At 51.9% G+C, this 121,380-nt stretch overlaps 2 protein-coding genes across 14 annotated transcripts; both read right to left on the reverse strand.

Annotated features, from left to right (window-relative positions):
- Positions 1-42,038: 42,038 nt before the first annotated feature.
- Positions 42,039-88,883, reverse strand: CELF5 (CUGBP Elav-like family member 5). 12 transcript variants are annotated; one of them, XM_065933949.1, is made up of 14 exons: positions 88,625-88,649; positions 70,657-70,739; positions 60,173-60,227; positions 58,521-58,525; positions 58,251-58,398; positions 56,707-56,786; positions 54,883-55,029; positions 53,859-54,000; positions 53,610-53,756; positions 51,740-51,802; positions 51,060-51,062; positions 50,887-50,970; positions 48,098-48,181; positions 42,039-42,166 (listed from the first exon to the last, which is right to left on the reverse strand). In XM_065933949.1, the coding sequence occupies exons 1-14, from the start codon at positions 88,632-88,634 to the stop codon at positions 42,039-42,041; spliced, it is 1,179 nt and encodes a 392-aa protein (XP_065790021.1). In that variant the 5' UTR covers positions 88,635-88,649. The 12 variants fall into 12 exon arrangements, with proteins under 12 accessions (XP_065790021.1, XP_065790031.1, XP_065789982.1 ...); XM_065933959.1 differs by lacking the exon at positions 58,521-58,525 and having other exon boundaries at positions 58,251-58,379; positions 60,179-60,227; XM_065933910.1 differs by lacking the exon at positions 58,521-58,525 and having other exon boundaries at positions 48,038-48,181; positions 58,251-58,379; positions 60,179-60,227.
- Positions 88,884-103,000: 14,117 nt separating this feature from the next.
- NCLN (nicalin) lies at positions 103,001-115,642 on the reverse strand. Of its 2 annotated transcripts, none has more exons than XM_065918077.1 (15): positions 115,331-115,642; positions 109,900-110,090; positions 109,650-109,794; positions 108,717-108,811; positions 107,816-107,896; positions 107,420-107,523; positions 106,494-106,582; positions 106,269-106,408; positions 105,862-106,040; positions 104,757-104,844; positions 104,618-104,656; positions 104,369-104,529; positions 103,414-103,467; positions 103,242-103,320; positions 103,001-103,147 (listed from the first exon to the last, which is right to left on the reverse strand). In XM_065918077.1, exons 1-15 carry the CDS (start codon positions 115,512-115,514, stop codon positions 103,091-103,093), a joined length of 1,686 nt encoding a protein of 561 aa, XP_065774149.1. In that variant the 5' UTR covers positions 115,515-115,642; the 3' UTR covers positions 103,001-103,090. The 2 variants fall into 2 exon arrangements, with proteins under 2 accessions (XP_065774149.1, XP_065774148.1); XM_065918076.1 differs by having other exon boundaries at positions 104,369-104,532.
- Positions 115,643-121,380: the final 5,738 nt, after the last annotated feature.

Here is a 121,380-nt window from a genome sequence, read left to right on the forward strand (position 1 = left end):
AACTGTTTCCCTGAGGGCTTTGATTATTGTCCAGATGCCTTGGCTGTAGAGTCAGGCTGAACTGAGTTGGAATCCTGGTTTGGTCACTAGTTTGCCTGGTGACTTTGTGGGGGAGCTTGCTATTGCTGGGGACACTGAGAATGCCATGGAGGGTGGTGGCCGGAGTCAAGCCCAGACTTCCATGGAGGCCATTGGGGAAGGCCTCCACCCAGTGCCTTTGCCAGAGGGCCTGGCGCAGGCACCTGGGTGTGGGCTCGGGCACCGCCTGGAACTCTGGAGCCTGCCCACACATGCCGACCTGGGCACAGCTTCCAGAATCCCGCACTTGTGTCTCTGGCATCTCTCCTTCGGATGAGAAACTGAGGCTGGGACCTCGTGAGGTGGGAGCTACTGAGCAATTCAGGGTGGCCGTGGGGACACAGCTCACCTGGCCCCCATGACCGTGCAGCTCAGGGCTCCCCAGGCTGCGTGTCTCCCGCTGTTTCATGGGAACTGAGACAAGTTGTTTCTGTTTTCTGGTCCTCAGTTTCCCCATTGGTCTGAGGCAAACTCACTGATGTGCCTGGCAGGGCTGCTGCAAGGAACAGATCATCATGCAATTCTGTGCAGCCACAGGGGCAGGAGTGACACTGTGATTTCCAGTCCCACAGGGCCCAGGCGGCCTCTTCCCCTGAATCCCACCTGCCAGGCCCCAGCAGTCAGGCCACTGAAGGCTCAGACCCCAGCTCTGCTGCTCACAGATGGTGTGGCCTTGAGCCGGAGGCATCCTTGCTGTAAAATGGGCACATCCACACGATGATCACAGTTGCCACTCTTTGCAGGCTGCCTTGCTAGCTGGAGGAGGGCACCAGAGACAGCCCTCCCACATCCCCTGAGTAGGGCTGGGGTCTCCTCTTCCCACCATGGGGGCTCTCTCCCACCTCCTGCCAGCTGCTCGTAAAAGTCCTGCCAAATGGGAGGTTTCTTTGCCTTCTAAAAATTAGGGGGAAACTCCTGCTCCTCTAGGTCTTAAAAGGGAGCTCCTTGGCCTTTGCCCTTTGCCCTCCGACCTCCAGCAGCCAGGTAGGGGGAAGCCAACAAGCGGAGAGGGCCAGTCACGAGGGCAGTAGGAGCCTGGGAATTAGGCCCCAGGTCACACCCAGGTAGATGTGCCACTTAGGGGGGCGTTTCTTGGGAGTGGGAGCCTCAGGTGAGGATTGAAGTCCTAGCACTGCAGCCCAGGCTGGGGGGCGGGGAGCGGGTGGCTGGCACCCAAGGTGGGTCATAACGGCAGGAAGTCGGTTACAGAGGGAGAGAGTCGTTGGCACTGTGATTTCCGGCTGTGCTGGGTTATGTAAAGGGCAGAGCTGTGGGGTGGGGAGGGCGGGCACCTCGACATTGTTGCCCACCTTGCCCGGCTGACAATGGAGGGACAGAGTTTCAGAGCAGGGGTTGGCATTAATTTGAATCAGACCAAGGGGACTGATGCCCTCAGCTCATTTCTCCACCTCCTCAGCCTCCCATCCACTGGGCACCATCAGATGGAGGGGTGCGAGGCAGCCCTCTGGGTTTCTCAACTCCCCCGGCCCTGCCCCAGAGGCAGAGGACCCCAGTCTTGGTTTGCTGGTCTGTGCAATAGGCCTGGCTTGCATACTTATTTACTTTTGTTGTTGTTGCTGTTCTTTCTTTTTTTTTCTCAAGGATAAGAGACTTTTTAAGTTAATTTTTTTTTTTTTTTTGATTACTACTATAAGTTTGGGCTTCCCAGGTGGCTCAGTTGTAAAGAATCTGCCTGCAATGCAGGAGACATGGGTTCAATCCCTGGGTTAGGAAGATCCCCTAGAGAAAGAAATGGCAACCCACTCCAGTATTCTTGCCTGGAGAATCCCATGGACAGAGGGGCATGGCAGGCTACAGTCCATGGGGTAGCAAAGAGTCAGACAAGACTTAGTGACTAAACCACCACCACCATAACCACCATCACCACCACCATACATTTATTCATCATATCATGTAGATACAAAATTAAAGAAATAGAAAAAAAATTTTTTTCCGTTGTGATGAGAACTCTCTGAACAGACTTGGCTGAGGGGAGGTGGCCTCTCCACTTTACAAAGAAACACATTGAGTCTTGGTGAGGACCACCACAGTCATGAGGTCACGCGTCCAGTCCCAAGCTGTCCTGTCCCCAGTGGGGGCGGGCATCTCACCTCTTGGTTCATCAGGATGGTGACCAGCCCACATTAACTGAGCACCTGCTATGCATTCACTCCTTCCCACAACCTGGAGGTCGGGACCGCCACTTTCTGGAAGAGGAAACTGAGGGGACAAATCTGGGGTCAGAGAGGGGCCAGAGCCTGACTTGGAGGTCCTCACTTTGGGCCCTATGCTTCCATCCTTGGTAGCTCAGTCGGTAAAGAATCTGCCTGTAGTGCAGGAGACCCGGGTTTTCCATCTCTGGGTTGGGAAGATCCCCTGGAGGAGGAAATGGCAACCCACTCCAATACTCTTGCCTGGAAAATCCCAGGGACAGAGCAGCCTGGTGGGCTTTATAGTCCATGGGATCACAAAGAGTCGGACACGACTTAGCAACCACCATCACCACTCCCATTCCTCAGACACGCGCTGCACCCACTACGCCCAGCCGCCCACCCCTGTGCCCCTTCCACCACTGAGACCTGGACGTGGCGGTGGGCAGAGGCCCCCACGGGATCTTCACGGAGTGGGGGTGGGGTGGTGGAAAAGGTCAGGCTGCAGACCCCGCCCCCTCCTGGGAGGGGCCTGGTCAGGAGCTCCGTTAACAGGGCGATTAAAGAATGACAGATGCGGGGGAAGGCCTGAAAGAATTAAGCCAGCGCAAGGAGAGGTTGGTTTATATAATCTCGGGTACTACGTGTCCTCTGGAGCCAGGATTAGGTGCTGCCGTTTTCCAAGCAGCCTTGGGGGAGGTGGCATTCCGCTCCTGCTCTGCCCTGCTCCACTGGGGCTACCCCCTCCCCAACCCAGCCCTCCTGGACACCTGCTGGGGGAAGCTTGGGGTCTGCAGGGGCCGCTGCCCCTGGGAGGGCGCCAGCTCTGCCCGAGGAGGGGGAGATGGGTCTAGGAAGTGTGCCACCTGGCTGATCCACTCCCAGGTTCTGCCTTGCACAACTGGTTCCTGACCCTGGACAAACCCGAGGCCTCACGTCCTCTTCTGGAGAATGGCTTTTGCAGGTTTAAGCATTTGGAGCATGGTACACAGTTGGTGCTGAATAATCCCAGACCTTGGGAGGCCTTGGAGGCTGAAATGTGGGCTAACCACACCGTCCATTGGCTATCAACATTGCTGATGGACTTCCCTGGTGGTCCAGTGGTTAAGAATTTACCTGCCAATGCAGGGGACACGGGTTTGATCCCTGGTCTAGGAAGATTCCACCTGATGCTAGGTAACTAAGCCTGAGGGCCACAACTACTGAGCCTGTGCTCTAGAGCCTGCCAGTCACTGCAATGAGAAGCCCACATACCACAATTAGAGAGTAGCCCCACACTCATGGCAGCTAGAGAAAGCCCGCACACAGCAGTGAAGATCCAGTGCAGCCAAAAATAAAAAATATTTTAAAAACTAATGCTGACTGCAGTAATAACGAAGTCTAACAATCATTTCAGCTTTCCTTATGGCATTCAGTGTCCCTTGACAGCATGTGTTGTTTCTCCTCTGTAGTCTGTCTCTCTCCCTGGAACGCCAGCTCCACAGGCACCCAGGAAGCACTCTGCATACAACTGCGGAGCTGTTCATGTGTCCTGCACAGCCACTCAGGACCATGCTCTGTGCTGGGACGCTCACGTGGGCATCCCTTGGCAACCTCACAAAACCAGGAAGTGCTGTTTTATGGCTTCCATTTCCCAGAGGCAGAAACTGATGCTCAGAAAGGGCGGCTCACCTGCAAAGAAGTGACAGAGCTGAGGTTTGCATCCAGCTCCCTTTGCTGTCGGAGGCTCCCGGCCACGTTGCTGCCTGGCTCCTCCTGGACTCAGGTGCTTGCAGGACTAAAGCGCAAGGAAACATGGGGCAACCAGAGATGCCTGGACCTTTGCATCCACCCATCAGGCCTTGTGGGGAGCTACAAGGGGGATCGGCAGTCACTTTCTTTGGGGGGGCCTGTGTTGGGGGACTGTGGGCACAATAGGGGCTAGACTGTGCAGGGGGAGGGGAAGAGGAAACTTGTTCCCATCACACATCACAGCCATGGTACCCTGGCCTCCAACAACCATGCCGGGGATCCAGAGTGACCCCCACCCCCAGGGAGGATGCACTGCAACCACTCAGCGGGCTGACTTCTTTTTCCGGTAACTATTACTCAGCTCCGGGATCTGGGAGAAAGGTCAGGGACGTGGCCAGCCAGTAACTGCACTGGATGAGGGAGAGGGTGGAATTCTCACTCCTCTCAACTCCGGGCTGGCTTCCCACTGCCTCCTTTCACGTGTTGGATGTCCCCAGAGGCAGGGAGGGGGCAGGAGAGACTCCCTGGTCTCTATATGGCCCAGACAGTCATACAGGGCAGACTCCATGCTGGTCCAGCCCATGATCCACTTCCTCCCAATCTGACCACCTGTCACCAGCCTTCGGGACACACACTCACCACTGTAACTGAATCTACCAGGCAGCTCTGTGGCTCCCCCCCCACCCCTGTGACTGGCGCAGACCCAGGGAGAGTGAAGTGGGAGGGGGCAGGAGGGGCTCTGCCCCCGAGGAGTCTGCGAGCAGGGCAAGACTTCAGTCCTTCATCCTCTGCTCTTTCCCTCCTCCTGCTCTCCCATCTTCCAGGTGGGCAGTTACCTAGTTCCCTCCACTGCTCATAGCCTGTAACATCCCTGTGGGTCTACTGTGCATGGGGCACTGACTGGGCACACGTAGTTTCTAACAGCTCAGGATAGACCCCCGATTTGCCTCTGACTTTACGACCTGCGGGTATGAATATTCCATGTGATCTTGCTTTGCTGTGGGGTTAAGTGGACTTCATGGGTCCCACTTTACAGATGGGGAAACTGAGAATCTGAGAGGTGAAGAAATTTGCCCAGTGGGGGCTGATTCAGATCCTCTCTGGTTTTCTGGATTTCACTCCTGCCTCCACCCATCCCCATCTGAAAAATGTCCTGCAATTTCTCCATGGCTCCTCATTGCCCTAAGAATAAAATCCACTGTCATCTTCATGGCCCACAAGGCCCTGCATGACCTGCCCCATCCCCTTCCCACCCTCCCTCTCTCCCCTTCACTCACTCTGCTCCTGTCTCATGGGGCTTCTTCCTGTTCCTCCAATACACCAGGACCGGTCCTTTCCCCAGACCTTTGCACAGACTGCACTTTCTGCCAGGGACACATTCCCCCAAGGTCTTAAGTCTGCCTTCTCATCTTTCAAAACACTTTCTCTATAAGGCCTTCCCTCCCACTTGCCACCCACCTATCATTCTGTTTTTGTTTGCTTGTTTGTTTCATAGCCTCAGCATTGTTAGATGCTATGTCTGTATACACCTGTCTTGGTCACTGCTGTCTCTCCAGCGCGTGGAACAGGGCTCGACACCCAATAGGAGTCTGATAAACATTTAGGCCAGTGGTCAGCAGACTATGACCCAGGGACCACATCCGGCCCACTGCTTGTTTTTATAAATAAAGTTTTATTGGCACACAGCCATCCCATTTAGGTACATATCATATATGGCTGCTTTTATGCTATAACTGCAGGATTGAGTAGCCGTGACAGAGGTTGAATGGCCAACAAAGCTAAAAATATTGACTATCTACCCTTTAATAGAAAAAACTTGTGGCCCCATTCCCCACCACCACCCGCTTTACAACTAACAGATGTAAACAGAACCAAAGAAAACACTCAACCTGCCCCAGCTTCCGGTCCTGACTCTCCCCTCAACCTCTGACAATATGACTTTAGGAACTGTCTTCCCTTCCCCTGAGTCTCAGTTTCCCCCACTGTCAAACATAGAGTAAGCTTCCACATCTCACTAGTTGCATCCAGTGGGTGAAGATGTTTAAAATAATCAAATGATGGGACTTCCCTGGTAGTCCAGGGCTTCAGAATCTGCCTTCCAGTGCAGGGGATGTGGGATCCATCCCTGTTCTGAGAAGATTCCATTGCCCTGCAGGGCAACTAAGCCTCTGTGCCACAACTACTGAAACCCGTGTGTCCTAGAGCCCACGCTCTGCAACAAGAGAAAGGCCATCGCAATGAGAAGCCTGTGCCCCACAACTAGAGAGTAGCCCCCACTCGCCACAACTAGAGAAAGCCTGCCCACAGCATCGAAAACCCAGGACAGCCAAAAAATTAACAGTAATTATAATAAAATAATCAAACAGACTCATTAGAGACATTTGAGAGCCCAGAGGTATGTCCTCAGATATCTGCAGACGTGAGTGACATCACAGGCCAACAAGGAAAAGACTAGGGTGGCTGGACAAATGGTCTTGGGGAAAACTGACTTGCTGCATGAGAAAACTCAAACTGTCTCCCTGGCTGATGTCACCCACAGATGGATGCCTCCCTGGATTAAAGACCTAAATGTGAAAGAAAGAATGGGACCATTGGCAGAAGAAGATGTAGGAGAAGAACTTTAGGACCTGGGGGTAAGAAATGACTTTGTCAACAAAACCTCTGAAGCACAAGCTAGAAGACAAAGAAAGAAAGATAGCACTAAGTTGTGTACAGCTCTTGTGACCCCATGAACTGTAGCCTGCCAGACTCCTCTGTCCATGGTTTTCTCCAGGCAAGAATATTGGAGTGGGTTGCCATTTCCTTCTCCAGGCGATCTTCCTGACCCAGGAATTGAACCCAGGTCTCCCACATTGCAGGCAGATGCTTTACTGACTGAGCTACATGAGACGGCAAAGGATGTGTAAATTCTAGGACATTAAAATGAAAGATTTCTGTCCCTAGGACACTAGGAACAGAGTGAATAGAGAGATGATGGGACAGGAAGAGAAATGGCAGGGCCAATAGCTGGAGTGCACAGGAACTCCTAATCAGGGCTGCTGCATTGCATATGGCAGGGGGAGTCATTCTCACTCTAGTCTAATTGAGTTCCAAGACATCCCAGTGGGAATATTTGCCCTGGAAGTGTACAATACGGTGGCCCTGCTCCTCAAAACCATTTTAGAAAGATGGTACCCCTAGAGCAGAGTGGACAATGTGTAGGAACCAGCAGTTTTCAGAGGACAGGAGAAATGGTCCTCCATAAGCAGTGCAGAGTAGCATAGTTGTATCACTTTACACCTGTCAGGGTGGCAAAAATGAGAAAGACAGGGGATGCTGAGGGTTGCTGAGGGCCCGTGTGTGTGTGTGTGAGGGTGTGTGTGTGTGTGGACTGCAGCAACCCCTCTGGAAAGCAGCCACTCACTACGAGTTGACATAGGTAGATATATACACCTAACAGCAATGCAGCATCAGTCCGCAAGAAGACATGCATAAGAATGGCCATAGCAGCTTCACTCATAAAAACCCCAAACTGGAAACACCCAAACGTCTAATCAGTCGAAGGATCCAATTGCAAATGCTGGGGTTTCCTGGTGAAAGGAGAAATTCTGCCACAAAACTGTTACACAGAAGTCCTGCCTGAGTCTTCAGCCTGCCCAGCTTGCAGATTTCAGACTCAAGGATGCAACATCACTTCTTAACTGAATTTCCAGCATGCTGGCCTGCCCTACAGATTCCAGACTGGCCAGCTCCCACAGTACATGAGGCAATTTCTTAAAATAAATGTATTTATCTACTTATACCTATGTCTGTTTATGTCTGCACACACACACACACACACACACACACACACACACACACCCTGTTGGTTTTGCTTCTCTGAAGAACCTTGACGAATATGTAGCCTATACCTGCCTTTTATGAATAAAGTTTTATTGGCACACAGTCACACCGTTCACTTTTGCATCATTTTTTCAGGTATATTAGCTTCCCTGGTGGCTCAGACAGTAAAGAATCCACCTGTAATGCAGGAAACGCAGGTTCTATCCCTGGGTTGGGAAGATTCCCTGGAGAAGGGAATGGCAACCCACTCCAGTATTCTTTCCTGGAAAATCCCATCGACCTAGGAGCCTGGGGGTTACAGTCTATGGGGTTGCAAAGAGTCAGACATGAGTGAGCCACTACACTTTCACTTTTCACTTTCACTTCCAGGTCTATTACCTGTATGTACAGCCTAACAACATACATTTTCAAGGACACATGGATGAAAGGGAGATACACATTGACACTTAAGACATTTGCCTATGGAGGGACAGGGTTAGGAAAAAAAGACAGAAATACAGAGTTAAATAAAACAAAGAAAACAGAAAGGAAATCTTCAATAATGTGGGAATATGGATCAAAGGGTTAGGGCAGGTCTCCCGGTCACATGCTGCCCTCTTGTGGGATCCATAAGCATTGCGGCCTCTATCACTTGGTTTGTCCTAACAGACGGATTCTACCAGGGCTCAAGCAGTAAAAATCTGTCTGCAATGCAGGAGATGCAAGAAACGCGGGTTCGATCCCTGGGTCGGGAAGATGCCCTGGAGGGGGAGATGGCAACCCACTCCAGTATTCTTGCCTGGAAAATCCCATGGGCAGAAAAGCCTGGTGGGTTACAGTCCATGGGGTCGCAAAGAATTGGACACAACTGACACACAAGCGAGAGATGGTTACTGATCAATAGGCAAAGCAACTTGTTAAGGGCTGAAGTCACTGCACGGATGCACCTTAAAAAAATTGTGGTAAAATACATAGAACATAAAATTTACCATATTAATCATTTTTAAGTGCACAGCTCAGTGGCATTAAGCACATTCATATTGTCATGCAAACCATCCCCGCCATCATCTCCAGAAATTTCTCATCTTCCCAAACTGAAACTTTATCCTCATTAAACACTGACTCCCGTCTCCTCCCCCAGCCTCTTGCCCCATCACCTACTTTCACACCTGGAGAGGGTGGGAAGAAAAGGGAACTCTCCTACACTGTCGGTGAGAATGTAAATTCATACAACCACTATGAAGAGGAGCGTGGAGGTTCCTTAAAAAACTAACTAAGAGTTACCCTATGATCCAGCAATCCCACTCCTGGGTATATATCCAGAGAAAACCCTAATTCAAAAGATACATGACAAACATCTCTGGGGGTCCAGTGATTAAGAATCTACCTTGCAATGCAGGATACGGGCATTTGATTCCTGGTCGGGGAACTAAGCTCCCACGTGTTGCAGAGCAACTAAAACCACTTACCACAACTACTGAAGCCTACGTGCTCTGGAGTCTGTACACAACAACTAAAGACTCTGTGCCACAAAGAAAGATCCCTCAGGACAAAAGGAAGATCCTGCGTGCCACAGCTAAGACCTTTGTTGTCGTTCAGTCGCCTAGTCGTGTCTCTTTGCAACCCCATGGACTGCTGCACGCCAGGCTCCCCTGTCTTTCATTATTTCCCATAGTTTGCTTAAACTCATGTCCATTGAGTTGGTGATATCATCCGACCATCTCATCCTCTGTCGTCCCCTTCTCCTCCTGCCTTTGATCTTTCCCAGCATCAGGGTCTTTTTCAAAGAGTCAACTCTTCGCATCAGGTGGCCAAAGGATTGGAGCTTCTGCTGCAGCATCACTCCTTCCAATGAATATTCAGGGTTGATTTCCTTTAGGATTGACTGGTTTGATCTCTTTGCAGTCCAAGTTATTCTCAAGAGTCTTCTCCAGCACTGCAGTTTGAAAGCTTCAATTCTTTGGTGCTCAGCCTTTCTTGTGGTCCAAATCTCACATCTGTACATGACTACTGGAAAAAACACAGCTTTGACTATGCGGTCCTTTATCAGCAAAGTGATGTCAGCCAGCGGAAGGGAAATAAAGATGCTTGAGCTTGGAGAGATGGGAGTTTGTGACCACTTTGTCAGCCACATTATTTACATGATATTTATTAATATTCCTTTATTCATTTTTTCAATACGTAATTTCAGCGCCTCCTGTGTGTCATGCCTTATTTGGAGCATTGGAAACCCAGAGAAGGCCAGGGCAGAAATCCCCACTCCCACTGGTGCCCCAGTAGGGGATACGGAATTACACAGAATAATAAGCAACGTGTGCTTGCTGCATTGAGGAGAACGGGGGAGGAGTAAGGACAGGACAAAAGAAAGACCTGCTTTAGTTGGGAAGTGGGGCTGTCCAAAGGCCATTTAAGCTGAAAACAGAGGAATGAAACTAAGCCAGCTCGGCCAAGGGGATATGAAACAGCATCTAGGGCAGAGAGCACAGCCCATGCAAAGGCCCTGGGGCAGGGCTGTGACAGGTTCATTGGCAGAAGAGGGAGGAAGCCTGGAGCAGAGTGAGTGAGGGGGAGAGGGAGGAAGGGAGGGCAGGCAGGCCGTGGGGCAGGTTATGCAGGACCTTGTGGTCCACAAGGAGGAGTTGGGTTTTCCCCAAAGGGAGTTGGAAGCCCTGGAAGTCTGTGGGGAACAGGGCAGGCGACGGTGAGGGTGTAACCTGACTCGGATGCTCACTCTCTCCCTCTGGTGGCCATTATGGGGATGACAGACTCTGGAGACCAGGATGGGAGCTGGGGAATCAGGACTGAAGGACACAGTCAATGATGGTATCAGGTCAGTTTATCCAACTGTGGACCTCAGTGACCCCCTCCCTAAATGGAACTGCCCAGCGTTTAGTAAGTGTTCAGTAATTACCAGTTTGCCCTGAATAGCTCACTGAATCCTCCCAACAGCTCTATGAGGAAGGGGTTATTATCATCCCTGTTTTACAGATGACGAAAAGGAGGCACCGAGAGGGAAAGTGACTTACTCAAGGACACACAGCTGACGAGTGGCAAAGTGAAGTTCTTGCTCTTAACTCCCTTGTATAATAACCAGGGGGCTAAGATTATACATATGGGTGGGCAGGGCAGTTGTTTCTGAGAGTGAATGACGGGAGCAGTTGATCTGGTCTGGGAGGACTGTCTGGAGGTGGTGGACCTGAGACTTAAAAGATGAGCTGAAGCTACCAGGCACCTTTGCAGGAGGCATTGCAGGGCAGAGGTTCCGAGGGAAGACCCACCAGGATGCACGGCCCAGGTGGGTCCAGACCCAGCATCCAGTGCCATCTTTTCCATGATATGGCCCTTCCCCTCTCCCCGGCAGCACTGTTTCCAGGGACCACCCCCTCCCTCTCCCTTTCAGATTGGGTGGCTTGGTGCTGACGCCCTCCCCCAGCCACCTCCAGCTGGTAACAATCCCCAGAAAGGGGTCATTAAGTGGCCCAGCTGAGGCCGCCGATAACCAGCACACAGGCACTAGTTTAATTTTCCACTGATTTGTGTGCGGTGGGCCCCCCAGAGCTGAGCCATGTGTGTGTGTGTGGAGAGGGGCATCCAGCCCCACAGCCATCTACAGAGAGTGAGGGCAGAGGGGAGGGCTTGGGGGGCCTCATTGAGAGACAGGAGGCAACTAACATGGTTTCTGCCCCTCCCCCAAACCTCACTAGCCTGGCCCTACAGTGGGGATTTCCCAGGTTGTACTGGGTCCTTTGTCCTTCACACTCTGACAGCCACTTCTGTCTTCAGCCTCCACCTGCCCATCTGTCCATTCAGCCATCCAGTTGTCCATATGTTCATCCATCCATCCATCCATCATCCACAATCTATCCATCCACTTATTTCCATCATCCATCCATCCACCTATCCACTCAATTTTTCACCCACCCATAGTCTATCCATCTACCCAACCACTCACTCATCCATCCATCCACCCACTCGTCCATCCCTCCATCCCTCTATCGCTCCCTCCCTGACCCCTTGTCCTTCCCTGCCACGGATAAGCAGTTATTGATCACATAACACGAACCAGGCACTACTTTGGGCCCCAGTGGTTTTCTCCACACCTTACCTAGTATCCCTCCCAGACCATCCCTTAGGATCGCTAGATTCAACATCTTCCTTCACAGTCCTGCCTGCCCCCTGTGTTCCCATCTCAGGAACAATTCCACTCTTGCTCTTCATCCCTGAAGCTGGGATCCCAGCATTAGCTTCACCTCCTCCTCCCTCTCCCACTCCACAACTTGTGGCCAACTCACACTCTTCCCATTCACCCTCTTGGGACTCTCTCCTACCCATGCCCAGGTCTCATATTCTGCCATGTGTATCACCATCTCCATCTCCTCCTGGCCTCCATTCCAAATCTCACAGCTGCCTGAAATCTGGCCACACCCCTCCATGCTCAAACGCCCTCTCTGGCTCCCTGCTACCCCGGAAGGAAGGCCTTGCTCTGCAGCCCAGCAGGCTAGGCCCACCAGGGTCTGGCTTCACACTTCTCTCTTGCCTCCCTCTGCCACCTCATTTCCTCCCCACTTTAGCTCTGTCACATCCAGCATGTCCCCACCACCACACAAGCTTCTGCATGTTTCCTTCTGCCAAGAATGTCCTCCTTCCCATCACTCTGAGCTGGAAGCATTGGCATCCCCCCAGGCTTGGCTCACATGCCACTTCCTCCAGGGAGCCCTCCCGAACAGAGCCTGTTTCCTGTGTTTCCATCTAAGGACCAGGCTCTTCCACCCTGCCTTCGGTTCTGCCCCTCAGGTTCTCAGAGCCTCGCAAAGCCACCAGGTGCAGAGGTGGACCAGAGCACCGTGTCAGCAGCTGGTGTGGGGCCAGGGTGTGACACTCACCACCTGGGTGACTTGACCTCCTGTAATAGCAGACACTCGTGGATGACAGAGACAGAGCCTGCTTCAGAAGGCAAGCCCTGCTCCATTATGTTATCCTGGCACATCTCTGCATCCTCATACAGCTACTGCTCCTCTCTGAGCCTGTATCCCCATCTGCAATGTGGGGAAAAGCCTCCTTCGTGGGCTTGTTGGGAAGACTCCACTTGGTTATTATCTTGAGCTCTCGGCTCAGCACTGTGAAGTTACTGCAGTTTGCTGTGTGACCTTGGGAAAAGTGCCGTCCCTCTCTGAGCCACTCTGTCCCTTCTCTTGACTTCTAGAATGAGCAGCAGCCAGCTCTACCCTGCTCCGGGAGGGGCAGCCTCAGGAGCCCCCAGGGGACGGTCTTCACACCCCACATTTGCCAGCCCAGGAGAAGAAAGGATGGGAGAGAGGAAGGACTTCTAGAAAGTAGGAAAGTGCTGGGACTTGGAGCCAGTGTGGAGGTGGGGGGGTTCATGCGTGTGGTCAGGTACTAGCTGTCTCGGGCTGAAGTGAGAGGTGGGGCTGGCAGTGTCGGCTGCCTTCATTCACTCACTTACGGAGACCATTCATTCATTCTTTCTTTCTTTCATTCAGTCACAAAATATCGCACTGACTTCTTTAGTGGTTAAGCCCCCAGGCTCTGCAGCTGGGTGGCCTGAGTTCGAATCCTTATGCTGCTTCAACCCTAGCTCTGTGGACAAATCCATTTACCATCCCGTGCCTCAGTTTCCCCTCAGTAAAGTGGAGGGTGGCATACTGTGACCCTTTCTGCTCTCTGTGCTGTCCGGGTCTGCACTGCCCAACCCCCAGCCCCGGCCCAGCTCTCTATGTCTCCCCAACTCTCTTCTCCGGGGCTCCCCGCCCTTCCCCTCCTCACCGCCGACATTCCCGGCCCGGGCGCTCCGGGAAACATTCCGTGGTTTGCAGCAGACTGTCCGGCTCCTCAGTCCCTCAGATGTGGGCAGAGTGGGCGGCGGCCGGGCGGGCACGGGCCGGGGGCTGGGGAGACTGCGTGCCCCCCAAATCCCACCCCAGCGCCGGGCACACGGTGGGGGAGGCAGCGGGCGGTACTCCCAGATGGGCAGAGAGACCCCCTCGGCAGATGGGAAGGCCCTCTTCTACTCACAGCCCTCCCAGGGCTCGCTAGTGCCCCTTGAATAAAACCCCAAGTCCTCCCCACAAGCCCACAAGGCCCTGCACGACCTGCCCCGTCCCCTCCTCTCCGTCTCCCCCTAGCTGGCTCTGCTCCAGCCTAACGGGCCTCCTCGCCATTCCTCCAACACACCAGGCACAGTCCTGCCCCAGGGTCTTTGCGTGCCTTGTGCTCACTACCTCCAGAACTTTAATCCCTGAGATCACTCAGGTTGCAACTCAAAAGAGACCTTCCTTGCACACCCGGCTTCCTGGTCAGGTCCATCGCTCTCTCTGCTTATATCTTTACAGTTTCCCTATCAATTTGAAATTGTCTCCTGCCTTTATTTATTTTCTCTCTTACTCCCCACCCCCATCCCAAGGGGGACCTTGAGCCTAGAAAAGGCAGTGCTGGGTCAGCCTGGTTCACTGGTGACACATAGGAGGCACCCGCTGAACAGATGGAGCGAGCAGCCTTGGAAGTCCTCCTAGAGTCTAACCACACTCTCCTGCTTTAGCTGAGTAGCACACGGTTCCTGACCTGGGCACAGCCCTTAACAGCTTGCCAGACACCTCCACCATCATAAGCTCGTTGGATTTCCCACAAAGACTCTGTAGGAGAGAGGCCTTATCATTCATGCTCCCCTCCCCCGTTTTACAGGTGAGGAAACTGAGACTCAGAAATGTGAGCTAATTTGCTCTTTGAATGAATGAACAGAGACTGAACAAACAGAGCTGCATTATGACTTTTGAGGGCCTGGTGCATTTGCCTTTCTCCCTAAAATAAAATTATTAACAATTATGCTTTCTGGCTGCGTTGGTAAACACATAAGCATAATCTGGGCTAGATTCATTGCTATATGTTCATTATTATCATATTCAGTGTTCTCCTGATTATAAAAAAAAAAAAAAGTTAAACTATTTCTGAGGGCACTGACAGTCCCATGGACCCCGCTCACTGTAGGAGATGTTGACTGCCTGGGGTACTGGGGGCTGAGACTGAAATCTCGGCCACCTCCCCACACTCCTCTGTCCAGACCCTCATTCTGAATGCTACCTGGTCCCTTCACCCACCTTGCGATCTTTGAAGCTCTGAGTGTAAAGGGACCTTTTTAGACTCACTTGATCCTCTCCATTTAAGAGGATGCCGTTCCCACCAGGTGGGGCTTGGATGCCTCCTGTGATGGACGCCTTATTACTTTCCAGCCTCCTTCCTAAGGATGAGCTGACCCTTGCAGAGGCTGAACCCTGCCCTCTTGGTTACACAGACCTCAACCCCCTCCCCCACAACCTCACTGGCTTCCTGTGCCCAAGAGCAGCCTTACCTGGGGAGATTTAAGAACTATCCTGGGTCTAGCTGTTTCAGCTCTTGTGTTGAGAGCTCCATGTGGGTGGGTCTGGGGCGGATCATCTTTGTGGGGCCCAGGTAACCAAGCTTGAGACGAGTCCAGAGCAAAACGGTGAATTTGACTAAATTTGCCCACGCTTTTTAGGGCTGAGGCCCCAAGTCTCAGTCTTTCCCTGCAGGCTGTTGAACCCCATTCTCTTTCCTCTTCCGGATATACCTCGGTTTGATACCTGTCCTTAGCTGATCCATGAAGGTGAAAGTGAAAGTCGCTCAGTTGTGTCCCACTCTTTGCAACCCCATAGAATTCAAGGCCAGAATGAGTGGATAGCCTTTCCCATTTCCAGGGGATCTTCCCAATCCAGGGATCAAACCCAGGTCTCCCGCCTTGCAGGCAGATAGATTCTCTACAAGCTGAGCCACAAGGGAAGCCCAATAGCTAATCCATTGCCTCCCCTGTACTGGGGCTTCTACCTCTATTGATAAGACCTCAAGTTTGCACAGAACCATTTTCCTTGTCACAAACTGCCAGTTCTCCTTGACTTTCCCAAGACCCTGACGGTAGGTGTTGCGGAATTGCCCCCTCACTTTTGACCCCCAGCCCCAGCTCTCTTCTCCAGTTCCCAGCTCTGCCTATCACTTCCTGGGTGACTTTAAGCAAATTGCGCCATTATCTGAGCTTCCAGTCTAATCACCAGGTTCTCACTTTTCTTCATCTGCAACCCACCCACTTCCCTCCACCCCCCAGGCGCGCATCAGAGCTGGCGTGGATGCTTCCCGGCCTCCCCTTGGTACCAGCTGCCACGTCAGTCTCAGACAATCCCTTCTCCCCACAGAAGTCCAAGGGAACTTTAAAGAATGTAAAACAGGCCCCATCCCTCCTCTGCCCACAGCCCTTCAGGGCTCCGACCTCCCTCAGGGTAAAAGCCTGAGTCCTCCCCATGGCTCCAAAGACCCTGCACAACCGGCCCCATCCCCTCCCTCCGGCCCCATCCCCTCCCTGCCCTCCCTTCCTCCCTCTCTCCCCTTTGCTCAGTCTGCTCCACATGGCCTCCTTACTGTTCCTCCAGTATACCAGGCACAGTCCTGCCCCAGGGCCTTTGCATGGGCTGTGCCTGCAGCTGGGGCCACTCTTCCCCTTTCTCTTCTAATGAATTCTGTCATCTGCCTGGTCTCAGATGATATGTCACCTCCTCAGTGAAGTCCTCCTAGATTGCCCAGCCTAACTCAAAGCCTCCAGCTCCTTAGAATCCCTTCCACAATCATAACTAAGTCTGATTTTGCACACTGATTTTTTTTTCCCTTATTGCAACATCGGCCCCAAGAGGAAAGGGATCTTTGTCTGGGTCACTGGTATGTCCTCAGCAGCAGAACAGGGCTAGAGGCACAGTAAGTGTTTAATCAGTGTTGGCTAAATGAGGAATGAAAAATGAAAGCAGAGCACAACACTTCTCAGGAATATGGGGACACCTCTGAACTGGTGGACCCCAAAACCTTCATACTCCAAGATCAAACATCTCCTCCTGCCCCCAACCAACTTGAGTCATCTCAACTCCAGGGGGCCAGTAATGAGGGATCAAAGGAGATCTCCCATCTAAGGCTCAGTTCTCCTTGGAGAACACTGACTGCCAAGCCTGAGATGTCCAGGCCCCAAACCGTTTCCCTGATGGGGAAACCTGAGGCCCAGAGAGGGCAAGTCACTGGCCCAAGGTCACACAGCATGCCCAGGTTCAGACCTAGAACCGTATAGGTAGGTAGAGGGTTTCACAATTCCACTTTGGGTGGTGGGCCAGCTGCTGGAGGGACAGACGGATAGATGGACAGTGGGGCAGACAATGGTGCACTGGCTCATGGCCTCATGATGGTCAGAGAGCTGCAGCAAATGTCCAGCCCCCAGCCCCCAGGTGCCACAGCCTACCCTAGAATGTCTCCTCTCCCATCAGCTGGAACCCAAATGTGACCATCTGCCTCAAAGCTTCTAGAAGGGTGCCCAGTCCTAGGAGCAGATACTATGGGGTGCCCATACCCCCTCTGAGGTCTGGGGGCACAGAAATGGGCAGAGGTGCGGCCAGGGTCCCACAGTGACTCAGATCACAAGCCTCCCATCTTCTGTCTGTTAATCTGGCCCCCCAGAGCCCCCAGACCCCATACCTTCCTGCACTCAGAACTTCCCATCGTAGGCCAAGAGGGCAACTGAGTCTCGGCCACTGCAAGGTTTCAGGTCCAGTCAACTCGCTGAAGACATTCTCAGAGGATGGCCTCTCTCGGCGCCCTTGGCCGCTCTGGACACAGTCAAATCTGGACTCTCAGCTGCCTCTGGGCAACCCGGCCCTGCTTCCAAGTGGAATGAGTTTCTCTCCATCGTCTGGCCTTGGTTTCCCCGCTTCCAATCACCTTTCCCCATTTTCCAAACACTCAGGAACAGGTCACCGCCAACCGCTAACCATGCCTGACTCCCCTTCACCAACGTCCAAGTGTCCCCAAATCTGAGAGGCTGGAAAATGGGGCGAGAAGCCCCCGTCTGCCCGCTGTCCCCTCCTGCCCCCCGAGACGGCGGTCTGAGCCCCTGCCCGAGCCCCTGCCCAGCAATGGCGGGCACCTCCTCACTCACCATCCACCACATCTTGGCCGTCATGTCGTAGCAGAGCTGCCATTTGACCGAGGTCTCGCCCGGCTTGCTGGACACGAGGGGCCCGGGCACCTCCATGCTCGGACGGAGGGGAGGGCGGCCCGAGCCGCCTCACTCGGTCAGAAGTGCGGGCTGGGCCAGCCGCCAGGGGTGCAGGTCCGGGGTCCGGGCTTCCATAGCCCCCGGGGCGAGGGGCTTTCTCTGAGGGACACTCAGAGCTGGCGATCACAGTCTTGAGGGGGAGAGGGAGGGGTGCGGATGCCCTGATCTGAAACACACCAGGCCGGTCTCTTGCAAGTGGCCACCCACACCCCGAGGAGGCTGTCGCAGGCCCTGTGTGTGAGTGTGTGAGTGTGTGTGTGTTCATGTGTGTGTGTGAGCAGTCAGCACTGTCATACCAACCGAGGATTTGTGAATGAGCCTCTGATTGGGAATCCCCCTCCCACCCCCGGAAGGAGCGTGGCTTGTCTGCCCCCTCCCCTGCCTGCCAGCCACCCATCAGCTCTATCAGGAAAGAAAGCCTGGGCCGGGAGGGAGTTGGGGTGCGTGCAGTGGGGGGCGTCAACCCCCCCTGCCCTCCCACACGCCCACCACCTTGTGCTGGATGCTGGCTGGGGTGGCGCTGGGGCCCCAGGCCTCAGTAAGTCCAGGTGGGGCCCTGAAGCCAGGGACAGCAGACGGTACCTTTAGAGAGTTGGGGAGAGAGAGGCGCTCCCACTGCACAAACAAGGTGGCACCGGGGCTGGCTGTGTGATCCCAGACCGGTCCCTGGGCCTCTCTGGGCTTCACTCTCCTTGTCTTCAAGATGTCAGATGACATCACTGCAGACAATGGTGGGGTGGGAGGGGGTGATGGGACAAAACACAGGAGCCCTGAGAAGGGGACGCGACTGTCACTGGTTGACTTTTTCCCTTTCTTCTCCCAGCTTCTGAGCAGAAGCGAGCCAGGGGGACCCCTTTGATCTCATCATCTAATCATCGCTGTGCATTTATGGAGCACTGAGTGTGTGCCTAACTCCATGAGAAGTGGCCGGTCGATTATCTGTGTGTCGATGTCCTAGCCTCACACTGGCAGCAGGAGAGACCTGAAGATGGACAACAGGCAAGACTTCCCAACTCGGCTAGGGGCTGCCAGGACCTCTGAAGTGGCAGAGGCGAGGTCTGGGGGGAGAGCATGTGGCCCCTGGGTTTCTCCTGGCCTTTAAGGCTTCCAATTAGGAGTGGATGAGGGAGGGGGAGATGGTGGCAGTGGGACTGGGTACAACCGGGACCGAAACTGACCCCCGTGGCATTGGGAGCAGGCAGAGGGGCACGCAGGAAGTGTGGTTGTCCCAGGCCTGTCTCTTCTGCCCTGTCTCCCATCAACCTGGGGGATTCTGACTAAAACATGGTTCTCATGGGTTTTCTTTCCTGCCTGCCGCCCTCCGTGCTCCCCAGTGTCCCCAGGTTAAGACTCCCCTGCCGGGAATGGGCCTGAATTCCCCCGCCCTCTCTGCTTGGCACATTCTTCCTCCTTGCATTACCTGTGGACTCCTATGCATCCTTCAAAACCCAACCCAATATTTCCCACCTCCCCCTGTGGGTGAAAGTTATACAGAGACAAAAAAGAAACAGAGATACTAAGAGAGAGACAGAGTGAGTGAGAGAGACAGAGAGACACCCAGCCATGCCCAGTACACTGTCTGGACTACACACTCTTAACACCCACCCTAAGAGGCTAGGGTTATCAGCCACTTTTTTCCTGATGGAAAGACACTGTATGATACATATCTGCTGGCCCCAGGTTCCAACCCCCAAGTACACAGGACTGAGAGTTTCTGGGTCTGGCTTGGGGGCTCCAAGAAGACAGCACCGGGGCCTGAACCCTCACTGGGACTCCAGTGAGGCATGCAACAGGCTCCAAAGATCACTGACCAAGTGCAAGGGTGTAGATTAGACCTGATGATTCCAATCACTGCTATTGACAGCAACTGCACGCCAGGAGCTATGCAAGGTCAGTACAGACAGGAAAATGGAGGCTCAGAAAAGTTAAGTCGGGAGCCTAGGGACACACAGCAAGTAGGGCTCACTTCTGTGATTTCAGGGGGATGCTGGACACCTACCTAGCTTCCACCTTTGCCTCCTCAAGTCTCAGCTTAGATGACACCTCTGAGGAGCCCGCCCAGCACCCCCCTCACCCGCCGTTTAAAAGTGCTCCCCACACGACATCCCTGGTGGTACAGAGGCTAAGACTTTGAGGTCCCAATGCAGGGATCCAGGGTTCAATCCCCAGCCAGGGAACTAGATACCACATGCCACAACTAAGAGTTTGCATGATGCCACTAAAACCCAGAGTAGCCAAAATAGATAAATAATAAAACAAATATTTTTTTAAATTATTTAAAAAGTGCCCCTACCCTTCACGAGCAGCTCCCTTCCCAATTTTAGTTTTCCTTTATCATTTTACCTATTGCTCATCTGTGGCCATGCCCTGGGCATGGGGGAGGAGGGGAAGTCAGCTTTTGTCTGTCTTTTTCACGGCTTTGGCCTCAGTGCCTGGAACATCGCCTGGCACCGAGTAGGCGCCCGGTAATCTATTTGTTGAATGAATGAATGAATGAACCGCGGGTCAGGGTTTTGCAAACACTGGCATTTCCTGCTGACTCTCCCCAAAGGCATTTTCCTCTTGGCGCAAAAGCTGCAGGTCTGGCAAGGGGGTGGGGGTGGGGAGGGACGAGGGGCTGGGCCTGGCTGCTGCCAGGGCCCGAACAAACCAAAGGAGCAAACGGGGCCACGCCTTGGCCAGCTCGCCCAGCTGAGGCCGGCAGGGCCCAGCCCAGCGGACGCGGTTCGCCCACATGGAGGCCCCCGCCCCGTAACTATAATTTGCCTCAGTACCTTGTGGTCGTAGGAGACAATTACCCCACAGATGTGTGGTTGGAGTGAGGCATTCAGACGGCGGGTCAGAGCCCGGGCCTTGGCGGAAGGCAGATGTGGGAGGCGGCTTTCAAACGGGAAGGGAGAGAGGGCGACTTCACAGAGAGAGACAGGGAGAGTGAGACAAAGAGAGACAAACTGAGAAAAAGACGCACACACAAACAGAAGAAGGAAGACCTAGAGACCCAGCCAGGCTTCCCTGCTGGTTCAGATGGTAAAGAAACCCCCTGCAATGCAAGAGACCCCAGTTTTATCCCTGGATCAGGAAGATCCCCTGGAGAAGGGAATGGCAACCCACTCCAGGATTCTTGCCTGGAGAATCCCGTGGATGCAGTCCATGGGGTTGAAGAGTCAGCAGGACTGAGGGACTAACTCCTTCACTTCAGTTTTCAGAGACTCATCCCTCCCTGTTCATCAGCGTAGGTGGTTGGGCTGCTGGGTCACCTATACAACCAATCCAGGGGTCTGGTTTATCAGCTGCGCTTCCACCCAGGGAAACTCAGACCCCTGAGGGTCAGGGGACGCCCAAGCCTTCAGCAGCAGCTGAGCTGGACTAGAGCCCAGTGAGGGCCTCCCAGCACCTCCCCCGGCTTCCCATCCCCTGATCCCGAGGGCAGAGGGCCAGGGTCGCTCTGAGCCTTTTTCCCTAGTTGCAAAGAAGGAGCCTAGGGGGCTTCCCTGGTGGACCAGTGGCTAAGACTCCAAGCTCCCAATGCAGGGTGCCCAGCTTCTATCCCTAGTCAGGGAACTAGATCCCACATGCCACAACTAAGAGTTCATGTGCTGCAACTAAAAATCCCACAAGCAAAAACCAAGACCCTGGCATAGCCAAATAAATAAATAAGTAAATGTGGTGACCCAAGGATGAAAGAGCAGATAAAACCAAGGAGGGTCTTGGAATGAAGGAATGGAAAAACCAGACCCTTATCATCCTTCCCTCCTGCATGTCGTAACTATTAATGGAATTCAGGTCCTCCTGATCAGTACAACCTGTCTCCCCTCCAACCCCACAGGGAGAAGGTATTTGGCTTACTCTTCCTCACACACAGTGTACCTGCCTCACCCAATCAGTGACCCCCATCCCACTCCTTGTACCCTGGCTATGGACTAAGAAAAAAAAAGTGGACTAAGGACCCCTGTTCAATGTCGGTTCTCTCTTGAGCTGGCCCACTGTTCTAACAGCGTCTCCCACTCTAACAAGCTTTATTTCCCTCTCATTCTGTTTCATGTCTGGAAATTCTTTTCCAACCCGCACCTGGACCACGACATTTTTGGTGGCCCGTACGTGGACCTTGGGGTCTCTTTCCCCACCTCCTCACTTCTCCTTTTTCATAGGGACCCTCTGCAAACAGGCAAGTATTGTGGAAGCAATTGAGGAACTCTGGCCAGGGTTACCCTCTGGTGTGTTCCAAATGCCCCACTGCTCAATGCACCCCAGGAGCTGCTGCCCAAATGGGTGAGGGTCTCTCCTTTTTCTTCTCTCCAACTGAGGGCTAGGCCGACCAATATTGTGTGGGCACGGGTCAGGCGCTTAAAAACCATTAGGGCGCCTTCCACATGAAGACTCCCGTGTGAAGATAACAGGGACACGGAATGGATCAGGCCACAAGCACATCTGCCCCCAGCAAGACAGCTTCCGTGCACCATGTCAGGCACATAGTGGCTGAAGCAAAACAGAGACCATTGTCTCCTGACCACCGCCTCCCCGATAGGATTGTAAGGCATATTCCTCAGCCTTCTTCCTTGTCACTTTCATTTCTTTCCCTTTCGGTCCGGATTGATTTAGAGGAGCCTAAGCGTTGCCTGTGAGCCGTCCCAAGAGTGCCTTCCACGTTTCAGACAATTGCCAAACAGTGAGTCAGCCGGGTGCTCCCGGGGATCTCTGTCTTTCTCTGCCTGGGTCACACGGTGGTCTGTCTTTGCCCAGGTCACGTGTGCCGGTACGTCTCGGGAGCCTCTCTCAGACTCACCCTTTGACTACATTCTCAGAAAATGGAAAATTTGGACCCTGCAAAAGGCCTGGCCCTGATACAAACTCGGGGACCCAAAAAATGGCCTCTGAAAGGCACACTAGCTTTTGTCAAAAGCAGGGAAGGATTCAGAATTTCCTTTCGTCCAGTCCTTCATGGCCCTCAGTCAGAATCCAGATTTGAGGGACTCATGCTGCATGTGTCTTCCTATTGCCTCCCTATCTTCTCCTGTTCCCCTTTGTCTCTCTCCATCAGATTTCCTAGACAACCCCTACTCGACCTTTCATATCCACATGATCTCGAGGAAAGGATTCATATCCACATGATCTCGAGGAAAGGAGATATAGGAATATCTCCTATATTCAAAAGCCTGAAGGATCAAAAACTCTCCTAACATTCTAAAGAATCCCCTTCTAACTAGCTTATCTCTCAGGTGTGGAGGGAACCAAACTTCCCCCATCCCTGAACATCCTAAAGAATTCCCTTCTAACTACTCCTGTTTCTCAGGATGGGGAAAGACCAAGCTTCCCCGACTCTTGGAAATTTCCTTAACCCTTTAGATTCTTCTGATGGGACAAAGACCTCACTTCCCACCAGAGAGACAAGCCAAGATTTTATCAGCTGATCTGCCCCTGATATCAGAGTCAATTTGAGCACTATTTGGTCTATATTTTAGCTATAAAACTAAATGAAATTTTTTTCTTGGAAACTGCAAAACTGGTTCTTTTTGGATATGAAATTAAAAACAATCAGCTTGTTAAAAGGCCTGCCTAGGGAAAAACTTGAAGTTAACCCCTTCTATGTCCTTGAAATACACAGCCAACTTTGACTGAGACCTCAACCTTGAGCAAAGTAGAACTTCAAACAAAAAAAAAAAAGGTGGGGAGGGGGACGCTGTTAAAAGAGACATTTTAAATCTCAAGCGGAAAACTCTGAGATCTCTCACTGCCTGTCTGTCTGGATTTATGTATGTCTCAGTGTGTGTCTTTTGGGTTTTTTTAAAATAATATTGCTGAAGTCGTAAATGAGTTCTAATTTAATTGACCTAAAGAAAAGTAAGCGCTTACAAATCAGACAATTCTAAATACAAGAGAAATTAACCTAAATGAATTTCAGATTCACATGAATGAACTGGGAAATATTATACTAAATATCTAGCATAAATGTTTGCAAATCTAATATAGACATGTCTAAGAGTCATTAATCTTAAGCATAATTTCATTGTGCCTAGGTTTATTATAAGTTAAATATTGTTATATTGTTATATCTGTTACAAGTTTGTCAGCAAGGAAGGTACCTCCAGTGAAGAAACTTCAAAAAAAAATGTAAATGAGATATGAGCTTTTAGATAAACTCTATAAAGATTAAAAATGTCTGTCTAAAACAGTCTCTCTAGATTTTGGTAACCTGAATTTCTAGGGTTGTGCTAAACTAAGTGACGGAAGTTTATTGAATAGCTAGGTCATTTCCAAATAAAGTAAGATTCTGAAACATTCATTACTGAACACTAACTTTCTCTTACAGAGAAACTAAAGATTTTGGACTATTGATGAATAATGTTTGATGCCATCCTGAGATGTTCTCTATAAGAAAGCAAAAATTTTTTTAAAAAAGAAATTATCACTGGCATTTGTGTTCACCAATCTATAGAATGCTAATATAAAGGTCAGTTCTTGGTTGCTTAAGGAAAGTAGGATGTGTGATTTCAGTAAAGAAGGTATGAGGAATGAAATTACATTTTATGAAGGGAAAAGGAAGTTGGTCTGACTTACAGGTGGCTGTTTCAGGATGGGAGAACAAAGTAATGGGTACAGAAGTGATAAGAAGTTTTAGGGAAAGTGGACTCAAAGGGAAGAGTTTTGTGCATAAATACAAGTTTTCTTGAGATGTTGAACTGCCTTTAATAATGGATTTTAACTTTCTTTACCTCTGAAGTGATCTGTTCTATGTTTACCTTTGAAATCTTTTGTTACTTTGGCTAAATGAATATATTGTTTCACAGTGACCTATATGATCCTATCTGACTGAGTGTTATAAACCCTTTTGATATTTATTGAAAACACTTCCTAAATCATTTGACTTCTAGCTAACTTTGGGATGCTTCAGAGAGCCCCTGAAACATCCCAAAGAGAAATATTAAACTACCTGAGTTCATTTGACATGCTAAATTACATGGGAAGTATTGTTGGAGGAGTGATGAATCTTCTCAGGTTATATTGTATGGTTGATGTTACTAATATAGATATCCTAGAAATTATGTGAAATTCATGAAAATCTGATATGTCCTGTTAAAACATTGTTATAATTCTAGTTATCATATTAAAGTGTTACATTTCACAGCAATGACCAAGCTACTTTGTCAACTGCAATTTCATCAGATTTTAAACATGCCTTCTATGGTTTCACCCTGATGCCTTTGCAAGAATACTGCCACTTCAAGATTTATGGAAAAGACTTCTAAGATTAAGCGATAAACAAATTTTGTTTGTTTGTTATCTGGTAAACTGATAACAGACTGGAATTTAGTCTACTGTCTATGTTAAGAGAACAAAGTTTTCTTAGAATGCAGCTTTCAATAACAGATTATGAATTTCTTTGCCTTTAAGTGATTTATATTTGTTTTTAAAATCTTTTGTTACTTTGGTAAATAAACATTATTTAAGATTATGGTACATGTAGACAAAGCTCATTCTGCTTCTATGAAAAAATAAGCCCGCGAGGTTAGACTTTTGCTATCCTGATGTCTTTAAAACATGGCTACAGTCTACTCCTATCAGGGAATTAAAATTGGGTGGACAATAGCTGTAAATCAAAAAGTCAGAGCTATGGGAAATCCAAGGCGGCTGCTTGGATTTTCCTGGCTCCCTGACAAACCTCATTTTTATTTGATGGGTTAAAATCTTCCCTGGCTACAGGGTTAATGCCCTCACAATGACAAAAAAATTATATTTCACTTAATGTTAAGCTCTAGTTTTGTTAATTAAGCTCTGTGTTTACTGCAACTTCCTCCTGAGATTGTTCCTTGTTGCTATGTTATATTGCTAAAAGATTTAATTAAGTTATTAAAAAGTTTGTTTGCTTCTAAGTTTGTTTCTAAAGCTAATCTCAATAACCAATCTTTGGATAAAAGTCAGATGCTCCATGAAGTACAACCAGGAGATTCACACCTGGCTATAATCATTTAACTCAGCCAGATGACCTGGGGAATACTGGGCTATACCTAATGAAAGTTCTTGACTTAAATTCTTGCTTGTGACCTTATTAGTAACTGCAGCTATATTATTTTCTATGTCGCTTGTTTCAGAAGCTTGTTTCTTACATTACTACATATGAGAGCAATGATTGTAATAATGTAACTCTAGATATTGGAAGAAGCAACAAGAGGGAATATTTTCCTGGACCAAGAGGCTAGTAAGACAGGTATGGTCCAGAGATTTCTGCTACTCTCAAGGCCTGGTCCAATGAGAGCACAGCGAGTGGCCTATCAGTGGAATCTTCCCCAGACCTGGGAATGAGCCTTTCCAGCACTGTGGGACACAATGGCCATGAAACGCCCCCAAAGCATGGTCAGGTATGTGGCTTTGAAGGGACCCAGCTGACTGGAAGCTGGCATTTGCCAGCTGCCGCTACAAAGATTACATCATGACCACTACAAGCTGATGACCACTTCAACACCCCAAGAAAGGAGTTCAGGGTGGAGATTAGAAATAAGGCACTCCGTGCTCTGGGAAAAACCCAGAAGAACCGGCCTTCAGTCAGATGTTTTCCGATAAAGATTTTATGAGCCCAAATTCTTGCATCTTTTTGTACCTAGTGAAACACTAATGTCATGAACCATGTCTGGTCCTGGTTCTCCTGGCTAGCCCCTGAGCAGCGTTTCTACTTCTGTTAATCTTTGGGCCATGTACCTTTAACTTTCGTGTAAAGTTTGTTTCTTCTAGAATACAACAAATCTCAAGTGGTAGAACGACAAGAATATTCCCTGACCAACAGCCAGACGATGCTGAAATGAGTAACCTTGTCATTCCATGGCCTCTCATCTCCCTCCGTAAATGCACCCTGACAGAGAGCAGGCAAAGGGAACCCAGAGCCCCATGACACCCCTGTACAGCCTGAAGAAATCAGAGCAGTCATTGCCCCTTTTTCTTTGAGACTGGGTTCCCAAATGCCTGAGAAGGGAAAGACGTAGATAGTTAGACATGGGCAGGGTATCGAAAGGGGCCAAAGAATTGGCCCTAAAAATAAAGCGAGGGAGGAATGTGGTGACCCAAGAACGAAAGAGCAGAGAAAACCAAGGAGGGTCTTGGAATGCAGGAACAGAAAAAGCAGACCCTTATTGTCCTTCCCTCCCCCATGTTGTAACTATTAGTGGATTTCAGGTCCTCCTGAGCAGTATAACCTGTCTCCCCTCCTACCCCATAGTGAGAAGGTATTTGGCTTACTCTTCCCCACAGCCAGTATACGTGCCTCACCCAATCAGCAAATGACCTACAAGAGCCCTATCCCACTCCTTATACCCTGGCTATAAAAGTGGACTTTAAAAAAAAAAAAGTGGAGTAAGGACCCCTGTTCGATGTCGGTTCTCCCTTGAGCTGGCCCACTGTTCTAACAGCGTCTCCCACTCTAATAAGCTTTATTTCCCTCTCATTCTGTCTCAAGTCTGGAAATTCTTTTTCAACCCATGCCCGGGCCACGATAGTAAATAAACTTAAAAAAATTTTAAAGGAGGAGGTTAAGTAGGGACGCCCCCTTCAGCCTCCTGCCACTCAGACCTCCATCTTTTGTCTGTATCCAAGTATGACTGAACAGTTTTCTTGCAATCCAACCACTTCTACCAAAAGACTTGGAGGTATTTAAAAATTACAGCTCACCACTACAGGCTGCCACCAGTCAAGGTCAGCTGAAAAGATAAATACCAAAAAAACCCTCCTCAATCCTATCCAACTCTTAACCAGAGGACAAGCCTGAAGCTTGCTCTTGATGACAGTTCCAGGGCCCCCGAAGGCCAAAGGACAAGATCAAATGATCTAACAGATGTGTAATTGGAATCCCAGAAGGATAAGGAAAAGCAGGTAGAAGAATATCTTAAGAGAGAATGGCCAAATTTCCCAAAATTAAAGATATGGAATCACAGTTCCGAGAAGCTCAGAAGATACCAAAGGGGACAAATATTCCCCCCAAAACAGACCCAGGCATGTCACACTCAAAATGCAGATATTTAAAAACAAAGAGAAAATTCTCAAAGGCAGATGAGAAGACACACACATACAGAGGGCCAAAGATAAAAATGATCAGACTCAACTATGTAAGCAAAAAAAAAAAAAAGGTGTCTTTAAAGTGCTGATAGGAAAATACTGGCCAGCCAGAGGTTTATGCCCAGTGAAAACACCATTTGAAAATCAAGGAAAAATAAAGGGTTTTCCAGCAAACAAAAACAGAGAAAATTCATGATTAGCAAGACACCCACTTTAAATATAAAGACATAGATAAAAGTAAAATTATGCAGGAAATATACCAGGAAATTAGCATTTAAAAAGTACTAGAGGGACTTCCCTGGTGGTCCAGTGGTTAAGAATCTGCCTGCCAATGCCGGGGACATGGGTTCAATCCCTGGTTTGGGAAGATTCCACATGCTTTGGGGCAACTAAGTCTGGGTGCCACAACTATTGAGCCCATGTTCTAGAGCCCTTGCTCTGCAACAAGAGAAGCCACCAAAATGAAAAGCCTGCACACTGCAACTACAGAGTAGCCCCCACTCACTGCAACTAGAGAAAAGCCCACACACAGCAAGGAAGATGCAATGAAGCCAAAAATAAATAAATAAAAGGTACCAGAATACCACTCTATATAACATAGATTAACAGGGGGCTTCTCTGGGGGTCCAGTGGTTAAGACTCGGAGTTCCCACTGCAGGGTACTCGGGTCTGATCCCTGGTTGGGGAACCGAGATCCCACATACACCAGGAGCTGCCAAAAGAAAAAAAGAAGCCCGCAAAAGACAACTCAGTAAGTAAACAATATTTCCTACACTATTAAAAAAAAAAAAAGAAAAGAAAATATAATACAAAAATCCATGATGAATAAAATACCAAAGTTTTTTTGTTTAAAAAAGTAGACTAACAACAAGGATTTGCTGCAGAGCATAAGGAACTATATTCAATATCTTGTAATAAATAGAATCTGAAAAAGAATATGTTTAACTAAATCACTTTGCTGTACACCTGGAACTGAATGATATTGTAAATCAACCATTATAACACTTTTTAAACTTAAAAAAATGCTTGAGTGGCTATATTAAAATCAGACAAAGCAGACATCTTAACAAGGGACATATGTGAGAAAAGGGCCAATTCGCTGATCTCAAATGTGTATGCATCTTGCCACATACAACCAGCAAACAATCCAACAATACACAGTCAAGACAAGAAAAAAAGGTGATGATTCCGAAAGGAAAATGAACATATCCACACGTATACTTGGAGACTTCAAACTATGCTCCCAGCAGTTGATGGAAAACAGCAACAACATTGTCCAACTCTTTGCAGCCCCATGGACTGTAGCCCACCAGGCTCCCCTGCCCATGGGATTCTCCAGGCAAGAATCCTGAAGTAAGGTGCCATTTCCTACTCCAGCGGATCTTCCCAACCCAGGGATTGAGCCTGTGTCTCTTGCATCTCCTGCACTGGCAGGCAGGTTCTTTACCACTAGTGCCACCTGGGAAGTCCCATGGATAGAAAAAGTAGACAGAAAATCTGCAAAGATCTAGAAAACCTGAACGATACTATCAACCAGCTTGGAATGGCATTTCTAGAACATTCCACCCAACAACAGCAGAAGACACGTTCTTTTCAAGTGAACATGGAACATACACCAAGACAACCCATATTCTTTAATCATACTCATCAAGGTGGGTCATAAAACAAACCTTACATTTAAGAGAAGTCAAATCAACCAAAATATGTAACAAAATTAAACTAGACATCAGTAATAGCTATGTGGAAAAAAATCTCCAACGACTTCGAGATTAAAGCATAAACTTCTTAATAACCTAGATGGAAGCACCATGAGAAAACACTTTTAATTCAATGAAAATGAAAATCAAGGTTTGTGAGATGCAGCTAAAACAGCGTTTAGGAGAAAAATAATAGCATTAAATGCTTATATTATAAATCAGGTGAATGTACTTAATGTCACTGAAGCTGCACTCTGAAAATGGTTAAAATGGTAAATTTTATATTACATATATTTATCTACAATCAGAAAAACCACAAGAGAAGAAAAAGTAACCTAACCATGGGAATGAGGCCATCACCTTGATATATCACTTTGTATATTCCATTGGTTATAACAGGTCACAAGCTCCATCCACACTCAAGGGCAGACATGACGCCAGGGCTGTGGGTAGGACTGACACAGAAGCTCATCTCTGCAGAGACCTTCCCAGCTCAGGACCTTCTCCTTGACCATCCAGCCTTGCCCATCAGGTTTCCAACTGGCTTTCATCCTCCTTCCGTCACACCACTTGACACTGGCTCATGCCTTTTCTGTAGCCAAGAGTGCCCACCTCTGGCCCTTGACCTTCATCCTCATTCTTCTAGGTTCCACCCAAATGCCACCTGGCCCCTGGAAATCTTCCATGACCACCAGAAGACTTGAGTCTTGAATCAGCCTGGGTTTGCTCAGGCAAATCCCTTCTTTTGTTTGAAACTCAATTTCCTCATCTGTATAATGGGTCCAACAATGTCCTCTTTGCAGCTTTGTTGTTAGAGTCAATCCAGTGTCAAATGTGTCCAAGCCAGGGTTCTGGGCATGGGACATTCCTTACTTCTTTCCTTTATCAGAACTTTGTTGAGCACCTGCTGTATGCCAGGTCCTGTACTGAGTTCTGGGGAACATAGCACAACCAAGGCAGACCCCAGATGCTGCTGAGGGAAATTCTGGGGGGCCCTGACCTCATCTAAGCCACACCATTGCCCACCTGGGAGCTGGAACAAGCCTCTTCTCTTTACACAGTCTCCCCTGCACTATGTTCTCCACACAGCAGCCAGAGGGAGACTAAACAATGCAGATGTGACTGCACACCTCACCCCTCCCTCCTATAAATCCCTTCATGGCTCTGTATTGCCTTTGGAACAGAGACTGACATCCCCACCAGGTCTCCAGGGCCTATGATGCCTGACAGTTAATCCCCTGCTAACTTATCCCACCCCCACTGCCTCAAGGCTAGTTCCTGTGAGTGGAAAAGGAGGTGATTATCTAGGGAAAGAGGGTTCCAAGCAAAGGGTCAGCCAGTGCAGAGACTGTGAGCCATGACTGACATGATGGAGAAGCAGTGAAGAGGCCTGTGTGGCTGGAGCAGAGTGAGTGAGGGGGAGAGAGGGAGGAGAGGTCAGGGAGCGGACAAGGTTAGTCATGCAGGGCCGGGGGTAGGACTTGGATTTTTACCCCTAGGAGGTCTGTAGGCAGAGGAGGGTTGAGGCCTGACTCAGGTGCTCATGAGCACCCTCTGGGGAGTTTGCTTCAGGTAAGACAGATGGGTCGAGGAAAGGAGACCGTGAAGACGAGCCAAGGACCTGGATGGAGGGGACTGCGCTGGTCCAGGTGGGAGATTCTAGGGCTGGGTTAAGTGGAGGCAGAGGAGCGCGGAGGAAGTGGGCAGGTTTAGGATATTTGAAGGCAGAGGCGACAGACTTGCTAATAGATTGGTTATGGAAAGAGCAAGCAAAATGTCAAGGATAACATCGACATACGTGGGCCCAGCACGTGGAAGGATGGAACTGCCATCTGTTGACATGGGGCCTACGTGGGAGTAGCAGGACTAAGGGCCAGGAGCAGTTTAAACCTGAGGAACTTCCACTTGAAGATGTCAAGTGAACTCACGCATCTGGGCTCCTTTGAGGCTTTTTATTGGGGGTGGAGCAGACAGGCAGAGAAAGAGTAGGCCCTTGTTCCTGTGGGCTGGCTGAGGGCCTGGGACGCTCCTTCTGGACCTTGTCCCCAGAACCCTCTACACACGGGTACACCCACCCACTCAGGGCCCTCCATCTGGGCTCTGGAGCTGTCCGCGACCCCAGGTGCTGAAACTCCAACTCCAGCGCCTGGCAAGGAGTGTGCGCTCCAAACGTATCCCTGACTTCATGCACGACGGCATCGCTCTTTCTTTGCTATTAGTATGCGCTGGTTTTCCAACCTGTATTGTACAGACTCCTAAAAAGAGGTATGTGTTGCTCTAAGTCAGTTCCAAACTCCCTGTTCTACGGAGGTTACTGCGCCTTTAAGTATCGCTGACTGCGTCACTTCTGGGGTCACAACCACCGAGGCTCTAAAGACAGGCCTGAGTTTAGGCTGTGGATTGGCTGATGGGCTCATGAATATGTAGATAACCTCCACCTCCACCTCGTTCTGGTAGGCTCAGGAAAGAGAGGGGCGGATATGAGGCGGGGTCGTGGAGGGGGTCTGGGGGCGTGGTCAGGGCTGTGTGTGTGTGTGTGTGTGTGTGTGTGTGTGTGTGTGTGTGCGCGCGCGCGCGCGTATTTTGTTCCCAGCTGTGTCTCCAGGACCTACCTACAGCAGCGCCTGGCACACGACCAGAGTTCAATAAATGCCTGTTGACATTCGAATCCACAGTGTTCACTTTTCTGATTCAGGAGATCTTGTCTTGTCTATCAGTGTTGTATTATAATGACAACGGCTGTTATTCGTATGCATTAATCTTGATTGTCTCAACAATCCTGGATGGTGCACAGTACTTTGCAGATGAAGAAACTGAGGCTTGGAGAGAGAATGACAAATATTGAGGATCCAGACGTAAGCATACTGGTCTCTGTCCTCGTGGGCTTCACATCCTATTTCATCATGTTTAACCACCACATGCCCTGCTTGTATCCTCCGTGTAGCTTTGAGACCAACCAGGGTGAAGGGTTCCCTGTTCTGTCACTAGTACCTAGGTCATTGCCACCTCTCCACCTCGGCCAGTTCTGTTCCCTGTGCTCAGAAGATTTCCTGTGCCCTCATCCCAAGCCAGCATCTCAGAACTCCAGGGTGGGAGGGTTTCCCAGTGGAGGAAACCACAGATGGAGAGGCCTGGCAGCTGGAGAGATGAGGGGACAGAAGGGAGGTGGGACTGATCCCACAGGCTTTAAGGAATGGGCTAAGAAATTTGAGCAAGGTACCTTTCATGTCCCAGGAGAGAGCCCAGGGGTCTCCTTCACCACCTCATCCAGCCCCCAGCATGCGTGCAACACACATTTGTTGTTTAGTTGCCAAGTCGTGTCTGACTCTTTTGCGACCCCCTGGACTGTAGCCTGCCAGGCTTCTCTGTCCATGGGATTTCTCAGGCAAGAATACTGAAATGGGTTGCCATTTCCTTCTCCAGGAGATCTTCCCGACCCAAGAATCGAACCCGTTTCTCCTGTTTGGCAGGTGGATTCTTTACCACTGAGCAACCCAGGAAGCCTCGTTTGGTGCTCAATAAATGCTTGTTCCATTTCAAGTGAAGGCGCCAATACTACTGAAGGAAGGTGTGAGTCTCTGTTGCCCCCTGCTGGTGGCCAGAAGCCAAGTCTCTGGAAAGTGAATTTTCTATGGGATTGATTTCTTTTCCACACTTCTGTAGCACTTACTCCGGGCTTTATAGATATTAACTCACTCATTCACACAACAGCGCTCAGAAGTGTGTGCCCATTTAGCTTCATATTCCAGCCGTGGGGGCGACTGAGCCTCAGAGAGATGAGCCACTGGCCTGATAAATGTCATAATTGAGATTCAAACCCTGGGCAGTCTCTAAACTTAAGCTTAAGCCTCCAGGTTTAAACACTGTAATTTTAGGACAGTCAGGGAGCATATACTATGTACTGGGATCTAGGGAACAGAAGAGCAAATAAAACAGGACAGGCACTGATGATGTACAATTTTAGTTACTATAGTTTTATAACTTGTCTTTCTGTTCTGTAGGGTCATGTGGATTCTTTTATCACAGTTCAGTGGGCAGACTGTGGTCAGTCACCCAGCCTCTCTGTATTCCCCATATGTGAAAGAGATTCCACATCCTGGGGTGATAAGAGTTAAACCTAATAGTGCACTGGGAACTGTGCCCAACACATAGTATATGCTCAATAAACAGCCATTCATCTCAGGACATTCCAGCTTTGCTTCCCTTACAATTCAATGATCCACATGAATTTGAGAATTGGCCTATCCAGTTCCAAGCAAACTTTGTAGGGATCTGAGTTGTGATGAAGTTCAAGGTTCATCTGGGAGAGAACTGATCCCTTAAGATCGTGAGTTGCCCCAGGTACCTCCATCACCCAGTTCACCACTTGTCTGCTTTTCTTTTTATGTTTTTCAGTAAGATCTTATCGTTTTCTGTCTACAGGTTTTTCTGAGGTTTATTCCAGGTACTTAGTAGTCTCTGTCATAGTTGAGGAGCTTTTGCTGATGGGTTACTTACCACTGCTGCGTGATGAATTACCTTAAAACTTCATGGCTTAAACCATTTCCTAGTCTCAGAAATCTAGGGGTGCTTAGCTGGGTTCTCTGCTTTAGGGTCTCCCACAGGCTGCAATCAAGGTGTTGTGCTGGTGTGGTGTCTCATCTGAAAGCCTGACTGGGGCAGGATCTGCTTCCAAGCCCAAGTGGCTGCTGGTAGGCTCCAGTTCCTTGCAGGCTGTTGGCTGGAGGCGGCCCCCCTCCCCACCCATTCCTTGCCCTGAGGGCCTCTCTGGACAGTAGAGCGCTTGAGTTAAATGCAGGTATTTCCCCCAAACAACTCTCATACCTGTCATCTCCATTCTTTCATCTTCAAAAAAAGAATATTTGGGGACTTCCCTGGTAGTGCAGTGGTTAAGACTTCACCTTCTAAAGCAAGGGTTGTGGGTTCAATCCCTGGTCAGAGAGCTAGGATCCCACATACCTTGTGGCCAAAGAACCAAAACATAAAACAGAAGCAAGGTTGTAATGAATTCAATAAAAGACTTTAAAGATGGTCCACATAAAAAATCTTTTTTAAAAAAGAATATTTAAAATTAATTCTTAATTTCCTAAATAATAATATATTCACCTTGTAAAGATTGCAGCTGAGGTTCAACTCTGCTTCATCTGGGCCTCCAATTCTTCACTTCCCAAAACCACCCCCATCAGTATTTTGGTAAATATACTTCTAGCCTTTTCTTCTCATTCTTACAATCATATACATGTCCCCAGAGAGAATATTTTAAATATATTTATTCTTTTTTCTCTCTCTAGCTCTCTCTCTCCCCCATGTTGGATCATGCTCTCTCTGGGAGAATCCAGCTGCCATGACATGAGCAGCCCTGTGGGCAGGTCCATGCAGTAAGGAACTGAGACCTCCAGCTAACAACCATGTGAGGGTGCCAGCTTGGATGCAGCTCCTCCAGCCTCAGTCGATCCTCAGATGATGTCTTAACTTTGACTTTGTGAGAGACCCTGAACCACAACAACTGAGTTAAGTTACTCCTGGATTTCTGATCCATAGAAATTGGGTGAGATAATAAATGTGTGGGGTGTTTTTAGCAGCTAATTTGAAGATGGAATATTTGTTATGCAGCAACAGCTAACTGATACAACCTGCATGTCACTTAGCCTACTTTCCCAGGATAAACACCCTACCTCACAACCAAGACTCAGCCATCCCAAGCACACCCCTAAGTCACTCTATGGAGATACTCAGGTACAATTGCTGTATTGTACAGGTGCACATTTTAAATGTTTAATGACTTTGAGGTAAATTTCAAAACTTAAATTTTACTATCTCAAATAACAACTTGAACTAAGATCTAATACATCTCATTTCAACCACTACACAGTACAGGGAAATGGGATAGCATGGTGGTTGAGACCGACCTGAGATCCTGGGTTTACCTCCAGCTGTGCAGCCTCGGGCAGGTTAGTTAACCTCTCTGAGCTTCAGATTACTGACTCATAAAGTGAGGCTATTGATAGGACACGCCTCACAAGGTTGTGGCAGGTTATGTCATGTGCAATGTTTAGACTGGTGTCGTCCAAGAGAACTCCAGAAGTGATGAACAAGTGGTTCTTAAGCCCTTGAAATGTGGCTTAGTGTGACTGAGGAAATTACAGATTGATAAACTGATCAAAATCTAAATAGCCACAGGTGGCCAGTGGCTACTGTATTGGATGACATAGGCTTGAAACAACACCTGGCAAACAGTAAGTGCTTAATAAATGCTTGATAGAAATATTACCCTGCCCAGTTGTTCTCCAGAATGCCAATTTACACCTCATCAGCAGCACAGAAGTCACCTTAGGTGTCCTATTATGCCCCTCTCCTGCTCAAAATCCTGTGACTCCCTATTGACATCAAGATAATGTCTCAGGGAATTCCCTGGTGGTCCAGTAGTTAGGACTCCCCACCTCCACTGCAGGAGGCATGTGTTCCATCTCTGGTTGGAGAACTAAGATCAAACATGCCATGTGCCATTGCCAAAAGAAAAAAAAAAGGTAATGTTCCAGATTTGTTGGTCTCAATGTGATTACAACTTTTAGCACATTGCAAATTACTTTTTCTTGTGGGGATGGAGTACTTTTGATTTTTTTTTTTTTTTTTCTTATAAGTACTTTCTCCTCAACTGCAACTTTGTAGGGCAGAGACAAGGTCCAGCACATGGTACGTGTTCAGTCACAAAAGAACCTCTGTAACCCATCACCTCTGCATCCATCTCTTCATCCAGTGCTGTGGTCTTAGCCAGTGGCCCAACTAAAAACCATATCCCAAGCCTTTGAGCCTTTGCCCAGGCTGTTCCTTCCACCCAGAAAACCCTTCTAGGTGAAGTCGGACTCACCTTTCCAACTCCCACCCGAGCTGGGCCTCTCTGCTGGAGCTGAATCAAGCATTTCCTGTCTCTGAGCCTCAGTTTCCTCAACTGTAAAATGGAGTCAATTGATAAGATTAAAAGACAGTTTCTCGGACCACCAGCCCAGGTGGGATACATGAGTCAGGTGCTCGGGCCTGGTGCACTGGGAGGACCCTGAGGAGTCGGGTGGGGAGGGAGGTGGGAGGGGGGATCGGGATGGGGAATACATGTAACTATATGGCTGATTCATGTCAATGTATGACAAAACCCACTGAAATGTTGTAAAGTGATTGGCCTCCAACTAATAAAATAAAAAAAAAAAAAAAAAAAATAAAAAAAAAAAAATAAAAGACAGTTTCTGCAAAGCCCCTGGCAGGACATGAGTAGCTCATTAAATTAAGTGTTTAGTATCCCTCCCATGAATTTGGAAAGGCTCAGCTTGGGTGTGGCCACCCCCTCTACTCATATCCCCACTACAGGCTCTTACCCTGGAGCCCACTCTTCTGCATCCCAGGTCTCAGGATTTTTATTTATTTATTTATTTTTTTAAGGACCTTTGAGGACTTCACTGGAGTGGGGCAGGGTCTGCAGGCTGTCTTATATGTGCTTTTTCAGCCAAAGCCAATTCCTCTCTTGGATCTTACCTCCTTCAGGTCTCACCTCTTCAGGACATTTCTGGGTCCTTGACTACCTCAGCTCCAATGGGGGGATTTCTCCCTCCACATTCCAATTTGAATCTGTTGTGTAATAAGTATTGGTGAGGATGTGGAGACATGGGAACTCTCATGAACTGCTGGTGGGAACACAGAGTGACCAGGACCCAACAATTCTGCCCCTAGGTATGTACCTTAGAGAACTGAGGCGGGTGTTCAGACAGAAACTTACACATGAATAATTACAGTAGTGTAATTCATAGCGACCAAAAAGCAGACCCAAATGTCCATCAGTGGATGAATGGTCCATCCACAGACCGGAATATGATTCAGATTTAAAAAGAAGAGAAGCACTGACACTCGTTACAATGTGGCTAGACCTTGAGAACATGATGACAATGCTCAGTGAGAAGCCAGACACAAAATGACACATAGCCATGGGATTTATCTGGTGGCCCAGTGGCTCAGGCTCCATGCTTTCAATGCAGGGGACCTTGGTTCCATCCTTGGTTAGGGAACTAGGTCCCATATGCTGAAACTAAGAGTTTCAAATGGCGCAACTAATGATCCCATGTGCTTCAACTAAGACCCGGCACAGTCAAATAAATAAATAAACATATTTTTAAAAAAAGACGCAAGGTAATTTTGCTACACATCTGAAACTAAAACAACACTGTAAATCAACAATATCCCCAAAAAATTTTTTAAAAAAGAAAAAGAGGATACACAGTGTGTGATTCCCTTGATGGGAAACGTCCAGAACAGGCAAATTCGCAGAGTGGGTTCCCGGTTGTCAGGGGCTGGGCAGTGAATGTTCATGGGGACAGGGCTTCTTTTTGGGGTGATGAACTCTATCATCTGGGACTAGAGAGATGTGATGGTTGCACAACATTGTGAATGTACTTAATGACACTGAATTGTACACTTGAAAATGGTGAATTTTACCCCAATTACAAAAATATGTATTGTATGGTGTCTCCCCCACCTCACCCCTGGCTGTCTCCTTGAGGCCAGAGCCCAGAACCATCTGGTCACAGCTATGTCCCTGATGGCCAGCATGGGATCAGTCATTCAGTTGTTGCTGTTCTAGTCGTTGAGTGGTGTCGACTCCTTTGCAACCCCATGGACTGTAGCTCACCAGGCTCCTCTGACCATGGCATTTCCCAGGCAAGAAAACTGGAGTGGGTTGCCACTCCCTTCTACAGGGGGACCTTCCCTATCCAGGGATTGAACCCTCATCCCCTGCATTCACAGGTAGATTCTTTACCATTAAGCCACCAGGGAAGCCACAGTCATTCAGTTGGTATTCAATAAACAGTAGACATTTGTTGAATGAATGAATGAACATGTGAATCAACAAACTTAGGCACCTGCTCTTCCTGAGAAAGAATGCTCCACTTCTTCAGTGTCTGGATGATTCTGTCAGAATTCAGCTGTGGGAACATCAAACCCTTCTCCCCACACACCCCTCACTCTAACTCCGGATTCATCTCTAACCCAGGCACCCTGCTTGACCGGAAGCACGTGGTCTTTATCAACGAGAGGAGGGCAAATGAGGGTGGGCCCAGTCCTTTAGCAAGTAAAACTTTTATTAAATAAACTTTCAGTTTCTCCAGACCAAAGAGAGGCGTTTTGGACATGAAGGTGATGACTGCAGCTTCTCACCTGAAACACGCCACAGTGACAAGGACCTCGAGATTCAAAGCAAGTCAACTCAAAGTTCCCTCCAAGTCTTTTTCTTCTCTTTGTGTGTGTGTGTGTGTGTGTGTGTGTGTGTGTGGCGGTTTGTCTCCAAAAGTCAGTTTTGCAAGTTGAAACTTCATGAAATTACTCGTAGCAGAAATAAAGTACATCGTACAAATCACGTCGGTCTTTGATGTGGAGTATAAAAATGGTATTTACAGCCAGTAAACATGGACCAAAGGACACACACCACTGCACGCCGGCACGCAGTCCCAAGCAGGCCTGGCGGGGGCCAGGTGGGGCAGGACACAGCCGAAGCCCCGTGACCCCTGAGCACACACACGCAGACTCACAGAACACAGGCACACTAGAGAGGGTCTCGGAACAATTATCAAACTCTGGAATATCGAAACAGGTTTGTCAGAAGAGTTTTTTTCTTCTTTTTTTTTGCTATGTTTTTTTTTCTTCCTTTTTTTTTTTTTTTTTGCTTTTTTGTTTTTTTCTGGGTCCATCAACACATTTTGGTAGAAACAAAAGGGAATGCTTTTTTTTTCCTTTTCAAAAATTTTTTTTTCTCTTGAGCTTATGACGTTCTCTGGTGCCTCCTCTGGCGTGAGGCCCCACCGGATGTCCAATAAAAAAAAAAAAAAGAACTTGACTCTGTGCTTCAAGGGGGGTTTTCACGGTTTGAGTAGCTATACAGAGGCGCCCCACGGGATATCCCTCCCCGCCCCAACTAGGAAACAAAAAAAATCCATTGTCGTTTGCTTTTCCCCCCATTTCTTTTCTTCTTTGTACCTGCTCAGAAAGACCAAAAAAAAAAAAAAAATCTTTGTAGAGGTATCTCCGGTGAAGGGGTGCTGGGCCAGCGCACACTGGGCTCCTCCGGTGCACGTGGCGATCTTGGTCATGACATTGTGAATTCCAGGCTGGTGATCCAAAGGCAGGGAAGGTGGCTGCCTGCCCTTGGGAGGGGGCTCGAGGGCTGGGGGGGCTTCCCCCGGCCCTGTCTGCCCCCGACGGAAAGCTAAGGGCTATTGGCCACATGAGTAAGGCTATGACTGGGGGTGGGGGAAGGGTCGGGGGAGGCCAAGGGGTCTCTTTTGTGCCTACATCCGGAGAAGGCAGGGCCCTGGGACACGGGGGAGGGGGCTCAGGAAGCTGCAGCTAGGACCAGGGACACTGAAGCCGGCTGAGCCCTCAGGCCCACGAGAATTATCAGTGGCGGGGGGTCAAAAGTCCTGGAGGTATATCGCGTTCGTTGGCTGATTCCCAGTGCTTGACCGGCGCCCTGGTCTGAATGACAGCGGGAGGTGGGGGGCACTGGGATGCCCCGCCAGCCTCAGCCCTTCTGAGCGTCCCTGCTGGGTGACTGGCCTAGGGTCACCTTCTCTTGGATGGAAAGAAGTCGGAAAAGTTTGGTCCCATGATCTATACTCAAAAAATATATATACTGTCTATAGCTCTATATATATATGCATATATATATATAGGAAAAGTTGCGATTTCGTTTGGGGAAGCCATGAAGGTTGTGTGTGTGGGAAGGGGGGTGGAAGCGAGGAAATCTCCATGGAGGGGCAGTGAATCCTTGGCCCCCACCTCAGGAGTCCCCCGAAGACCACGAAGCCCCTTCCCCACCCCATGGGGCCTTGGGCAGCGTTTCACATTTTGGGGAGGGGAGCAGGGGAGAAGGGAGAGGAGGGGAGGGGGCTGGTGTCCAAACTCTGTTGTAATTTACGGAAAAGTCCTGGATCAGTTGGAAGCGGGAAACCCTCCTGGGGTGGGAAGGCCCCTCACCTGGCGGAGAAGGGAGGGGCGTTAGGGCACCGCGTGAAGAGAGGGGGAGGGTGGGCACGAAGGCCGACACATCACCTCCCACCCACTCCCCTGCCCTGGCCAGACTGGGTTCTGGGACCCCAAGGACACCTATCTTTGCAGAAAGAGTCCATTTGGGGGTTTGGAGGTTGACACACACGGCCTGGAGGGGTCGCTAAGCCCCGTGTCCTCGTCTGGCCACCGGGCACAAATATTCGTTTCTTTCCGTCTCCTCTCCCCTGCTCCCTGTGGCTCCACGAAGCAGCACCCCGCCCCCATTTCTGTTCACTTGTGGCGCTGGAGACAGTGCCTGGTGCACAGGAGGTGCTTAGTAAAGACTTGCTGTCAGAATGTTCAAAGCGCGCGGATCACAGATGTTGGCTTCCGGTGGCGGGGGTCTCCGAGCATGCCCCCAAAGACCCACAACCCTTGAATCTGTGGGTGCTGAACACCCACGAATCTGTGGGTGCGGCCCTGGCAGAGGGTCTGGAAGCAGACCCTCACTGAACACATACTTCACACCAGACCCCAAGGTGGGGAGCCTCTGTGATGACCGCGGCAACGGTGGGTTTAGCGGAGAAAAATCGAAATAAGTTATCAAGAGCTTTCCAGGTGGCGGGTCCTGGAAAAACCCAGCTGGAAAAACACTGAGTGCCCCGTGTGAATCCACCCCGCAGCCCCTGGGGGAGGCCACGTGCATGAGCCCATTTCACAGATGAGGCTTGTCGAGGCTGGAGCACAGTTATAAGTTTCCCCACTGGCCTTGGAGGCTCATGGTTCATGCCTCCAAAGAAGTGATGAGTTGACAGGGTCGTTCACTCTGATGGTGCAGACATTAGGGGATTTGTTCGTTTGTTCAGGGGATTTCCCCCCCACCCTCACCCCTGGCATGCCCCTGAGTGGGGCAAACATTTCACTCTCTCATCAACCCACTGGGTGTGAATTATGCCAAAGGAAGGGCTCCCAAAGAGGCTTAGCAGGGAGAACTGACTCTTAGGACAGGACAAAAGCCCCTCCCCATGGCCTGCCTCAACCCAGACCATGCCCACCTCTCAGGTGAACTATTCATCCTTCAAAGCCTTCTCCAGGAAAGATTCCTTAACTGCCCTTCCCACCCCCATCTTACTGCTCCGGTTCCAGCCCTGACCATGGGGTGAGGGTAGGGGGTTGAGGGGACTGGGGTGGGTGGGTGTCTTTGTCCAGCTCTGTCCCCGTCAACCAAACCTGGGGGCTCCCTGAAGCCTCTTGCAGCATCCCCCCAGCCTGGGGAGGGTTTGGAGAATGAGGAGAGGGTGCGGACAAGACGGGGTGGGGGCGGGGCAGGGGCGGGGCAGGGGCGGGGCCGCCTAGCGGCTCACCTGGGCCAAGCCCGCAGCCTCTGAGTGGCTGTGGGCCCGGTCAGTAGGGGTGTCCCGGGTCTTTGGGCCGCTTCAGCTGCACTTTGAGCCTCTTCATGCCGATCTGAAAGCCATTCATGGCCTGGATGGCAGTCTGCGCGCTGGCCGGGTTGTCAAAGCTCACGAAGCCTGCGGAGACCGGGGTGGACCCACGATGGTGGGCAACGCGGGCGTCCTCGGCTCGCTCCAGTGCTGCAGCCCTGGCTGCCCGGCTTGTGGGGTCCTGGGGGCGGGGGTGTGCGCTCGCAGGAGCAGACGACCCAGGGAGGTAGGGGGGCTTCCCAGAACACGCACAGCAGTCCTGATCTGGTTCTGACAACCCTGGGGGCTTGCATGCCTCTGGGGATGGGGCACTCACTCCTTACCTGGGCTCTGCTCTGATGAGGCTTCCCAACTGATGGGGGGAGAGGGGGACAGGTGGGGCTTCTGGGGGTCCAGGGGACGCCACGGTCTCCCACCACCACCCCAGGCCCACCTCCTTCTAGGCTCTGGATCCCTACCTTTTGCCTCCTCTAAGTGCTCCATCCATCTGGGGTCTTGTCTGTCCATCTGACTCTTCCTGTCTGTCTCCATGTCTATCTGTCCTTGTCTCTCTTCTCTCCTTGTGTGTGTGTCTTTGTGTTTCTTCTCTACGTCTCTCCCTCCTTTTCTCTTTTTGTGTCTGTCTCTCTCTTTGCCACCATCAGTCATTCCAGCCCCAGATATCCCCCAACCTGGACCATCAGAAACACTCCAGCACACCACTTCCTGACACACACACCTTAAACTTCCACCACATAATTCCCTCCATCTGGCCCTACTCCTACCCCTTACCTGTTGGTTCTCAAAGACTTCCCGGGGGGCTCTGTAGAGGCTACAGGGGCTGGGGGCCACCCCAGGGGGAGGGGAACCACATGTGTGAGCATTTAGGGGCAGGGTACCTGAGATCCGTGGGAGAGGCAGAGAGGTCAGGCAGAGGGATGGTGGGATCAGGGCTGAGGGGTCTGGCTGAGGCCCATGGGGAGCCATAGGGGAATCTGGAAATGGGGTAGGGGGGTGTCTTCATATCACTCACACCTCCCATTACACAGATGAGGAAACTGAGGCTCAGAGAAGGCACGTGACCCCCTGACTGCTGAATGTTATGGAGGTTTTCTTTTTGTTGTTGTTGTTGTTATGGAGGTTTTCTTCCAGAAATTTCTTTCTTCTTCCTAGAAGCAGGATGCTTCCAGAGGCAAAAACAACACCCAGTTGTGGATGTGACTGGTGATGGGAGTAAAGTTCAATGCGATAAAGAACAATACTGCATAGGAACCTGAAATGTTAGGCCCATGACTCAAGGTAAACTAGAAGTGGTCAAACAGGAGATGGCAAGAGTGAACATTGACATTTTAGGAATCAGTGAACTAAAATGGACTGGAATGGGTGAATTTAACTCAGATGACCATTATATCTACTACTGTGGGCAAGAATCCCTTGGAAGAAATGGGGTAGCCCTACAGTCAACAAAAGTGTCTGAATGCACTTTTCAGTGCATTGGATGCAATGAATTGGATGCAAATTTCAAAAATGACAGAATGATCTCTGTTGGTTTCCAAGGCAAACCATTCAATATCATAGTAATCCAAGTCTATGCCCCAACCAGTAAAGCTGAAGCAGCTGAAGTTGAATGGTTCAATGAAGACCTACAAGACCTTCTAGAACTAACACCCAAAAAAGATGTCCTTTTCATCAAAGGGGACTGGAATGCAAAAGTAGGAAGTAAAGAGATATGTGGCAAGGCAAATTTGGCCTAGGAGTACAAAATGAAGCAGGGCAAAGGCTAAGAGTTTTGACAAGAGAATGCACTGGTCATAGCAAACACCCTCTTCCAACAACACAAGAGAAGACTCTACACATGGACATCACCAGATGCTCAATACGAAAATAAGACTGGTTACATTCTCTGCAGCCAAAGATGGAGAAGCTCTATCTTCTATTTGAAGTCAGCAAAAACAAGACCAGGAGCTGACTGTGGCTCAGATAATGAACTCCTTATTGCCAAATTCAGACTTAAATTGAAGAAAGTAGGGAAAACCACTAGACCATTCAGGTACTACCTAAATCAAATCCCTTAAGACTATACAGTGGAAGTGACAAATAGATTCAAGGGGTTAGATCTGATAGACAGAGTGCCTGAAGAACTATAGACAGAGGTTCATGACACTGGTACAGGATGTAGTGATCAAGACCATCCCCAAGAAAAAGAAATGCAAAAAGGCAAAATGGTCTGAGGAGACCTTACAAATAGCTGAGAAAAGAAGAGAAGCTAAAGGCAAAGCAGAAAAGGAAAGATATACCCATTTGAATGCAGAGTTCCAAAGAATAGCAAGGAGAGATAAGAAAGCCTTCCTTAGTCAATGCAAAGAAATAGAGGAAAACAATAGAATGGGAAAGACTAGAGATTTCTTCAAGAAAATTAGAGATACCAAGGGAACACTTCATGCAAAGATGGAGAAAATAAAGGACAGAAATGTATGAGCCTAATAGTAGCAGAAGATATTAAGAAGAGATGGCAAGACTACACAGAAGAACTATACAAAAAAGATCATCATGACCCAGATAACCACGATGGTGTGATCACCCACCTAGAGTCAGACATCCTGGAATGCAAAGTCAAGTGGGCCTCAGGAAGCATCACTATGAACAAAGCTAGTGGAGTTAATGGAATTCCAGTTGAGCTCTTTCAAATCCTAAAAGATGATGCTGTGAAAGTGCTGCACTCAATATGCCAACAAATTTGGAAAACTCAGCAGTGGCCACAGGACTGGAAAGTCAAGTTTTCATTCCAATCCCAAAGAAAGGCAATGCCAAAGGATGTTCAAACTACCACACAATTGCACTCATCTCACACACTGACAAAGAAATGCTCAAAATTCTTCAAGCCAGCCCTCAACAGTACGTGAACCATGAACTTCCAGATCTTCAAGCTGGATTTAGAAAGGGCAGAGGAACCACAGATCAAATTGCCAACATCTGTTGGATCATAGAAAAAGCAAGAAAGTTCCAAAAAAAAACATCTACTTTTGCTTTATTGACTATGCCAAAGCCTTTGACTGTGTGGGTCACAACAAACTGGAAAATTCTTAAAGAAATGGGAATACCAGACCACCTTACCTGCCTCCTGAGAAATCTGTATGCAGGTCAAGAAGCAACAGTTAGAACTGGACATGAAACAATATACTGGTTCCAAATCGGGAAAGGAGTATGTCAAGGTTGTATATTGTCACCCTGCTTATTTAACTTATATGCAGAGTGCATCATGTGAAATGCCGGGTTAGATAAAGCACAAGCTGGAATCAAGATTGCCAGGAGAAATATCAATAATTTCAGATATGCAGATGACACCATCCTTAAGGCAGAAAGCAAAGAAGAACTAAAGAGCCTCTTGATGAAAGTGAAAGAGGAGAGTGAAAAAGTTGGCTTAAAACTCAGAAAACTAAGATCATGGCATCCAGTCCCATCACTTCACAGCAAATAGATGGGGAAACAATGGAAACAGTGACAGACTTTATTTTTGGGGGCTCCAAAATCACTGCAGATGGTGACTACAGCCATGAAATTAAAAGACGCTTGCTCCTTGGAAGAAAAGCTATGACTAACCTAGACAGCATATTAAAAGGCAGAGACATTACTTTCCCATCAAAGGTCCGTCTAGTCAAAAGCTATGGTTTTTCTAATAGTCATATATGGATGTGAGAGTTGGACTATAAAGAGAGCTGAACGCTGAAGAATTGATGCTTTTGAACTGTGGTGTTGGAGAAGACTCTTGAGAGTCCCTTGGACTGCAAGAAGATCAAATCAGTAAATCCAAAAGGAGATCAGTCCTGGGTGTTCATTGGAAGGACTGATGCTGAAGCTGAAACTCCAATACTTTGGCCATCTGATGTGAAGAACTGACTCACTGGAAAAGACCCTGATGCTGGGAAACATTGAAGGCAGGAGGAGAAGGGGACGACAGAGGATGAGATGGTTGGATGGCATCACCAACTTGATGGACATGAGTTTGAGCAAGCTCTGGGAGTTGGTGTTGGACAGGAAACCTGGTGTGCTGCAGTCCATGGGGTTGCAAAGAGTCGGACATGACTGAGTGACTGAATTGAACTGAGAAGCAGGATGTGGGAGCACGGGGGCTGGGTACTGGGTTGGTGGGGGAGGTGTTGTTCCTAACTTGCTGTGTGACCTCAAGCATGTTGTTTGACCATTCTGTTCCTCTCCTTCTTCCCCATGTGAATGGAGACAATTCTTCCCTTTTATGGTTGGATAATGAGTATATATAGCAGGGCTTCCCAGGTGGCTCAGTGGTGAAGAATCTGCCTGCCAATGCGGGAAACCTGGGTTCGATCCCTGGGTCTGGAAGACTCCCTGGAAAAGGGAATGGTAACCCACTTCAGTATTCTTGCCTGGGAAACCCACGGACAGAGGAGCCTAGCGGTGTACAGCCCATGGGGCTGCAAAGAACTGGACACAACTTAGTGACTAAACAGCAGGAGCTTAATAAACAGTCAAGAATCAGCCGTTCCCAGAGGACAGGGTGGGGTTCAGAGTCCAGATTTTGAAGTCAAACAGATTGTGTCTAATTTAGGTTCTTGCCTGTGACTTTGGGCAAGTTACACATCTCTGAGCCTTAACATCCTCTGTGTCTGGGGACAAGGAAGTCCTCCCCATGGCCCACAAGGCCCTTCACGACCTGCCCTTCCCCTCTCTGCCTTCCTCTCCTTCCTCTCTCCTCCTGGCTCACTTAGGTTCAGACACTCGGGCCTTCTCACTGTTCCTCCAATGCAGCAGGCCCTGTCCTGCCCCAGGGCCTTTGAACACATGGTTCTCTCTGCCTAGAACACTCTTCCTCTAGACACTCCTATGATTGGCTCCTCATCATTCAGGCCTCAGGTGAAGCACTGCCTCCTCCTATCAGTCTGTATCTTCTTACCAGTTTTGTTTTTCTGTATACCATTGATAACTCCCTGGCCTATATCCTGGGCTTTCCTGGTGGCTCAGACAGTAAACAATCTGCCTGCAATGCAGAAGACTCAGGTTCCATCCCTGGGTCGAGAAGATGCCCTGGAGAAGAGAACGGCACCCCACTCCAGTAGCCTTGCTTGTTTATTTCCACCTCCTCCCCCTGGATCTGCACTTTTCAATTCAGTTGGTAGCCACTGGCTGTAAGTTGTTATTGAAATTGAAATTCATTAAAATTAAGTAAAATAAAAAATTCAGTGCTTTGGCCACACTAGCCACACTTCAAATGCTCAGCAGTCACATGGGGTGGATGGCTCAGACAGTGGGGATATAGAACTCCTCAGAGAAAGTTCTACAGGCAGGGTAGCAGGGCCGTGAGCTCTCAGAGGGCAGTGATTTTTGTGGGCTTCCGTCACCGATCTGTGCCAGGAACTGTGCTGGGCACTGGCACACAGTAGGTGCACTGTATGTCTATTTGGGTTTTTTTGTTTGTTTGTTTAATCTTATATTGGGCTTGTGTTATATATTTATTTATTGGCAACACCTGGTGGCATGTGGGATCCTAGTTCCCCCATCAAGGATCAAATCTGTGCCCCCCCCCACACACACACAGTGAAACCTCGAAGTCTTAACCACTGGACCGCCAGGGAAGCCCCTATATGTCTATTTGCTGAATGAATGAATGAATGAACAAGGGAATCTTAGAAATGACTCATGCTAAGTGCTGGGTACACAGTAGGTGCTTAATAAGTACTTGTTCTGATCATAAATGTGATCCTTTCTTTTTTCTCTTGACCCTGCTGCACAACTTGTGGGATCTTACTTCCTCAACCAGGGATCAAACCCAGGCCCTCAGCAGTGAAAGAGCAGAGTCCTAACCACTGGACCTTCATGGAAGCCCCCAAATGTGGTTCTCTCAGACCAGACCTGTGTCGTGGCTGACCACATCCCACCCCCCCAGGGCGAGGGGCCTGCGGTTCAGGGAGCGGCAAGCAGGAAGGGGCACCCACAGCAAGGACTCACCAAAACATTTGCTCTGGTTGGTGGCCCGATCCATAAACACCTTGGAGGAGATGATATTGCCGAAAGGCAGGAACATCTGCGTCAGCTCCGTGTCTCCAAACTCCTGGGGGAGGTGGTAGATAAACAGGTTACAGCCTTCGGGACCTGCAGGTGGGGGGAGAGAAAGACATAAAGCCCCCAAGGAGAGGAGGCCGACCCCCGGGGGAGGGGCACGGATCCGGAGTCCACAGCTGGTGTCTCCAGCTACTGGGGGAGGGGTGCACCCTGACACCCGGAAAGAAGGGGCAAGGAAACAGTGGGGAGGGGAGGCAGGGTGCCCTGAGCCCTTGTCTATAAAATCCCATATTCAGACGCTCAAAACCTCTGCTGATCCTCAGGCCCCAGAGAACTGACAAACTTTAGATGATCCCTAGCCCCCCAAACTGAAATAAAACCTTTCATCCCAGACTGCAGATAATCCAAAACTCCCAGACAACTTCAACACCCCCCAGAAAACTCTTAAACCTCAAACTCCTGGTCATTGACAGAAATCAGATGAACTGGTCGTAGGGTATAACAGAAACTCTGTACTGTCTTTGCTATCACTCCATAAATCTAAAACTGGTTTAAATGGAAAGGTTCATTTTTGAAAGTCTAATGATCACAGATTAGAATAAGATGAGTAACTCCCTGGTCCCAAACCCCAAACATCCAGATAATTTTCAAAACCTTGGATAACCCTTCAAACTTTGGCTAATTTTTAAAAGCTTGGATCATTTCAAAGCTGATGCAAAAATAAAATGTAGGGAAATAAAAGATTATTCTCCATTCCCGAATCTCAGATATCCTGAAACCACTGATCATGTTTAAATGATGTGCTATACCAACCAGAAATAATTTTTTAAAGCACAGCTAACCGTCAGAATCATTCCTTCCCAAAGAATCCCCAGTGCATGGCTCATATAAGAATTATAAATAATAATATCATTTTAAAACACTGATTACCCAGTTTAGTCCTCAAACCTGCTGCTAATCTCAAACCTACAGATGATCTTCTCCCAGGTCCCCCCAAACAAAGGTAACCCTCAAACCACCAAGAAATCCCAACACTCACAATGAACATTTCCCACCCCAGAAAATACAAAATTCAAGATTACACATTCACATCCACCCTTACCTTCCTGATGAGGACCACAGTTCTGCTAATGTGCTTGTTTGCTGTTGTTGTTTGATTATTTGTCTGGCCGTGTTGCAAGGTTTGCCTGAATTTAGTTCCTCGCCCAGGGATTGAACTCAGGGTCACGGCAGTGTAAGCGCTGAGTCCTAATCAGTGGACCTCTAGGGAATTCCCTAACGTGCTTGTTTTTAAAATACAGGTGTGTTTCCACACAACTGATATGTTACAGAACAACTGTGAGCAAACATGAATTTTGTGTTTGCTTGTGTGCTAACTCAACTCCAAGAAATACTAGGTGAAAAAAGAAAAAAAAAAAAAAAAAGAAATACTAGGCGAAGGCAGAAAACCACACCTAGCTGAATTGAACCTCATAAGAAAGCAAAATGCACACACATATGCAAATGCAGCTTCAACATTCATCAGCTTTCTCAGTTTTCCAAGTGTATTCGGAGGAGGACCTGTCCCCGTCTGAGGTTCCGACTCTCCGTCTGATTTCAGACGAAGCTTTCCATTACTTCACGGTAACTCACATGCTACAACCCATCTGACGCCACTTCCCTGTGCAAACTTCTAATGCCCAATTTATTGTACTATTCATGGATTTCTTAATCACCTAACATGCATAAAACTGTGCTACCATTTTTAATAGGGTCTTATCTTTTCTTTTTTTGCCATGTCACAGCTAACCTCTAAAAAAAAAAAAATTTGGCCACACGAGGGCTGCATGAGGTATCTTAGTTTCTCAGCCAGGGATTGAACTTGTGCCCCTGTAGTGGATGCACAGAGTTAACCACTGGGCAGCCAGAGAACTCCCACAGCCAACATTTTGAGTGGTGTACCCTGACCCAACTTCCCCCACGAGCCTTGTAGTTGGTATTGTAAGGCTCTGCAACTCAGGTGACTTTCCAGAAAGCAGGTATCCTGTCTTGTTACAGCAGCACCAACGGCATCGGAACCAGCTTTTACCCACAGCACCCTGCTGGGCAAGGAATTGAACAGAACCTCACAGAACTCAGTCTACAGGCCAGGCCATCCATAAACTTCCCATGTCCTGGGGGAGACTTTTCTGGCTGGTTGCCTGGCCCCAGCTCCCCACCCCCACCCCCACTAGATGGATTAAGGCGGGGAAAAGCCTCCTGGGCTGAGTGCCTATATGTCAGGAGCCGTGCTGCTCACTCCCCAACAAGGCCCCGTGGCACCGGTGGTCGCTGTGTGGCTGCTGTGTGACCAATGAGGAAACAGAGGCAAGCGGCAGGGAGGTGCCTTCCAGACGATGCCTCAAGTCAGCACTGGGTGGATTTGAATCCCCGCGGTCCGACTCCAGAATCTAACTCCTCTCCCACTTGACTTTAATGAGGAAGCCTCATCTCACCAGAGATACCTCATCACCCCACCCCCTGACCTCAAACTCAAAAAAAGTCATTGCACTCTGGAGAGAGCTCCTGGTGGGGACAGGGTCACTGCTATCCCTATGGGGTCGGGACTAGCCCGGTTCGCACTTTCCGGAGGAGAAGCCGGAGGCTCAGTTGCCTCCCAAACACCCAGGTGATGCTGGGAACTGAACGCACGTCTCTCCGGACCTCAGACCGAACGGTTCCCCGAGGCCAGACCAGACCCGGCAGAAGGTCCTGGAGATGGAGGGGGGCGGTCAAAGGGCGGGGCTGGCGCCCAGGGGAGGTCGCGGCCCCCTCACCTTCTCGCTGCTGCTGCTGCAGGAGGGGCGGCGGCTGGGGGACGCTGTGCGCGATGGGCGTGATGGCCGCGGTGGGGTACATGGCTGCAGAGACCAGGAGCGAGACACAGGGCGGAGCGGGCGTGAGGCCGGTGGGCACGTGGGGCGGGGCTAAGAATGAGGGGCGGGGTCACAGCCTAGGGTGGGGCCAAGATGGATCTTGGGACGGTGGAGGGGCGTGGTTACAGGGGAGAGCTGGTCTGAGGGGAAGTACTAAGACAACAGGGAAGAGTAGAAGGGAAAGGGTGGGGCCATGGCTGAGGGCAGAGCCAAGGCCAGATTTTAGGAAGGAGGGGGCGTGGTCACATGGGAGAGACAGTCTGAGGGCGGGGCCAAAGCCATAGGAAAGAGCAGAGTGGGCGTGGTTGTGGCTGAGGGTGGGGAAGGCAGGTTTGGGGAAGGCAGAGGGGCGTAGTCACATGGCAGAGATGTATGAGGGAGGAAAGTGTTTAATGGGGCGGGGCCATATTTGAGGGGTTGGCCATGGCTGAGGGCGGAGCCAATGCTCGGTCTTGGGAAGAATGAGGGGGCGTGGTCACACTGGAGAGCGGGTCTGAGCAGGACACGACAAGAGGGACCAAAGGCAGGTTATGAGGGGCAGGGCCAAATGTCGAAGGAGGGTGAGGCGGGGGCCAAGCCACAAAGTAGGAGGTATGGCTAGACAGAAGAGGGAAGGTAGAATGAGAGGGCGGCCCTAAGGGGTGGAACCAGATCTAAGTGTGGCTAGGGGCGTGGAGTGGCTAGCCCGGTCGGAAACTGAGGGCCGGGGGGCTGGGGTGCCCCGCGTTGGGGGGCCGCCGCACTGCCTCCCTACCTGTGTACTGCTGGACTCCAGAGAAGGCAGGATGGAGGGTCTCGGCTACCGTCGGACTCTGAGCTGCGGGGCAGACGGAGGGGCTCAATGGGGCGGGGGGCAGCAGAAGTCTTCCATCCACCCCACAGCATCCACCCCGGCTTCATTTCTACACAAACATTTTACAGGTATGACCCTCATTCCACAGGTGAGGAAAACTGAAGCTCAGGGAACCTCTTACAGGTGGGAAAACAGCAGCTGGCACAGGGCCGCTCAACTCAAATCTAGTTTTCTCAGACTCCAGAGAGGTTTAACTCCCAACTCTTTGTCCCCATCCAGACTCCCTTGCTCCTGTCCCTTTTTTCTCTGGATTCTCTAGGACTCCAGGTCTCGGCTCTTGATCACCACCCATTCACAACTCTTCCCCCTTTTCCCTCCCCACACGTTGATCATCAGACAGCCTATGGATCCCTTATGTGACTGTGACCTTCCGACAGTCCCTAGTGGAGGACACAGGGGGAGGAGAGGGCTTGTCGAGGCAACTAAAAATCTCCTTGAATGGAGAGAGGTTGTTAGAAGATGGGGTAGTGAGGGCAGAGAGATAAGCCAGTAAAGGGGTCACATGAATGAATTACTTCATAGTAATGGAACGGTGCTGTATGTTGATTGTGGTGGTGGTTACACAAAACTATACCTGTGATGAAATGACATAAAATGAACAAATCACACACACACACAAGTGCCTGTAAATAGTGAAGTCTGAACAGGGTCTCCAACACCTGTTCAGTTCATTATACTGTACTGATGCCAGTTTCCTAGTTTTGACAACATACTGTTGTTACATAAGATGTTAGCATCCGGAGACACTGGGTGAGGGGTAACCAGGGCCTCTCTGTACTATGTTTGAAACTCCCTGTAAGCGCCAATTATTGCAAAATAAAAATAAACAGATTCTCAGCGGTGGAAACCCAGATGACAAACTTCACCTAAGCCAGGTGTGGGAAGATGTTTGCCTTGAAATCAGGGTATAGCTAGGGTAGAGAAAGGTGAGACCTCTGCTTCAGTAAGGCAGAGTCCAGTGCAACAAATCAGTGCATGGTCAGTCCTGGATGAATGAATGAATGAATGAATATGGGCACTGATCCCAAATGGTAACGATTAATAGTGAAGATTGATGGCACCCTTCTTGGTACCAGGAGATAGGTTAACATCTTACAGACTGATTGCCTCATCAGAGCAACATCATGAGATGAATGTTACTATCTGTCCCATTTTCCAGATGAGCAAACTGAGGCTCAGAGATGTAAAGAAGCTACCCACAAGGGCCACTGAATTGGAATTTGAAGCCAGGAAGGTCTGACTGCAAACTTCCTATGTTTAACCCCCTTCTCTGTGCCCATGTGTGTGTGAATGCTTAGTCGCTCAGTCGTGTCTGACTCTGTGCAACCCCATGGACTGTAGCCCTCTAGGCTCCTTTGTCCATGGGGATTCTCCAGGCAAGAATACTGGAGTGGATTGCCATGCCCTCCTCCAGGGGATCTTCCCAACCCAGGGATCGAACCCAGGTCTCCTGCATTGCAGGCAGATTCTTTACTGTCTGAGCCACCAGGGAAGCCCATGAATACTGGAGTGGGCAGCCTATCCCTTCTCCAGGGGATCTTCCTGACCCAGGAATCAAACCGGGGTCTCCTGCATTGCAGGTGGATTCTTTACCAACTGAACTACCAGGGAAGCCCCTCTGCATCCATAGCTAGTATCTATTAACCTAAGATTCCCTGCTTCCTGTAGTTTTATTCCCTGGACACCAAGGCAAAGGGATTCATGCTTGTCCCAGGGACACCCTCCCTGCCCCTTGCCACTCTCCTTGGCCCCAGGGGACCACCCGAGTTACCTGGGTAGGGCACAAGGCCATTGGCATATACGGTTTCTAGGGCAGGGTGCCCACCAGGGAAGGGCACGACACCTGCGAAGCCGTTGGTGATGGGGGCCACGAGGCCGGGCACGGCGGCGGTGCCGAGCAGCGGGGGCGAATGCAGTCCTGAGGAGCGGAAGAGCATCATGGGGAGCCTTAGCCCCAGCTAAGGCTGAGTCATAGCCCCGACTCTGCCCCCCCATCTGTGGACCCCTGGCAGACTCTCACCAGAGGCAGGAGCGATGGGCGTGGCAGGCAGCCCGTTAAGGCTGACAGCGCCAATCTGCTGGATGTGGCAGGGTGAGAAGGCCACGCCGGGGCTCAGGTAGCTGCCTGATGTGGACAGGACCGTCGTCTGCTGCTGCATGAGCTGGGGGTGGAGAGGGAGTCAGGTACACAGTCCAAGTGGCACCTGGCCTTAGATCATGGTTCATGGGGTTGGGGGGCCAGTCCTCCAGAAACAGGGGCAGGGGGTCAGGCCAGGTATCTTGGCTCAGGTCAGGTTAGGGCTCAGTTAGGAACTGGGACTCAGCCCAGAATCAAGGCTCAGCATAGGATCAGGGATCAGACTATATTCAAGGATCATTTAGGAGTCAGAGCTCAGCCAGGGGCTGGAGCTCAGTCTATGATCAGAATTTAGTCTGGGACCAGGGCTCAGCCAATGATTTTTTTATGTGTTCTGTTTGTTTGGGTTGTGCCATGCATATGGCATGTGGGATCGAACCTGCCCACCCTGCATTGGAGGCATGGAGTCTTAACAGCAGGACTGCCAGGGAAGTCCCAAGCTCAGCCAATGTTGAACTCACTCAGGGCTGGGTCTCAGTTCGGAGTCAGCCTGGAGGTTTAGCTAGAATTGGGGCTTATCTAGATTTGGGGAACAGCCAGGATCTGGGGGTCAACCCAAGACTGAGTCTTGATTTGATATTCGCCCAGTGTTGTGGCTCAGGCTGGATTTGGTGGCTGAGCCTGGGGTCCTGTCAGCTGGGGTTCAACTTGGGCTCAGAGCATAGTTCATGGTGGGGGGCTAAGCTGGGGTTGAGATCAGGAAATGGACTGGATCTGGAAACTTAGCCATAGCCAGAATAAGGCCATGAGTCAGAGACTGGGCAAGAGAAACAGAAAGATAGACAAAGAGGCAGAGGCACTCGACAGAGACTAGATAGAGAAAGAGAGAGAGACACTGAGCTGGACCCTCAAGACAGCAGTGTCAGGAGCCCCGCTGGAGACAGGAGTGTGTCCACCGGTCACTCACAGCCTGGGCGTAGGCACTGTAGGGGCTGAAGGGCAGGGTGAGGGACGGAGTCAGGATGCCCAGCTGGCCCACCATCTGCTGCATGCGTCTCAGCGTCCGCTCCTTGTCCGTGTCGGCAAACTTGACCACCAGGCTGGAGGAGGCACCCTGCAAGGGCAGCCGGAAGCAGGGAGGGAAAGAAGGGGGACATTGCCAGGACTCTGAGGTACCTGGGGGGAGTGTAGGGGTGTGGGTGGCAGCAACTATCAGCCCCTCCCTCAAGGTCCCAGGGGCCACAGTGAGGATAGTCTGGAGATCAGCATCCTGGGTCTCGCACTTGACCTTGTAGGCTGCCATGCACACAAGTGGGGCACCCAGGCCCAGTGGGGGCTGCCTCTGGGAAGCAGAGGAGGACCTGACTGTCAGCAACACTTTCAAAAAAGATGGAGAACCCAAGTGCTGGAAAGGAACAATGAAGGCCCATACAGGGGATTCTATAGCTGCCTACACCTGAGAACAGGTGAGGCTCCAATCATTTGAGAAATTGAATACCCCCTTTGATGGAGAGCTCACTACCTCTCACTCACCAGCTCCATCAGTGGACAGTTCTGAGCAGGAGAAAGCCTGACCTTGGATTGAGTTGATTCCTCCCTCTCCAGGGACTAGAACTGATGCCCAATGACCCAGAGAGCAAGAGAAGGGAGGATCTAAGGCTGCCCTGCTCTTCACACCATGTTGCAGAACAACAGAAAGGAGAGTGGGTTCCCCAAGGCCTGTCTTCCCTGGAGCGGATTCGGGCATTTTTGTACAGTGATGGAGGCTCCCAGGGCCACTTTTCTGGGTGGCAGGGCCACCTCCAACACCCGAGTGGTCTCCCCCAGCCTCTCATGGCTTCAGGCCCATCAGTTCCCAGCTCTAGACTTGGCACCTGCCTATCTCCCACACTGGCCCCATGGAGACATTTCAAAATAGCCAGCCCCTCCCTTTTCCTGGGGAAACCCTGGGGGGCTCCCCATTGCCCTGGGAGGAATCCCAAGCTTCTTGGCCTTGAACTGCAGGCCCCTCCAGCCCCATCCCTTCCTGTTCCTCTGGGGCTCACACACATCTGCACACACACATGCATTCCACCCACAGCGACTCACACTCACCATCCACACTCACACACATGCATACACTCACAATACATGCACATATACTCTCACATACTTCTGCACACACACACACACACACATATTGGTCTACATTCACACACATGTGCTCACCCCTTCATGCACACTCACTCTTACAAATGCACACACATGCACTCATTCCTCCCATATCACTGGGGCACACTCACACACAAACACACATGTGCACTTACCTATATAACTTACATGTGTGCACTCATATGAACACACCCACTCAACACACTTGCATGCATGCAGTCACAGTGTACATGCGTACATATGCATCAGCATACACGTGAACATATATCCATTTGCACACACTTCATGTGCACACTGACACCCACCTACTCACAACCACACACTCATATACAGGCATGTAAGCACACTCTCAGGCACATGCACACATGTGCACACCAACACACACACTGGCCCACACATACTTACACACGGGCAACCAAACACTGGCAAGACATTCTGCGTAGTCTACACTTGCATGCACACACACACACAAGTACATACATACACCCAGTCATACCATCATCAGAGATGCACTTCATTCTCCCCACCCTGTCCCCTCTCTGAAGAAGGGCCAGGGGTTACCAGATGGCTGGGATGGTCAGGCCAGGCCCCTCCCCCTTGCCTACCCTGACCCAAATTGCCCAGGGCAGCTCTGACTCACCGGCATGGTCTGGCTGCCGTGCAGGGCGTGGATGGCCGCCTGAGCCTCAGTGTGGGAGGAGAACTTCACGAAGGCACAGCCTGCTCCGAGAGAAGGGGAGTGGTGAGGGGACACAGGAGAGGGGCTGGCAGCCCTGCACAGCAGGTCAGCATGGACATGGGCAGCCCACAGGTCGGACAACAGAGACAGGCAGCCATATGTTCAGACAGACAGTGGGACAACAAAGAATCAGACAATAAGACAACTGTTTGTCCAACACATCATCAGAGGGTGTGAGGTGGTGCCCAGGGTAGGGAGACAGGAACTGCCCATTAGAACAAGTGAAGGGGACAGGGTTAGAGAACACTCACCAGCCACCAATACCACGAGATCCACAGTTGTAATCAGATAAGCAGAATTAAAGTGACAAACCATCAGACACAGAGAGAGATGTGGACACACTAGGGCAGAGTTACACTCAGACCCAGATGGATACACCCATGTGACCAGAGTTGGATAGATGGAGATGAAGAGTCATTGGGCAAGGGCAGAATCAGGCAGACAGACAACCAGAGACCAGTAGACACAGGCAGATCCAGACAGATGGTCACAGGATACAGTTCCAGACAGAGGGCTACGGAAAGGTCACACGAATTTGGGGGAGAGGAGTGAAGACGTTCTGGAATTCGATAATGATGATAGTTGCACAGTTCTGTGAATTTTGTGAAGCATTTCATTGTCCACTTTTTTTTCCACTGTCCACTTTTACAAGGTGAATTTTACTCTGTGTGTGTGTGTGTGTGTGTGTGTGTTTGTGTGTGTGTGTACTCAGTCTTGTCCAACTCTTTGTGACACCCTGTACTGTAGCCTGCCAAGCTCCTCTGTCCATGGGATTTCCCAGGCAAGAATACTGGAGTGGGTTGTCATTTCCCCCTCCAGGGGATCTTCCTGACTCATGGATCAAACCCACGTCTCTTGTGTCTCCTGCATTGGCAGTATGTGATTACAGTATGTGATCATATCTCAATTTTTAGAAAAGAGCCAGGCAAATAAATAGACAGGGACCATCCTAGTAAGATAAAGTCACACGGGCAGAGACAGGCCAGTTCTGGACAGATAAACCTGAACAAGTAGAATCAGGTAGACAGAGATCACCAGACACCTGAAGACCCAAACAGAGCAGACCAGAAAACAAGTTGCTGAAGATCATAAAACAATCATTTCTGGATGGTACAACCTTATAGGAACGGTGGAGTAAGTAGGATCAGGTAGACCGACAGTCCAGGAGACACAGGCAAATCCAGACAGAAACAGTCTGATGGACACAGACACAGGAAGGTAGCCCCAGACGGTCCTGGGCCGGCGGGTCTTGCCTAGAGGAACCCCATCCCGCCCGCCCGCTCTCCACGTGTCAGGCCATGCCCACTGTAGGCCAGTCCCTCCCCACAAGCCTGGCCCCGCCCCCTGGATCCAGGCTCCCTCTCCTAGGCCCGCGCCATCCATCCCCCCAGCCACGCCCTCCTATGGTCCCGCCCCCGGAGCTAGCCCCGCCCCCAGCCGGTCACCTTTGCTGCTGCCGTCGGGTCCCCGCAGCACGGTGCACTCATCGATGACCCCGAAGGGCTGGAACAGCCGCAGCACGTCCTCCTCTGACTGCTGCTTGTTCAGCATTCCGACAAACAGCTTCCGGTCCCCTGTGGGGGGAGACACCACCTCAGCCAAGTCCTAGCCTCGGGGAACTTCCCGCATCCCTCCAGCAGAAAGCGGAGGCACAGGGCTTGGAGCTGGGCCCCTGGACCTCCCGGGGGCCCTCTTCTGCGCGTGTGAAGGAGGACGCAGCCTTGCGCTTTCCCTGCCTGTGTTTCTCATCCGCCCACGTGCCTGAGGCCTCCCACCTCATTCAGTGCCCTCTGCCTAGAAGGCCCTCTCTGCCCAACTGCTCCCCATTCTGGGTAAAACGTCTACTCCCGCCTCTGGGCTCCTCCCACCTCTCTGAGTTCTTCAGAAAGCCCACACACAGTACTAGGGTCTATGCCTTGCCTGGCCTGGGTCCATGTCTGTCTGCCATCTAAATTTTCTAGGCTGGGGTGAGCACTGAGGGCGCCTGCATTCTCACAGTGCCCAGCAGAGCTCCCCATCGGACTTTCCCAGGGCTCCGGAGAAGCCAAAAATCAATGTCTGATGAATGAATAAAGGCATGTGTGTGCAGACCAGGTATCTAGGGAGCCTGGGACTGGCTGGAAGCCTGGCTGGGACCTGCCCAAGCCTAAGGCCAGGTGCCAGTTTGACCCAGCCTCTCCCATGTGAGGGACTAGAGCCCTGCCACGCCTCCCGGGGGAGCTGCGCTGCTCCCCTGTAATCAGGGACCAGGCAGCTTCCTCTGTGAGGAATGGTGAGTTGGGTTGCTATGGAAACCCGTTCTCTGGCAGCTGTCATTCATGGGGGTGGGAAGGAGAGAGAGGGACAGGGAGAGACCAAGAGACAGAGATAGGCAAAGAGAAACCGAAAGAGACAAAGAGAGACACAGAGAGGCTCAGAGAGAACCAGAGAAATAGGAGGAGAGGAAAAGATGAGAGAGAAACAGATGGAGGGAGAGGGAGAGAGAGAATGAGAGAGAGACAAAGAGAGACAGAGATGAAAACATGCAGAGCCCCCTCTCCAATCCCTGACCCCCATTGGAAGCCAGGTTGAGAGTGTGAAAACGGGCTCCCAGCCCAGATGGGCTTTACCATGCTCCTATGCATACACAGAGGTCCTAACAGTCCTGCCCCCACACACCATCTCCAAGGTTGAGTGCTCTCCTTCAGGCCTGCAATCCATCTGAGATGGGGAGGAGGGGTCAAAGTATCTAAGAATGGCTAGTCTTGGATCCCATGGGGGACAGTCAAGCATCTCCTGATGGCATGCACCCACCCTGACGTCCAACCTCACGTAGACACAAGACTGAGCCTGCACGCCCACACTCCCAGTCTAGAACAGTTAAGTTCACACACTTCCACATATACACCTACGCACCTATGCACAGCCCAGGCACACAGATGTGCACACAGACGGGCACTGAACCAGCCAGAAAACACATGCCCATGTGCACACACCCATACACATCTGCACACAGGCATGCCCAGGAATGCATGCTCACATACACATATGCACTGGCTCATATATCCAACTGTGCACACACACAGCCCAGAAAGCAATCCATAGTCCTTTGGGGACCCCCAGTGCCTATGCATCTGAAGATATCCATCATTGCAACATGAAACGAATCAGGTATTTCAAGTTCTAGGGGAAAGCAGCAGGGCCTGACCATACCCTCCACAGCTGGGCCTGTGGCCCTGTGGTTAGGAGGAGGGATCCATGCCTTCCTTCTCTACCACCTTGCCCCACCCCCACGGGGGCCTCTGCCTCTCCCACCACCTTTTGTGCAAGGATTTCCCTCCTCCCATTCCTCCATCAACCCACAGCCTGGCAGCCATGGAGAGATGACAACTACCTCCACGGCTTTCGCTGTCCGCAGGCTTCACCTGGATTGGCCGCGCCATCTGTGAAGAGAAGGGGAGGGAGGTCAAGGTGGACAGTGGGGGTAGCATGGTGGGAGCTTCATCTGAGCCCTGCCAGGCACTCCTGCCCACTTCCCCAGCCTCAGCATCCCACCAGCTTCTGGCAGCAACCAGCACCTCAGTCACACCCAATAACACATGGTCCTACCTCCAGGGCTTTACTCTTGCTACCTAGAAAACTCCTACTTTGCCTTCAAAACCCAGGAACAATACCCCTTCATCCAGGAAGTCTCCCTGCCGCACCACCCCCAAGTGTGATAGATTGCTTGCCAAGATGGCACAACTCCTGTGGTCCCTGTATATGATGGGACACTGTGGGTCCTCTCATCAAGAACTGGAATCTATTTCTTTACCTCTTCTATCTGGAATTGGCCATGAAACTTGTTTTGACCAATAGAATATAGTGTAAGTGAAGTAGTGGGAGTTCCAAGCCTTGGCCTCAAGAGACTTGGCCATCTTGGAACCCTGGAGATTTCAGGGTGGACATTCCGGGTGACTCACTGGAGGATATGAGATCTCATGCAGAGATGCCCTGCAGACAGCTCATGGGGGTCCCAGCCCAGTTAACCCCAGTCAAGCCTCAATTGACTACAGCTTCATGAATGACTCAGGACGAATCAGCCAAATTGTCCAGTTAAGCCCACCCTGGGCTTGCCAGCCCATGGAATCATGAGTAAAGAAAATAGTTGAGGCAGTTTATTACTCAGCAGCAGCTGACTGGCACACCAAGGCAGCTACTTTTAGCCAGCTCCCTGAGCCACAAGTCAGGGGAACTGTCATACTTGAATGGACCAGCCTTCAGTCTGGCCTCATTGTTCTGGACACTTCTGTCCACCACTCCCCAGCACTGAAACTGGAAGAAACCAATGAACTATTCAGTGGAAGAAATTCTTCCCTAACTCCCGCTCCTGCAACTTACCCAGCCCTGGGTATGAACTAATGCAAGTATTTCAGAACAAACTTGAGGGATGTGGGGTTGGGTGGCATTTACTTCTCTCTTGGCTCTAGGACAGAATCTTCTTCCCAACCTGGTGTCTCTGGTAAACTGTTCATCCCAGTTCAAAAGCCCCCATGCAGGCAACCTTTCCACCTCTTGGGGCCCCTTCCTCTCTCTGCCTCAGGGCAGGAGGTGTCTCCATGTTTCTGTTTCCCTCCAGACTGAGACCATCACATTACTCCCCATCCTTCAGGGCAGGGTACAGGAGAGAATCATAGGAGTTTGCTGAACTGAAGTGACCAGAAGGAAGTGGTCAACACCCGCCATCACAGAAAGGCACCTGGTCCCTCTCCACCAGGCCTGGGGTCGGAACAAGTGCTGGTCCCAGCCCCCCTCTCAAGTCAGTCTTGGAGTAGATCCCCACAGCCATTCGGAGGTACTTGATGATACTTGGTAAGTGTTTTCTAATCACAACACACCTGCCCGGCAAGTTTTCAGAGATAGAGGCACAATTTTTACCCTGTTTTTTAAGGATGTCAAAATTAAGGCCTGGAGAGGTATTTTTCTACTCCCCTTCCCCTGGTGGGGCCCCCCATCTGATATTCTCCTGCATTTCAAGTGTGTGTTTGAAGCATATTTGGGCCTCCTCAATGTGAACTCAGCCTTGGGAGCCCCAAAACTCAAGGGGTTTCTATTTCCCCATCTTGGCCCCCAGTTCCCCCAGTGCAATCCTCCTGCCACCCAACCACACCCACAGAGGGGCCCTGACCACCTGGGAAAGGCCTAACAACATCTCCCTTTCCCCACCACACACACACATACACACACACACACACGTACACGCGTGCACGCACACACACATCTCGGACCCTCTTCACCTGGGTACCACACCCCTCTAGCTGGAGGCCTGAGGAGAGATTATTTCAACCAGATGGGACCAGTTTCTGGGCTGAGGGCAGACTGAAGTGGTGAAGGGAGATGTGAGGGAGGGGGCACCTGGGCTCCAGTCTCCCTCTCCCGCACCTCTCCCACCCGCCTCCGCTGGCCCTCACCTCCTCCCCCCTCCCAGCACCTTGGGCAGATGAGGATGGGGTTGCCATGGCAACGCTGATTCACCACACGGAAGCTGGCAATTGTTGTTGCCATGGAAACCGCCTCTTAGGGGCGAGCCCAGCTCCTGCCTTGCACAAAAGAGATATTTAAATATAATCTTCTGGAGATGGATGAGCCGAGGGAGGGAGCGAGGGAGGAGGACCACAGGGAGGGAACCTGCCCCCATCAGGGCACCCTCCACCCTTACCCCGTTCTCTCGTTCTCTCGGCCCGGGTACCTGCTTCCCATCTCCCCCACCTGCTGCAGAGCCTGGGACCTTCCACCTCCTACTAGGAGGCCCCTTCCCCCTCCTGGGTCAGCTCAGCGGGAGGGAAGGGGTCCTGGCCAGGCTCTAAGAAGCCTGATGGGCATCCCCTTCCTCTCCAGTCCCCAACTCGAAAGTCGAGGTTCTGAGGCCCGGCCATCCACATCCCGCAGACCCGCGCCTCGCCTTACCCACCGGCCTAGAGATGCGCGCCAGGCTGGCATCCATGTGCCGCCGCCCGCCCGGTTGGCCCTGAGAGCACAGGCGCGCACACGCGCGCACGCTCGGGCTCCGCGCCTCGCTCTCCGCTCTCCGCGCCCAACGCCCAGGCAATCCGCACGCCAGAGGCCGGGCCCTGCCCGCACTGCCCGCCCAAGCCGGGAGGAGGCGTGCCGGGGAGAGCTGGGTCTCCCCTCACCCCACCCCTCCTGTCGCCCCTGCCCACCCATTTGGCTCTGCCCACCTCCTTCCGGCTCCCTCTCTCCATCGGTCCCACCAAGGTCTCTGCTGAATGCCCTTCCTCGCTCCTCTACCTTCCCTGGCTCCCCATTGTTGTATCCTTTCCTTGCCCTCTCCCTCCCTCTTTACACTTATTCAACAACATTCTCATGTGCTTCAAGCTGAGTAATTCTGCAACCTCAGGGAGCATTCCACTAGTCAGGCAGTGGGGGAAACAGAGAGATATGCAGACACTTCCAGACTCATGGGTCAAGTGCTGGGAGAGCCTAGAGCAGAGAACAGTGAAGAGCCAAAGACTTTCCTGGAGATACACTGAAGATGGAAAATTTGCAGTGGGTTTTAAAGTATGAATAGGAGTTCACGGCAGGGCGGGTGAGGAACAAATTGGAGCAACACCTATGTCCATTGATTCATTTAATCTCCAAACAACTTTTACAACTTTTCAACTATTATGAAATGGAAATGTGCCCCTTTTACAGATGGGCAAATCAAAAAGAGAGAGGAGAAAATCAGAAGCAGAGACCAGATCTCCTGCCAGTTTTCTCAGGGGGAGAGGGGGTCTCTGAGAACCCATCCATCCCTCCAGCCAAGGATCAGGTGGACTAGGGCTCTGGGAGGGCATATGTTAAGTGACTGGAACCCAGTCCTTGCTCTGCCACCCAGCTCTTGGTAAATGACTACAACCAAGTCATACACTGTTGGGAAAATAGGGTCCTTTATTATGTATATGAGAGATGGGGAAACTGATGCCACTTGGGGGAAGGACTGTAGGAAAATCCTTTGGTAGACAGGCTGGGGCCCCAAATATTCTCCTGAGTTTGCAAAGCTGTGCGTTTTGAAGGTGTGGGGGCCCAGAGAAAGCCCTGACTGGGTTATTTCTGGATGGTGTGGAGGGGGATGAAGCAGGTGAACCCCTATCTGGGCTGCATGGGCTAGCATTCCATGCTCTTCCTCTCCCACCCAAGCCCCTCTCCTGTTCTAGATTCTGCCATGGCGCCCTTTTGCCCTTGGGGTGGAGTGCCAACTCCTCATCCTGGCATCCGAGGCAACTTTGTTGCTCTGTCCCAACCATTCCTGCCCCTTTCTCCTCCCCCACCCTGAGGACAATGGACTGGAATACACCCCTGTGCACCCCATCCTTGCCCAACAAGCCCCTTGGAATGTAACCTCCCCCCGAAGCCTTCCCCTCCATCCTCCCTGATTCAGTTGCTTTGCCCAGTCATTGCCTTGATGACAGCATCTCCCCCCACCTTAGCACACATTCTGTTCCCCTTTTGGAGGGGTTCCCAGGGTCAGGGCTGGGGTAAGGGGCTCTAAGACCTCCTCCTGAGAAAGACCCACCATAGGGTCCACAAGTGGTAAAGGAGATGAGACAAGACAAGACCTATAGTTTCCAGACTCCTGTCCCACAGGCAAGAGTGGGACAGGCGTGCTGGGCAGAGTGCCCGGCACGGGAAGTAACCCAAGAGCTTGTGCCAGGCGTGTCTGAGCTGTCCCCATTTCATGGGAGAACACGAGCTTGGGAAGAGACGTGACTGGCCAGAGTCCCACAGCTCAACTCTCCTGGGACCATGAGTTCATTCATTTGGCTGTGTATTTGCCAAGTGCATGCTCAGCCTCTGGCGTGTCCCAGCTCACAGGACCCTCAAAACACATCACAAACCCATTTTACAGATGAGGACACTGAGGCCTCGAAAGCCATATCCTGAGACACTTGGCACCTCAGGGGCCTCCTGCTCATTCCCAGGACTGGCTTAACTCTGAACTAAGTCATGAGATGTGGGGGTGGGTTCTGCAAAAGGACCACCTCAGATACCCAGGGAGGGGTCTGTTGTGGGAGGTTCACAGTCTGACAAACTCAAACTCAACCCTTTCCAGAATGCTCAGATGAGCAGCATGGCTACTGCCTGATCTGGCTCATCCCTCACTCCCAAGACCTTCACAAAGAAAGAGATAGTGTTGCCTCAAATGGCCACCCAACCCCTTGCCATCCTTGAGGTGGGAACTGGACCTGTTGCCTTTTGTCACCGGAGTGGGACTTTCTTCCATCCCCAGGATCCCCACCCTGGGTGTGACAGGCCAGCGGAGAATCCCTGTGACAATTGGAGGCATTGGCCCTGTGTGGATTCCAGGGTCCTGTGGTCCATTCTGGGATTCTGTTATTCATTGTAGGATCTTATTCCAGAATGCTGAGATTTGATTAAACTGCATCCCCCAGGGACTCCGCTGTCACATTCGAGGTGGGAATTGGAAGGGGTGTGTGTCACTTGCTGCAGAAAACAGCACTGGCGGCGGGGGGGGGGGGGGGGGGGGCATCGGCTGTGCCAAGGTGGGGGAAGATGCACTGGGCTGGCAGACCACTGGGACCACTCCCTCATTCATCAAAAGATGAAGAGACAGAGGTGTCGATCTGCACTGTGTCCCCCAGTGCACACACATACACAAACACACACACACAGGGATAGGAAAGGTGCTGGCTGTCTTTGTCTCTAACATGGCCCAGCCCAGGGCCCCTGTCTCCCGGGCAGTGCACAGGCACATGCAGCAGGTGACCCTGCAGGGCAGGCTTTCTCCCGCAGCCAAGGCTCCATCCTCTGGCATTGACACCTGGGAGGAGGCTTAGACACCTGTGCTCAGACATGCTGACAGGCAAATGGTCCTCCTGTCCAATAGACCCCATGTCTCCTTGTGCGATTAGTGAGCAAGCCTCCAGCTCTCCTACTGTAAGACTGGTTCCATTTCTGTGGGTGTTCTTGTGGAGGGAGGCTCACCCCCAAAATCAACCCCTTCTCTCATCAGATTTGGAAGACACACATATTCAGGGATCCCAAACTCCTGTGTATGAGACTGGCCCAAATGTGGCATGTGTCCACCCAGAGCAAAACACTGGCAAGGATCTCTGTGCCTTAACAGCAAAACTAGAAACAACTCACATGTCCACCAGCAGGAGGATGGATGAATAAATGGTGCATCCAGGCTGTGGAATACCACACAGCAGTGACAAGGCACAAAGCTACAAGGCATGATATTGAATCTCATCCTCATGGTAACAGAAGAAAAGGAAGGGATGATTGCCATAAAAGTCAGACCAGTGGCTCCTCCAATGACAGGAGAGGGGCTTGGGCTTGGGGACATGGGTTGGGCTGGTTTCCGGGTGCACAGCGGTAACGGGGTGCTTGCTTTATAGTCAGTTGGGTTGCATGCACTTTTCACTAAATGTGCAGTATTTTCCAAATTTTAAGCAAAAATTTAAGCCAAGCCCCTGTGTTCCCAGGATCCAGCTCTGAGCCTCCTCTTTATTTATCAAACATCTGCCCTCACCTCCAGGGAGCAGGGGGCAGCTTACAGGAAACTCAGCCAGAGAAGCCACAGGTTCAAGGTCTGTGAAGGAGGGTGGGTGGAACCATAGTGCTCACCCTGCTGGGTGACCTGGGACAAGTCCCCTCCTTCTCACCACAGTCCCCGTGCCTGTCACATGGGGCCAGAGCAGACCCAGGGTCCTGCTGACATGGCAGCTGGATGAGGTGCCCCCAAAGTGCCGGGAGACAATGATAACACCAGGGAAACAGCCCTCAGAGAAGAGGTGGCTTGAGGCCCCTAACCCCTTCTCAGCTGTGAGCTGGTGTCAAAGAGAGACAGACAACTCCCTAACCTAGACATATAATGACGCTGCACCATGCTCCTGGGTCTAGAACATTCTAGGTCTACACAGTCGAAGAGTCTAGAATATTCTAGATCTGCACTGTCTAACGTGGTGGCTGATCCCTGATCTAGAACATTCTAGATTTTGCAGTGTTCAGGATGGTAGCCTCTAGCCACATGTAGCCAGTGGAAGTTTAAATTTACATCTATTAAAGTTAAATAATGTTAAAAATTCAGTCCCTGAGTCACACTCACCCCTTTTCAAAGGCTCCATAGCCAAATGGAGCAAGTGTCCACCCTACTGGACAGTGGAGATGGAACATCCAGTAAATTCTATTGGATGGTGATAGCCCAATATGGGGATGGGCAAACTACAGCCCTTTTATGCACCCCACCCCAGCCAGTTTTTGTCAATAAAGTTTTATTGGCACTTAGCCACAGTCATTGTGATTGTTTTGTGCTTTCAACAGATGCAACAGAGGCTGTATGGCTGGCAAAGTTGAAAACATTTGTTCTCTGATCCTTTACAAAAAAGTCTAAAAACTGACTCCATTCTTGGAAAAGCTCTGAGTAGGTTTACAACAACTTGAGCAAAGGAATCTACTTTTTCAGTAGTCAATTTTATAAAATGCAATTCCATACTGAGCATCTCTGATAACCACTAAGTGTTCTGGTTGAGAGGGATTGAGGGTGTGCAAGACACACACCAGATTTTCAAACACTTAAGATGAAATAAAGAGAATGTGAACTATCTCATTAGTAAGTTTTACGTGGGCCCTACTGACAGCCTCTTGATAGGATTTTTGAGACAGTGCATTAGAATAAAAGAAAGCATTAAAACTCATTTCACCTGTTTCTTTCTAACCTTTAAACGCTGCTCCTAGAAAAATCTAAATGCTGTATGTGGTATGCATTCTATATATTTCTCTTGGCACTGTTCTAGAACATTCACCAGCTCGTTATTCTCCTAAACAGGGTTCCTCAACCTCAGCACTGCTGATTTGGGCCTGGATCATTTTCTATTGTGGGAGGGGGGGTGCTGTTCTGTGCACTGTAGGGTGTGGGACAGCAGCCCTGGCCTCTACCTGTGAGATGCCATGGTCATGATGACCACAAATGTCCTCAGACATTGCCTAGTGTCCCTGGGGGCAGTAAACTTCCATTCTGTTCTTGTGTGTTCCCACACTCAGCTTGCCAGGCACACTCCTGCCTCCATGCCTCAGTACGCTCTGTGCTCACACCACCCCCATCTGCCACCACCCTCCCCATCACTAGGCTCCAATGCTTCCCCCTCCAGAAAGCTGCCCTATTTGCCCTCCATGAGGTCATCACCACAGGTCACCTGGTTCTCCCTTGAGATGCTGTTCCCCGGTCACCCTTCCATCCAGCTATTCATTTTGTGGTCACCCCCTGCAGTGAAGTGAATGGCTGTCCTCCCCAAAAACGTGTCCAATACCTAACCCCTGCAATCTGTGAGTGAGACCTTATTTGGAAATGATATCTTTATAGATGTAACTAAGTGACAGATCTATGCACAAGGTCATCCAGGACTGGACTGGTGTCCTCATAAGAGAAAGGCGGTGGAGATGGCAGAGATGTAGACATGGAGGAGAAGGCCACCTGACAACAGATGCAGGAATTGGAAGGATTACAGGCCAAGGATTGCCAATGACCACGAGAAGCTGGGGTGGGGCGAGGGGAAGAGAGGAAAAACTGGTTCAAAGGGGATGCTGTGGGCAGTTTGAGCTCTGCTGGGTATGGGGTGTCTGAAGGAGTCACCAAAGGGCATCTTCTGTACACAGAACTGGTGAGAGAAGTGCAGCATCAGGCCTATTAAGTAGGTGCTTAATAAAAGGTTGCTGGCTGGCTGGCAGGATAGATATGGATGAAAGAACTGGATTGTGCTAGGAGAGTAAGCAGAGAGAGGAGGACAAAGAGTCCTGAGCCTGGGACTTCCCTGATGGTCCAGTTGCTAAGACTCCATGCTCCAATGCAGGGGTCCAGGTTCTATCCCTGGTCAGAGAACTAGATCCCACAGGCTGCAACTAAAGATCCTGCATGTTGCAACTAAGACCCAGTGCAGCCAAATAAATAGATAAATACATAATTTTTTTTTTAAAAAAGATCCTGGCTTGCTCCTGGCTCACTCTCAGATCACATGCCCTGCGGGAAGCCAGTCGCCACGCTGTGAGGTCCCTCAAGTAGCAAGCACTGGGGAGATGCCCACAGAGAGGAGCTGAGGCCTCCAGCCAATAGCCATGCACTGGGCCAGATTTGCCAGCCACAGTCAGCTCTGGCTGATGACTCCACTGAAACCTCAGGAGAGACCAGAAGCCAGAACCATGCAGACAACTCATGCCCCAGTTCCTGACCCCTGGCAGCTGTGAGACAATGAATGCTGATTGTTTGAAGCCATTAAGTTAAGGAGTAATTTGTTATTTATTTATTTTTTTGTTATTTATTTTTATAAATAAAAATCTTGGTCATCCAGTGAGGCATGCAGGATCCTAGTTTCCCAACCAGGGACCGAACCTGTGCCTCCTGAAGTGGAAGTGTGGAGTCTTAAGCACTTGACTGCCAGGGGAGTCCCTGAAGAGTAATTTGTGACACATCGGGAGATAACTAATAGAATCTACAGAACTCCACTGTGCCCCTGGGTGCTATGGAGGGACCTGCGCTCCAGTTTCCTGTTGGTTTGGGGAGGTATTGGCAGAAGGTCCAAGTGAGGGAGAAGAGTGAATTCCAGATGGTGTTTGTTCACCTTTGCATATCCTGTCCCCTCTTCTAGCATGTCCTTCCTCCTCACCTTTCAAGTCTCTTCCCAAAGGCCACCTCCTCAGTGAAGCCCTCAGTGACCTCCTCAACACTCTTCCCTCTACCCCACCGCATTATACTCTTCTGGTGCTGAAGATCAGAGAGGTTGAGTTACTGGTTCATTGTCACATGGCAACAACAGGTGGAAACTAAACAAGGAGCCTGCTGATGTAGCTGCCATAGCGTATGCTCTTGCTTCTGCCATTTCACCTTTCAAAGAGGGGCTCTTTGCTCTGCAAGGTAAGGTTGAGGCCACCCCTCCAAACATTTGGATGATTGCTCAGAGTTGAGTCAAACTCATGCCACAGCTTCTTGTTCCTGGCAAGTGAACCCCAGATTGTCCACTTTCAGCTGTGCGGCATCCATGCTCCCGGTAGGAATGGCAAGATGCCACCCTAGCATCCTCTGAAGCCCCTTGATACTGAAGGGTCCCTGAGATTTCTAGAGGGAAGGGCGGCACCTCCTGCCCCCAAACTCATGGGGTCGGGTGCTACAGACCTCACTGGAGACCTGGCTTGGCAGGCTGAGGGGGACCTTCTATGCTTTCCTGAGGGCAGGGACCTCCTGCCCACCCAAAGAGGACAGGGCTGACAGGAGAGAACCAGCAGGCCCAGAGCCTGGGCCAGCCTCCCCTGGGGAGGAAATGTCACATAAGGAGCCACAGCTTTACTTGCTCCATAAGGACAAGAGGAAAGAAAATCCCCTCCCTTCTTATGGTGAGAGGTAGGTAGGGTCCAGTCTCCTCCCCAAGGCCCACAAGGCCCTGAACATATGCCTCCACCCCCTCCTTGCCCTCCCCTCCTCCCTCTCTCCCCCTCGCTCTCTCTGCTCCAGGAACACAGCCCTCCTGGCTGTTTCTCCAACACACCAGGCACCATCCTGCCCCTGGACCTTTGCACCTGCTGTCCCTCTGCCTGCTAATGCTTCCTCATCCTCCAGTGACACTCTCATGTGAAGTCAGGTGCCCCCATGCAGTGTGCAACCGCCACGACCACCCTGACATGAAGTGTACAGCCTGGGATGCAGTTAACACACAAGAAATGCCCATCTGGTGATTTCTGTGTCTCTGCTCCATTCGTCTCTTTCTGAGTTCAGAGGCAGATGAGCTTCACAGCTGATCCCAGGAAGGACCTTAGCCTTCCCCAAACTGACGGCATCCCCTCCATCTGCCCCTTCACTTCCCAGCAGCATCCAGCACTCACCCCGGGCAAGGTCTTCTGTTCGTGCAGGGCAGTCTGAGCTTTGATGGCGGAGTCCCTGGCACAGTAGGTGAGAAAGGCACAGCCTGGAGGGGAGAGAAATAGAGGTGTTAGGAGAAAAGGATGCTGTGCATCCATGCTCACAGGAAGTTCCCCTGTGACCCACTCACAGGAGATCCATAGAGGAGTCAGATCCACAGAGACAGAAAGCAGATGGTGGGGTCCAGGGGCTGGGGAAGGGGATGGGGAGTCAGTGTTTAATGGGGACAGAGTTTCAGTTTGGGAAGATAAGAAAGTTCTGGAGACGGATGGTGGAGATGTTCGCACAACAATGCAAGTGTACTTAAAGCCACTAATTTCTGCACTCAAAAATGGTTAAAATGGCAAACTTCCTGTTATGTGTATTCAACCACAATTTTAAAAATTTAGGAAATAAAAGAAGGAGAAGTGATTAAGGTGGTAAATTTAAATTATGTGTATTTCACTATAATTTTAAAAATAGAGACAAGGAGGCTGAAGCCCCCTTTGGCATGGGGCAGTTAAGAGTAGCTCAGCTCTCCCCTCCCATCCCCACACTTCCGAAAGGGTGAGACAGGAAAGGCAGAGAGGCGAATCAGCTGTTAATTAAATCGGTGGCTGATGCTAAAAAGCGGGTTGAGGTGGGGGAAGGGAGAAGGGGAAAGGGGCAGAGCTGCCGCCCCAGGGAGGAGAATGATGAGGGGCACTAGCAGCCCCAAGGAACCAGAAGAGGCCTCAACACTGGAGTGAGGGGCACAGTGACTCTGCCACTAGCCAACTCTGTGGCCTTGGATGGCCCGCTGCACCTGTGTGGGCGCCTCGGTTTTCCCCATCAGAACAGATGCTCCGAGGGTGCAGTGGAATGGACCAACCTAGATGCGGGGGCGGAGCTAGAGGGGTGAGGCGTGGCGCCAAATGGAAGGACCAATCAGGAGAGGCAAGGGGCGGGGCCGGCTCTAAAGTGGTCCAGAGCCGGGGTGTGATTGGAAGACGTCCTGGGGGTGCGAGGCATGAGAGCCATAGAGACAAGAAAGATTGAAAGGCAGAGACGGAAGAGAACTGAACAGAGGGAGGCGCCCAGAGAAAGGCCAATGAGATTAAAGATATTTTAAAATATTTTGCGGGGTGGGAGATGCAGGCAGATTATTTGGGATGGACACTGGGATCCAGGCCTCAGAGCTGGGTTTGCCTCTCTAACCCCTGGGGACCTCAGTTTCACGGACTGAAATGACACCATCGTTGGCTGCTCTCATGCTGTCGAGTCCTGGGTCCTTCACCCCCAGCTCCCTTCCCATGGTCTCTCAGCTTCCCCCGACGGGGACTCCCCGTGCAGAGCCCCTGGGAACAGCTCTGGGGGCATCACTTTCGCCCCAGGCTGGAGTTAATTAAAGCTGCGTCCTGCTGGGCTGCGCTCACTTCACCGGCTGCTCCCACCAGCTGGGCCTGGTGGTGGGGAGGAGTCTCTGACCCAGGCCTGAGAGGGGCCCTGGGGCCCTGGGGAAGGGGCACCAGGCAGAGCTGAGGACAGCTTCTAACATTCATTTTTTTAAAAATTGTGTTGGGAATGTAAAACTGGTGCAGCGGCTGTGGAGAACAGTTTGGCAGTTCCTCAAAAAAGTTAAACATAGAATTACCATATGATCCAGCAATTCCACTTCTGGGTATATATCCCCAAAGAATTGAAAGCAGGGACTCGAAAAGATATTTGCACACTTGTGCTCGTGGCAGCATTATTGAGGACAGCCAAAAGGTGGAAACAACCCAAATACCCATCAACAGATGAATGGATAACAAAACGCTGTCCATCTATACAAGGACCACAAAGAAAGGAGATTCTGACACCTGCTACAACATGAATGAACCCTGCAGACATGATGCTCAGTGAAATAAGCCAGACACTGAAGGACAAATACAGTATGATTCCACTCAAATGAGGTCCTAGAGGAGTCAGATCCACAGAGAGAAGGAAGTAGATGGTGGGGCCAGGGGCTGGGGGAGGGGATGGGAAGTCAGTGTTTCATGAGGACAGAGTTTCAGTTTGGGAAGATGAGAAAGTTCTGGATGGTGGGGATGGTTGTACGACAATATGGATGTGCTCAGTACCACTGAGCTGTGGACTTATAAATGGTCAAGATGAAAGATTTTGCTATGCATATTTTACCAGAATAAAAATTTGTAATGGGAGATATTACAAACACACCCTCTTTATATATTGTGTGTGCTTATCCTTTTTTGGTTTTATTTAATGCCCATATCTTCTCCCAACACATTTCTTCCTGCTTTTTTTCTTTTCTTTTCTTTTCTTTTTTTTTGGAGTTTCTATCTTCTGAATTGAATCTCCAGGGTCTTCAAGGAATGCAGAGGCACTAAGGAAATAGCCATAAGGCCTGAGAGACATTAGGCATGGCCGGAAAGAAATTGGGAGGTATAAAAGAGGGGCAAAGCCCTTTCTCCTTGGGTCTTTTCTTGCCTGTGAAGCCCTATATGCAGAAGACAGAGTGTGCTGGCCCTAGGAGGGTAGGTATAACCCCTGAACAACCTTCTGCCAGCCTGTGGGTCTGTCTGGAAGGCTTGCAGCCAGATAGAGGGAAAAAACCAGCAACCAAAAAAAGAAAAAGAAAAGAAAAACACGCGAGCTGCTGTCCCTGGTACTGAAATGTTTCCTTGTTTTCTTGGCCCTATCTCTTTCCAGCCTCTTAGCTTCTTTTTCTAACTGGTGAAAATGTGTCATATTTACCCATTTCTTGATAAACAGAGCCTTGACTTTCAGTTTCTGTTAGGGCTGAATTGTTTCCCTTCTCCATCAACTCAAGTCTTTCTCCTAATCTCCAGGACCCCAGAACGTGATCTTATTTCATTGCAGATATAATAGTTACGGTGAGGTCATACTGGAAGTAGGGTGGACCCTAATCCAATAGGACTGGTACCCTTATAAAGGGGGAAAACTTTGATCCAGAGACAGGCACACAGGGAGAATGGCATGTGAGAATGAAGGCAGAAATCTGGATGATATATTGACAAGCCAAAGAACAGCAAGGGTTTCCAGCACCACTGGAAGCTGGGAGATTTGGATCAGATACCCAGTCACAGCCTCAGAAGGAGCTGGCCCTGCCAACACCACCTTGATCTCAGACTTCTGGCCTCTAGAACTGAGAAAATACATTTCTGTTTTTTAAGCACATTATTTCGGCAGCCCTAACAATACAGTTTCCAATGAATACAGACCTCTAATGATGTTAATAAAGCTCCTTAGATTTTTTCTTTATTGTTATTATTTGCCATACTGCACAGCATGTGGGATCCTGGTTCCCTGACCAAAGATCAAACTCAGGACCCTTGCATTGGAAGCGTGGGGTTTTAACCACTGGGCCACCAGGAAAGTCCCTAAATCTCCCTAGTTTTTAATGCTAATAAGCTTATTCTCAATATTGATTCATTTAATCCTCACAACAACCCCACAAAGGAGCTGTTAGCATTGTCCTTGTTCTGCAGATGAGGGGTTGCAGTACCAAGATGGGAAGTGACTTGCCCAGGATCACACAGTGGAACATCAGAGGCACCGTGAACTGTGTGCTAACCACTTGGATACAACTACCTGGAATTTGCATCTTTTCCAAAAATTTCTCCTAGGGCCTATGGGAAGGACCACAGACCCTTGCCTTCCCTGCCCTGAAAGGAACCTTAAAATAGTCTCACCTTTCTGAGATAATCTGGGGCTGGACCCAATAGTGAAGAGGCGTGGAGCACATTTCAGTTGGGGGCTGGGGGTCTGGTTTGCTGTGTCCTAGTCCTAGAGCGACCCTCCCAGGGGACTCTCAGCCCAGCCAGTGCCCACACTGAGCGAGCCTCTTCTCAGAGATTCCAGCCCTGGTTACCCTCACCCCACACACCAGACGTGTCCACGACAAGAGTGTGTGTGTTAGTCTCTCAGTTATGTCCGACTCTTTTGTGACCCCGTGGACTGTGGACCACCAGGCTCCCCTGTCCATGAGATTTCCCAGACAAGAAAACTGGAGTGGGTTGCCAGTTCCTTCTCCAGGGGATCTTCCTCACCCAGGGATAGAGCCGGGGTCTCCTGCATTGTAGACAGATTCTTTACCATCTGAGCCACTAGGGAAGCCTCATGATAAGAGTAGGGCCAGGAATTCAGCAAAACACACCCCAAGTCCCATGCTGGCCAAGCCCTGGGGTCTTATAGAGAGCCAAGAAGGCAGCCCCACCTCCAAGAACCAATTGCCCAAAAGGCTCAACCATATGATTTCCTTCACATCCACCCCTATTTTCAAAGTCTGGACAAAGGTTGACCTCTTGACAACGTGGAGCAGGGACTAATGGGGGGGGTATCTTTGGGAAACAAGAGAATTCCTCAATGTATGAAAGCTGTCTACCAACTGATCCATCTCATCATAGTGCTCTTTGTTGGGAGGGAGCTCCCTGTCACTGGGATTAAGCAAGCATCAGATCCCCAGAGAGGAAATTTCTTTGCTGGGAAATCCTGAGGATCCCTCCTCTCACCAAGATCCTCTGTTCTCTGCTCCAAGATCAGAGCTTTTGGGATTTCACAAATCAAAGTTGTAACGTGACAGTAATAATTGAAGTCCACTGAGTGCCAAGCATCTTACAGGGACATCACTCATATGAACCCTTTGAACACTCAGCCTAGCCCCAAAGAATTGATACCATTGTATCTATCTTTCTCCTCATTTTAAGATGAGGAAACTGAAACACCAGACAGACATTGAGTTGTCTGCCCAAAGTCACACAGAGGTGGGATTTTAACCTTTGAAGTTTAACCCCAGTCCTAACCCTTCTGCACCACAATATCCCCCATTATTATAAGATAATGATAATAGTAGCAGTAAACAGCCAATCACTGAGGCCTTAGGGCGGTCGCTGTCTTGGGTACTTTACTTCACACCCCTCTTTTCTCTGCAGGAATCCTGTGGGGGGTGGATGTGATGCACAGTATGGAGGAATTGAGGTTCAGGGAGGTAAAGTGACTTGCTTATAACTGCACAGCATGTAAGGGGTGGGGATGGAATTTGAAGCCAGGAATATCTGATGCCATGGGCTCCCCTCCCATCCACTGCATCTCTAGGGTTTTGGTCCCTGGAGTACAGAGTGGCAGAGTCACCCAATTCCACCACCGTCTTAAAACTCGATTCAAACCGTTCATACTTCAAGCAAAGGTGGGCTTAAGGGTTTCCATATAAAGACCCTTGTGGGCCATGAACAATCTAGACACCAACTGTTTGATACATGAATAAACTGAATCATTAATGATACAGTCTTCCTAAAAGTGGAGACTCAGGGTGACCCCACAGAGCCTTTGATGGTGGGGAGAAGAGTGTCCACCTTATAGATGAGGAGGCTGAAGTTCCCAGTGGCCCAGGTCATCCACAGAAATGACAGGGCTGGGACTTAAGTCCATATCTGCATGACCCATGACAAAGGGCTCTTCCCCCAGCCCACAGGGATGCTCCTCTCTTCAGCCCTGGAGATGCTCCTCTCTGAGAAAGGGAGCAGAAGTGGCCATGGTCCCTCCACAGCAACAGGTCTCTGTTCAGCTGGGGCTCTGGGGACAACACTTTGACTGATGGGTGATGCTAAGGCTCCCAGGCTGGGTAGAGACAGATGGATACACCTCCCTGTGTGTCATCAGCCTGGGAGACAGAGTGAGGGATACAGGGCTGGGGAAATCCCAGAAGATGAGGAGCATCTTCAGGCACTCAATAGTGATCCCCCTAGAAAAGATACATCCACTCCAGGAACCTGTGAATGGGACCTGATCTGGTCTTTGCAGATATAATCAAGGATCTTGACGTGAGGTCATTTTGGACAACCAAGTAGACCCCAATCCAATGCCAAGCATCCTTATTCAAGACAGAAGAGGAGAGACAGGTGGAAGGACAGGGGAAGACGAAACCAGAGACTGGACATATGCAGACACAAGCCAAGGGAAGCATGGAGCCTCCAGAAGCTGGAAGAGGCCAGAGGGACCCTCCCTGAGCCTCCAGAGGGACCAGAGCTTTGATCTCAGACTTCTGCCTTTTAGGGCTGAGAATCTGTGGTCATTTGTAATGGCCACCCCAGCAAACCAGTACAGATGGGAACCCGGGAGGAGAAGCAGTTTGGAAGGAAGATGCGGAACCCAGTTTGGGCCCTGCTGAATCTGAGGGTTTGCAGGTCTTTATGGAAAGGACCCTCCAGGACTGACTGAAAAACCCCCCAAGATGTACCAGCTGTGTACATGGAGCCAAGCTCTGTGCTGAAGCCCCTCCCCTATCATCCCTGGAGCTTCACACTACTTGTATCCTCATGTTACAGGTGAGCAAACCCGTGCCCAGAGATGCTGAGCCACTTTCTTGATGTCACACAGCGAGTCGGAAACAACCCCTGCTACTAAAGGCAAACTGGGGGTGGCTAAAGGGCTTCTGAGTCCCAGAAAATTCCACAGCACTGGGGATGATTTAGGTCTTGGGAGCTTAATACATTGATCTAATGAACTAAAAAAACAATTGTTTTAAAGATGAAAACAGGGAATTCCCTGGAAGTCCAGTGGCTAAGACTGTGCTCTCACTGTGGAGGGCCTGGGTTCAAACCCTAGTCAGGGAACTAAGATTCCACAAGCCATGCAGTGTGACCAAGAAACACACAAAATAAAACCCCACCAAGAAAACACAAAATAAACTCAAAAAATAAATAAAAGGAAAAACAATTTTTTTCCTTTTTACTACTCACAGCTCTCATGTTCAGGCATAAGTCTGGGATTTTTGTCACTTCCCAGGGAGCTTGACAGGTCTAGGGACTGATCCCGATGGACATTGGTGCTGGCCCTGTCTGCACCCACCCCGGATATACCCCACACCTGGCCTCTCGCTGGCCTGCCTTTGAATTTGCCATTTCCTTGGCCCACACACCCTCACCCTCATCTTTATCTGGCTCATTTCTCCTCAACCTGCCGGTCCCAGCTGAGTCACTCTTCCTCCAGGAAATCTCCCCATCCCCGACTGATGCCGGGGCAGGAGGGCTAGCGACTGAGTGTGTCCATGTCACCGATGTGTCCCCAGTGCTCAGCGTTGGGCCCAATACACAGCTCGTGCCCAGTAAGAATTTGGCCACTGTACATGGTCTCCATCCTTGTCCAGCCCCACCTGGACTGCTCATTTCTCCTTCCGCTGTGGTCCCTGGCTCCGCCCTCGTCCCCACATTCTGTCCTCCCCAGAGAAACCACGAGAGGGCGCCTGTGAGCGCCTGAGTCAGGCCCCGCCCCTCCTTCGCCCACAGCCCTCTAGGGTTCCCACCTCCCTGGGGTAAAAGACCAAGTCCTTCCACAAGGCCTTGCACAACTAGCTCCTTCCTCTCCCTGCCCTCCCCTCCTTCCTCTCTCCCCCTCGCTCACTCTGCTCCAGACACACAGGCCTCCTGACTGTTCCTCTACACACCCGGGAACGGTCCTGCCCCAGGGTCTTTGCACGAGCTGTTCTGGGATGTATTTTCCCTCTGATCTCTGCACGGTTTACTCTGTTACTTACTTAAGGTCTTGGCTCAAATGTCACCTCCCCCAGTGAAACCTCCTTGGAGCACTCCATTTCAAATGACAGTCCTCAAACATGCCCCCCGCCACCCGCCCCGTTCTATATTTTCCAGTGCCCTTAGAACCATCTCAAATGTCACACTTTTTTCTCTTGTTTCTCCCCTACTGAAATGTCACTCCAAGAGGATTGGGGGCGGGGGTGGTGTTCAGTTTTGAGTCCCTAGTACCTAAATAGTCACGGTAGGTGCTCAGTAAATACTGACTGCAAAATGAATGATTTTGCTCCCAAGATGACCTGCTAATATCAAGACCACCTTGTGGGCAACGACCCCATTTGGTTTGTTTTCCTGCCTCCCCTCCCCCACCACGCCCAGCATGGGGTCAGTCCCAAGCACCAATCATGCGCCAGGTGTGCTGAGAAAACAGAGGCAGGAAAGATGATCTGTTTCTCTCTGATCACCAACATCTCCCCTCCCCAGCCATAACCAACTGTGCGAACCCCTCATCTCAAACCCTTTTGATCCCACCCCCTCACCACACACTGGCACCCCTGATTCTAGTTCTTTAAATTCAGCTCTAATCTGGTGATTAAAGATGGGATCCAATCCTGCCCAATGCCTTCCTGCTGTGTGCTCTAGGGCCAGCCACTTAACCTCGCTGAACCTTCACTTTCTCATCCATAAAATCACAACATCATCCATTTAGCACTATAGGCCACACTCCCTTCTGCTGTGGGGCCACCTCTCCACCACCCCTGCCCCTGACCGCCCTCTCCACCTCCTCCTCCACCCTCTCATCCTGAAGCTGTCCTCCACTTCACTGGGAACAGAGGGGCTGATGGACCCCACCCCCCTGTTCACTGCCCCTCCTTCCACTTATGAACTCACTGGCTTCTGTCCAGAGGGCAAGACCTAGGACCCAGGCCTCATGCTTCATCAGGCACGCTGTTCTAGCCCGACCTCCTGTCTCCTTGGCTGCTGCTCCTAGCCTCTGTTGCTGCCTCTTCCTCTGTCTCCACGTTACAAACAGGGCTTCTCAGGGTTCATCTGGACCTATGACCTTCGGCCTGTGCCCATGTCAACTCCTCCCATGGATATAGTCACCATTGCTGCACCAATGATTACTCCATCAGGGCACCCACCCATCCATCCACCCATTCACCTGTCTATCCATCTATTCACTTATCCACCTGTCCATCCACCCATTCAACTATCCATCCAACCATTCATCTGTCTATTCACCCACCAACCATCTGCCTGTCCATCCAGGTATCCACCTGTCCATCCACCATTCACTGGTCCATCCACCTATCCACCTCATCCACCCATCCATCCATCCATCCATCTGTCCATCCTTATCCATCCATTCACCCATCCATCTATCCGTTCATTTATCATCCATTCATGTATCCATCCATCATTCACTCATTTACCCATTCATCCATCCACCTATATGTCAAGCTGTCTCTCCATCCACCCATACATCCATGCATCCACACATCCACCTGCTGAGTTTCAGGCACTCACTGTTCTGGGCACTGGAGACATAGCAGTGAACTCAAAAGGCAAAAATACCTCATCTTAATAGGGCTTCTAGTCTACTGGGAGGAGAGAAACACAAATAAAATAAATAAACTCTACAGTACATCAGAAGTTTTCATTTTCACAGAGGGAAAAAAAAGGACTCAGGGAAGAGGGATGCAGAGTGTTGGAGAGTGGCTGAGATTGTAAATCAGGTCCACAGGGTGACTTCACTGAGAAGGTGGGGTTTGCAGAGGACGAGGGAGGAAGTGTGGTCCAGACAGCAGCCACAGCCTGTGCAAAGGCCCTGGGGCAGGACCATTCCTGGTGTACTGAAGGAACAGCAAGGAGCTTGTGTGTCTGGAGCAGAGTGAGAGAGGGAAAGAGAGGGAGGAGGGGAGGGGCAGGTTATAAAGGGCTTTGTGGGCTATGGGGAGGACTTGGGGTTTTACCCCCAGGCAGGTGGGAGCCCTGGAGGACTGTGAGCAGAGGAGGGGTGGGGCCTGACTCAGGTGCTCACAGCGACCTTCAGCTTGCTGGGAGAAGTTCAGACTGTGGCGGGTGAGGGTGGGAGCTGGGAGACCAGGGGAGAGGAGACCAAGCTAGTCCAGGGGGTGATGATGGGGCAGACAGAGAAGTGGGGAGACATGAGTGGACTGGAGAGGTTTAGAAGGCAGAGCCATCAGGAGGGCGGGATAGCGGAGCAGAGGTGTGAGACAGGGAGAGTCAGGGTGACTCCAAGGTCCTGTTCTGACACACTGCGGGCTTGTCTCCATGACACCAGGCTGACCAGCAACTGCTCAGGCCAGAAAGTTAGTGTGATCCTTGATCAGGGTCCCACTCGGCACTGCGGACATCCAGGCTGGGTCATCCTGTGTGTGTGAGGGGGAGGGGGGCTGCCCTGGGCACTGTGGGGATGGAGCAGCACCCCTGGCCCCACCCACAGCCAGGAGCCCCCTCAGTCATGACCCCCACAGATATCCCCAGACAGTGTCCAGTGTTCCCTGGTTAAGGATCGCCCTGGGTGAGGCCCACTTCACCAGTTCCCTCCCTACTGGATCCCACCAAGAGATTTGACTTTTTAAATCACTACACATCACCGCTCTTAGGACTGCTCAGCGTCCTGTCCACTTTCTCACAACACATTGCAGCCCTGCCTAACCACATGGGGTAGCTCTAGATGATGACAAATCCCTTCCAGCACAGACACTGCTGTGATGAACTTGTTGTGTGTCCTTGGGGAGGTGCTCTCCCCTCTCTGAGCCTGCACTTCCCACATATATCTCCTTTGCTCTGGAGACCCCAGATGGGGCGGGAATGACTCCTCAGGTCCCTCCTCCTAGCAGAGAGTCGGGGACAAGGATGTGATGAGCGCCCCCTTCTCACCTCTCAGGTGTGGGGAACTCCACCCCCAAAGGCTGCTGGGGAAAGTGAGAGGACTGCTGAGGGAGCTCACCCAATCTACCCTCAGGGCGCCTCCAGGCAACTTGCCACCTTTCAGAAGCCCCTCAGAGGAGCTGAGCTCAACTGTGGTGGCAGAAATGTCCAGCCACGTTCTGGGACTCTTTGTCCCTTAGTTTCCCCACGTCGAAAATGGAGGACCCACTTTCCCCAGATTCAGAGCTCCCTAAGGGACCCTGACCTTTCCCTATCCACAGCCCTTCAGGGCTCCCACCAACCAACCTGTAAAAGCTCAAAGTTCCCTCCCTGCCCTCCCCTCCTCCCTCTCTCCTGCTGGCTCACTCTGCTCCAACCCCCTTCTCCCAACACTGCAAACTCATTCTGACCTCAGGACCTTTGCACACGCCATGTCCACTTCCTGGAATGCCTTTCTCTTGGCTTTAGAACAACAGCTTTCTCATCTGCCATGCAAGGCTCATCCCAGATGTTGCTTCCTGACATCTTTGGTCACCCGCAGTAAGCTGTCACCCTTCAAGACACATCCTTCTTTACTTCCTCCATAGCAACTTGCTCCTACCCAAGTCTTACCTGTTTGCTCATTTAGTGTCAATCCCTCTTTTCCCCCAGACTGATTTGTGTCCTCCCAAACCAGGCACAAAGCCTGGCACACCCCAGAGACTGGACAGACAGCTGTTAACTGTCTGGCTACCAGACCATTTATTAACACCGATGATGTGCAAGATGCTATTGACAGGGATTGCATTAACCATATCATTATTTGCATTCTACAAATTAATGCTAATTCTTACAACTACTCTGTAAGAGAACTCTTGATACTCCTCTTTTACAAGGATGCTAAGACTCAGGAAAGATAAGGCAGTTTGCCCAAGATCAAACAGAAATGAAAAGCAGAGTCAGGAATAGAAACAGCCTCTTGGACTGCAAAGCTGATGGTCATTCCCATTCACCTGCTGGGGAGGAAGGTAGTAAATGTTGAGGAGGTATCCACTAATCCATCCACTCACCCATGCATCCACCCATCTACTCACGCATTCCTCCATCCATTCACCCATCTTCCATGCATCCATCCATTTCTCCATCCTCCCATCCATCCATCCACTCACCTAGTCCATTCCTCTATGCTTCTATTCCTCCATCATCTGTCTACCCAACCATCTTTCCATCTATCTATCCATCCATCCATTCCTCCATCCATCTATTCATCCACCCATTCATCCACTTAGATATCTATCAATCCATTCAGCCTTTCATCCACCTACCCACTCTTGCATCCAGCAATCCAATTATCCACCCACCGAGTCATCACCATCCATCCATTCATGCCTGCAGCCATCTACATATCATCTGTTGGCCAGGCTACCCCCCACCACACCCAAGCACCCCCTCACCCTCTCATCCTCTCCTTCCCTTAGACCTTCGTTCATCCACATGCTCTACTTCAAAATGGTGAACAGGACACAGTCCCTATCCTTGCAGAACTTACATGTCAGTGATGATCACCATGGCCCCAGATCAACAGGACTATTGCTAGGTAAATGTCTTCCAACCGAGCAGCCCCTTCCTCTGGCTCTGGTCACCTTCAATCCAAGGAGAATGAGCAACGCTGGATGGCTTTCACCTTGAGTCTACATCTCCACAATCACATCTCTTTCTCTCCTTCCCTTATTTCTCCTCCAAGGTGGGTCAAGTCTCGGGCTGGGAGGTGTGACACCTAACTATTGCTGTGTGACTTGGGTGTGGGTGTCGCCTGTCTCTGAGCCCCAATTCCCTGTCTGTCCATGTCAGGGGGGGAACCTGGTTCTCCAAGAACCATTGTGACCTAAGCTTGTGTCTGTTTATTTGTGTCCCTTTCATTCCACACTGTGAGCCTCACCCCAAGGGGAAGCTTCTGTTGTATCCACCCAGGTGTGTGAGAAGTGTGCATATCACAGATAAGACTGGGAGGCTGGAAAGAGCCTGATGGGAGCAATGACAGTTAACAGGACATGAAGCTCTCTTTCCACACGGGTCTGAGATCCTTCTCTGCTCTAAATTCTTCCATGGCTCCCCAGTGTCCTCAGTAAAGATCCAAGCTCAGTCCAACATAAGAGGCCCCACAGGGTTGAGTCCATGACCTCAAGGTTGACTCCCTGGCCTCAACTACCATGCCTCACCTAATTCCTCCTTGACTCCAGCTGTGCTCCTTCAAACCTCCAGGCCTTTGCAAACCCAGTTCCCTCTTCCCACATCCACGAGGACAGAGACATTCACCTGGCTGACTCACTGTTGTGTTTCACATCCACCACAGGGCTCAGAACATAGACAGTGCTTCTGTGAATAAATACATGAAACACTTTCTCCACCTGGCAAGTTCCTAATCACCCTTCAAAGCCCCAGTTCTAATCCCCCTCCTCCACCCAGCTGGATTCCCTAGGCAGAGCCTTCAGCTCCCTATCCAGTTCTCTCAACATTGCATCCCTTCCCATTGAAACACCCTGACCATTCCAGCTATAGGTGAGTGTGTAGCTCTGCTCGTTAGGGGGGTCTCAGATCTCTCTTGCCTAGCACAAGGCCCCAGAAGGCTTTCAGGAAGTGTTGGCTAAATGAATGAGCATGGTCCTACTGACTGCTCTTAATGGCCAGGGTCTCATCAGCCAATATCAGGGTTTAAAGAGAGAGCAAATGTCATCAAAAGGGAACCATGGGGCTCCCAGGACCCTCTGCTGTTACCGCACCAAGGCAAAACTCCATCCACTCCCAACCTGGAGGGTCTTTGCACAAGCTCTGCCAGGATGACCTTTCCCCATCAACAGATCCTTCAGGTCTCATCTTAGTAGCGTAAAAAGCATAGACTCCGCACCCAGCCCTGTGTCAAGAGCTTTAACCACTATTCTGGCCCTTGTCTCCCTTAACTCTCCTCAAGATGGGAGGCCCCGCTGGTCTCACGACTCTTTTACAGATGACAACACTGAGCCTTGAAGAGTTGAAGGCAGCTGCCCGAGTTTCCGTAGCTGAGAAGATGCAGAGAAACCAGACATCCTAACTGCTCTCCCTTATCAGTTGCCTCCTCCAGGAAGCCCTCCTGGTCTCCACACCTGCATCGGCTGGGGCCTCCTCTGGGTTGTCCCTGCGGATATGCATCTACCATCTCAGCCCTGACATCAATGCCTTGGAACTTCCGGTTCCTCACTGTGTGCCCTCCCCTCCCCACCACATACACACCACCACCAAATGGGATCTAGGGGTGGGAGGAGCCTGGGAGAGGATTTTTCTCTATTTTGCCCGACACTGTATCCTGGGTCTGGAAGAAATAGCGGTTCTATTAGTAGGTGGCTTCACAGCCTGTTGACTCCATCATGCCCCCCAGGAATTCCTGTTGCCTGGAGTCTCAGACCCGCACACAACAGGCGCTCAACCAATGCACTCTGCCTAACGGAAAGCAGAAACGATGTCATGGTCACCCATAAGGCCCCCGGGGCCTCATAAAAGCCTGTTAACCCCCCTGAGGATGGAGTGGCTGGGGAAACTGAGGCCTGGAGGGAGGCATGCCCAGCTCGAAGCCACACAGCCAGTCCTGGTGGCTTGCCCCCGACCCCCTCCCTGCCCACCCGCCGCTGTCCCCTCCCTTCGTTCCTTCCCACCGGGCAGCGCCTGCCGGCCGCCCAGCCCGCCGTCTCCCTGGGGCTGGCACGTCACACACGGAATTTCATGCCTGGAGCTCGGCGTGCTCCAGCCTCTCCCCCCACCCCCCGTCACCCCCCAACCGCCAGCCGAGCAGCTGGTGCTCCCATGGAAACTGCAGGCCCCTACCCGACCCCCCCCCCCCAACCCTCACCGGCCCCCTTCACAACCTCCGCTTTAAGACAAATATTGTCATTAACATGCAAATGCATATACGATTACCATAAAGGGGGCCGCGCGGCGGCGGCGGACGAAGCGATCGCGGGCGCCTGCCCCGGGCAGGGCGGGTATTAATATTCAAGCCGATCGCGCGAGAGAGGACCCGAGCCACACCAGGCACCTGGGAGGAAGGGAGGGCACGTGCACACAGCCCTCTCCGAGGGAGGGTCCCAGAGGGGGCCCGTCCCCCCAGCAGGTGGCTGGAGGGGGCGATGACTGGACCCTGATCAGTGGGAGCCCCCCTAATTCCTGGCCTGAGCCCCTGGCTGGGCTGGGGGCACCAGGCAAGGCCTTTCTCTGGATGAGGCGCAGATCTGAGTTGGGGGAAGCGGTCTCGCGGCCTCCCTGTCCCCCAACTCTCTCCCCAACTCCCGCCCTCTCTCTGCCTTCCCCTGTGGGTGGGGGGAGGCTGCGTCAGCCCCCTCCCCCCCCCCCGTGTCTCTGTGTATCTCTCTCCTCTGCTCCTGCCATGTCTCTCCACCTGTCTCTGTCTCCATCTCGCTATCTTAAAAACAAAAACAGCCAGCACCCACAGGTCTGCCCTCTTCCAGAGAAACCTCCACTTCTCCCCTGCCTTTCTCTTGGTCCCAGCAGGGAGGCCCCCTGCACAGACTCTTAGGAATGGGGGTGCCCCCACCTCACCCCTGGCCGTGGCCGTCAGATGTCATAGCCCCGCCCCCTCCCTTCCCTTCCCCAACACCACCCCTGGGGAAGGGGGGATCCTGCCTCGGCTTGTCACTCCCTCATCCCGCAGATACACTTCTGCTTCTTTGGCCTGGGTGGGAGACAGGTGTGTGACAGCTGGGTGAAGGGCAGCTCTGGTCAGTCCTTGGGACCCAGTATTTGCCCCTCCGGCCTCAGGTTCCCTTCCACATGAAATGCACGGATGCTCACAAGCCCGTGGGAGTCACGATCCCATCAGCAGCGATCAACCAGGCCCCCCAGTGTGAAAATTAAGGGTGAGATGGTGATCATGGGAATAAGGCAATACTGGATGTCCGTTCTCCTGCTGGGTGCAGGGGCCACGGGGACCACAATCGGTGTTCTCAGCTCCCCTGGTGCCCAGCCTCCAGGGGCCCCTGAGGCTCTCTGAGGATTTCTCTCCACAACCTGAGGTCCACACTCCCACCCCTGGGCTCTCAGCCAGCACCCTCAGCAGGCACCCTGTAGGTTCCCCAGAAACAAAACCAGATGCGTGTTGGCAGGAGGTGCCTGGACCTCCCCACCACGCCACAGCTCCCCACGCATCATTCCACTTCCCGCTGGCTGAGGCCCAGAGAGTGACAGCCACTGGCCAGTCATACAGATAAGCACCCCCACAACAGGCCGCCAGCCCAGCTGCTGGCCCTTGAATCAACTCCCACCTTCAACACCCCCTCAACTCCCTCACACAGATAAGGTCCTACCAGGCCCAGCACAGGTGGGATAAGGAGGGGCCTCCTTTGGTGTCCTGAGGGTCCTGAGGTGGGCAGGTAGATATGGGGAGAAGGCTCTCCACCCCGTTACCCCCAGGCCCTATATCCGGGGTTCTAACCTGCCTAGGGCTCCTGCAAAGTGGATGTCATGGACACCCAGCTTCTTAATTTTCACCCTCCAAGGAAAGACTGCAAACGGGAAACACCCTGAGGCACCCCCAGTCCTAACATTCTCCAGCCAGAAAAAAAAAAAAACCCACATTCATGAGACCCTGTTCTGTCGACAACAGGTAAACTGAAGCTTTCAGGTCAGTGAAAATCCAGCCACAGTCTCTCCCTTATCCTTGCGTGCTGTGGGGGTGGTAGGGTTCTCCAGGAGTGATTTAAAAATGAGAAAAGAGGGGAGGACCACCGGGCGGCTCCATCTCCCCACGCCCCATATGTCTCTGAGACCCAGAGCTCACCAGCAGCTTTTCATTCAACGTTTGGGGGGGGGCACGTGGACACCACCCCCATCAGAATCTTTCTAGAAATGAGCCCTTCGGACACACCAGGGGTTTGGGTTGTGGAAAGACCACTCACACAGCCGTGGACCCCTCAGCCTGACTCGTGGGTGAGCACAAGCCCTCTGCCCTCCTAGGCCACAGGGAGCGGTTAGATTTTCCAGGCCCAGTTTTTTTTTTTTTTTTTTTTTTTGGTGATGGTTGGATTTGAAAGAGATGGGGGATGGGAGGAGCTGCTTTCCTCCCCCTTGGTACCAGCTGGAGGGGCTAACTGAAGTGGGAGGCCTGGACTCCAAACCACCAGATCCTCCCTATGGCCTATCCCAACCCATCATTCATTGATTCATTCACTTGTTCATTATTCATTCATTCATTCATTCAACAAACACGTATTCATGCTTACCATGCCTGCCACACAGAGAGGAAGACAGGGATGAATGCGGTCTGAAATAGGTCATGGGCCCTGATCCAACCCCGAGGCCCCTCCAGGGTCTCACCGGGGGTGTCAGCACAAAGTCTTCACCATCCCCACCCCCCAGTCCCCATCCCCCCTGCCAGAAGAACTGCCAGGGCCACCCCAATCCAGACACTGTGCCATGATCAGAGCCCAGGGCTGGGGCCACAGTCCCCAGCACTCCCTTTCAGCATGCCAATAGAGAATCAGGTGGCAGGGAGGCGAGCAGGCCTTCCCACCCGACCTGCCTCCTCTGCTGGGCTCACAGGTCGCCCACACCTCCCCGTCCACCCCAGGATCTCGGCTCTGCCAGATGGACAGTCCAGGCTCATCGTCTTTGGCCTCAGCCCTCAACACACTGCTAACAGGCTTGGCCAGTTTAACTTGAGCCAAAGGTGGAGGCGGCAGTCTGGGTATGGGGGGAGGGGGCGCATAGAGAAATAGGGGGGGATGCTGATCCAAAAAGAGAGGGTTTGGGCATGGTGGGGGGGGCACAAGGTAGCCTTTGAACCACCCAAGAGGCCGGTGCTCCCCCTGACTGGCTTAGCTGCCTGCACCCCCACCCCCCCACCCGCTTTCTTTGTAGTTACCGATTAGCCCGAGATCCTGAGCATCCGTGTCCCCCGCGGCCGGCTGGACTTGCCCCGCCGGCCTGGCTTTGTGAAAATGACCAAGGCAATGAAATCCAGTGGTGCAAACTTCCCCGACGGGGCCTGGGGAGGCCGAATGAATGGGGGGGAGGCACAGGGAGGGTGGCTGTGTTTAGGCAGCTTCCCAGCAAAGGGGCAAGAAAGAGTGGGTGAGGGAGGGAGGGAGGGGTGGGGGTCTAGAAGGGATGAGAGGGAGAGGGAGAGAGGGAAGGATGCTGGGGGGGCAGGATGGGAGGTAGGGGGAGATGAGAGAGGAGAGAAAAGGGAAGAGAAGAGAGAGAGAGGGAGAGGGAGAGAGAGACAGAGAGAGAGAATGCCGGAAGGTGGGGAGGGAGGGAGTGGGGGCGGAGGAGGGGAGGGGGCCAGCTCGGATCTGTCAGCTGCACCCCCAGAGGGGGGAGGAGGGGGTGGGTAGAACGGGGTTGGGGGGGGGGAGAAATGAAGCCGTGGCAGAGGCAAGCGGAGGGAGGAGGTGAGGAGAGGAAGGTTGGTGGCGGGGAGAAGATGCCGGAAGGTGGGGTGGGGAGGCCGAGGGAGGAGAGGAGAGGGGAGGGGAGCGAGCCGGGCGCCCACCTTTGTGCATGCCCGTGTAGGGGTCTTTGAGCACCGTGAGCTCATAGATGCGGCCGAACTGCTCGAAGAGTGGCTTGAGGTCCTTCTCGTCCAGGTTGCGCGGGATCTGGCCCACGAAGAGCTTGATGGCGTCCAGGTCCTTCGTGCCGTCGGGCTGCCCCCCGGGGGGCTCGGGCCCGCTGCTGCCCACGGGCGAGGGCCGCGGCTGCAGGAGCTGCTGCTGCTGCCGGCGCGCCTCGCTCTCCGTCAGGCGGGCCATGGCGGGCGAAGGCGGGCGGCGGGCGCGGGACCGAGCCGGCGGCGGCGGCGGCGGCGGGCGGCGGGCGGACTCACAGCTGGAGCGACGGACACCGCCTCCCGCCTCCCTCCCGCCCGGTCCCCGCGCCCTCCTCCCTCCTCCGCGCGCCCGCTCGCGCCAGCATCAGGACCACAAAAGGGCGGCTCCGCAGCGGCCCCTGGCGGCCAGAGTGCGCCTCGCCGCGGCGGCGCCCCCACGCGCATCGTCTATCCCGAATCACACTTGGATCATCCTGCATCCCACACATCCGGCATCCCGCCTGGCCGCCCAGCCCCGGCCGGTAAACTGAGGCCAGCGGGTTCGTAACCCCTGCCTTCTGGGTGGGTGACGGCAAATCTTTAGGCAGGACCGACCGGGCTTCGAGGTGGCTCAAGGTCTTCCCACTGATAACACCAGGAAAAACACAAAAAGTAGCACACGGTTCTATAGGGCGCTCACTTGGACATGACTGTCCATGGAATGTTTAAGCAGACAGAATAATAACATTAATAATAATAAAAATAACAGCAACAAGAAAGAGCATTTTGATAATACTATGCTCAGCACTTTTAAGTTTGTAACTTATAGAGTAGAAACAGCGATCATTGTGTTATATCCTCAGCAACACTTTTGGTCACACTTGCCACGTGCACATACTGTTCAAAATACTTAGAAAGAAATGGATGCATTTGGGCCAAGTGCTCTATGGGCATCACGCCACTCCTGCTAAAACTCTCCATCAAAACCACAAGGAGGTTATCATCACTGGCCATCATCATAAAGCCTACAAATAATAAATGCTAGAGAGGGTGTGGAAAGAAGGGACCCCTCCTACACTGTTGGTGGGAATGTAAATTGGAGCAGTCACTATGGAGAACAGTATGGAGGTTCCTCAAGAAGCTGAAAATAGATCTATCATATGATCCAGCAATCCCATTCTTGGGCATATATTTGGAGAAAACTTGAATTTGAAAAGATACATGCATTCCAAAGATACATTGCAGCACTATTTACAATAGCCAAGAAATGGAAGCAACTTAACTGTCCATCAACAGATGAATGGATAAAGAAGATGTGGTATGTTTGCGTGTATACACACACACACACACACACACACACACACACCAGAATACTACTCAGCCATAAAAAAGAATGAAACAATGCCATTTGCAGCAACATGGATGGACCTAGAGATTATTATACTAAGTGAAGTAAGTCAGGCAGAGAAAAACAAATATTACATGATATCACTTATAAGTCGAATCGAAACAAAATGAGGCAAATGAACTTATTTACAAAACAAATAGACTCACAGATGTAGGAAACAAATTTACGGTTACCAAAAGGGAAGGAGGGTATAAGTTAGGAGTTTGGGATTAGTAGATACAATAAATTATATTATCTTTATTAGTAGATATATTATATAGTATCATATTATTTACATTAGTAGATATATATCTATATTATATCTATATAGATATATATTATATTTACATATATAATTAGTAGATACATAAAATAGATAACAAGAACCTACTCTATAGTACAGTGAACTATATATATTCAATATTTTGTAACAATTTATAATGGAAAAGAATGTGAAAAAGAATATATACATATACATATGTACACAGCCACTTTGTAGTACACCTGAACCTAACACAGCTTGTAAATCAACAACAATTAAAAAAAATCCAAAGATGTCTCCAAATTAAAGCCTGAGTCTTTCCTGCAGCACCTCCCTGCCCTCCCCTCCACCTTCTCTCTCCCTTGCTCAGTCTGCTCCAGACACATGCACCACTTCACTGTTCCTCCAACACATGAGGTGTGGTGCTGCCTCAGGGCCTTTGCACAACTGTGCCTGGAAAGCCCTTCCCACAAATGATACATGGTCCGCTCCTTCAATCTCCCATCACTTTCTGTGTCTGCCTGATCTAAAATCATTTAGCCACCATTACTTCTTTTCTCAGACTTCCTTTTTCTTCCATAGTATTTATACTCATGATAATTTCATTAATTTAATTCTAATACGTTATGTTCAGTTCAGTTCATTCACTCACTTGTGTATGACTCTTTGCGACCCCATGGACTGCTGCACGCCAGGCTTCCCTGTCCATCACCAACTCCTGGAGCTTACTCAAACTCATGTCCATCAAGTCAGTGATGCCATCCAACCATCTCATCCTCTGTCATCCCCTTCTCCTCCTGCCTTCAATCTTTCCCAGCATTAGGGTCTTTTTCAAATGAGTCAGTTCTTCACATCATTATATATTTATTTGTTTACTGATAAGTCACTTTGCTCTCTTTCCAACACCAGGCTCTGTGCTAAGTGGTTAACTCAATCCACAGCACAATGCCTGGAATAAGTACAGACAAATAAACCAGATACTTTACTATCACTAGTCATGCTGCAAGGCATGCGGGCTCTTAGTTTCCCAACCAGGGATAGCCCTCTGCAGAGTCTTAACTACTGGACCACCAGGGAAGCCCCTAAACCAGATACTTTAGACTATGTTTAATGCAATGGAGGAAACAGAAGTGGAGAGCTGGCTTTAGGAGGCAAATTCAGGGAAGGCTTAGAGAGGATGGACTTTAAGCTAAGAATGAAAAGGCAGATACAAAGGCCCTGAGACAGGGTTGGAGGAACTGGGGTCAGAGGTTGTAAGATAAAAAGCACCACACAGTCACTGGGGGTCAGTCTACTGACCTTGACTTTATTTTAAATTTATTTCCTTTGTTTTTTGTGTTTTTTCTTAATACAGAAGGCTTCTTTTCTTTTCTTTTCTTTTTTACAATTTATTTTTTGGTCACGTAGCATGTGGGATCTTAGTCCCCTGATCGGTGATCAAACTCATGCCCCTGCACTGGAAGCATGGAGTCTTAACCATTGGACCATCAGCGAAGTCCCTATTTCTTTCTTTTTTTTTTTTTTTGAAACAAAAACAGGATCAGTCATAGTGCTGTGATGAGCCAAAGGAAAAATCAGTAATTCTGATTCTATTTAAAATGTTGACCTTTTTGTTCATCATGAATTTTTTTCAGCATTATTTTTAGTTTTTGAAAACTATTGTATCAAAATATTCTTTATTTTCTCTATCCTTAAAGTTTGCTCCTCAGGAGAGGTCTCCCTCATAGCAAGCATAAGGGTGGGTACTGTTGCTATACCCACTTTACAGAGGGGGAAACTGAGGCCCAGAGAGGTCGAGTCCCTTGGGCAAGGTCACACACTGACTGCTGGGATATGAACCCACATGCTTTCCACAATCTCACAGCGTCTTCCCCACGCTTTAGACAGCCAAGCTCGTTTCCTTATTTGCCAAATTAGGACTAAAGAGGGTGAAGCCCCTGGCATGGATTCAGCGATGCTAATAGGTTTGGCTCAGCATAAAACCGGGAGCACCTTTAGCATTCAATAAATGGCTGTTATCCTGCCTGATACCAGCAGCCAGCCCAAGACAGGATCGAGGGAGGAGCAGAACCTGGGTGAGGGGTCCAGCGTCCTCCTAGAACACCCCACCCCTTGGCCCTGCACAACCCCTGGTTCTCAGCTCAGCCCCAGGCTGAGCTGGTGGAGCTGGGCTGGAGACAGGCTCTGTCTCCATGGAGACAGGATGCTGAAGCCCTGTGGCCCTCTGATGTGCTGGGAGAGTCATTTGAAAGAATAAAAATAAAACCCCACCAGCTCTCTTACGAGTCAAAGAGGCACTTTCCTCAGCCTCTTTCTCCCATGGTGGACAAGGGGTAGGAAAGAGCCCATTCTAACTTGAGTCTGTCTACAAGAAAATTACTAGAGCTAATCAATGAATATAGTAAAGTTGCAGGATATAAAATTAACACACAGAAATCCCTTGCATTCCTATATACTAACAATGAAAAAACAGAAAGAGAAATTAAGGAAACAATACCATTCACCATTGCAACAAAAAGAATAAAATACTTAGGAGTATATCTACCTAAAGAAACAAAAGACCTATACATAGAAAACTATAAAACACTGATGAAAGAAATCAAAGAGGACACAAACAGATGGAGAAACATACCGTGTTCATGGATTGGAAGAATCAACATTGTCAAAATGGCTATTCTACCCAAACCAATCTATAGATTCAATGCAATCCCTATCAAGCTACCAACGGTATTTTTCACAGAACTAGAACAAATAATTTCACAATTTGTATGGAAATACAAAAAACCTCGAATAGCCAAAGTAATCTTAAGAAAGAGGAATGGAACTGGAGGAATCAACCTGCCTGACTTCAGACTCTACTACAAAGCCATAGTCATCAAGACAGTATGGTACTGGCACAAAGACAGAAATATAAATCAATGGAACAGAATAGAAAGTCCAGAGATAAATCCATGAACCTATGGACACCTTATCTTTGACAAAGGAGGCAAGGATATACAATGGAAAAAAGACAACCTCTTTAACAAGTGGTGCTGGGAAAACTGGTCAACCACTTGTAAAAGAATGAAACTCGAACACTTTCTAACACCATACACAAAAATAAACTCAAAATGGATTAAAGATCTAAATGTAAGACCAGAAACTATAAAACTCCTAGAGGAGAACATAGGCAAAACACTCTCCGACATAAATCTCAGCAAGATCCTTTATGACCCACCTCCCAGAATATTGGAAATAAAAGCAAAACTAAACAAATGGGACCTAATTAAACTGCTTCTGCACTACAAAGGAAACTATAAGTAAGGTGAAAAGACAGCCCTCAGATTGGGAGAAAATAATAGCAAATGAAGAAACAGATAAAGGATTAATCTCAAAAATATACAAGCAACTCCTGAAGCTCAATTCCAGAAAAATAAATGACCCAATCAAAAAATGGGCCAAAGATCTAAACAGACGTTTCTCCAAAGAAGACATACAGATGGCTAACAAACACATGAAAAGATCAACATCACTCATTATTAGAGAAATGCAAATCAAAACCACAATGAGGTACCATTACACGCCAGTCAGGATGACTGCTATCCAAAAGTCTACAAACAATAAATGTTGGACAGGGTGTGGAGAAAAGGGAACCCTCTTACACTGTTGGTGGGAATGCAAATTAGTACAGCCACTATGGAAAACAGTGTGGAGATTTCTTAAAAAACTGGAAATAGAACTACCATATGACCCAGCAATACCACTTCTGGGTATACACACTGAGGAAACCAGATCTGAAAGAGACACGTGCACCCCAATGTTCATCGCAGCACTGTTTATAATAGCCAGGACATGGAAGCAACCTAGATGCCCATCAGCAGATGAATGGATAAGGAAGCTGTGGTACATATACACCATGGAATATTACTCAGCTGTTAAAAAGAATTCATTTGAATCAGTTCTAATGAGATGGATGAAACTGGAGCCTATTATACAGAGTGAAGTAAGCCAGAAAGATAAAGATCATTATAGCATACTAACACATATATATGGAATTTAGAAAGATGGTAATGATAACCCTATATGCAAAAAAGAAAAAGAGACACAGAAGTACAGAACCGACTTTTGAACTCTGTGGGAGAAGGTGAGGGTGGGATGTTTTGAAAGAACAGCATGTATGTTATCTATGGTGAAACAGATCACTAGCCCAGGTGGGATGCATGAGACAAGTGCTCAGGCCTGGTGCACTGGGAAGACCCAGAGGAATTGAGTGGAGAGGGAGGTGGGAGGGGGGATCGGGATGGGGAATATGTGTAACTCTATGGCTGATTCATGTCAATATATGACAAAACCCACTGAAATGTTGTGAAGTAATTAGCCTCCAACTAATAAAAAAAATAAATAAATAACTTGAGTCTGACCTCCACGACCTAAAATTCAGCAACTGTGTGTGTGATCAGTTGTGTCCAACTCTTAGTGATCTGCATGAACTGTAGCCCACCAGGTTCCTCTGTCCATGAAATTCTCCAGACAATACTAGTAGAGTGGGTCGCCATTTCCTTCTTCAAGGGAATCTTCCTGATCCAGGGGTCAAACCCTCATCTAGGGCATCTCTGCACTGGCAGGCGAATTCTTTACCATTAGCATCCCACCTCCTGAGCAATCTTCACCCCTGGTGTTTATTCCCTGACACACATCAGCCACATCAGGGAACGGGTCATGGCAGAGAAAACCAAGACTGTGTGCCTGAGGGCACCTGGAATGCTTGAGGCTGACTTTGATTTTATTATCAGCAGAGGAAAGGTGGTCACATTGGCTCTGTGGTAGGAGGTCCTTGGTCTGGGCTGTTACTTAAAAGACAGCGAGGGTGGGAACAGAGTCTGATGGGGAATCTGGGGCTGAGATACTTCCCAGCTGGTTGACTGGCTCTCAGGATCTGTTGTCAAAAATCTGCCCCAGGACCTTTGCACAGTCCCCCAGAGTAGAGTTTCTCAAAATAATTACACAGACTTAATTTATCTTAAAGGAAAACTCTCTACAGTTGGGATCAGGTCATTCTCTGTGCAGGTTGGGGGGGGGGCGGGTGTTGAGGGGTGTTGAGCAGCTTCCCTGCCCCACCCTCTGGGTGTGAAGAGCACCCCCCAGTTGTGACAGTTGTCCCTAGATGTGGCCCAGGGTCCAGGTGAGAACTGCTGATGTGAACAGGTATGGTGCTTACCTTGGCTTATCTCGGCAGAGGGGCCAGACTGGGATCAGGGGGGCAATGTCCAGGTTGCACTGCCCCTCAGATGTGCAGACCACCTAGGCAGGCATTTTGTTGAAAACACAGAACTGCCCCCAACCCCGTAGGTCTGATGAGGGGCATGGGATTCTATTTCAAACCAGTCTCCAAGTGAGGGGCAGCAAAGGTGTGAGGAGACATCCACTGTGTCCTCGTCTTGACATCTACAGGCAAGATTCTCATTTCATAGGGTGTGGGTTCATTTCACAGGGCGTGGGTGTGACGAGGACTGAGCCCATGAAAGGAAACGTCCCTTCTGGGTCCTGGTCTTGCCGCCCTTGGTTTGGGGGTGCATCCGGTGGTGGTGGGAGGGTCAGCCAGTGGGACTGGGGCTCCAGCCTGAGGCACCAGTGCTGGGGGTCTCTGCACTGCCAGCCCAAGTGTCTTCCTGGGTGAAGGTCAGCCATGCCCCGTCCCCTTGGACCCTGTGTCCTTCGGCCTGTCCCTCCAGTGCCCCCAAGATTGTCATTGTCCAGGCTGTGTGCACCTCCTCTGGCACATCCCCAGAGATTGAAATGTCCCCATCTGACAGGGCTTAGGGGCTCAGGTGTGTCCCCCAGAAATACTGTACCGCAGTCCCCACCCGCCCCAGATGCCTCCCGCCTTCACACACCCAAGGACACAAGGCACCCAGGGCTAACCAGGGCTTGGCGCCCACAGACCCACTGTCCTCCCACTGCTGGGAGGGAACTGCCCATCCACCTTCCTGCAGGGACCCAGATCCTCCCTGACCCTCGCCATTTGACTTCAGGGATGGGAAAAGGTTTTTCATTGAGCCAACCCCTCGCTGCCCCCTCTCTCAGCAAACCGCACTCCCTGGACACAGTCAGGGGAAGGGGAATCTGAAACACAACTCCGTCACTCTCTGAGCAAACCTCTCCCCCGTGGGGAGGTGGGGGAAGGAAAGGAGGGGCTGGAAATAGGAGTAGGCACCCAGCCATGCACCCCTCAGGGGTCATGGTCCCTTCCCCCCATCCCTCCTCTGCTGCGGCCCCGCCCCTCCGGCCCTGGGGGGGGAGGGGGGGCTTCTTCCCGTGGGAATCTGAGCCTGGGAACAAGACGGCCTGGGTGTTGAACTAGGGAGTTTGTCAGAGGCTCTTCCCCCTCCCCAAGTTAGAATGAGAAAGAGATGAATACATGCTCTTTTCTGAATGAGCTAGCCTCACTGTGCTTCTGTAACTCACCATCAAAACGGCATGCGGGTCTGTACTGCAGGATTCCATTTCCGTGAAATGTCCAGAACAGGCAGAATCCACAGAGACACACGTGGGTGTGCGGTTACCAGGGGCTGGGATAGGGGCTGGGGGTGACTGCTCCTGAGGGCAGGGTTTCCTTTCGGGAGTGGGACAGGACGGTCTGGAATTAGATAGAGCTGATAGATACACAGCTCTGTGAATGGACTAAAGCCCACTGAACTATACACACTGAAATCGCAAATGTCATGGTGTGTGAATGTAGCTCAATAAGACTTAAAAAAATAAAAGGTGGGGAGACTTCCCTGGTGGTCCAGGGGTGAAGATTCTGCACTCCCACTGTGGGGGCACGAGTTCAAACCCCAGCTGGGGAACTAGGATCCCACATGCTGCAGGACGCGGCCAAATAAAAAATTTCTTTAAAAAAGTGACTGCCAGGGAGGGGGGATTGGGATGGCGAACACATGTAAATCCATGACTGATTCATGTCAATGTATGACAAAAACCACTACAATATTGTAAAGTAACTAGCCTCCAACTGATAAAAATAAATGGGAAAAAAAATAAGATAAAGAAAATAATAATAATAAAAAGTGACTGCCAGCGGCGTCCTGTTGCCAAGGGACCTTAAGGCAAGATACTTCTCCTGCCCAGATACCCTTTTGTCCTCTGCAAACTGGACACAGAAGCAGGTATGTGATCCTGACCTGTGCCTTTAGGAGAGGGATGGAAGGAGGGTCCCTGCTGGTCACCAGGTCCCTGAGCTGTGGTTTCAAGCAGGAACTGTCCGTGGTCGCTGACTCTGGGACTAAAGGATGAACCCACACCTTGCTCATTAATCACAAAGGGGGAACAGTGACTCTCTTGTGAGACACCCAGCAAATACATCGCCCTGAGCTCGGCAATGACACCCCCACTTCATTCCTGGTTCCTGTACCAGCGCCCCCTGGACCCCCACTCCTCTTCTCCCTTAAATTTTTTCTGGCCCTTCTGTAGGTCAAACACTGATTAAAATTATCAATAACTCTCAGAACTGAGGCTGAAATGTCAAAAGAAGCCAAGAATGTGTGTGTGTGTGTGTGTGTGTGTATGTGTTAGTCACTCAGTCGAGTCCAACTCTTTGCAGCCCCATGGACTATAGCCCACCAGGCTTCTCTATCCATGGAACTCTCCAGGCAAGACTACCGGAGTGAGTAGCCATACCATTCTCAAGGGGATCTTCCCGAACCAGGGATCGAACCCGGGTCTCCCACATTGCAGTCAGACTCTTTACCGTCTGAGCCACTCGGGAAGCCCCTGAACTGACGCTGAAATGTCCAAAGAAGCCCAGGACGTGTGTCCCCTGCAAAAGGACTGCACCACCAGTCTGCTCTGGTAACTGCCAGACGTGACCCATGGTGAGAAAGGGGAGAAAACAGAGGGCAGACTTTGGGGGGCTATGGACTTTTCCCAGAAAGAGCTGGAACAATAAGCACTTGAGGGTTTGTGGCCCCTGCAGTGAGAAAACAGCTGAGTGTGATTCACAGCTGGGTGGGTCTGGTTGTGGCCATGTGCCAATAAAACTTTATTTACAAAGACGGGCAATGGGCCAGACACAGTCAAGGACCACAGTTCTCTGGCATCTGGTTAAACACACTCCCTCCCGAGAGGCACCTATGAAGGCCTGTGATGGTATAAACATCTGCAGGGTGCCAGTAGATAAGCCATGGTACCTTCTGAGTACAGAATACTACACAGCGGAGGAAAGGAGCGTGGAGTGTAAGTGAGAGATACAAAAAAAGAGTTAATGCAAGAGAAGGACAGTACAATGATGTGTAGGCCACACACAAGCGAAGCTGAATATTGTGTACATATCCATAAACAAGACACTTTCTCCTTGTAAGGAAAGCTATGACAAATCTAGACAGCGTATTAAAAAGCAGAGGCATCACTTTGCCAACAAAGGTCCGTCTAGTTAAAGCTATGGTTTTTCTAGTAGTCATGTACAGGTGTGAGAGCTGGACCATAAAGAAGTCTGAATGCTGATGCTTTCGAACTGTGGTGCTGGAGAAGACTTTTGAGAGTCCTTTGGACTGCAAGGAGATCAAACCAGCCAATCCAAAAGGAAGTCAATCCTGAATATTCACTGGAAGGACTGATGCTGAAGCCAAAGCTCCAATAGTTTAGCCACCTGATATGAAGGGCCAACTCATTGGAAAAGACCCTGCTACTGGAAAAGATTAAAGGCAGAAGGAGAAGGGGACAACAGAGGATGAGATGGTTAGATAGCATCATTGATTCAACTCAATGGACATGAATTTGAGCAAACTCTGGGAGATAGTGGAGGACAGAGGAGGCTGGTGTGCTGCAATCCATGGGGTCACAGAGTCGGGATATGACTGAGTGACTAAACAACATAACCATAAACAGACACATAGATGTTTTTAAGAGTGAGAAAGTTACAGACAGTGGGAGATGCCTCTGTGCACAAAGAGGAGAGATCAAAGTGGTTTCACCAGATGCTTTTCCTGTTTTAGAGTCTTAAAACACAGACCCAGGGAAGAGATCAATGCCACTGGGGTCCCAGTAGGGGATGGCACCTTTGCCCAAATCGTTTGCTGCTGCCCAGGGTTGATGGGGACCTGGGCTCACTGGTGCTGAGGGAGCCCACAGAACAGGGTCATCTTCACAACTGTCCCCTGGGGGCCAGTGGCCTTGCTGCAGCCCTCCTCTCCTCTGCCCTTCCCTCCCCACAGCTTCCCATCACACTGACAGCAGGAAGCAAATGCCCACCAATTCCCCAGGGGCCTCTTGTGCCCCACCTCCTTCCTCTCTCCCCCTCCATCACTGCCCCACCCACAAGGCCCCCTCCTCACTGCTCCTGCAACTCACAAGGCCTGGTCCTGCCCCAGGGCCTTTGCATGGGCTGTGCAGTCTGCTTGGACCACCATCCTGGATTTCCATATGGCTGAGTCCCTCCTGTCACCCTGATTTCACTCAAAAGCCCCCTCATGTACACTGATGGGGGGGGGTTTATTTCTACTCCAGTGGGCCACAGGCCCCAGGGTCTCTGCTGGGCAGCTGTGTCTGTATGCCCAGCAGGGCACCTGGCACGTGGTGGGGAAATACTGGCTGACTCCACAGCTGGATGAGACTGATCTGCAGTGGCAGAACCAGAGGGCACCTGGGGACAAGGAGGCCACTGGGAGGGGTCGCGGATGGAAGCCAGGAGGAGTGCTGAGGGCTGTGCATACACCACACCTTCCATGTGGCAATGGCTCCGTGCGTGTCACATATGTGCATACGTGTGCACCTCTCACCACCTAATGTGCCTACGGAAATACTGTTTTTTACACGTGGATCTCATTTCCAGAATGTGACTTGGTGTACACCCATGCCACATACCCAGGGTGGACGTGATGGGGAGACACCAGCACATACATAACGGCAGCTGTGTCTGCCTGTCGGTGTTGTGGTTTTCATGTTTTTGGTTATAATGGGAACAGTTTCGTGGAAAAGGAAGAGGAAGTTAACAGCCTGTGTTGAAATAAGGGGAGGGGTTGGCTTCTCCCCTGAACCGTGGGGAGTTTCACCCGAGTCTGAGCTGGGGCCAGAGCCACCTTCCAGCCTCGGGGTAGTGGTGTGGGGGACATGAGGGTCTGCGAAAGGGCAACAGTGACATTGACCCTGCAGATGGGAGTCACTATGGAGACTTGAGCAGCCCTGTGGTCAGGCCCACACATGGTCCAGAAACAGCCTTCAAGCCCCTCTCTCTCTGGGTCCAGGGAACCCAGCCCCCTTCTCCCCTCATGTGTCCCCCACCTGGACAAGCACAGCCCCCTGACCCGCTGGGGGTACCCTCTCCCAGTCTGCCTTCCCCAAAGCTGCCACCAGAGGGCGCCCGTGAGCACCCGAGTCCAACTTCTCCTCTGCCCACAGCTCCCCCTAGGCTCCCCACTTCCCTGGGGTCAAGGATCTCACAGCCCTCTTTCTTGGTTGAAGCCGTGGAGTTCAAACCACACCCCCTGTACTGCCTACCTCCCCCAGGCTTCCTCTCCCTGCAGCACACGTCTCTGTACTCTGTTTTCTGCTCCCCAAAACCAAAGCCCCGGACGCAGGGACCCTGACACAAAGGCACTGAGAACGGTGTGGACAGGCAGAAGCCAACATGGACAGGCCCCAGATCAGGGGTCCCCCCAGTGGAGCCCAGGAAGCAGGCAATACCCTCAGGAGCTCCCAGGCCCAGAGCAGGGAGCCCGATGCTGGAACCCCAGTGTGGTGCTGCACCAGGCACCCCGATGACTGGCCAAGGCCTCCCCAAAGCCTGGGCTGGGGCTGCAGCTGGCCGGTGGGCTTGACCTTCATACAGCCATCACCCTTCCTCCCATATCGGGCTGAATGGTGTCCTTCCAAATTCACAACCATACAGAACTTCAGAACGTGTCCTTATGTGGAAACGGCGTCTGCAGGTGGAGAGTTGGCATGCAGGTTGGAGCAAGATGCGCCCTAAACCCAAAGACGGACGCGTGCTTATGAGACGTCAGAAGAGATGGCCATGCGACCCTGAGGCCAGGAGCCAGGAGATACACGGGACCCTGGCCCTCACTGCCTCCAGGGCTGGCGGATAATGGATCCCAGCTGTATTGTGGTACGCTCCCCACTCCCACCCCCCCCCCCCCCGATGGTCTATCAGCTCTGAGCTGGCTGTCACCTTCATGTCGTCATGGGGCAGGTGGTGGTCCCAGCTAGGGGCAGGAAGGATGCTGACTCTGCTCTTTATACAGGCATGAGGCTCCTCCCCAACCCCCCAAGAAATGCATACAACCCTCAGGGGGTCTGTCCAGACCCTGAGGCCCCAGCCCCGACAGGACACGCGACACTGTGGTTTGTTATGGCTTTATTTCTCATCGTCTGGCCGCATCCCACAAGCAGCCTGAGCTCCACCTAGTCAGTGGCCCTGACCATGTCCCCCGGGAAGGAAGGACACTCACTCGGCATCCCCAGCCGGTCCCTGGCTCACACATTCACACCCGGGGAAGGGTGGGCCACCAGCCCCACGTCGCCCTAGAAGGGGCTGGGCACTGGGTAAACAGTCTGGGGCAGACAGGCCACTGGACGGGGAGGGGCAAGGAACCTGCAGCCCCCATGCCTGCCAGATAGCCACCTGTTCCCTCCAGTGGGTGGTAGGGGGCTTCGGGAGGGAGCCAGCCCCCGGCCCCTATGAATTGGAAGGCTGGCAAGCTTTCCCTGGTGGCCAGTAGGCCCCTGAAGTCCCTCCTCCTGGACCCTGAGTCCCCAGCACTCGACAAGTCACTGATTATATTGCTAATGAATGGGTACACCTGGGTCTCCCTGAGGTCACTCCCAGCCCTGCTCGCCTCCCCCACCTCACCCCTTCCCAGGGGCTCAGGCCTGGACCTGCCCCCTCCAGGTCCCAGGAAGAGCTCCCCTGTGGTCACGTCCCCTCCGGGGATATGGGGGCACACGTTCCCCCTGAATGCGACCTCCTCCTTGCAGATGAGGAAACCGAGGCCCCGGGACAGGAGCAGAGGGGCTGCCTCCGCCCCCAGGGCTCCGCAGAACAGGCTGAGCAGGAGCCCCAAGGACTAGGAGAGGTGGGCGGGGCCTGGTGGGCGGGACTCCGGGGCAGGGGGCGGGGCAGAGGAACCCAGAGGCGGGGTGAGAGAGCAGACGGGGAGGGTGCCGGGTGTCCAGGGCGCCAGCTGCCCAGGGGCTTCAGGGAGTCTGGAGGCCGCCCCGAGCTGGCTCCCCTCAGCCGGGCTGGGGGGTGTGGAGGCGGAGCACAAGGCTGGGAGGGAGGGGCCGAATCCAGAGACCCAGACGCCCTGCGGTGCACTCTCCAGACAGGGTAGAAGGGAGAGCCCGGGTTACTGGAGCGCGGGGCGGGATGGCCGGGTGGGGGGGGCAGTCGGGGAATGCGGAGGGCAGCCTCGAGGTCAGAACAGAGCCAGCGTGGTGGAGGGCTGGGGGTTTGGTGGGTGGCCTGGCCCGACTTCCTTGGCCTGTGACTGCCAGGTCCAGGGTCAGCGTCTTAGGCAGGGGTGATGCCCAAGGCCACGCTGGACTCGTTTCCTCTTTCTTGACCATGGCTTACACCCCAGGGCCATGGGGCCAACTCCAGGGTGGGGGGCTCATCCACACATTTGTCCCCGAGTCTGTGACCTGGCCCCAGGCCTCCACCAACACTCCTCCAGGGGAGCGCAAAGGACAAAAAAGAGAAAGAAGCCCCCAAGTCCTCAAGAGCAACACAGAAAAGCTCTGTAATTCAGGGTTTCGGCCACCAAGGGGGAGGCCCTGCCCTCCAGGTGAGGCGGGGATGGCAGCCTGGTCACTGCGTCTTGGCCTTCAGCAGTCTCTGAACAGTTTTGTATAAGAGGTCGAAGTGCTGGGGGTGGTGGGAGGACTCCAATGAGACCAGGGGGAAAAGGGCCACCCGTTGGGCTCCCACAAGGACCCGCCTCCCGCCGACCCTTGCCTACCTGGACTGCCGTGTAGGCCATCCCGAGGTAGGCACCAATGCAGACGGCCAGGAGCAGGTCGAAGATGGCTGGCTTGACCCTGGGGAGGGGAGGGGGTGGCGGAGGCGGTCAGCTGGTTGCTCCCAGCTGTTCTGAGGACCCAGGCCCCTGGGCGGTGACTCAGGGTGCTCACCTGTAGGCATTCATCACCTGCTTCAGCTGGTCGTAGAAGACAAACTCGGGGTCCCTGGCAAGAGAGCACTTGCTCAGCGGGCTCACCCTGACATCAGAGCCACCCAAAGTCCCACTAGCCCAGGAACACAGCAGCAGGGAGGCCCCTAGGTATGTGTCTGCAGGGGGTTGCCACTGTCTCTCCTAAGGAAGGACGTCCTTTATTCTGAACTAACACCTCTTCTATGGCTTTCTGGGCCAACAACTCTCTAAGAACAAAGTGTGGTGACTGTGGAAATTCTCTGGTCTGGTTTCTATAGAGGGAGAATGATCAGAGCTGAGGACTCGGAACCCCCAGCTCCACAGCTGTGGGTCCACTGTGACCCTCAGTTTCTTCTTCTGTTCAAGAGCTCTGCCTCCCTGGAGTGGCACAAATTGGGAGGAAGATGGAAAACCAGTGAGTGGCACTGAGCTGTCTGTGGAGGAGGAGGGGTGTCTCCTGCCTGAGGGTCCCCCAGACACCCTTCCTCAGCCCTCATTCAGCCCAACCAGGGAACTTGGGAGCATCAAACAGAAAGAAGACAAAATCCAGGAGGCCTGCAGAGGGCAGGAGCATTCTGAGGGCAGAAGGGGGCCTGGGGTAGGAGTCGCCTGAGGCCCAGGGCACAGGTGGATCACAGAGGGTGGGCAGGGGTACAGGGCTGCCAGATAAAACACAGGGCTTCAGTTCTGTAAGGACTGAAGATAAAGATGACACGGGCTCTCAGTGTGTGTCCCAGACACCACGTGAGAGGTATTATGCTGGGATAGTTCGTCGTTCACCTGGAGCTCAGATTTAATAGGGCACCCGCACTGTTCACTCATCCTGTGACATTTCACCCTGAGTTTCCATTTGCTCCATCTGGTTCCAGGGTGTGGCAGGGAGACCCTGGAAGGGCCCTCTGCCAGCTGGTGGCAGGGGCTGCGCCTGGCCTCACCGCTTGTCGGCCTTGACGTGGTGCGGCTTGACCTCCTTCAGGTAGCGACTGAGGTAGTGCTCCAGCGTGCTGAGGAACGTGCCGTCCTTGTCCACTAGCTGGGCGGCCCGTGGCTGGGTGGTCAGCCAGTCCATCACCGAGTCCAGCTGTTCCTGCTGGATCTGCTGCGGGGATGCAACAGTGGTCACAGGACCCCCACACACTCCCACCATGCCCCCGAGCCCACCCACCCGCCGGCCGGGCCATTACCATCTGCTCCGTGAAGACTGGCATGTCCGGGGGCGTTCCCTGCAGAGAGAGGCAGGCCGGGGCTGAGTTCAGACCCGCTGGGGGCTGGGGGGCAGGGGGTGGCAGGGAGGGAGTGGCTCGCGGGTGGCCAGGGGCTCACCTTCTCTGTCAGGTTGTAGATGACGCGGGTCAGGGCCTCAGCGATGAGCCTTGTGTTTCGGGTAAGGGTTTTCGAGTCAACTCGAGACCTTCAAGGACAGATTTTATTTATTTACTTATTTTTACTTTATTTATTTATTTTAATTAGAGGTTAATTTCTTTACAATATTGTGGTGGTTTCTGCCATACATACATGTATGTCTGCCATACATCTGACATACATGAATCAGCCACGGCTGTACATGAGTTCCCCCCCCAATCCTAAACTCCCCTCCCGCCTCCCTTAGAGGGCAGATTTTAAAAACATACATATTTGAAAGTGGCATCAATCACCCAAAACCAAGAATGATCACATTCGTGTCTGATGATGAAAAGACAGAAAAAACAACAGCCTTCCCAGAGGATGGTCCCCCACCCCACCCCTCGGGCTCCTCTCTGGGTTAGGCCCACCCCCCACAGGGCTGCCCCGGGTGCCCAGCTGAGCCCTGAGGATGCCCGTGGGCCTCAGTGACCAGATGGCTCTGGGCCTCTGTGCTCCTCCAGAACCTGGGGGTATGGGGTTGGGGGCCAGGACATCTGCCTGCCTCCGCCGGCTGCTGAGGGCAGAGCTGAGGTAACGCCCTGTGGAGGGGCTACGGTGTCCCCCACACCCACGGCCGCCCAAACTCCAGAATGGGACCCGAGCTGGCAGCAGGGTGTCTGCAGACGCAACTGGTTAATATGCGGTTACAGTGGAGCAGGAGGTCCCGAAGTCCATGGCTCTGTCCTCATAAGGAGGGGAGCCTGGACACAGGCACAGGGAGGGGACCCATGACGACGGAAACGAGGACGGCATCACAGCCACAAGTCCAGGGTCAGCGAGGGCTGAGGCCACACAGGACCAGAGGGGAGCGTCGGAGGCGACACATCCCGACCCGAGTGGGTGTGGGGTGCAGGTTGCCGGGGAGGCAGGGTGAGGTGGCGGCCACTGGCTCCCCCAGCACTCCGCCCAATCAATTCTTCCCTCTCTTCTCCTGGCTCATGCCCCTCGGTTCTGGCGCCACCTCCTCCAGGAAGCCTGACGGGCCCCGACTGGCTCAATCTGATGGGGGTGGGGGGGCTCTCACCTCACGTCCATGATGCTGCTGCGCTGGCCATCACGGTGGCTCTCCAGGTGGGACAGGGTGAAGGCGGGCAGCCGGCGGATGGCGAAGCGCTCATGCTCCCAGGCCAGGATATCCTCAGCCAGGTTGATCTTCTTGTGCACCATGGAGAACCGCACCTCAGGGAACTGGTGGGCGGCCACCTGCAAGGGGAGCTATCAGGCTCTGCCTGGTGCCCATGTGCCATGCCCTGGCTTCACCGGCCTCCGTACAGGTGGCCCCTGCTGCCCGATGGATCCCCAGTCCCTCCCTGAACCTCCTGCTTCTGGAACCTGGGGAGAAGCCCACCTGTCCCCCAGAAACCCAACTGAGGTCCCAGGGTTCACACGAGCAGCTCCCATGTCCCCACTCAGCCTTCACGGGGCACCTACCGTCTCGAGCTCCCGCAGGAAGGCATGCTGCAGCGTCCCCTCCCTGGGCGGCTTGGACACGTGCAGGTGGAGGCTGTCCCCCCGGCCCACAGTGTCCAGGCAGAGGACGAAGGCCACATTGTCCTGGAGCAGGCTGGAATCTGCAAACAGTGAGGGCTGGTGGGCGGGGAGGTATGGGGGAGTACCGGGGGCCCAGACCCCACCCTGGCCGCAGGGGCCGCTCACCTGTGTGGTCCAGGTTGTCTTCCAGCCAGCGCTTGGTGCCCTGGTAGTTAAACTTCCCTCCTCCGGAAGCAAAGAACAGGAGGTTGTACCTGGCAGGGAGGAGTGGGGCCACAGAGTTGACAGGTGGGAGTCCAGGCTCCCGACGAGGGGGTGGTCTCCCCACCAAGTACCAAATCCCACCCTGTCCTGGCACTGCTGACATCGGGCATCCTGAGCACTGCGGGCGCTGGGCACATCCCTGGCCCCCACAAGTGAGTGCCAGGAGCCCCCCAGTCCTGACAACCACAGACATTCCAACATCACCCAGTGTCTCCAGGGTGAGAAGGGAGGCTCCAGAGACCTCTCTGAGCTCTCAACCAGGAGAGACTGGGTGGACCAACCAGGAAACAGGAAGTGATGGGAACTCAGCACCACCTCCCTGAGCAGGAGTGAAGCCAGGGGGGTGGTGAAGGACCATGTAACTGGGCCCCCACCCCAGCTGTACCCACCTCACCACAACCACGGCAGTCCTTATAAAAGAAACACAGCAAGTGCGGCCCTGCCAACACCTTGATCTCAACGCCTGCCCACCACCACCCCACCACCGCCCCACCCCCACCCCCCGGCCCCACAAGGAACGTGAGCACAGTGCTTCTCAAGCCATCTGCGTGAGAGCAGGTGTGTGGCCTGGAATGTGAAGTTTGGGGAGACCCGCTAGCTACCAGGGCCCTGCTCTCCTGGGGCACCGTGCTGTGTCACCGTGCTGTGTGGACAAGTGCCCCCGCAAGAGACCTTTGCAGGGGTTTCTGTTTCTTGCATCTGGAAGCAGCCCAGCCCCTAGTGGGATTCCTGGGGAGGGGGTAGGTGGGTGGGCCTGGAGGGGCGGGGCCTGACTGAACTGACTCTGAGATCCCGGGTCGGGCCCGCCCCCTGGCCCTGTCACTCACGCGGCGTGGGTGCGCTTGTAGGTGTACAGCCTGGAGAAGAGGCGGGCGAGCTCCAGCAGCACCGAGATACCACTCCCGTTGGAGTCCGCGCCGTGCGACAGCCACTGCAGGCAGGAAGAAAGGGCATGCTCAGCCCACTTCTGCGCGCAGCACCACCCACCTCCACCCGGCCTGGGGCCCACTCTGAACCCCACCCCCACAATCTTACCTTCAGGCCTCCTTTCCAGTTCAGCTGGGATCGCCTCCTCTCCCGCGCTAGACCCCAGCTCTGCCCAAACCCGACTGATGCCCCCTTGGCGTGGCCCAACCCCCACACACGTAGAAAGCTCTCCCAACCCTGCTACCCTGCAGCCTGAAGCTAGAGCCCCCAACTGGGCGGGGAGGACGTGGACATACCGGGGCCACCCCAAAGGCATCGTAGTGGGCCACGATGACGATGGTGGGCAGGTCCTCTCCACCCAGCCCAGTCAGCCGCCCCTGTAGAGACATGGGTGTGAAGGGCCTGCCCATAGGAAACAACAGCCACCCTCACCTCAGGGGGCAGGGTTCTAGGCTCTGCCAGCTACAGCGTGGGCACCAGTGGACCAGTGGACATGGTCACTTTCCAGTAAAACTTTATGTACAGAAACAGGTGGACCAGACTCTGCTGGGGGCCAAGGTGCCAGCTCTGCTTCTCCACCCAGAAACCAGGCCTACCCTTCAAGGGCTGAGCTCTGCTGATGGAGACCCCGCCCATAGGGACAGCACAGGAAGAGCCCAGGAGTCAGCGTCCTCTTGTGTAAACCGGCCCTCCGTCAAATGCAACAAGGAGCAGTTGGGAAGACAGCCTGTCCAGAGCACTGCCTGAGGGCATCAGGCGCTAAGGCCCTGCAGCCTTTACTCTCTGGATGGAGGGCTGCCCTGCAAGGAGACAGTGGAGGCCTCCTTGTGCAAGAAGTGGGAACAAAATTGCTCAGAGCTTTTTTCTGGGGGGAGCAGTGATAAAACCCCACGTTTGTCCGTGGAGAGAATGGAAGTGGGGGAGGACTTGGGAGCTTGCTCTGGCTTGGACGCCTCCTGATGGGAGATGGGTGTCTGAACTTTTCTGCACTCTGCTTTAACTGCTGCCCCAAGCTCTCCTCTCTCCCAGCTCAGCGAATGTTCCATGAAGGGAAGGGGGTAGCCACTCCTGGAGGCAGGGGTCGGGGAAGCCGGAGGAGCTGGAGGAGCCCCACCTCCCCAGAGGTGGCGACTTGATCCCCTCGCCCAAGAAGAGGCCCCTCCAGTGGGGACAGGCAGTTAGGCGCCAGGCACTTACCTCCACACTGGTGATGAGCCAGTCACTCACGGCCTTGCTCTGGACCCCGCTGGTGACCATCTGGAAGCCGTTGGCGGTGGCGGTGTGGAGCAGCACTGGATACAGGGCCAGGGAGGGTCAGCCTGAGCCCCGTGACTGCCCTGCAGCAGCTGGGGGGGCGGGGGGGTGTCCCAGACCAGAACCTGGGTCCTCGTTACCCCAGACTCTAAGTGTTCGGTCTGAGCAAAAGCGGGACTGATCGCATGGATAGAACACAACACGATAACTGGACATGGGAAAGAATCTGGGCATCCAGGACAAGGACTGGTGAAACAGTCTCCTGGTTCCCATGCGGGAGCCATGTGTGCCCTCGTTCTGCCCCATCTGGGCCCCTTCCTAAATCACAGAGGGGTGCACACTGCCTCTGACCTAGCTTTCCAAGGATCACTTGAGCAGGGATGCCAAAACAGGAGTTTCCCATCAGACAGCTCATGACCCTCCAGCCCAGCCCCAAAAGCTGAGACGGTGTGAGAACCCAAAGATTCATAAAAAGGCAAGTTTTCTTATCTCCAGGACCGGGAGAGGGTGTGAGCTAACGGTTCACTTCACCTGGGGGCAGGGGCTGCTTAAAACACCCAGGAGCTCACCCTGCCTCAAATCCTTCTGTTCTTTACACATTTAAACGTTTAAAAACACAACTGTAGAGATTCCCTGGTGGCTCACTGGTAATGCATACACCCGCCAGCGCAAAGGACGAGGGTTCGACCCCTGGTCGGGGAAGATTCCTCCCTGCAGGTGGCGACTGGGAAGATGCGATCTATGATGACCGGTGCCCCCACGGTTTAAGCACGTGTTGGCTTGGAAAGGTAGGGGGGGGAGGGGGGGGGAGGCAGAAACAGCACAGCGCAGCCTATCCACGCGCTCCCCACCCTGTAGCAACCCCCACCAGCCCACCTTCGGCGGCAGAGGCGGAGCCCTGGGAGGCGGAGGCGGCCTGCGTCTGCTCGTAGATGGACAGCAAGGCATCGTCCTCTACGGCGAAGTACACGGGAACGATGGTCTCCATGGCCAGCATCTCGGGCTCAATCTCCATGAATTGCTGAGCAAGAAGCACGCGTTCGGTTTGCGGTGTGCGGGGGGAGGGGGGCGCGGGGGGAGGGGATCCGGAGGGAGAGAGGGAACCCCGGGGCGAGGCGGGGCTCACCCGGACGACGTCCTGCGGCACAGCAGCCATGGTCCGCGGTAGGATGATGATCACAGCGCCGGCAGACTGGCGCAGGGCACGCTGGTAGCGCTCGTACGAGAAGTCCAGCAGCCGCACGAGCACGCAGCGCCGGCTCAGCACGTCCGCGTCGATGGTGCGCGCCTCTGTGTTGAGCACCGCGTTCCGCGTGCCTGTGGGGACGCGACCCTGAGTGGGGCGCTGGACCCCTGCGGTCCGCCAGCCACCGCCCGGGGACTCGCGGGGCCTTCCAAGAACCTTCTCCCTGGGTCAACCTCCCCTCCACACCCACATTCCTAGACCCTAGCGGCTGTCTGCTCTCGCACTCGCCTCTCCGCACCATACCCCGTGCTGCAGTCATCCCCCAGAAAGTGATGTCTCTGTTCGCTCAGCCACCCGGCAATCATGTACGGGATGCCCGCTGGGCCGGGCAATGTGTCCCCACCCCACCCCGTGTCCCTGAAGCAGCTCAGGGGGTTGGTGCTCTCAACCCACCCGACAGAGGCAGCCAGGGTCCCCCCAAGCCACCCGCCCCCACTGCCAGGCAAGACCGTCAGCAAGAGTACTGGGACTGGAACTCAGTTGGTCTTGCTCCCCGAGCCCTTCACCACTGGGTTCCCCGTGGCTCCAGGAGCTGCAAGGCTGACAAGTGTCAGCTGAGCAAACCCAATCCCCAGCCTCCTGCCCCGCCCAGATTGTTCGGAGATGCCCTGCAGAGTCCCCCCAGTACCCACTCCACTCCAGGGTCCAGACACCAGCAGGGGGAGCCCCTGACCTAGGGGGCTACACCTCCTCACCCCCCAGGTTCCCAACCCAATATCCTGGGGAAAACCCAAACCCTGCCCTCTCCAGGCCAACACCACCCCCACCCTGCAACTAGCCTGGGGGTTCCAGGGGCACCGACCTTGTTCACTGCAGTGTGAACCCAGCATCACCTAGCAACTACCAGCCTAGCGCGCTTAGGACATGGAATGCATGAACAAATGCTTGGTCTCCCCAAGGCCCCTCAGGAGGGCAAGCACCAGGGTTTATCCACCTTCTTCCACAGTCAGGGCCACACTGTAGCCTGTGGGCCATGCTGGACGCTGTAGGGTGTAGGGCAGCCTCCCTGGCCCCACACCCGTGTTGCCAGGAACCCTCTAGATATGGTAATCACAGACAACCTCAGACATGGCCCCGTGTCCCCTGGGAGCAGGGCCACCCAGATTTGTCTCAAGAAAGATCCAGAGAATCAGGTAGGAAGTGAGAAGCTGCCTCCTGGCATGGACCCTGCCTTGCTCACAAGCTTATTCCAGGCAACTGACTTCTTCCCACCAGAGTGGAAGGGGCAGGCTGTAACCAGGATTGTGCAGCCAAAGTGAAAGTCGCTCAGTCCTATCTGACTCTGCGACCCCATGGACTGTGGCCCACCAAGCTCCTCTGTCCATGGGATTTCCCAGGCAAGAATACTGGAGTGGGTTGCCATTTTCTCCTCCAGGGCATCTTCCCAAACCAGGGATTGAACCCAGGTTTCCTGCGTCACAGGCAGATCCTTTACTGTCTGAGCCACCAGAGAAGCCCACTGTTCCAAGGCTGGTGGGTCCCCTCACACACGTCACCGCTGCCCTGAGAGCTGGAGGGGCAAGAGGCAGGGCAGACATCTGATGCGGCACGTGGACTCCCGTGGTTGCACAGCCTGGGTGCACGGTCCTCGGGGCCCTCTGTCCTCCCTGGACTGAGGGGAGGCGGGGCTCGGGCAGGCCCCCTCAACTGCCGGGGCCACTAGCACTCAGCAGGATGCTGCCGAAACTCCAGATTCTTCGGTCAGACCTCCCAGATGACAAAGGCACACAGTGCCCAAAATGTCTCACAGGCCCTGGCTGAGCTGGGATGCACAAAGCAAGCACACTAATCCTCCTACACCCCAGCCCCTCACAGCAAGTGTCAAGGCAACAATGCAGACAAACAGGTCTGTTTCCCCACGGGAGCCGGACCATGCTGCCTGGAGAACGAGGTAGCCGGGCAAGGTGACATGGTGTCCTTGGGGACACACCAGGCCCCCATGAAGCCTCAGGCTCAGATGGGGGCAGGGCCCCCCCCCCCACTGCTTTGCAGGAATGCACTGGCCAGCAGGAGAGGGGTTGCTTTCTACAGCTCATCCTGAAGGCCAGTCCGGGGGAGGGAACCGGCAGGACACAGAAGGGATGGCGTCCCAGGTGGAAAGAGCAGGGCCGTCTCAGGGGCAGGGGCCAGTGACCAAGGGAGCCGGGCCATGCGCCCCAGGTTGGGGCCTCCATGCCTCTCCCCACCGCTCCGGGGCCCCTCTTCTGCTTTAGGGTGACATGGGAGCCCCCGAGGGCCTGGTAGGGGAGGGCGGCAGAGACCTCAGGAGCCCTTGAAACTCTGAAAGGGCGGGTGGGCCCCTCCCCCATGCCCCACCTGTCCCAGCCGCAGCCTCCCGGGGGGCCCGCAGCCTCCCGGGGGTGGCTCAGATGTCACCTCAGGGTGGGGACACACGGGGCCGCCTGTGGAGCCTACTGTGGCCCGCTTTCCAGGAGGAGGAGGATGGCCAGAGAACGGAAGGAGGGGGTGAGAGCGGGGTCAGGCAGACACCAGCCCCCAAGTGCCCCCTCAGAGGCCAAGCACCCCAAGAGCAGAGACCGCCTTGGCTGGCGCGAGGCTGAAGTCTGCGAGGCCTGTTGCCCCTGCGTCACGACAGGCTCTGGACACCTGGATGGGCAGTTGCAGATCCCCACGATGGGACCAGACCTGAATGGAGGTTGCAGACTTTGCAATCGAAGGCCAGTCCTCTCTCCCTACAGTAGCACTAGTCTTTTGCAGTGCAAAGCCGACTGTAGGCGTGGCAGAGTGCCAATAAAACTTTATTTACAACCAGGGCCGGAGTGCCCGTCCTGGTGCCTGGAGTGGGTGCCCACGTCCCCGCCTACCAGGGCCATTTCTGCAGGGGACCAAGTGGGATGGGCATGAGCGGCCCAGCCCAGGGAGGCCGGAGTCCGTTGTGAGAGGGCGGGGAGGCAGGCCACACCCAGGGCCCAGCTCACCCCAGCTCAAAGAGCACACACCTCTCCTGCCCGGCTGCCGGGCTGCCGGTTTCTCAAGAGGTGCGGAGAGCGGACAGGAAGTTGGGAAACCAGGTTCAAAGCAAGGGCATGCGCGATGCTGGGGACACTGCAATCAGTGATGACCCAGCAGAGCAGCTCTCAAGATTCTCCACCACTGGGAGGGAGCTGGGGTTCCCTGCTCCACTGGACTATCGCACCAGCATCTCCCCAGTGGCGGGTGCCCCGCATCCCTGCCAACGGGGGACACTGCTGGGTGGGACCAGGGTGGGGGTGTAGATGTGTGAGCCAAGCTGGGTGGGCGCCCCGCCACGCCCCTCTGCTCATCCCGGAGCCCACTCAGTGTCTGGCAAAGATGGGGGCCAGGAAGGAGGGTGTGTGGGGTGAGGGAGTCACAGGGTCAGAAAAAAGAATAGCAAGGAGTCAAGGACTGGGGGCAAAGGACTGAGAGAGAGGAGGGGAGGAGGACAGGGAGAAAGTACTGAAGGTTCCAAGGGCCCACGTGGAGGACGAGTGTCAGGAAGTGCCTGTCTGGGCAAGGACAGGGGGCCATATCAGCAAGCAGGCCAGCGCTGAACAGGCAGTAGGAGACACGGGGCATCCACGCGGCCAGATTACAGCTGCCCAAGGGGCCAGAGCAGAGCTGGGTGTGCTAGGAGAGCTCGCAGCAAGGCTCCCAGTGTGAGCCAGGACAGGGGAGTGACATAGTGAGGGACGGACCGGCGAGTTGATCTGGAGAGAGCTAGGATCCAGCCAATGGGATGGCGGGATCCTCCAGACCGGGCAGAGCTGCTAGTCACACGTGGCTATTCAGAATTATGATGATGAAACACCAAAAGTCATCCCAAAGGGCCACCTGTGACACCACTGGCATAGACCCTCTTCCCAGGGGGATGCCAACAACACATATAAACTGCCCACTCCTTAGGGGCTCCTGGCCTACCACCCCACTGGTGAGGAGGCTGGGGTCTGCAGCCAACACTGTAACTCTGAGTTCTCCCCCTTGGCACTGCTGACAATCTGGCCCAGATAATTTTCTGAGTGAGACTGTCCCAGGCACGGTGAGGTGTGGGGCAGCACCCCTGGCCTGGCCCCACTAAATGCCAGGAGGCTGTCAATCATGACAACCCAAAGTCATCACTCAGGGACCCATGCATTGACAAACGCTGCACTAAACAGAAATGATGTAACTCTGGGATGAGATGGGGTCTGAGGGGGATGTCTCCAGACACTGGGGCTCCCCGAGGACCTGGCGGTGGCGAGGGGTCCAGGGGACTCAGGTTGGCCCTGACGTTCCAACAAGAGAGGTCAGTCCAAGAGAACCAGGGCTCAGAGATGAGGGGACCGGGGGACTGGGGAGGGGAAGCCCTCATGGGGTGGACGGGCCTTAGATACCAAGTTGGGGGAGAAACCAGAGGCCAAAAGGTTCTGGAACACCAGCTACATAAAGGCCGGGAAAAGAGAGGGCACTTTCAAAAGATTTTAACAGATGAGGGGGCAGGGCTGGAGAACAGAAGCAAGGCAGGATCCAGGCCTGGAGGCCTGAAATCCTGGGGAGAAGGAGCAGCAGGAGGGCTGAGGGGTGGGTACGCTCCCAAGCAGGGAGCAGTACATGGGATTTCAGGAGCACAAAGGCAGGATAATTTCTGAGGAACCTAATTCATGAGCTGGGACCAGGGAGTAGGGAAGGCCTTGACATAAAGACAGGCTGGGGTGAGCAATCAGAGCTCTGAGCCCTTAAGCAGGGCAGAATGTGAGCACTAGATAAAGCGCACCGGGGTGCTGAAGGGCTGTGCAGGGTTGTCTAGCTTAGCCTGGAAGAACGGCGCTGAGAGACTCCACTCCAAATCAAGGAGGCCCAAGGCTGGTGTTCTGCTCCAGCTGGGGATTGGGGAGAGACAGGGGACCCAGGTCAAGAGCAGCGACAGTGTCGCCTGAGGCTGGGAGTTCTGCGTTCTGGAGCAGGTAGCCCTTGTCGGGGACGGGGCCAGAGGGCTGTGGGAGCCAGCGCGGTGGGTCCCCAGGATACTGGACACAGAGAGCTAGGGGCCCAGCAGCGGTTCAGGTATCCAGGCTCGGACTTGCCTGGAGCTCCGGTAAAGGGTCTGGTGGCCCAAGTGAGGTCTGCAAGCTTAACTCCTGCTGGACGTGTGGGAGAGGCAGGTCCTGAGATCCAGGGAGCAGAGACCGAACCACGGGAAGGGGCATCCCGGCCGGCATAGGCCGGGGCCCTAGGGAGGCGGGAGGCTGGGCGGGAGGTCAGGGCCCCAGCCGGGAGGCTGAGCCGGAGGAGACCAAGAGCCCAGGAGAAGAGCCGGGCCCAGGGGGAAGGCCAGGGGCCCGGGTCCACGCACCGTAGGGTTGCCCCTGCAGGTCGTACTGCTGCATGCGGTACACGGTGAACTCATGCGCCGCATCGGCGGCGGGCAGCGGCGGTGCGACGAGCAGCAGCACCGCGGGCAGGAAGACGATGAAGCCGAGAGGCAAGCACGACGCCTTCAGCATATTCTCCAGCACCTCGCCCGCTTCCTCCAGCATCCTGGCCTGCGGCGGGGCCGCGCGGGGCGGCGGCGGCGTCGGGACGGCGGTGGCGGTGGCTCCCGCGGACTCACTTCGGCATGGGTAGGCGCCGGGGTCCTGCGGGCGCCGCGTCGGGCAGCCCGCGCCCGCCCGGGGTCCTGCCGGCACCGCCGAGGGCCGCCCGTCCGACGCGCTGCCTACTGGGAGTTGTAGTCTTTCCGGCTCTCGGAGCCACATGGGAGTTGTGGGCCCATTCTGTTACTCCCTAATAAAGCTGTGGTGGACTGTCGGCTAAAGTTCCGCTTAAACTCCAAGTGAGAAAATACGGAGACTTTAAAACAAACTATTAGCAGTGTAACTTATTGAAACCCTGTTTTTGCCGTGGGAGAAAGGCGAGGGACGAGAGGAAAAGAGGTTGTACAGGAGGTGACCTTGCGACCCGGAAGAAAGTTAGAAATAAGGAAGAGAGGGGCGGACCTGTTGCGCTAGGACTCCTGGAAATTGTAGTCTCGAGCAAGCACAAGGGCTCATGGGAGCTGAAGTCTTCCTGGCAGATGTCTGGGAAAAAACACTTAAAACTCCCAAAGAATATAGATGTTAAATTGCCTGAGGGCAAAGATTTGTGTTTGCTTTGTGCACTGATGTATTCCTCGGAACTTGACCCAAGGCCTGGCACACAACGGGTGGGTTATATAATTTTTGGATAAATGAATGAAAGAAGAATCAAAAAATCATGACAGGTTCCTAAAAGGGAATGTCGCAGTGGATTATGGGACTTGTAGTCTGCAACCTGGCGTTGTGCTGGGGTTGATGATATAATTATTTATACTTAGGCTTAATTATATTCGGGGCATATTCATAGTAAAAAAGTTACTCGTTGATAATCAGAAATTCAAATTCTACTGAGTGTCTTAAATTAATATTTTCTAATCTGCCCACCCTAAGAACCCAATTGTCCCTGGGTCAGAGGCCTTAAGGGTCATCAGTAACTCATACCCTCCGTACGGATGAGAAGGCTGAGGCCACAGGGTGCAGAACACAATGACCCTAGCCCCTAGGCTCTGGTACTGTTGCCTAAGGAGTTGAGCCTCCCTTCTGTCCCAAGTGAGAGGAGGCAGTTGTGTTGACTAATAACATGAGTTCAAGTCCCAGCTCCTCCACTTCCCAGCTATGTGACCTTGGGCAAATCTTTTCACCTCTCTGAGCCTCCATTTCCTCAACTGCCTGCTGAATATGATGATAAATAATCAAACACTCTTCCCAGGCTACTCAGGGGTGTGTGAGGATTCAGTAAGATAGTTCATGTGAATGCACTTTGAAAGGCATACATGAAGTGCTCAATAAATGCGGGTATTATGAGAATGCACCAAGCTCATGCAGCCTTGGAGCTGCTGCATCTTCTCTTCCTGCATAACCCTCACAGACCCCTCCTGCTTTCTGCATGGGTAGTTCCTTACCAAAAATAACGGACGCTTAGTTTGGTGCTTGTCACCCACGCCAAACTGTGACCTTTGTGCAAGCAGGTGCCAGGTTGTTCACAGCTGCAACCCCAGTGCCCAGAATAGAGCCTGACACACAGTCATTAAGTGAATGAGTGAGTGAATAAATGAGTCATGAACACCCTAACACACCAGCCCATCCTTCCCAGCTATGTCACCTGCTTCTGGCCATCCCCAGGTCTCTCCGGGCGGGGTGGGGGTGGGGGGTCCCAGGCTGGAGGAGTCAAGAGTGGCTTGGCAGGGTAGGGAGAGGGGTGAGAACTCATTCTGGCCCAAGTGATCTTCATCAGCAAATATTTATTATCTGCTTCTCCATCTACCCCTGCTCCTCCCAGCCAGGCTATGAACAGGCAACACACACACACACTCACCCAGAGACAGAGCAAGAAAGGGGCCTGAATCTGGCTCAGATAACGAGGCTTGGATCTTAGGGCTACCCGTACCACCTCCTCCCCTGAGCCTTGGTTTTTCTGTCTGTAAAATGGGGAGTTTCAACTAATTCTGCTTTGTGGAGGTGAAACCTTGGAAACCAAAGAATAACTTGAAACATTCATTCTTAGTTTTCCAAAGAGGGAAGGAACTGGTATTCATTCATTCATTCATTAAAAAGGCAGTAACGACCAGGGATCAAGAAGTCACCTGTCTGAGTCTGAATCCCAATTCTGCCTCTTCCCAGCTGTGTGAACTTATGTGTTACCTAACCTCTCTGGGTCTCAGTTTCTCCATCTGAAACATGAAGTTAATGACAGTATCTGCCTCCTGGAGGTTTTGCAAGGATTAAATAAATTAACACACAGGTGATTAGAACAACAGAGTAGTCTTTAAGGCTTCTTTGTTATTATTCATTTATCTATGTTACCAAAAGCAAGTTCATTCACAGCAAACCAAAACTTTGGGAGTTGGAGCAGAGAAAGGTTTACTGCAGCACCATGCAAGTAGACCAATGGCTCATGGCTTATAAACTCATACTCCCCAAAGGGTTTCAGCAAAGTAAGGTGAGACGGACGTGATGATTGTTGCAGATTTCTTAGTGTTGGAATCCTTTGTTCTTGCAGCTGGCCACGAAGGACAGGATGTTCCTATAAGCCTCCAATGAGACAAATGTTATTCTCTGTTCTGCAACTTTTTACTTCTGTATGAATAGATTCAAGTTTCAGAGCCTTGAGGACAGGCTCTCCTGTATATTTCAGGCTTTAATGCAACATTCTTGTACAAAAGGTGCAGAATCAGCATGACAGGCAACAGGGCACAAAGGTGAAAGTAAGAGGAACAGATCTAATAGGGAGTCAGATTTGTTCTTCCCTGTTACAAAAACACGCTTCCCCAAAACACGCTTCCCAAAAACACGCTTCCCAAGTGGTGCAGTGGTAAAGAATCCACCTGCCAATGCAGGAGACAAAGGAGACACGGGTTCGATCCTGGGGTCTGGAAGATCCCCTGGAGGAGGAAATGACAATCCACTCTAGTATTCTTGCCTGGAAAATTCCACGGATAGAGGAGCCTGACGGGTTGCAGTCCACGGGATCACAAGGAGTCAGACACGACTGAGCACTGAGCACAGCACATTACACAAACATGCACAGTTTGAGAGCCTTTATATTCCTTGCCTTATGAATATCCCAGGAGGGCAGGAGATATCGGTATCTCCATTTTACAGATGAGGAAACTGAAACCCGTGGTGCATGGCAGAGCTGGGGAACAGCAATGAGTTACAGACACCTGAGCCACCTAAGAACAGAGGACTACATTCATGAGGACAGCTCCACCTCAGTTAGGGAGGTGGGGAATAAGGAGGTGAAGAGGTTTCAGTGGAAGGCATGCTGCTGGGACCAGTTATACCAGAGCTCTAGTTCATGGAGCATCTCCCACCTGCTGGGCCCCGTGCTGTGTTTGGGACACAGCAGTGACCCAAACACTGTCACTAACTCCACTATCATGGAGCTCAAAGTCCGGGGGAGGAGGTGGATGTGTGACCAGGTGTGATTGGAGCTGTGATGGAGATGCACAGGCAGATGTGTGAGCCTGGAAGGGGGCTAAGGAAGAAGAGAAATCAGGGAGATTTCCTGGAGGAGGTGATGCTGAAGCTGAGACCTGAAGGATGCACAGGCCACTCTAGTGGGGTTAACAAAGACAGGTGCAAAGGTACCAGATGGGAAGGAGCAGCAAATAGTCCAGTTCAGTCAAAGCAAAGTGTGACACTCACGGGGAGGAGGGGGCCATGGGGCCAACAGGCCCAACTCACACAGGCCCGGGGTTTCAGGTCAAGAGCTTCAAGGCAGCCCGGGCTTCACTCACCCCAAATTCCGCCAAGACCCCACCCACCTTGTCACTGTTCCACCCCACACATGATCAGGAATCCGGAAAATATAAGAAGCATCCCAGGTTATGGGTTATCCAGGGGGCGCTCTGGGAAGGGAGAACCCACCTGCTGATGCCCAATGCAGGAGACACAGGAGACATGGGTTCATTCCCTAGGTCAGGAAGATTCCCTGGAGAAGGGAACAGCAATCCACTCCAGTATTCTTGACTAGAGAATCCCATGGACAGAGGAACCTGGTAAGCTACAGTCCATGGGGTCACAAAGAGTCGGACACGACTGAGTGACTGACGCAAGTATGCAATCCTAGCTTATACATGCTTAGAACTTTCCCCTCCCTGTCCCATAGCACTTCTGTGATGATGGATGGATTCTGTGTCTGCATTATCCAAAACAGTAGCCACAAGTCACATGTCCCATCAAGCACTCAAAATGGGGTTAGTGTGACCAAATGTCATGGGCTGAATTGTGTCTCCCCCAAAATTCACGTCTCAAAATCCTAATTCCCAACACCTCAGAAGAGGCCCTTATTTGGAAATAGGATTTTTATAGGTATAATTAGTTAATCTGAGTCACACTGAAACAGAATGGCCCTAATCCAATAGGACTGGTGTCCTTATGAAAAGGGGAGGGACTGCCCTGATGGCCCAGTGGTTAAGAATCCTCCTTCCAGAGAGATATCATGTGTCATCCCTTACATGTGGGCTCTAAAGAGAGATGATACAAATGAACTTACAAAACAGAGACTCATAAAGGACCCTTATGGTTGCTGGTTGGGAAGAATGGGGGAAGGGATAGTTAGGGAGTTTGGGATTGACATGTACTCACTGCTACGCTTAAAATGAATAACCAACAAGGACCTTCTATTAGCACATGGAATCCTGTTCAACTTTATGTGGCAACCTGGATGGGAGGGGAGTTTGGGAGAGAATGGATACATGTAATGGATGGATACATATATGGATACAAATGGATGAATACATATATGTATGGCTGAGTCTCTTCCCTGTTCACCTGAAACTATTGCAACTTTGCTGGTTATTTGGTTATACCCCAATACAAAATAAAAAGTGGAAAGAATCCACCTTCCCATGCAGGGGACCTGTGTTTGATCCCTGGTCGTGTTGCAGGACAACTAAGCCAGAACACCAAAACTAGAGAAAGCCCTCATGCCACAAAGAAGACCCAAAGCAGCCAAAAAAAAAAAAAAAAAAAAAAGAGAGAGAGAGAGAGAGAGAGTTGAGAATTTGAACACAGACGTGCAGGCAAACAGAACCCATGTGAAGATGGAGGCAGAGATGTGGGTAATGTGTCTACAAGCCGAGGGATGCAAGACTGCCAGCGAACCCCCAGGATCCACAAGAGAGGGCTCAGAGGAACCAAGCCTGCTGGCACCTTGACCTCAGACTTGCAGCCTCCAGAGCTGTGAGCAAATACATTTCTGTTATTCAAGCACCCCCTCCCCAGTCTGTGATACTTGGCCACCGAAGCTCTGAGAAATGCACCGAGAAACTGAATTTTTAAAATTCATTTTAATTTTAAGTAGCCACATGTGGCTAATGACTGCTTTATTGGACAGCACAGTCAACACATCCATCATGCCATCCCCTATCCTGCAGGGTAGAAATGGAGGCTCAGAACAGAGCCGTCCCTTCTGGAGTGGCAGACAGGACGCTGCCCCAAGGACTTGGCAAGACAGAGGCAGAAAGACCCGTGGGCACTGTCTGGGCTGGGCGGATGGAGACAGAGAACTTCCCAGTAGCCAAAAGTGGCTTACGTTCAGGTGTCCCCCTGTAGCACTGTGTGGTACCGTTGCTGCGAGTCCTGTGGACTGCTTAAACTTGAACGCATTCTAAGTCAATTTCTTCAGTCCCATTGACCTCTTACTGAGGGCTCAGTAGCCATACGGGAGGGAGGGCTCCCATACTGGGAAACACGGATGTAGAACATTCCGCTCCCGCCGGATGTTTCTCTGACACACTGATGCCTGCTCGCCACAGCGAAAGCACTGAGCGAGTACCGACAGCCTCCTGCAGTGAGTTCCGCCTGCCCTCAGCCCATTTTACAG

Source organism: Muntiacus reevesi, chromosome 1 (genome assembly GCF_963930625.1).
Source record: "Muntiacus reevesi chromosome 1, mMunRee1.1, whole genome shotgun sequence".
Taxonomy (NCBI): Eukaryota; Metazoa; Chordata; class Mammalia; order Artiodactyla; family Cervidae; genus Muntiacus; species Muntiacus reevesi.

What these genes read in the sequence shown, in the direction of transcription:
- CELF5 (XM_065933892.1), bottom strand. Translation starts at nt 88,883, where the DNA reads ATGGCCCGCCTGACGGAGAGCGAGGCGCGCCGGCAGCAGCAGCAGCTC. An exon ending in GCCCATCGCTCCTGCCTCTG is followed by an intron (nt 53,757 to 53,858) that starts GTGAGAGTCTGC and finishes TCCGCTCCTCAG; the next exon opens with GACTGCATTCGCCCCCGCTG. An exon ending in CAACCAGAGCAAATGTTTTG is followed by an intron (nt 42,167 to 48,037) that starts GTGAGTCCTTGC and finishes CGGTCTCCGCAG; the next exon opens with GCTTCGTGAGCTTTGACAAC.
- NCLN (XM_065918076.1), bottom strand. Translation starts at nt 115,514, where the DNA reads ATGCTGGAGGAAGCGGGCGAGGTGCTGGAGAATATGCTGAAGGCGTCG. An exon ending in CCTGCAGGGGCAACCCTACG is followed by an intron (nt 110,091 to 115,330) that starts GTGCGTGGACCC and finishes GCGTCCCCACAG; the next exon opens with GCACGCGGAACGCGGTGCTC. An exon ending in CAGGTGATGAATGCCTACAG is followed by an intron (nt 103,321 to 103,413) that starts GTGAGCACCCTG and finishes TCCCCTCCCCAG; the next exon opens with GGTCAAGCCAGCCATCTTCG.